Source organism: Pituophis catenifer, unplaced genomic scaffold (genome assembly GCF_029215685.1).
Source record: "Pituophis catenifer annectens isolate HBS135680 unplaced genomic scaffold, rPitCat1.0.hap2 SCAF_2, whole genome shotgun sequence".
NCBI classification, from domain to species: Eukaryota; Metazoa; Chordata; class Lepidosauria; order Squamata; family Colubridae; genus Pituophis; species Pituophis catenifer.
The window spans coordinates 187,829,649-187,973,827 of NW_027256882.1; the positions used below are offsets into that span (position 1 = coordinate 187,829,649).

The 144,179-nt window shown below is 40.6% G+C and overlaps 1 protein-coding gene across 1 annotated transcript; it reads left to right on the forward strand.

Annotated features, from left to right (window-relative positions):
• Positions 1–38,397: 38,397 nt before the first annotated feature.
• POSTN (periostin) lies at positions 38,398–118,000 on the forward strand. Its single transcript, XM_070935298.1, has 24 exons — positions 38,398–38,524; positions 49,795–49,893; positions 51,147–51,211; positions 53,127–53,284; positions 54,806–54,970; positions 55,497–55,643; positions 57,646–57,787; positions 66,865–67,077; positions 67,300–67,434; positions 78,314–78,462; positions 86,159–86,295; positions 90,372–90,502; positions 92,927–93,057; positions 93,301–93,403; positions 94,771–94,838; positions 96,707–96,752; positions 100,430–100,486; positions 101,377–101,472; positions 102,122–102,211; positions 109,126–109,206; positions 109,635–109,715; positions 116,755–116,841; positions 117,388–117,429; positions 117,891–118,000. Exons 1-24 carry the CDS (start codon positions 38,400–38,402, stop codon positions 117,959–117,961), a joined length of 2,619 nt encoding a protein of 872 aa, XP_070791399.1. The 5' UTR covers positions 38,398–38,399; the 3' UTR covers positions 117,962–118,000.
• Positions 118,001–144,179: the final 26,179 nt, after the last annotated feature.

A 144,179-nucleotide genomic window follows, 5' to 3' on the forward strand; every position in this document is an offset into this window, starting at 1 on the left:
AAAATGTGTTCCTAGTTTGGAGTTTATCAAATATTTTTGATCTTGAGTTGTGATATGCGTTTCTTGTAAACAAATTATATCATTATTAAATTGTTTCAAATATGTAAATAATTTCTTCCTTTTCTGTACTGAATTCAACCCATTAACATTCCAAGATAAACACTTAAGCATCATCTCCCTCTTTTTGGAGCAAGGAGCAGAATAATTGAAGGTCATCCGAAAGCTTCGATCTCGCTCCCCCCATGGCTCCAGTCTCTTGTGCAGTACTCTTAACTGCCTCCTTATCTTGCCTTTCCTGTTGTTGTTGTTGCTTTTGTTTAAGTAACTTAGATTGAGCTCGAGTTATACGTTGATCCTTAACTTCAATCATTTGAACCGAATCCAAGATTGGAGAAGATTCCAGCAAGGGCTCATCTAAAAAACCTCCTTCTGCGCCTTGCATTTCCTCTAAATCCTGCTTAGACTGTCCTTGCAAATCTCGTTGAGGTTGCTTCTCTTCACTCTCTTTAATCTCCAGAACTGTAGATGTACGTGGAGATGGTGTTCTTTCCTTAAGAATAGTAGTGTAAAAGTGCTGTGCCTTCTCCACGGTATTCAAACGATGTCTTTCTCCCTTGTATCTGAAAATTATACCAGCTGGTGCGTCCCACCGGAAAGGTATCTGTAAATTTTGCAATTCCTTAACAAGAAAACCAAATTCTTTTCTAGCTTTCAGCATTTTAGGAGGTAATTCTTTATAAATTCCAATTCGTGAGCCCCCCACTTGCACAGAAGTGTAAAAGGATTTTTGCAGGATATCATTTCTTATTTCTCTATCTGTAAAATATATGACCACATCTCTAGGTAATTGTCTTTGTCTGGCCACCCAAGAATTCACTCTGTAAATTTTGTCTATTTTGTGAAAAACCACATCAGGATTGACTTGTATAATCTTGGCCAGGGCCTCAGAACAAACTTGTCTCAAGTCCTGTCTTTCCTCCTCTCGAATTCCTCGAAGCCGTATAGCAAACTCCATTGCCCTGAATTGTATCATGACAATCTCGTCTTCAACTCTTTGCATTTTATTGTCAACATCAGCAATTTTATAATCATTGTCTTTCATCTTAACATTAACTTCTAATTTAAGTTCTTCAACTTTAAAATCAACTTTCCCAATAAATTCTGCCAGGCCAGATGCCACTTCTGATATTTTTTTGGTCACCTTGTTTTGATTCTGTTTCACCATATCTTTAACTTCATTAATTTCCTGCATAAATTCCTGATGTGATTTTTGAAGTTTATCATCTATCTCCTCTTGAGATTTTTGAAATTTATCATCCAAAGTTTTGGAAATAAATTCTTTTAAATCTCCCACATCAAATTCTTTTTTCTGGGTCTGTAACTGTTGAGCAGGGGGAAGCTGCGTTTCATGTTTGTGTGTGGGGGATCCCCCCCCTATTGCCTTCCCTTCCTGCTTCTTTGAAGCCATCCTGCCACGTAATCTAGTTTTTCTAAAGAGGAAAGTTCCTTTTCCTTTCCCTCCTGCACAAAAACTTCTAAAAAGGTCCCCCAGATTTGATCAAATAAAAGCTGGAGTAAAGCAAAGTCAAGTATTAAAAAAGGAGAAATTTTTCGCTTGTTTCTCTTATTACAAACAAAGCAACTTTGTAGCAACTTGGAAACTTTGTAACAAAGCAAGATAACTTCACCAATCCACACTCGCTGGCTCGTTAACTCTAAGGCTGAGCGCCATGTTTTTTCAAAGCACTTTCACTCATTCGCATTTTTCTCAGATTAAAAAGTCAACAAAGCGCTGATACTTGCGTTTCCAAGTTTCAGGGTTCAGGTAATTTCGCTGTTTATTAAAGCTGGTTCTTTTCGCTTTGAGTTTCCTGCAGCCGGCTTGTTCTGCAGAAGCAGAAACGTCCCACGTCGCCCGGAGTTTCAGCAGGCTGGAAGGGAGCCGCGCCTGTTCTCTCCCCAGAAACAATTCCCTGGGGGGTTACAGGGGCTCGACCTGTGCCCTGCGATCTCTACTTCAGCAATCCTAAGGATTTTGAAGTTTTCGAGCCGCTTCTGGGTCGCGAAGCGGCTCTACAGGCAGCGGGGCTGGCGGAGCTTCAAAAGGCACCGCCGTCGCCGAAGACAAGGAAACCGGAAGTTATTCTTCTGTTTCTTAATTGCCTCATTTAATTCCATCATTGTTATGTTTCCATCCAATAACTCCTCAACCTCTTTGGGGATTTGTGGTAGTTTAGCTTTTTGTAGATACCTTGCCACTTTATCCTCTTCTATCACATCTTTCTTGTACAATTGTGTACAGTATTCCTGTATTATTTTCCCCATCTCTTTATTTCCAAATCTACTTTGTCCTTGATGATCAATTAGTTGCGTTATTTTTCTTGATTCTCTTTCTTTTTTCAATTTATATGCTAACCATCTACCTGGTTTATTTGCATTTTCAAAATAATTCTGTTTAGCAGTTCTTATTTTTTGAGCTAATTCTTCCTTCTCTAGTAGATCCATTTTGTGCTTTATAATATCCATTTTCTCTCTTATATGGATTTTTCTGGAGTTCTTTTTCAAGTCTTTTATGATCATCTCTCAGTATTTTGAGGGTTTGTCTTTTCTTCCCATTTCTTTTCCATGTATAATCAATAATTAATCCTCTGGCAAAGGCTTTCATTGTATCCCAATGATTTTGTGTTGATGTTTCTTTCTTATTCTCTTTAAAAAAGAAGTCCAATTCTCGTTTCATTTTCTGTACAAAGTCTTTCTCTTTTAATATTGTATTGTTCAATGTCCATCTAGGTCTGCCTTTTTGACCTTTCCAAATAGCAATCACCGGGTTATGATCCACCCATGTGTTAGTATCTATATTCACTTGTTCAATATTTAAAGTCAATTCCATTGTTGTCCATATCATATCTAATCTGGACCAAGATAAGTGTCTATCGGAGTAGAAGGTATATTGTCTATTTTTCCCATTTCTCTCCCTCCAAATATCTTTCAGATTTATTTCTTCTATCATTTTAAAAAAGGTTCTCGGCAATATCTTTCTACTATATCTTGTTGTTCTACTTGTTTTATAATCCAGTTTTTCATCTACGATTCCATTAAAGTCCCCCATCATACAAATATTTTCATACTCCATTTCAATTATCTTATTATGTAATTTCCTGTAGAAGTCACTCTGATTATTGTTAGGGCCATATATTGCTATTAAGAGCAATTTTGTATTGTTGTCAATTAATTCCACCATCAAAATTCTGCCTTCTAAATCTGCATATTTCTGCTCAGCCATTAATGTATTCCTAATATATAGAGCAACTCCTCTTTTTTTTACTTTGCGCCAATGATACAAAAGTTTTGTCAAGTTTGGGTTGAATCAATAATTGTTCATATTGTTTTTTAATACGCACTTCTTGTAAGCAAATTATATCAAATTTTATTTTTTCTAATTTATGAAAAACTGTTCTTTTATTGGCCGAATTAAGTCCATTTATATTTATTGAAATTAATTTCCTTTCTTCCACAGTCATACTTTATAATTAGGTTTTGTCGCTCTAGCTGATCTGGCCTCATGTTGCTCCTTGTATTCCATAATTCCACCCACAGCTCCTTCTGTTACTTCCAGCGTTATCAATTCCTCTTAAGTGGATTTTATTGGGACTGATGTTGCTTGAATTTCAACTTCCATATCTACATCTGTCTTTTTAAGAACTTCCTCAAAGAAGGCTCTTGCCTTATCAATTGTATTAAACCTATATCTTTGGAATTGCCATGTTAAGCCTACTCCTTCTGAAAACAGCCATCTGTAGTTAATCCCTTTTTGCAGCAAAACTTTGGTCAAGAATTGGTATTTTCTTCTTATCTCTCTCACTTTCCTTGGAATTTGTCTCAAAACTGTGACTTCTTTCCCCTTGTATTCCAAAGCCTTGTCACAAACAGCCTGAAGAATCTGTGTCTTAATTGATTTCTTAGTAAATCTTATGCGTACTTCTCTTGGAAGCTTATTATGCATTGCATATCCAGTATAAACTTGATAAATTTCATCAATTCCTTCCATCATCTTCTCTTTAGGTATTTCTAAAGCCTCAGCTAGGATCGTATTCATAATCTCAGCAAAGTCCTCCCCTTTTTCTTCCACAACATTCTGGGATCTTAGGTAGAATTCTGCTTTGTCCATTTCCCATCCAATTAAACCAGATGTTCCTTGTTAGACCTCTCCAAGTCTATTCTTGTTTTATTTGTTTGTTTTATTAAATTTGTATACCGCCCTACTCCTGAAGGACTCAGGGCGGTGAACAGGCACAAGATAAAATACAGAAATACAAAAGTTAAGAACAATTTAAAACCAAATTAAATAATATTGGCCCACGACAATTAAAATCCCAATAAATTTAAAACAAATTAAAATTTAAAATTTAAAATTTAAAATTTAAAAGAAAGGGGAGAAAAATTAGGCCAGGCCGGCTTGCTGGAATAAGAGGGTCTTAAGAGCACGGCGGAAGGTGCGCAGATCCGGGATCCTCGGTATCTCCGGGGGGAGCGCGTTCCAGATAGTAGGTGCCCCCACAGAGAAGGCCCTCCCCCTGGGGGCTGCCAGTCGACACTGCTTGGCTGATGGCACCTGGAGGAGACCCTCTCTATGAGAGCGTACCGGCCGGTGGGAGGCTATTTGTGGTAGTAGGCGGTCCCGTAAATAACCAGGTCCTAAGCCATGGAGCGCTTTAAAGGTGGTCACCAAAACCTTGAAGCGCACACGGAAGACCACCGGGAGCCAGTGCAGCTCGCGCAGGAGAGGTGTTACACAGGAGCGCCATGTTGCTCCCATAACCACCCGCGCGGCCGCACTCTGCGCCAGTTGGAGCCTCCGCGTGCTCCTCAAGGGGAGCCCCATGTAGAGAGCATTACAATAGTCCAGGCGGGAGGTGATGAGGGCATGAGTGACTGTGTGTAGGGAGTCCCGATCCAGAAAGGGACGCAACTGGCGGATCAGGCGAACCTGATGAAAAATCCTCCCAGTCACGGCCGTCAAGTGCTCTTCTAAAGACAGCCGTGAATCCAGGAGGACACCCAAGTTGCGAGCCCTCTCCGTGGGGGCCAGCGATTCGCCCCCAATAGTCAGCGATGGCGTTAACTGACTATATTGGGACGTCGGAAACCACAGCCACTCGGTCTTGGATGGGTTGAGCCTGAGCCTGTTCCTCCCCATCCAGATCCGCACGGCCTCCAGACACTGGGACATCACTTCAAGGGCATCGTTGGGGTGGTCCGGGTGGAGATGTACAGTTAGGTATCATCATCGTACTGATGGAACTTCACCCCGAAACCACGGATGATCTCGCCCAGTGGCTTTACATAAATGTTGAACAGAAGGGGCGAGAGGACCGACCCTTGTGGCACCCCACATACGAGGGGCCTCGGGGACGACCTCTGCCCCCCTGCCAACACAGACTGCAACCCGTCAGAGAGAAAGGAGGAGAACCACCATAGAACAGTGCCCCCCACCCCTAACTCTTCCAGCCGGTGCAGCATGATACCATGGTCGATGGTATCAAAAGCCACTGAGAGATCTAATAGGACCAGGACAGAGGAACAGCCCATGTCCCGAGCCCTCCAGAGATCATCAACCAATGCGACCAATGCCGTTTCCGTGCTGTACCCAGGCCTGAAACCCGACTGGAACGGATCCAGATACGTCGTTTCATCCAGGTACTGGGGGAGCTGTCGCGCAACCACACTCTCAACAACCTTCGCCACAAAACGAAGGTTGGAGACCGGACGATAATTAGCCAACACTGCTGGGTCCAGGGAAGGCTTCTTGAGGAGAGGCCTCACCACCGCCTCTTTCAAGGCGGCGGGGAAGTCACCGTCACCCAACGAAGCATTTATAATCCCCTGGAGCCAGCCTCGCGTCACCTCCCGGGAAGCCAGCACTAACCAGGAGGGGCACGGGTCCAATAAACAAGTGGTCGCGTTCAGTCTACCCAGAATCCTGTCCACGTCCTCAGGGGTCACAGGATCAAACTCATCCCAGATAACATTCTCAAGACCTGCCCCAGTCCCTCCCCCTGAGACTACCCAGTTGGAGTCCAAATCTTCCTGGATCTGAGTGATTTTGTCATACAGATACTGAACAAAATCCTCGGCTCTACCCTCCAAGGAGTCCTCCCGTGCTTCCTGGTGGAGCAGGGAGCGGGTCACCCTAAACAGGGCGACCAGGCGGTTATCTGATGATGCAATAAGAGCAGCAAAATAGCTACATTTTGCTGCTTTTATCGCCACTAGGTAATTCCTAATATGAGATCTTACCAGTGTCCGGTCCGATTCTGAAAGACTGGCCCTCCAACTACTCTCTAGGCGTCTTTTCCAGCGCTTCAACTCCCTTAGCTCTTCAGTAAACCAAGGAGCCAAATGAGATCGGCGCCGGGTCAGAGGCCACAAAGGCACGACCCAGTCCAGAGCTCCAGCAGCCACCCTATCCCAGGCGGCCACTAGGTCTCCAGCCGAGGCGTGTGCCAGAACCTCAGGAAATGGCCCAAGCTCCATCTGGAACCTATCAGGTTCCATCAGGCGCTTGGGGCAGAACCATCTTACCGGCTCCGCCTCCCTGCGGCGGGGTGCAGCGGTTCGGAGGTCAAGACAAAGGAGAGAGTGATCTGACCATGACAAGGGCTCAGCAACTATATCCCCTATCTCAAGATCACTCAACCACTGTCCAGAGACAAAAACCAGATCCAGCGTGTTTCCCCCCATGTGGGTAGGGCCATAAATTAACTGGGTCAGGTCCATGGCTGTCATGGAAGCCATGAACTCCCAAGCCACCTCAGATGCCTCACCGATGGACGGCAAGTTGAAATCCCCCATGACCATAAGCCTAGGGGTCTCAACCGCCACCACGGCAATGACGCTGAGTAGCTTGGGCAGGGCTGCTGCCACATGGCAGGGAGCCAGGTACGTGATCAGCAAACCCATCTGAACCCCGTGACCCCATTTCACAAGGAGGGATTCACAGCCAGCCGTCTGAGGAACAGTGGCCTCCCTCGGTCTCAGACCTTCGTTAATAATAACCGCTACCCCCCCCGCCCCTACCCTGCAACCTCGGCTGATGGAATGCGCGGAAACCTGGTGGGCACATTTCAACGAGAGGGACCCCCCCTCTTGGCCCAACCAGGTTTCCGTAATACCTGCCAGGTCCGCTCCCCCCTCCTGAACAAGATCACAAATGAGGGGGGCTTTATTTACTACAGACCTGGCATTGCATAACATCAGACGGAGGCCATGGCCCTGAGGATCTGCGCCACCTGGAGAACGAGTGGAGCTTTGGGGGCCGGAGTGCGCCACCGCTCGAAGACAGCGGGCGTGCACTCCCCTAACACGATATGGCCCCCTGCTCCCGCCATATCTACCCCTCCCACCCACAGTACTGATGGTAAAAACTTTATCTGGATGAACTTTAGCCCCCCCTTGACCCCAGGCCCCCCACCCCCTGTACTCCACTGCCATACCTGGCCCTCCCCTTAGTGGGTTATCCCCCATACCCATGGCCTTACTTCTGATCCAGCCCTCCCCCCCGGAACCCCTTAAGACATTCGCTAAAACTTTATATAAAAAACCCCTCAACCCCCTCTTCACGACATGCCACCTCTCTGGGTTCCAAAGCCCTTCATCGAGGTAGGCCTTCGATAACGTGGAAGGCCAGGCTTGCGAGAGGGGGGAGTCTCACAAGGCAAAGAGCTCAGCCGCTGAATACATTCCTTCAAGTCTGCCTGGGGAAATGGAATCAGGCTAAGGATTCAATGATGGTACATTTAAAGGTCCAGGAGAGACAGTTCACCATTTTGGCGCGGATCAGAACCGGGGCTCCACTGTCCTCTCACGGCAGTGGAGAGGAGTCTCAAGCCGATGCCCCAAAAAACAATGACCAAGCCACCCACTCACGGCGGCTGGTATCGACAGGTCTAATTCAGTGGCAATAACAGCAAGGTGACTCCCTCGGTGACCACACCCAGGCTTAAGCCTCTCCTCACAGCAAGGCATTGTAAATGTGACTGGGACTGATGATATAGCCGGAAACCGGGGGTCAATTATAGTCAGGTCAGGTCAGGGGTCCAATAAGTCCAATGCAGTCCAGTGCCGGTGCAGATAAGGTCCAGATCAAATGGCCACAGCCCCAACCACGCCCATAACCAGGCCGCGGCGGGGAGGGGAAAATGGATACAGGCCAGGGGGAGGTAGGCCAGTCACCCAACTTTGCCAAACCCCCAGTCTCCATTAAGTCTTCTAATCCCCTTTAAGTCCCCGGTCTTCAGTGGTCTTCAAGAGTCAGCAACCGGTCAGACTGCATTCTTCCCTTCCTCCCCTCCGCAGTAAATAACCGACCCTGGTAGAAAGGTCTAAAGTCGGTCTAAAAACAGCCAGGGTAGCGCCGTTCCACCCAGCACTGCCCCAGCAGCTGTCGTTTCATCCCCAGCCGCCGCAGCCGCCACTCCAACCGTCGATATTCTCGATTTCCTTCATTTTTTTCTTCTTTTTGGCCATCTTTTTCCTCCAGTTTAACCAATCTCTTTTCATATTTCATCATTGTTTGTTGTATGCTGACCACCTTTTCATCTGTTTTAAGTAACTGTTGCTCCATCCTTTGTTATTGTTGTTATCTCCTTCTTAATTGCCTCAGATAGCCGGATGTGAGTCCCTCCTTGTGAAGTGGGGCCGTGGGGTCCAGATGGGCTTGTTGCTTACGTACCTGGTTCCCTGCCGCGTGGCAACAGTCCTACCTGAGCTACTCGACGTGATAGCCACGGTGGCAGTAGATACACCCAGGCTTTTAGTCATGGGTGATTTCAACTTGCCATCCGTTGGTGAAACGTCTGAGGTGGCTTGGGAGTTCATGGCTTCCATGACGGCCATGGACCTGACCCAGTTAGTTCATGGCCCTACTCACAGGGGAGGTCACACTCTGGACTTGATTTTTGTCTCTGGCCAGTGGTTGAGTGGTCTTGTTATAGGGGATATAGATATGGAACCCTTGTCATGGACTGACCACTCACTCCTTTGCCTAGATCTTCGAACCGCGACCCCTCGCCGCAGGGAGGCGGACCCAATTAGATGGATCCGCCCCAGGCGCCTGATGGATCCTGATAGGTTCCAGACAGAGCTTGGGCCATTTCCTGAGGATCTAGCACATGACTTGGCCGAGGACCTGGTAGCCGCCTGGGATCGGGCAGCTGGTGGGGCCTTGGACCGAGTCGTGCCTTTGCGGCCTCTGACCCAATGCCGATCCCGTGCGGCTCCTTGGTTTACTGAGGAGCTGAGGGAAATGAAGCGCCAGAAAAGACGCCTGGAGAGCGGTTGGAGGGCCAGTCTCGCTGAATCTGATCGAACACTGGTAAGGTCGCATATTAAGGCCTACCTAGTGGCGATAAAGACGGCAAAGTCTAACTACTTTTCCGCCTCTATTGCGTCATCAGGGAATCATCCGGCCGCCCTGTTTAGGGTGACCCGCTCCCTGCTCCACCTGGGAGTGCGGGAGGATCCCTTAGAAGGCAGGGCGGAGGATTTCGGACAATACCTGTATGACAAAATCGCTCAGATCCGGGGGGATTTGGACTCTGACTGGGTAGATCAGGGCAGGGTGACGAGGAACAGTCTTGAGAATGTTATCTGGGAGGAGTTTGATACTGTGACTCCCGATGATGTGGACAGGATTTTGGGGAGACTTAGTGCGGCCACATGTTTACTGGACCCGTGTCCCTCCTGGTTGGTACTGGCTTCCCGGGAGGTTACACGAGGCTGGCTCCAGGGCGTCATTAATGCTTCATTGAGTGAGGGTCACTTCCCCACTGCCCTGAAAGAGGTGGTGGTGAGGCCTCTCCTCAAGAAGCCGTCCCTGGATCCGGCAATATTGGCTAACTATCGTCCTGTCTCCAAACTTCGCTTCACTGCGAAGGTTGTTGAGAGTGTGGTCGTGCAACAGTTTCCGCAATTCCTGGAGGAAACATCCTATCTAGATCCATTCCAGTCGGGTTTCAGGTCTGGGCACAGCACGGAAACGGCATTGGTCGCGTTGGTGGATGATTTCTGGAGGGCTCGGGACAGGGGTTGTTCCTCTGTTCTGGTCCTATTAGATCTCTCAGCGGCTTTTGATACCATCGACCATGGTATCATGCTGCACCGGCTGGAAGAGTTGGGGGGTGTGAGGCACTGTGTTGCGGTGGTTCTCCTCCTTTCTCTCTGACCGGTTGCAGTTTGTGTTGGCAGGGGGGCAGAGGTCGACCTTGAGGCCTCTCATTTGTGGAGTGCCGCAGGGATCGGTCCTCTCGCCCCTTCTGTTCAACATTTATGTGAAGCCACTGGGTGAGATCATCTGTGGTTTTGGGGTGAGATACCATCAGTACGCTGATGACACCCAGCTGTACATCTCCACCCCAGGCCACCCCAACGATGCCCTTGAAGTGATGTCCCAGTGCCTGGAGGCTGTGCGGATCTGGATGGGGAGGAACAGGCTCAAGCTCAACCCTTCCAAGACTGAGTGGCTGTGGCTCCCGGCATCCCGATATAGTCAGTTGACTCCATCACTGACTATTGGGGGTGAGTCTTTGGCCCCCACTGAAAGGGCTCGCAATCTGGGAGTCCTCCTGGATAGGCAGCTGTCTTTGGAGGAACATCTGACGGCTGTTACCAGGGGGACCTTTTACCAGGTTCGCCTGATTCACCAGTTGCGGCCCTTTCTCGATCGGGATTCCTTGTGCACAATCACTCACGCCCTCGTCACCTCTCACCTTGACTACTGCAATGCTCTCTATATGGGGCTCCCCTTGAAGAGCACCCGGAGGCTCCAGCTGGTCCAGAATGCAGCAGCGCGGGTAGTGATGGGAGCAACATGGCGCTCCCATGTAATACCGCTCCTGCGCGAGCTGCACTGGCTCCCGGTGGTCTTTCGGGTGCGCTTCAAGGTGTTGGTTATCACCTTTAAAGCGCTCCATGGCATAGGGCCTAGCTATCTGCGAGACCGCCTGCTGCTACCGACGACCTCCCATTGACCCGTGTGCTCCCACAGAGAGGGCCTCCTCAGGGTGTCATCAGCCAAACAATGTAGGCTGGTGGCCCCCAGGGGGAGGGCCTTCTCTGTGGGGGCTCCCACCCTCTGGAATCAGTTGCCCCCGGAGATAAGGAGAATCCATGACCTCAATGCCTTCCGTTGTTCCCTGAAAACCCATCTTTTCCAGCAAGCCGGGTTGGCTTAAGAAGAAATTTTTAAATTCTTTTAATCAGTCTGTGATTTTTTAACTTTCGGGCCAAAATTTATATATATTTTTAAATGTTTTAATATTTGTATTCTATGTTTTTATCTTGGCTGTACACCGCCCTGAGTCCTCGCTCCTTCCGCCATGCTGTGAAGACCTTTTTATTCCATCAAGCGGGCTTGGCCTGATCTCTTCCCTTTTTAAATATGTAAATTTTAATCTGTTTTTAAATTATTGGGGTATTTTAATTTGTCTGGGCCAAAAAGTTTAATTTGATTTTATCGGGTTTTTAAATTTTGTGTATTTATGTATTTTATTGTTGGCTGTTCACCGCCCTGAGTCCTTCGGGAGTAGGGCGGTATACAAATCAAATAAACTAAACTAAACTAAACTATATAAATTGGAAATTAAATTAAATTAAATTAAATAAACATGGAAGAGAAAAAATTTATTACAATAAACATAAACGGACTTAATATAGCTACTAAAAGAAGAAAGATATTTCATAAATTAGAGAAATTAAAGTTTGATATAATTTGTCTACAAGAGGTGCATATTAAAAAGCAACATGAACAAATATTGGCACAGCCAAAATTAGGGAAAATATTCACTTCATTGCCACAATGTAAAAAAAGAGGAGTTGTTCTATATATTAGAGATACAATCCCAGCACAGCAAATCTATACAGATGAAGGTGGAAGAATTTTGATGGTGGAAATAACAGATAATAATATGAAAATACTTTTAATAGCATTATATGCACCTAACGATAATCAACAAGATTTTTATAGAAAATTACATATGAAAATAATTGAATTGGACTATGATAATATTTGCATGATGGGAGACTTCAATGGTATAGTGGATGAGAAATTAGATTATAACACACAGAAAACGACAAAGCAAAATAGAAAGATTCTTCTGAAATCCTTTTTTAAAATGATAGAGGAAATAAACTTAAAAGATGTATGGAGAGAAAGAAATGTAAAAAATAGACAATATACTATTTATTCAAATAGACATTCATCACGTTCAGAATAGATATGATATGGATGACAAGGGAATTGACTTCTAATATAGAAGAAATTGATATAGAAGCAAATACCTGGGCAGATCATAATCGAATGACAATAAAATTGAAAGGACAAAGGAGAAGATCTAGATGGACTCTAAATAATACAGTATTAAAAGAAAAGGATTTTGTACAGAAAATGGAGAAAGAATTGGCCTTCTTTTTTAAAGAAAATAGAAAAGAGGATACATCAATGCAAAACCCTTGGGACACAATGAAAGTGTATGCTAGAGGTTTGATTATAGACTATACAAGGAAAAGAAATAGTAAGAAAAGACAAGCATATAAAACATTAGTGGATGAGTACAAGAAACTTGAAAAAGAATTACAGAAATCTCCACAAAAAAAGGACATTAAAATAAAAATGGACACAACTAAACATAAAATGGGGTTAATAGAAAAAGAGGACTTAGCACAAAAAATTAGAAGTGCTAAACAGAACTATTTAGAAGATGCAAATAAACCAGGTAGATGGTTAGCATACAAATTGAAAAAAGAGAGAGAATCAAGAAAAATAATACAACTAGGGGATGACCAATGACAAACTAGATATGGAAATAAAGAGAAGAAAAAAATTATACAAGATTATTATAGAAAACTGTATGAGCAAGAGAACATAGATGAGGATAGTATTAAACAATACCTGCAGAAGGCGAATTTACCCCAGATTTCGAAAGACACTGAAATGATGTTAGAAGGAAATATAACAATGATGGAACTAACTGAAGCACTCAAAAAACAAAAGAATGGGAAGGCACCAGGCCCGGATGGATTGCCAGCGGAATACTATAATACTATAAGACACTATAGGAATCGCTGAATCTCCCATTGTTAGAAGTTATGAATGAAGTTATGTCAAAGAGGAAATTCCCAGTTAGAAGCATATATTAAACTTATTCCAAAGGAGGACACCGACACACAACAAATCAAGAATTATAGGCCTATTTCTCTGCTAAACTCAGACTACAAAATCTTGACTTCAATATTGGCAGAAAGACTCAAAAGTTATTTAAATAACTTTATACATTCTGATCAAAATGGGTTTCTGCCAAAAAGACAGATTAAGGACAATATGAGAATAATTCTGGATACTTTGGAATATTATGAGGCACATCCTGAAAAGCAAATGGCTCTGATATTTCTAGACGCTCAGAAAGCCTTTGATAATGTGAACTGGTGAGTTATGTTATTACTGCTGGAAGAGATGGGCTTTGGTAGAAAATTCAGTCAAGCCATAGAAGCCATATACTATAAACAATCAGCAAAAGTAATGGTAAATGGAGAATTGTCAGAGTCTATTGAAATAAAAAAAGGCATGAGACAAGTTTGTCCACGGTCACCTTTATTGTTTATATTAACATTAGAAGTGCTAAATAGAAATATTAGAGAAGATAAAGATATAAAGGGAATGAAGATTCAAAAGCAAGAATACAAATTACAAGCATTTGCTGATGACCTGGTTTTTATTCTTGAAGATCCATTCGAATCAAAAACCAAATTGATCGACAAGATAGGAGAATATGGAAAAGTAGCTGGTTTGAAAATAAATAAAGATAAAATGAAGATTTTGACAAAAAATATGTTAATAAAACAAAAAGAAGAAATGGCGGGAATATCGAAGATGCAGGTCACATGCAAGGTGACCTGCATCTTGCATAACCTCTGCAATAAGATGCATTGCATAATCTCTGCAATAAGGTTAAATACTTGGGGATATGGACTACTGGACTACTGTAATGCTCTCTACATGGAGCTCCCCTTGAAGAGCACCCAGAGGCTCCAATGGTCCAGAATGTGGCCACACGGGTGATTGTGGGGGCGACGTGGCACTCCCATGTAACACCTATCCTGCGTGAGCTGCACTGGCTCCCAGTAGTCTTCCGGGTGCAATTCAAGGTGCTGGTTAACATCTTTAGAGCGCTCCATGGCTTAGAACCTGGATACCTACGAGACCGTCTTCTGCTACCAATAACCTCCCACCAGCCAGTATGTTCCCACAGAGAGGGTCTCCTCCGGGTGCCGTTGGTCAGGCAATGTCAACTGGCGACCCCCAGGGGGAGAGCCTTCTCTGCGGGGGCACCTGCCCTCTGGAACGAATTGCCCCCGGAGATTCGGAGGATCCTGGACCTAAGCACCTTCTGCCGGGCCCTCAAGACTCTTCTGTTCCAACAAGCCGGGCTGATATGATTCCAATTCTTCAACTTTGAATCCTCATTTTTTTAAGAATGGGTTTTTTAATTAGTTATGGGCCATATTGTTTAATATATATTTTAAATTGCTTTTAAATTTTATATTTGTGTGTTCTTATTCTGGCTGTACACCGCCCTGAGTCCTTCGGGAGAAGGGTTGTATAAAAATTCAAATAAATAAATAAATATATCTGACAGCAAGATGTAGTTCGCTTAAAGAAAATAACTATAATAAACTTAAGCAACAGATAGTGACAGATTTGGCAAAGTGGGAAAATTTACAACTGTCATTGTTAGGAAGAATATCAACGATTAAGATGAATATATTGCCTAGAATTCTATATTTGTTCCAGACAATTCCAATTAGATTGGGGAAAGATTATTTTGAAGATTTGAATAAAATAGTGATGAAATACATTTGGCAGGGTAAAAAAGCAAGGATAAAACTAAAGTTGTTGCAAGATGCTAGAATGCGAGGAGGTTTTGGTTTGCCTAATTGGGAACTATATTATCAAGCGACATGTTTGATGTGGATCAAGGAATGGATAACGTTAAGAAATGCTAGATTATTGACTTTAGAAGGACATGACTTATTATTAGGTTGGCATGCATTTTTGTGGTACAAGGAAACAAAAACACAGGGGTATTTTAGAAGACACTTTATACGAGAGGCTTTGCTATTAAATTGGGAGAAGGTAAAAGACAACATTACTTAAAAATTCCAGTCTGGTTATCATCTATTGAAGCAGTCTCATATTCAATAACATTTAGAAAGGAACAAATTGTTAGATATAGTGAAATATTGAATGAAAAGGGTGAACTTAAATGTATGCAAAAATTAGAAGCACAAGGTATAAAGATGAACTGGTTTTCTTATTTCCAAATACAATCTAGACAAGATAAAGATTATAAAACAGAAGGTTTTTATAATAATTTCACTAGTTTAGATAAAATTTTAACAGGTACTGATGAAAACATAATTAAAAAACTGTACGGATATTTATTAGAGGTTAAATTGGAAGATGAACAAGTTAAAGAAACAATGATTGCTTGGGGAAAAATTTTGGACATGGAATTGTCTTAGAGAAATGGCAAAAATTGCGGTCGCAAAATTATAAAATGACAATCTCAACTGCAAATAAAGAAAATTTGTATAAGATGTTTTACAGGTGGCATCTACCCCCGACGAGAATAGCCAGAATGTTCAAGAATAAATCTGAAAAATGTTGGAAATGTCATCAAATACCGGGCCCATATTACCATATGCGGTGGACGTGTGTAGAAGCTAAAAGATACTGGACTAAAATCCACACATGGGTGGAAAAAATGACACAAAAGCATATAGACTTTAAACCAGAGATCTTTTTATTGGGGATGGTACCTGAAATATACAATAAAGAATTGAGATATTTGATTGTGAATGTATTAACAGGAGCTAGAATTGTGTTTGCTAAAAATTGGAAAAATGAGAAAATCCCAACGCAAGAAGAAGTTATTAAGAAAATAATGGAGTGTGCTGAAATGAGTAAATTGACATTTGAAATTAAAGAACAAGAAGATAAACAATATTATAAGATATGGGACTTATTTTACCAATGGTTAGATAAAAAAAATATGGAAATGAAATATGATCTTTCTAATATAAGAAATCTAGAATTATATAAAATATAATATAAAAATGTACTATTATTGGAGCAATTTAAGAGGATGAAATGAATGGTATAATATAAATTAACTCAATTTTAGAATATCTGAAATGAAACGAGGGAAGAAATAGCCATAGTTAAATATATGGTTAATTAGGATAATAAATGTATGGATATACATGAATAAGGTGAAGACATACAAAAGATTTGTAACCAACTGACACACTGTTTGTATTTGTAATTGAAGATGGCTTTTTATTTGTTTTTTAAAATATTTGTTTAAAAAATTAAAAAAAATTAAAAAAGAAATGGACAAAATATTAACTGGGACTGTTGACAAAATAATTACTAAAATATATAAATTAGGTCTTATCTTGTGGCGATGGAAGCGGCGAGGCGAGATCACTTCACCACTCTCATTGCATCTGCAGAAAACTGCCCAGCGGCCCTGTATAGAGTGACCCGCTCCCTCCTCAATCAGGGAGCGAGGGAAGACCCCTTACAGAATTTTGTACAGTTTCTGCAAGATAAAATCACTCAGATCCAGATTGGATTGGACTCTGATTGCGCAGAATCCATCCAGGAGACTGGGGTATGTCTTGGGAGTAGTATCTGGGTTGAGTTTGACCCTGTTTCAGTCGATGAAGTGGACAGGATTGTGGGTAGACTGGGTGCCTCCACGTGTTTGTTGGATCCGTGTCCCTCCTGGCTTGTTTTGGCAGCCCGGGAAGTGACGGGAGACTGGATCCAGGCAATAGTCAACTCTTCTTTGAGGAAGGGGGCCTTCCCTGCCTCTCCTAAGGAGGCGGTGGTTCGACCCCTCCTCAAGAAGCCTGCCCTGGATCCAGACTCACTTAATAACTATTGGCCCGTCTCCAACCTTCGCTTTATAGCGAAGGTTGTTGAGACTGTGGTGGCGCAACAGCTCCCACAGTTCCTGGAGGAAACGGAGTACCTTGACCCGTACCAATTGGGGTTCCGGCGTGGGCACAGCACGGAAACGGCATTGGTCACTCTGGTGAATGATCTCTGGCGGGCCCGAGATGGAGGTTGTTCCTTCATCTTGGTCCTACTTGACCTCTCAGTGGCTTTTGATACCATTGACCATGGTATCTTACTGCAGCGACTTGGGGGATTGGGGCTAGGAGGCACTGTTTTACAGTGGTTCTCCTCCTACCTCTCAGGTTGCTCGCAGTTTGTATGAGCGGGGGGGGGCAGAGGTCCACCCCGAGGCCCCTTACGTGTGGGGTGCCTCAGGGGTCAGTTCTCTCCCCCCTACTCTTTAATATCTATATGAAGCCACTGGGTGAGATCATTCATAGTTTCGGGGTGAGGTATCATCAATATGCTGATGATACTCAGTTATACATTTCCACCCCGGACCACCCCGGGGATGCCTTTTCCGTGATGTCCCGATGCCTGGAGGCGGTGCGGGCCTGGATGGGTAGAAACAGGCTCAGACTCAACCCCTCCAAGACTGAGTGACTGTGGATGCCAGCACCTTATGTTCTAGAGGTCCCATCTCTTTTGATGTGTGGGAGGGGAGGTTCTTGCTCCCTTTGAAAGGGCTTGCAACTTGGGTGTCCTCCTGGATTCCCGCCTGTCTCTGAAAGATCATTTGACAGCCGTGACCAGGGGGGCTTTCGCACAGGTTCGCCTGGTGCGCCAGTTGCGCCCTTTCCTGGACCGAGATGCCCTTCACATGGTCACTCATGCCCTAGTTACTTTTCGTTTGGATTACTGCAACTCTCTCTACATGGGGTTGCCCTTGAGGTGCACCCGGAGGCTCCAGCTGGTCCAGAATGCGGCTGCACGGGTTGTTACGGGAGCTCCCCGTTACTCCCATGTAACACCTCTCCTGCGCGAGCTGCACTAGTTACCGGTGATCCTCCGGATCCGCTTCAAGATGCTGGTACTTATCTATAAAGCCCTACATGGCTTAGGTCCAGGGTACTTGCAGGACCATCTTCTGCCTGCCTCCCACCATCCTGTCCACTCACATAGGGCTGCCCTCCTCAGGGTACCATCGGCCAGACAATGTCGGCTGGCGACGTCCAGGGATAGGGCGTTCTCTGTGGGCGTTCCTACCCTCTGGAATGAGTTACCCACCGAGCTCCGGATGGCGCCTGATCTCCGCTCCTTCCATCGGGGCCTAAAGACTTGGCTATGTCAACAAATGGGCTGAGTTCTGATTCTGGTGTTTTATTATTTATTATTTTGATTTTAAATGGTTTTAATTAGACTCTTCTTTTATCATTGTATGTTTCTAGCTTGTGTTCGCCGCCCTGAGTCTTTTGAGAGAAGGGTGGCATATAAATTTGTGTTAAATAAAAAATAAAATAAAATAAAAATAAATGTCTCCTTCAATTCAAAATGGAGGAGGAAATGGTAAAGGAAACAATGATAATTTGGGCAAAAAACTTTGGGTATAATATTGAATTAGAGTATTGGGAAAAATTATGGGGAACAAATTATAAGATGACGTTGTCGGCAGCCTATAAAGAAAATATTTACAAAATGTTTTATAAGTGGCATTTACCCCTGGTGAGATTGGCCATGATATCCCCAAAAAATGCACCAAATTGCTGGAAATGCAATAATCAACATGGGACATATTTCCACATGTGGTGGACAAGCCCCAAAGCAAAGGCATATTGGTTAAAAATCCAAAAATGGTTAGAGGAAATGACAGGGGAAAAAATTGCTATGAAACCCAACTATTTTTATTGGGAATTATAAAAGAGAAGATTAGGAAAGAAATTTATTACCTTATACTTCCCATAATTTACGGCTGCCAGTATTTCATTTGCACAAAATTGGAAACAAAGATTTGCTCCATCAAATACAATGATCATAAAAAAGGTGCTAGAATGTGCAGAAGCAGATAAATTAACAATGGAATTAAAAGACCGAGAGGAAACGATTTATTATGAGACATGGAATAGATGGTATAACTGGTTGGAGAAACAATCCAAAATTAATGTATAAATGTATAAACATAAGAGAAGATTGTGTAATAGATAGATATAAATTGTAGTGAATATAGAAATTAGTAAATAATACATAAAATGTATGTGTATATAGTTCGTTATAGATATTATTACAGATGCCGGTATCGGAAAGCTGTAAAAATGTAAGAAGGATGTTAAAAATGTAAATGTTGAATAAAAATTATTGGAAAAAAAAAGAAATTCAATATAGAGAAAAGTAATGTCCTACACTTAAGTAAGAAAAACCAAAACTACACATATAAACTGGGTGAAACCAGGCTTAATAGCAGTGACTGTGAGAGGGATCTAGGAGTCTTAGTGGACAACCAACTAAATATGAGCCAGCAGTGTGCAGTGGCAGCCAAAAAAGCCAACACAATCCTAAATTGCATTAACAGAGGGATACAATCAAGATCAAGTGAGGTACTAATACCACTCTATAAAGCCTTAATAAGACCATACCTAGAATACTGCATCCAGTTTTGGTCACCACACTATAAAAAAGAAGTTGAGACTCTAGAAAGAGTGCAGAGAAGAGCAACAAATATGATTAGGGGACTGAAGGATAAAACATACGATGAACGGTTGCAGGAATTGGGCATGGCTAGTCTGAGGAAGAGAAGGACCAGAGGAGACATAATAGCAGTGTTCCAATATTTGAGGGGCTGCCACAGAGAGGAAGGGGTCAAGCTATTTTCAGAGGTGGGATTCAGCTGGTTCACACCAGTTTGGGCGAACCAGTTGTTAACTTTTTGTGCAGTTCGGAAAATCAGCTAATCTCACCACTGACTATTTTCCAAGGCACCTGAAGGCCAGACAAGGAATAATAGATGGAAACTGATCAAGGAGAGATTCAATCTAGAAATAAGGAGACAGTGAGAACAATCAACTAATGGAACAGCTTGCCTTCAGAAGTTGTGGGAGCTTCATCACTGGAGGCTTCCAAGAAAAGATTGGCCTGCCATTTGTCAGAAATGGTGTAGGGTCTCCTGCTTGGGCGGGGGCGTTGGACTAAATGACCTACAAGATCCCTTCCAACTCTATTAATCTAATCTAAAGCATCTAATGGCAAATGTAGAATTCTACCACTAGTATTTTTCAAAATACTACTGGTGTTTTTGAAATTTTACCTCTGAGTTCGAAATTTTAGTTGTAATAGTTGAATTCTGCATTTAGTTATAAGATGGTTCACAGGAGCTGCAGCAGGTTTGTCGTTTGGATTTCTGTTAAACCAAAGGGAGATTCAAATGAATTGCAATGCATTTTTTGGTTTTGAGCTTTCTTAAACCAGGGAGACCCCTGAAATAAAATGGTTTTTCTGCTTCACCTTCCCAAGGAGAACATGAATCAAAAGCTGTTTTTCAGACACAATGTTTGACTAACCTTGAATCTGCTTACAATGGAATTGTGCCTTCATTATAAGACGCTTCACAGGGGTTGCTAACACAACAACTCTCTAGGATGTTGTGTCACACTGTCACAAATTGGTTTCTTTTCTTTTCTTTTTTAATTTTTTAAATTTTTTAAGACAAAGGAACATTTAATACATCAATCCTCCCTTCCCTGTGACATATCGGTGTTATCTTCTAGGCTTCTTCTCCATCTTCTATAAGTTTCTTCTATCTTCATCTTCATCCAAACCATTCTAACATTTCATTACTAAAACAATATTGTAATCATCATTTATACATAGTTATAATGTCTGTCATTTATATCTCTTTTCCAACCAACTATAAAAATAATTCCATGTTTTAAAATATTCTGATTCCTCCTTATCCTTAATCATCAAAGTTAATATATTCATTTCTGCACAATCTAAAAAATCTTTTATTACTTCTTCTTCCAAAGGTATTTTCTCTGATTTCCAATTTTGAGCATACACAATTCTTGTAGCTGTTATTACATGTATGATCAAATATACATTTTCCTTACTAATTTTTTCTGGAAAGATACCCAGAAGGAACAACTCTGGGTTAAATTCAATGTGTTGCTGTATCATTTCTCCCAGACAGATTTTAATTTTGTACCAGTAACCCTTTGCTTCAAGACAAGTCCACCACATATGGTAATAAGATCCTGGTGTTTGATGACATTTCCAGCAGGTAGCCGCTTTATCTTTAAACATTTTTGATAACTTCTCCGGTGGCATATGCCATCTATAAGACATTTTATATTGATTTTCCTTATATGCAGTGGACATTGTTAATTTATAGTTCCTTTCCCATAGTTGTTGCCATTTTTCAAACTTAAGTGGATAACCAAAATTTCTACCCCAGGCTATCATTATTTCTTTTACTTGTTCCTCCTCCAATTCAATGTACAGCAAAAAGTTATAAAAAAATTTTTTATTAAGTTTTCCTCTGTTTCCATAAGTATCTTATTTATTTATTAATTATTTATTTATTTTATTCAATTTGTATCCCGCCCTTCTCCTAGTGGACTCAGGGTGGTGCACAGCCAGAACTAAAACACATACCAATACAAAATTTAAATTTTTAAAAAAGAATTATATGACTTTGGCCCAAAATTTAAAACATTCAAACTAAAACCCATTGACAATTTAAAAGGCTAAAAAAAGCGGGGGGGGGGGGTCATGCCAGCCCTGCTTGATGGAAAAGAAAAGTTTTTAGGGCACGACGAAAGACCCAGAGATCTGATATCCTTCGTATCTCCGGGGGCAAATCGTTCCAGAGGCCAGGAGCTGCCACAGAGAAGGCCCTCCCCCTGGGGGTTGCCAGCCGACATTGCCTGGCTGACGGCACCCTGAGGAGTCCCTCTCTGTGGGAGCGTACTGGTCGGTGGGAGGCTATCGGCGGCAGAAGGCGGTCCCGCAAATACCCAGGTCCTATGCCATGGAATGCTTTAAAGGTGGTGACCAACACCTTGAAGCGCACCCGGAAGACCACTGGAAGCTAATGCAGCTCACTCAGGAGAGGTGTCACATGGGAGCGCCCCCTGCACCAATTGGAGCCTCCGGGTGCTCCTCAAGGGGAGCCCCATGTAGAGAGCATTGCAGTAGTCCAGGCGGGAAGTGACGAGTGCCTGAGTGACTGTGCGTAAGAAGTCCCGATCCAGAAAGGGACGCAACTTATCCCGTTCAGTCTTTTCCATATAAAAACTGTATAATTTAGCATCTTTTTCATATCTTGATCTTATCTGCATATACATATACCAATTTATCTTAATTCCCTGTTGTTCCAATTCTCGTTTCTCTTTCAATTCCCCCTTATCCGTTAATAACTCATTATTTCTAACAATATTACCAAAATTAAAGACATTTGGGTGTGTTAAAGCTTGATAACCATATTGGTATTTTCACATAAAATTTATCTCTAACCTTCTCCCATACCAGTAACAATGCATTTCTTATATAATGTCTATGAAAGTATGTGTGTATCTTACTTCCACCATGCCATAAAAAGGCATGCCAACCCAGTTGTAAATCATGCCCTTCCAGTGTTAGCAACCTTATATTTCCTAGTTCAATTCATTCCTTCAATCATGTCAATGCTGCTGCTTGATAATATAATTCTCAATTTGGTAAACCAAATCCCCCTTGTACTCTCGTGTCTTGCAACATTCTTAAACTTATTCTTACTTTTTTCCTTTGCCATATAAATTTCCTCATGATCTTATTAAGATATTGAAAGGAAGTCTTTTCAATTTTTATTGGCACAGTTTAGAATAAAAATAATAGTCTTGGTAATATGTTCATCTTTATCAATGCAATCCGACCCATAAGTGATAGTTGAAGGTTCTTCCATTTTTCCAAGTCTTTTTCAATTTGTTGCTTTAACTTGTAGTAGTTTTCTTTTATTGTTGCACATTTTGAGGTTAGGTATACTCCCAAATATTTCTCTTTTTTCACCACTTGTATATCTATATTTTCTTTTATCTCTCTATTTTATTTTTCTGTTGTATTCTTCACCAAAAAAATTTTTTCTTTGTTTATTTCCAAACTAGATACTTTTCCATATCCTTCTATCTGTTCTAATAATTTAGGGCCTGTTATTTGCGGTTCCTCTATAATGAAAACCAAATCATCGGCAAACGCTTGTAGTTTGTACTCCTCTTTTTTGACTTTCATCCCTTTTATCTCATCACTCCATCTAATGTTCCTGTTTAAAACTTCTAAAGTCAAAATAAACAGCAATGGTGATAGAGGACATCCTTGCCTGGTACCTTTCATTATATTAATCCTTCCTGTCATTTCTCCGTTCATCATTATGTTGGCAAATTGTTCGTCACATATTGTTTTTATAGTATTTATAAATCTCTCCCCAAAATCTATTCTCTGTAATTGCTTTATCATAAACTGCCAGTTCACATTATCAAAGGCTTTCTGTGCATCCAGGTACATCAACACCATTTGTTTTTCTAGGTAGTCTCATAATATTCCAAGGTATTCAAAATCATCCTAATTTGCCTTTTTGGTAAGAATCCATTTTGATCACTGTGGATATATTCATTTAATGGTTTTTTTTCAACCTATTTGCCATTATTGAAGCAAAAATCTTATAATCTACATTTAATAATGAAATCAGTCTATAATTTTTAATAAATTGTAAATCTGTATCTTCTTTAGGTATGAGTGTCACATATGCCTCTTTCCAGGAGTGAAATGCTCCCGGTTCGGACCAGATCACCCGATCCGGTAGCGATGGCGGTGGGTGGTTCAGAGAACCGGTAGCAAAAATCCCTGCGGGCCCCCCCCCCCCCATGCCCAGCTGAGCCGCACGATCATCAGAGGCTTTTTTTTTTACTTTTAAAAGCATTTTTTCTACAACCTCTTCCGATGAAAAAATGCTTTTAAAAGTAAAAAATGATCTGGGTTCTAAATTTTTTTACCACCAGTTCTGTGGGCGTGGCTTATTTTGTGGGTGTGGCTTGATCGTCATGTGACAATTGTTTAGGATTTAGCAGAGATACTGGTCTACCAGGCCTTTAACTGCTTGCAGAGCTGTACTGGTCTACTCATTTGTTATTGGAGGCACCGGTCTACCCATTTGTTTTTGGAGACACCGGTCTACTCATTTATTTTTGGAGGCACTGGTCTACCACCACACTGCCTTTTAACACTGATCAGCTGTAGGGCGGCCCTTTGAAGCCCCACGGCAAGAGTTTAAACAGTTTTTTTCCTTCTAGCCGATCAGCTGGGATTCGGGAGGCAGCAATAGATTGGGGGTGGGGCCAAATAAAAGGTAAGAAAAATGCAGTGGGGGGTGGGGGGGGCGGGAGGGCCCAGCTCCCGAACAAAGAGAACCAGTTCAGTGACATCATATTGTCACTGCTACCGGCTCGGCCAAATCGGGAGGAACCCACCACTGGCCCGGATGCCCAGGGAGGCCAAAAATGGGGCCATTTTTGACCTCCCTCACCTCCAGAAGATAGAGAGAAAGACATACAGAGAGAGAGAGAGAGAGAGAGAGAGAGAGAGAGAGAAAGAAAGAGAGAGATAGATAGACAGAGAGAGAAAGAGAAAGAGAAATAAAGAGAGAGAGAGATAGATACAGAGAGATAGAGATAGAGAGGGAGGGAGGAAAAGCGAGAAAGTGAGACAGAGAAAGAAAGAGAGAGAGAGAAAGAGGGAAGGAGGGAAAGCGAGAAAGAGAGACAGAGAAAGAGAGAAAGAAAGAAAGACACACACACACAGATATAGACAGAGAGAAAGAGAAAGAGAGGGAGAGGGAGGGAAAGAGAGAGACAAGACACACACACAGAGAGAGTAAGGACCAGCTTCTCCCCCCCTTCCAAGAAAGTATGAACTCTTGAGAACTTTGTATTTCAAAAGGAATCTTTTATTGAAAGGGATGAAAGCAAGTCAAAACTCAAAGGAGGCTCTGGGGTCTCTCAGGGCATGCAGTTCAGGATAAAGGAAATTATCAAGGCATGTTTCCTGCTTTTATGGGACAATGCCAGCTTTTTATCAACTTGCGAATGGAAGGAAGAGATAGGGCCCGACTCTCCATGGACATAACATGAGGAACTCTTGCGATACTGAGACAGGCTCTACATGCCGGTGGGGCCGCTCCAGGGATTTATCTTGTCACAGTGCAATGATAATCCTGCGGCGGGGCACTTCGGCCTCTTTAAGAAATTACATCTAGTTTCCCGCACTTTTTGGTGGCCCTGATTGTGACACAATGTCCAGGCTTATGCCACGTCCTGTGTTTGCTGCCGTCAGGCAAAGTTGGGAATGGGAGCCCCTCCAGGGCTGCTTCAGCCATTGCCAACACCAGAAAGACCCTGAGGTGCCATTTCCATGGACTTCTTGATGGATTTGCCTCTGTCTTCTGGATAACCGATTGTGTTCTTGTTGGTGGACCCCATGTTGGGGGTTACCGACAGCTTGCATCACCGCCCGCTTGTTTATCCAACACATCTTCCTGCTGCACAGCCAACCTGATAGGGTTGTTTCGCACGATGGGGTGGAAATTCATCGGACACCTTCTCGCTAACTACCTCAGCCAAATCCTGGTATTCTTTGGGGATGCTAGTGGTTGCAGAAGGGTGGCTGGTCATTGCCGTTTCCCTGCTTTCCTTTCCTTCCTCCTTCACGTTTGTGAAAGTTACATGCCTCTGGAATTTTTTTTTTTTATTGAAAACTTTTAGAGAATTTTACAAATGTTTTCCCATCCCACCTCCCCCTTCCCTCCCCAACCCTCCTCCCCGACTTCCCAGAGCAAAATATAGGGTATAGCATTCAACAAACATATACTAACATAAGCTAACCATCTATAGACTCCTATCTTCCTTTTGTGCTTTAACTCCCCTTTTACTTGACTAAATATAAGAACTTTTCGAAAATCTCTATTTTCATTCATAAACTATTTGAAACTTTTTAGTCCGATATTTGTTTTGAATATAGTCAATCCATCTTCTCCATTCCAAAATATATCTTTCATTTGAATAGTCCTTCAAATATGCTGAAATTTTGGCCATCTCTGCTAAATTTGCTACTTTTTAGTGTCCATTCTTCAATCATAGGAAAATCTTCCTTCTTCCAATACTGTGCCACCAAAAGTCTTGCTGCAGTTATTAAATTTAAAATCAAATTAGTCTCTATAACCATACAATCTGTAATTATACCCAGAAAAAACAGCTGTGGGGTAAACTTTATCTTCTTTTTAAGAATGTTTTGCATAATCCACCATATTTTATCCAAAATGCTTTGATTTTTTTACATGTCCACCATTTATGATAATACGTGGCATCATCACACTCACATCTCCAACACTTAGATTGTAAACTTGGGTACATACGAGCTAACTTTTTAGGATCTAGATGCCATCTATAAAACATTTTATAAAAATTTTCTCTCAGATTTTGAGCTTGCGTAAATTTTATATTTCTAACCCATATTTTTTCCCACGTTTCCATCATTATTGGTTCCTCAATATTTTGTGCCCATTTTATCATACAATCTTTAACTAATTCCATTTCTGAATCTATTTCTATCAGTGTATTGTACAACCTTTTTATATGCATTTGACTCTGGTCTCTGATTTGTTTTACCAAGTTTTCATCCATTTGCATGATACCAATTTTCTGATCCTCTTTCCATCTAGCTTGTAACTGTCCGTACTGAAACCAAGTTTGAATTATCCTTTCTTCTTTTAATACATTCAAAGACTTTAACTGTAATGTACCTCTTTCCATATTAAGAAACTCTTTATATGTAATCAGATCTTGTTTTTGTTCTACATTTATATTCTCTATCGCATGTCTGGGTACTGCCCATATGGGTATCTTATCATTTAGTTTGTATTGATACGTTTTCCAGACATGCAATAAAACATTCTTTAATATATGGCTTTTAAAAGTCTTATCCACCTTTTTGTCATATAATAAATAGGCATGCCAACCATATAACAAGTCATATCCCTCAATATTCAAAATTCTTTCTTCTGTTAAATTAATCCAATCACTGATTGCTGATAGGGCAGCTGCTTCATAATATTATCTTAAATTGGGCATTTTGAGACCTCCTCTTTCACGTATATCTTGCATTATCTTTAATTTTATTCTCGTTTTTTTCCCTGCCCAAACGAAATTATTAATACCCTTCTGCCATTCCCCCAAATTTGTGTCTTTTTTGAGTATTGGTATCATTTGAAAAAGAAATAAAAACTTAGGCAAAACATTCATTTTTATTGCTGCTATTCTTCCCAACAGGGACAATTGTAGTTTTTTCCAATTGTCCATCTCTTTCTGTATTTTTTGCCATAACGGTTCATAATTATACTTATATAATTTTACATTTGAAGTTGTAATATAAACCCCTGTATTTAACCTTTTTTACTATTTCAAATCATGTTACTCTTTCTAGTTCTTCTTTTTGGTTTATAGTCATATTTTTAGCTATTATCTTTGTTTTCTGTGTGTTTATTTTAAATCCAGATACTTGTCCATATTGATTAATTATATCCATTAAACCTATAGCCAATTGCACTGGTTGGGTTAAAGTAACAACCAAGTCATCTGCAAATGCTCGTAATCTGTAATCATAATGCTTAATTTTAATTCCCTTTATTTTATCTGACCCACGTATTTTATTCAACAAAAGTTCCAAAGTCAAGATAAACAGTAGTGGAGACAGGGGACATCCCTGTCTTGTCATTTTTCAATTTTAAAGTTTTCTGTTACACTACCATTGATTATTAGTTGTGCTGTTTGTTTCTGGTATATTGCCTTAATAGATTGAGTAAAATAATCTCCAAACTGCATCTTTTCTATTATTTTCATTAAAAAATGCCAATTCAATTGATCAAATGCTTTCTCCGCATCCAAAAATATAAGCACTGCAGGGACTTGGTTATTCTTCCCCAAATACTCCAATATATTAACAATTTGCCTTACATTACTTTTCATTTGTCTCCCTTTTATAAATCCAGATTGATCATTATAAATCATCTGTTGCATAACTAACATTAACCTGTTTGCTAATATTTTAGCAAAAATCTTATAATCTGTGTTAAGAAGTGATATAGGCCTGTAGTTTTTTGGCTGACTATGGTCTTGGTCCTCCTTCAGAATCAAAGAAATAAAAGCTGTTCTCCAAGATGGGGGTACATCTCCTCCAAATTGTATTTTACTAAATAATTCCTTAAATGGTTCCACCATTTCTAACTGCAAATTTTTATAATAGACGGCTGTCAATCCATCTGTTCCCGGAATCTCTGGAATTTTACGGTTCCTCTCTTCCAGTTTATTTTTGGGTTCCACTTCCGCAGGCACGTTAGTCCTAGGACTAGTGGCCATTACATTCATATACATTCATTGTGAGGGTCTCACTATGATACCCCAGCTTAATTTGCAATGGTTCCATGGCAAAATTGGCTGGTTCCCCCCCCCCAGTACAGTTTTGTCTAGCTGGCAAAAAGTGTTGGGGGTTTTTCATTTTCCTTAGGTGAATTCCCAATCTCTCTGCCAGGGTTGGGCTAATTAGGCATTGGTTGCACCCTGAGTCCAGCAATGCTGCTACTTCCTCCCCTTTCCCTTGGCTGGGGATAAAAAGTCTTAGGGGTAGGGTAAGCAGTTCAATTGGGTTGCTTATCAGTGGGTCATCTTCCGGATCGCTTTCAGAATGGCTCAGGTCCTCTCGGGTCATCGGAGTTCCTTCCTCTGATTTTGGAGGGGAACGGAATTTTGTAGTCTCTTGGCTTCTCAGCACAGTTTCTTTTCCTCGGGGGTTGGGTTTTGCAGGCTTCCCCCCTGACAGGCAATCAGGCTTTCCGGTGGGGGTTTTCGACTGGCATTCTGTTGTGCAGTGCTCCTCTTTCCCACACTTAAAACAACCTGGTGGCCTTGGTTCCATGGCAGTTTGGGGTTTGAATGGCTCCCAGTTCCCCTGGGGTGGGGATCTTCTCCAGGCTCTGCCGGTGCGGTACTGGTTTCGGGTCATGTCAATCTCTGCCTCCTCTGCTGTCAGGTACCATTTATGCAGGTGATTAGGGGCACCACGGCCAGTCAGGCAGTGTACAGGTTGTTGTTGAGTCCACCTTTGAACCAGCAGACTAGAATATCTTCTGGCCAGTTGACTCGGCCAGCCAGGTCCCGGAATTCTTCGGTATAGTCCGCTATAGGATGGTGGTCTTGCTTAACTACTCTGATGCAGTCGCAGGCTTTGTGATTGGCTAGGGGACCTTCGAAATGGTGATGCAGGGATGTCATGAATAGATCAAAGTTTTGTAGCTCTGGAGCATTGGAGTTGCAGAGGCTAATCCATCCACCTGGATGCTGTGCCTTCGAGGGCAAGTGTAATTTATTTTATTTATTTTATTTTATTGAATTTCTATACCGCCCTACTCCCGAAGGACTCAGGGCGGTGCACAGCCATAAAATAAAACACATAGATATACAAAATTTAAAATCGAATAAAATGAATTAAATAAATTTGGCTGAATTAATACCCATAATTTAAAATACCCATATTTTAAAATACATTAAAAATTTAAAATTTACACTTAGAAGGGAGAAGATTTAGGCGAGGCCAGCTTGATGAAATAAAAGCGTCTTCAGCTCGCGGCGGAAGGTGCGCAGATCCGGAATCCTCCGTATCTCTGGGGGGAGCTCATTCCAGATCGTCGGTGCCCCCACAGAGAAGGCTCTCCCCCTAGGGGCCGACAGTCGACATTGTTTGGCCGACGGCACCTGGAGGAGCCCCTCTCTGTGGGAGCGTACTGGTCGGTGGGAGGCTGTTAATGGTAGTAGGCAGTCCCGTAAGTAACCAGGTCCTAAGCCATGGAGCGCTTTAAAGGTGGTAACCAGAACCTTGAAGCGCACCCGGAAGACCACTGGGAGCCAGTGCAGCTCGCGCAGGAGAGGTGTTACATGGGAGCTCCATGTTGCTCCCATAACCACCCGCGCGGCCGCACTCTGCGCCAGTTGGAGCCTCCGGGTGCACCTCAAGGGGAGCCCCATGTAGAGAGCATTACAATAGTCCAGACGAGAGGTGACGAGGGCATGAGTGACTGTGCGTAACGAGTCCTGATCTAGAAAGGGACGCAACTGGCGAATCAGGCGAACCTGATGAAAAATCCTCCCAGTCACGGCCGTCAAGTGCTCTTCTAAAGACAGCCGTGAGTCCAGGAGGACGCCCAAGTTACGAGCCCTTTCCGTGGGGGCCAATGATTCACCCCCAATAGCCAGCGATGGTGCCAGCTGACTATATCGGGACGTCAGAAACCACAGCCACTCGGTCTTGGATGGGTTGAGCCTGAGCCCGTTTCTCCCCATCCAGATCCGTACGGCCTCCAGGCACTGGGACATCACTTCAAGGGCATCGTTGGGGTGGTCCAGGGTGGAGATGTACAGCTGGGTGTCGTCAGCATACAGATGGTACTTCACCCCGAAACCACGGATGATCTCGCCCAGCGGCTTTACATAAATGTTGAACAGAAGGGGCGAGAGAACTGATCCCTGCGGCACCCCACATATAAGGGGCCTCGGGGTCGATCTCTGCCCCCCTGTCAACACAAACTGCGACCAGTCAGAGAGAAAGGAGGAGAACCACCGTAAAACGGTGCCTCCCACCCCCAACCCTTCCAGTCGGTGCAGCATGATACCATGGTCGATGGTATCAAAAGCCGCTGAGAGGTCTAGCAGGACCAGGACAGAGGAACAACCCCTGTCCCGAGCCCTCCAGAGATCATCAACCAACGCGACCAATGCCGTTTCCGTGCTGTACCTAGGTTTGAAGCCCGACTGGAACGGATCTAGATACGACGCTTCATCCAGGTACTGGGGTAGCTGTCGCGCAACCACACTCTCAACAACCTTCGCAACGAAGCAAAGGTTGGAGACTGGACGATAATTAGCCAATGCTGCCGGGTCCAGGGAAGGCTTCTTGAGGAGAGGCCTTACCACCGCCTCTTTCAGGGCGGCGCGAAAGACACCCTCACCCAACGAAGCATTTATAATCCCCTGGAGCCAGCCTCGTGTCACCTCTCGGGAAGCCAGCACTAACCAGGAGGGACACGGGTCCAACAAACATGTGGTCGCGTTCAATCTACCCAGAATCCTGTCCACGTCATCTGGGATCACAGGATCAAACTCATCCCAGATAACAGTCTCAAGACCTGTCTCTGTCACCCTCGCTGGATCTATCCCGTCAGAGTCCAGACCTGCCCGAATCTGAGTGATTTTGTCATACAGATACTGAACAAAATCCTCGGCTCTTCCCTCCAAGGGGTCCTCCCGTGCTTCCTGGTGGAGCAGGGAGCGGGTCTCCCTAAACATGGTGGCCGGGCGATTATCTGATGACGCAATAAGAGCAGTAAAATGAGTACATTTTGCTGCTTTTATCGCCACTAGGTAACTCCTAATATGAGATCTTACCAGTGTTCGGTCAGATTCAGAAAGACTAGCCCTCCAACAGCTCTCTAGGTGTCTTTTCCGGCGCTTCATCTCCCTCAGCTCCTCGGTGAACCAAGGAGCCAGGTGAGATCGGCGCCAGGTCAGAGGCCGCAAAGGCACGACTCGATCCAGGGCTCCAGCAGCCGCCCTATCCCAGGCGGCCACTAGGTCCCCAGATGAGGCGTGAGCCAGAACCTCCGGGATTGGCCCAAGCTCCATCTGGAACCTATCAGGTTCCATCAGGCGCCTGGGGCGGTACCATTTTACTGGTTCCGCCTCCCTGCAGCGGGGTGCTGCGGTTCGAAGGTCAAGGCAAAGGAGCGAGTGATCTGACCATGACAAGGGCTCCATGACTATATCCCCTATCTCGAGATCACTCAACCACTGTCCAGAGACAAAAACCAAGTCCAGTGTGTTTCCCCCAGTGTGCGTAGGGCCATGAATTAGTTGGGTCAGGTCCATGGCCGTCATGGAAGCCATGAACTCACGAGCCACCTCAGACGCCTCACCCACGGATGGCAGGTTGAAGTCCCCCATGACCATAAGTCTGGGGGTATCAACCGCCACCGCGGCAATAACGTTGAGTAGCTCGGGCAGAGCTGCCGCCATGTGGCAGGGAGCCAGGTACGTGATCAGCAAACCCATCTGAACCCCGTGGCCCCACTTCACAAGGAGGGACTCACAACCAGCTGTCTGAGGTACAGTGGTCTCCCTCGGCCTAAGGCCTTCTCTAATAATAACCGCTACTCCCCTGCCCCTCCCCTGTGACCTCGGCTGATGGAATGCGTGGAAACCTGGTGGGCACATTTCTACCAGAGGGACCCCTCCCTCTGGGCCCAACCAGGTCTCCATAATACCCGCCAGGTCCGCTCCCCCCTCGTAAACAAGATCACAGATGAGGGGGCCTTTATTTACTACAGACCTGGTGTTGCACAACATCAGACGAAGGCCCGGGCCCTGAAGGTCTGTACTACCTGGAGAACGGGTGGAGCCTTGGGGGCCAGAGCACTCTACCGCTTGAAGACAGCGGGTGCGTGCTCCCTTAACATGATATGGCCCCCTGCTCCCACCATATCTACCCCTCCCACACACAGTACCGATGGTAAAAACATAGTCTGGACCAGCTCGACTCCCTCCGGATCCCCCACCACCCCCGCCGAACGTCCTGGCCAAGCCCGACTCTCCCCCTAGTGGGTCATCCCCCAAAGCCACAATCCTAATTCCAATCCCACCCCCCTCCCAGAACCCCTTAAAAGTTTAAACAAGGACAATTTTAAAAAACCCCGCAGCCCCCTCTTTGCGGCATGCCACCTCTCGGGACTCCAGAGCCCGTCATCGAGGTAGGCCCTCGATAGAATGGAGGGCCAAGCCTGCGAGAGGGGGGAGTCTCGCAGACCAAGAAGCTCTGCTGCTGAGTACATTAATCATAATGTGTGACACGACCATATCCTGAGGGTGTATATAAAAGACCGAGGAGAAGACAAAGGAATGGGGGATCTCAGAGACATATTTGCAGGACCAAGTCCCCTGTCCCCTCACAACAGAGGACATAGTCCAAAGCCAGGACGACCACAGTTCCAAGGGGGAAATAGATCCAACCACCCTCTCACGGTAATGACTTGCACTTGTGCCCCCTGGGTTGGGAAATTCCACCTGTACTCTTGCATGTAACTTGAGCCAGGAAAAATCCCAATTTTGAGGGTCTCTGTCAAATTTTACTCCCAAGGGAGAGAGCTGTGGGCCCCTGGGTTGGCCGAGGATGATCGCCTAGGCTGGGACTGTGGGAGGTTGGGTACCTGGTGTGGCTGCTGCTCTGCCGGCTTGGTCATCTGCTTGCTCAGCTGCTGCTGGGTCAGGGGTGATGGCTTGAGTTTCCTTGGCTACTGATCCACCTGCTCTCCTTTGTGGGCGACCCTGTACACCTCAAATGTTGAGATTTTCCAGGGCTTCCATCACAATACAGTTGATGTACTGCTTCAGTCGATCATCCACCAGTGCTTCCTCAGACGGCTCTTCCTGATTGGAGAGGGCCTCCAGCTCCCTTTTCCACCCAGGCTTACGGCTGCTGTGGGTGAGGGTCACCCCCTTGGCTCTTCCATCCCAGCTGTCTTTTTTTCCTACACCGATCAACCATCAGGGCTTTATGGGGCTTCCTAGGACAAGCTTCGATATCCTCGATGGGACATATGGAGCCAATGTCTGGCTGGGAAATTGTTGAGGTTTCTCCCCAGCACTCGGCTTCTCTTTGTTCACTGTTTCATTCAGACATTGTTGCAGGATCCCTTTGGTAGAGTGGAAATTAAGGGAATTTTTTTTTTCTCTCCGGGTTGACCATTATTGCAGAGCCTGCTTTATGTAAGGACCAGCTTCTCCCCTCCTTCCAAGAAAGTATGAACTCTTGAGAACTTTGTATTTCAAAAGGAACCTTTTATTGAAAGGGATGAAAGCAAGTCAAAACTCAAAGCAGGCTCTGGGGTCCCTCAGGGCATGCAGTTCAGGATAAAGAAAATTAGGAACCCCTGCCCACCTTCCGATGTGGATTCCAGCCAATCCGGAGGTGTGAATACGAATTGCATCAGCCGCTCTGAGAAACAGATATGAAGAGTTTCTCAGGGTCATTTTACAATCCACTCGTTCCCCCCTTTTTCCGAAGTGTGAGATTTCTTCAGGGATTCCTGGTGCCAGGCAACAGTTATAAATCAGGGTAAAGTTTATACAAAGAGGATCAGGCAAGAAATTGGATACTTAGGAAAAGAACTATATGTGACGCTCTAAATCCCCCCCCCTTCTTCCAGGAAGAATGGCAGATACATGGATCTGACAGAGAGACAGGGAGGGAGGGAGGGAGGGAGAGGGGGGGAGGGAGAGAGAGAGAGACTTATTGATTGTCTGCTGTTTGTGGCTGAGAAGAATTGCTGCAAAACTGAGTTTCCTGAAGTGGATTACTAGACTACAAGACTCCTAAACAACTGAAAAAATGATCTAGTAAAAAGAAAACAAAAGAGCAACATGCAAACAAAAGCAAATAAAACTCCCCCAGGAGCAAAACAAATTAAAGTTTAATTTGTGTGCATTGTTTAATGGACTGCTAAATTGACCACGCCCACCTAGTCACATGACTTAGCCATGCCCATCCAGTCACATGACCATCTAGCCACGCCCACCCAGCCAATCCGGCCCAACAACAATCTGAGCTTATTTTGTGTGTACCAAAGGAAAGCAAAATTGCTATAATCTGATTATTTGCCAAATTTAAATGAAACAGAAATGAGTGAAATGCAATCCATTACTTGATTATTTTTCCCTGGAATAAAATAAATCAAATGTGTTTTTTTGGTTTTTTTTTTAATGTACCAGAAATTTTAGTGGAAAATTGCTTTTTTTTTTTTTTTTTTCAAGTCAAAGAGACATTAGAGAAAACAACATAATTTCCAGATTCTCCTAACTAGAGACAGCATGGATCAGTAGCCCCTTTTTAGTTCTGCTGTTCCACTATCTTGGAAACCTGAACTACAGGTAGTCCTCAATTTATGACCACAATTGACCCCAAAATTTCTGTTGCTGTGAGATTTTCAACTAATTTATTTGGTTTATTATATCTGACTGAGATATCACCTGTTATAAAAATGGTTTGTGGTAGTTTTCTTATGTTGACCATAAGAGGACATTCCAAACCAAGAAATGGTCACACAGAATATTCCTCTTTGCCATATAGTAGTTTCCTTTTTCTCTCACCACAAGAGGGCAGTCCAACATCGCTGCAACGTTTTATTCTTTTAAGATGGAACTCTTTTCTTCTTTTTAATGAAGATTCTAATATATGAACAATGTGTGAATTTCTCATAATGAAGGTGTTCTTAATACAAAGATATATCCATTCATGCATTTATTTAATTCAGTGTTATATATTTTTGATTTGATTTTAGTTTGATATACTGAAAGGACCAAGATAGCATTTTTGAAATTCAAACAAGTTGTACTCTCTTCAGTGAGAAACACTAGTAAAATATATTTCATTTCTGCCTTTACTAGCTAGCAATATTTGTTCCATAATTTTCACCTCATAAAAAACCAATTTATCTAGGATGATGTGACACAACATCCTAGAGAGTTGTTGTGTTAGCAACCCCTATGAAGGATCTTATAGTGAAGGCACAATTCCATTGTAAGCAGATTCAAGGTTAGTCAAACATTGTGTCTGAAAAACAGCTTTTGATTCATGTTCTCCTTGGGAAGGTGAAGCAGGAAAACATTTTATTTCTGGAGTCTCCCTGGTTTAAGAAAGCTCAAAACAAAAAATATGTTGCAATTCATTAGAATCTTCCATTGAGTGCAGTAAATACAGAATAACAGGAAGGGACCTTGGAGGTCTTTTAGTACCCCACCCCATCACCCTGCAACCACTGAAGCAGGAGATCCTATACTATTTCAGACAAGTGGCTGTTCAATCTGTTCTTAAAAACCTCCATGATTTTGGAGGCAAGTTGTTCCACTGAATAATTGTTCTCACTGACAGGAAATTTCTCCTTAGTTTTAGGTTGGATCTCTCTTTATTAAGCTTCCATCTGTTACTTCTTGCCCTGCCCCCAGATTCAAAGTCAATCAAACTTCAAAATCTGAAAAAACAGCTGTTGAATTATGTTCTCTCTAAGAAAGAGATTCAGGAAACCTTTTGGTTTCATGAATCTCTCTGGCTTAACAGAGATCCAAGAAAGAAATCTGTGAAATGTCACTGGATTACATCATACTACCAAATGGAGTCCATACAAATGGAAGTTCTGTAAATTATAAATTATTACAACTGCAAAAGGTGATCACATGATCCCAGGTCACTGCAACCATCCTAAATATGAGATAATTACTAAGAATCATAATTTTGATCACATGACCATGGGGATGCTTCAATGATTATAAGTGTGAAAAATGATCATAAGTCACTTTGAACGGTTACTAAATGAACTGTTTTAAATCCAGGACTACCTGTTATAGGATGCCCATGTTATAAGAAAGACTTTACTTTTAACACACTAAATTTATATTACAGATCTAACTTGTGATTGAATTGGTAATTGATCTCTATTGTTATGTTCCTCTTAGTTTATACGATGGACTCCTTTTTCTAAATATCTTGTTTTCCCAAAAACAAGACCCAACCAGAAAATAAGCCCTAGCATGATTTTTAGGATGCTCATAATAAAAGCCCTACCCCCAAAATAAGCCCCAGTTAAGATCGTCAGCCCTGGGGAGTGGGTGGGCATGGCCAGAACAGGAGGTGGCAAGCACATAGGGGTTGACAGTGTCCAGCACAAGCTGTAGCCGCCGGCCCCTCGGATGGCACACTCTGGGCCTGGGCAACCTGCGCAGCGCAAGTGAGTCTGAACACTGTGACTACTGGATCAACCCTCAAAGCAGCAGGCAGAGGCAGAGGTGCAGAGGGGAGGCATGCAATCTGGCCTGCCAGATGCACCACATGGTCATTTGGCCTGTTGCAGCCATGGGCAAGTAAATACAGATGGACAGCCTATTTTTCAAAGAACCTGAGGGCAGGACAAGAAGCAATGGATAGAAGATTATTAAAGGGAGTTCCAACCTAGAATTAAGGAGAAAATTCCTGACAGTGAGAACAATTGATTAGTGGAAATACTTGCCTCCAGAATTTGTGAGTGCTTTATCACTTTTAAGAGGAAATTGGACATCTATTTGTCTGAAATGGTATAGGGTCTCCTGCTTAAGTTTGGGGGTTGGACTAGAAGATCTCCAAGATCCCTTCCAACTCATTATTCTATTATTCTGATACTACATGCACACCACAGTCAAAGCTTCTTCGACTATAGAGGAGATATATTGTATGTTCCTAGTTTACTTGTGTGAAACAGATTATTGTAAGTTTTTAAAGTACTGAAAAAATTGCAAAGTCTATGAGAAAATTGGCTGCATTCAAGTGAACTCCACCCACCATTCAGGAGACTTTTATGGAACCCTAAATTTCCATGAAACAGATGTTTTGAAAAACTCTTGGCTTGGTCAACTCCTGCCTCCGTATGAAATTGTGAAATCAGTTCCTAAGCAACTTAGAAATTTTTTGATGCAGTTATGAAAACTATGAGCACCAGCATTCCTAGTTTTTCATTGACTTATTGTGAATATTATTATAATATTTTACAATTGTTTACAACACATTGCTAAATATTTATTACTCTTGTTAGAATTACTTATGAATACATGTGTTTTATCAAATTAGGATGAATATATTGAACAATTTTCAATATCGTTAACAAAATTAATTATTTCAGACTGATGGTTCCTAGGTATCATGCTTCTCCTTAAAATATCCTATTTTCCTATGTTATTTTATATTGAAAAAGTACATCAATTAATACATCAAGAAGACTACTAGCACTAACTTCCTTCTGGATAAAGAGAATTAAAATGCTTATACTATAAAGTAATGTGATATTTCTACTTTCTATAGGCAGAATGAAGACTCATATCCCATAGAGAACTATGTTAGAAAAAAACTGGCTTCTCATGTTCTTTATCCAGTAGTTTTATATATCTCTGTGTGGAAAAATATTCAGTCAGTTGAATTTGTGAGGCCATCCAGAAAGTTTAAATTTTCTGCATTTAACTCTAGTTAAATTTTCTAGTTAAATTTTCTGCATTTAACTCTAGTTAAATCTAAACTCTAATTAATTTTATGGGAGCTGTCAAAATTAATAGATTGCTTTGTAATTCACATACATACAGAAGTGGTTACAATCATCTAATGCTCCTTTTTCTCAGAGGGTGGTTCAAAGTTTCAGGTTGATATATTTTCTCCTCCCTCTGCCTTGCATCTTGGATATAAACTTTGAGCTCTCTAGAGTCTTTGCCAGTTCTCTTCTCAGACGTTCAAGAAACAGAGAGACAGAAACATGGACCTCCTTTGGGTTGCTACAGTCACTATTTGTTTTATGTCAGTTTTTCATCTAGCAGAATCTTCCACTGCTCATTATGACAAGATTTTGACCCACAGTCGAATCAGGGCACGTGATCAAGGGTAAGCAATATGTTTCACATGAATAAAAATTATTGTACAGTCTTCCAAGTGTTATTTTTCTAGAGTTTAAACAAAATATTTACTATTTTTAAACTATTTTTTCTTATTAATAAGCTGAGGTTTGTTAATATGACTCCAGAATACTTTTTTTTTAGTTTTAAAACTTACATAGCTCTTCTACATAGGTGTTGTTTATCAATAAATGTGATAAATCATTATATATTATTAAAATTATCACTTTTGCTTTACAAATGAATTGTTTCTTTGGGTTTCTTTTAAACTTTGCTTAAACTATAGCCATGTGGCAAAAGTATTAGTTTTATCAAAATTTTGACACAAGAAATTCAGAATGAAATGCATTTAATTAAATAATTTTTAAAATACATATATAATGTTTTTATGTTTGTGTATTTCTAGTTACAATATATACAATATTCACATTCTTTGCAAAAATGAACACTATGAATAAATAGCAAATGCATTTTTATATAAAAGAAACATTTTAATTTATTACAATGTTGTTTGAAATTACTAAAAAGGAATAATATTATGGAATGTATTCAACTTTTAGAGAAAATTAGTTTTTCAGATTAAAATAATTCATTTTTATTCAAAATATTATGTTTTTGTTTAGTTGTGAAATTATTTACTTTGTTTTTCTGATTTTATTTCAAACATGGGCAATCAAATCAACCAACTGAATTATATACTATAAATATTTCCAATGGGAAAAATGAGAAGCAAAATATTTACCATTCTTTTATAATTTTACTTTTATTTTATTATTTAAAACATTTATATATGCATGAAGGCAAATATACATGTCCCAGGATAATGTTGCAGGATCCAATCTGGTTCAGAAAAAAACTCTGATCCCAGTGACTGACCCAGATTGGTTTCTGCTTATATAGCTGTCCATTTTATATCAAACTCCCAAAATTAATCACAAGTTTACCTGCTGGCAAGTTGATACATGTTCATGTTACCAAACTATCATTTCTGCAGAAAAAAGGCTGTATCCAGTGGCAGATTAAGGCTCACTGGTGCTCTAAACCAAGGGTCTGCAACCTTAAGCACTCAAAGAGCCATTTAGACCCATTTCCAATAGAAAAGAAAACACTGGGAGTCCAAAACCTGGATCGGTGTGGCCAACTTGATGTCACTCACTTCTACCAGTCACATGACCCCCCCTAGCCACGCCTACCCAGCTGGTCATTAGGGCAGAGAACCAGTTGTTAAAAAACACCAGGAACCACAAAACCCGTTTGACATGTCTCTCTCCCCCCCTCTCCCTCCCTTCCCCCTCTCCCTCCCTCTCTCTCTGTTTCTCTCTATCTCTGCCCTGGCTGCTTCTCCATCCCCTGCCATCACCCTTACCTTCTCAGGCCAGGCGAGGAGTGACTGGGAGGGGAGGGCGAGGGGTGGGGCCAGCTAGTGGTGGGATCACCCGACAGGGAGCCACAGCAGAGGGCCCAAGAGCCGCATGTGGCTCCGGAGCCACAGGTTGCTGACCCCTGCTCTAAGCAGTGACAAATCTTGATGCCCCCCCTTCTTTGTACATACTGTTTTATCAATTTTTTTTTACAAATCTTCATTGGGTTTTTTTTCTTTCTCAACTTTGTGGTGCCCCCTTTGGGCTTGGTGCCCTAAGCACGTGCTTAGTCTGCTTAATGGTTAATACACCACTGGCTGTATCCATTTCTATTAAATACTTTTGAGTATAATAAGGACAAAGTGGACCTCCACCTTCAGAAGCATTTCACAGAATCATAGGGCTGGAAGGGACCTTGCAGTCTTCTAGTCCAACCCCCTGCCCAAGACTGGAGTCCTTATACCATCCCAGACAAATGGCTGCCAATCTTTCTTTTTTTTTTTTTTTTGAAAACCTCTAGAGATGGAGCACCACAACTCTGAGAGGCAAGCTGTTCCAATCTTGAATTGTTCTCACTCTCAGGAAATCTCTCCTTAGTTCCAAATTGGATTTCTCTTTAATATCTTCTACCAATTGTTTCTTCTCCTGCCTTCAGGTGCTTCGGAGAATAAATCAATCCCTTCTTCTATGTGACATTCACTCAAGTACTGGAAGATAGCTATCATGTCACCCAAGGGTGAAATGCTCCCGGTTTGGACTGGATCGCCCGATCCAGTAGCGATGGCGGCAGATGGTTCGGAGAACCAGTAGCAAAAATCCCTGCCCCCCCCCCATACCCAGCTGAGCCACACAATCATCAGAGGCTTTTTTTTACTTTTGAAAGCTTTTTTTCTACAACCTCTTTGGCCAAAATAATGCTTTTAAAAGTAAAAAAAAAAAAGCCTCTGATGATCGCGCAGCTCAGCTGGGATCATCAGAGGCTTTTAAAAGCATTTTTTCTACAACCTCTGAAGAAAAAGAAAAAAGCCTTTTTTTCTTTTAAATGCCTCTGACGATCCAAGCTGAACTGCCTGATCGGAAGAGACTTTTTTTTCTTTTAAAAGCTCTGACGATCCAAGCTGAGTTGCCTGATTGTCAAAAGCATTTAAAAGAAAAAAAGCCTCTGCCGATCAGGCAACTCAGCTGGGATCGTCAGAGCCTTTTGAAAGTATTTTTTTTACAATCTCTTCGCAGAAGAGGTTGTAGAAAAAATGGTTTTAAAAGTAAAAATAAAAAATAAAAAAAATTGGCCACACCCACCCAGTCACATTATCCCCCCCCACACACCAAGCCATGCCCACAGAACTGGTAGTAACAAATTTTAGATTTCACCACTGATGTCACCCCTAATTCTTCTCCTTGATAGGCTGGAATGTAGAAAATAGAAAAATAGGGTTGGAAGGGACCATTTCAGACAAATGTCTATCCAGTCTCTTCTTGAAAACCTCCAGTGATGGAGTACCACAACTGCTGGAGGCAAGCACATGCATACATAATGGACATGCTTAATTCCATTAACTATTCATCATACAGTTTAGCCTCCAGATCATCTTTGTTGCTCTTTTCTGCATTCATTCTATCATCACAGCATCTGTTTTGTATTGTGGCGACCAGAACTGGACACAGTATTCCAAGTGTGGCCATACTAGTGCATTATAGAACATTGTGATCTTGATGCTATCTCTTTGTTAATGCAGCCTAGGACTACATTGGCCTTTTTGGCAGCTGCAGCATATTGGTGATTCATACATAAGTGGTGGTCCACTAGGACACCTCAAACCCTCTCACAGTTATTAATATTACTGAGCCATAAAATTTAGTCCAGGACTCAATAATTCACTTCAGTCTATGCCAGGGGTGTCAAACTCAAGGCCTGTGAGCCGGATCCAGTCTAAGGGGTACTTAAATCTGGCCCATGGGGCTGGACTGGAAATATCAAAGGACCAGCCCGTGGTGCCTCTGCCGGCCAAAATGGGCCGCAGGGGGCTGCATACACCCCCGTGCCCCGGTTTTGGCTTCCATGGCCTCCTGCAGCACTCTGCCAGCCAAAAACACACCGTGAGGCCCACATGAGGCCTGTTTTTGGCCTCCCCGGCCTCCAGCAGCACTCTGCCAGCTGAAAATGGCCTTGTGGAGTGCCTTGCGTGGCCTCTGTGTGGCCTGTTTTTGGCTGGCAAAGTGCTGCAGGAGGCGGTCCAGGCCAAAAATGGGGCATGCCCCCCCTGCATGCCCCCCCACCCTTTTGGCTGGCAGGGTGCTGCAGGAGGTGACCGTCCCACCTCCCCCCCCCTGCTGTCCCATGGAGGAGAATTACAATGCTGAGCTGCCCCTCGAATAAATCCAGTTTGACATCCTTGGTCTATGCTATCGATGTATCCGTATTCCTAATCTTATCCAGGTATGAATTACTCTATTGCTGGTTTCAGAACAGTACCACAGAAGTACAGGTCCATTTTATCTGAAAACAAACAAAACCTGAAAACAAACAAAACAAGCAGAATCTGTGGATGGGAATAATTGTCTAGTCAAGAATGATGTTACTATTATTTAATGGAATGGCACTGCCACAACTATATGTGTATATAAAAGCTTAAGAGGAAATTTTCTAAGTATATGGATGGCACAATAATAGCAGGATGATTTTGCACTGTAATAATTAGTCTTTTTTCTGTTCAATTGTGCCTGATTCTTGAAGACTGCCTGGATAACTCCCTATTGTTTACTTGGCAAGGATTTTCAGAAATGTCTGCCATTGCCTGCTTTCTAGATCTAGCCTTGCATACCTATGAAAAAGTAATTGTTGGTCTGTAGCCTTTAGTCATTTAGGTAGGAGAAAACAAGAATATAAGAGAAACAACTTCAGAATGAAAGGAATTACAAGCAAACAGCTGACTATTATACTTTCTGATCCAAAACAATCTCAGAATGAAAAGAACACATTACTGGGACAACAGAAAAGAGAGTGATAATTTCAGCAAGTAACCAAACATGGCTTTATCAAAGTCCCATGAGGCATTTTCTGTTGACTTTATATTTAATTTTTTATTATATGGAGTCAGAGTAAATAATGCTGCAACTGCAGGTTTGGAGGCTTTCATAAAAATGATGAAAGCAGTATTGCACTATGACACAAACTCGGTCTTTTTATGCAAATATTGTGTAAAGGCCACAATATTGTTTTTGCTACTTGCTCACTGTCCAGTACTCACTCACAGCCATATTAAAGTGCTTTGCTGCAGGTTCTGAGGTATCAGAAATTTTGCATTGCCCTCACTAATGCTGTATTCATGCTTGAGTTACTAGGCCAGAGAGTCATGCTGCCTTACAGTTTTCATGTAGGACAAAGGGGAAGTGATTGGGAGATTCCCTGGGCTTTGGACCTTTAGCCATGTCTTCCATGCATAAATTGGCTGGAAATAAAATGTGTCTTAAAAATTTCCATCTGAATCAATCAATCAATCAATCAGAATAGAGCTGGAAAGGATCTTGGAGGTCTTCTAGAATCTTCTAGAGTCTTCTAGGTCTTGGAGGTCTTCTAGAATCTTCTTGAACCTTGTTCAAGCAGAAGACCATTTCAAACAAGTGGTTGTCCAGTCTTTTCTAAAAAATCTCCAGTGATGAAGCACCTACAATTTCTGAAGGCAAGCTGATCCATTGAAGGAGCTGGCAGATGTTATCTTAGAACCATTGTATCATATCTTTAAAAAAATCTTGGAGCACTGGGGAACTACCAGAGGACTGGAAAAGAGCTGATGTGGTTCCCATCTTCAAAAAAGGAAAAAAAAAAACCCAGACCCAGGAAACTATAGAGAATCAGCCTAACTAGTCCAGTATAAAAGATTGTGACCTTGATGCTATCCCTTTGTTGATGCAGCCTACATTGGCCTTTTTGGCAGCTGCAGCATGGGAAGATGCTGGAAAAGATAATAAAAAAACAAATCTGCAAACAACTAGAAGCAAATAAAGTTATAACTAGTAGCCAGCACTACTAGGGTTTGTTAAAAACAGATCATGCCAAACAGTAGTGGTATTCAAATTTTTCCCCTACTGGTTCTGTAGGTGTGGCTTGGTGATAGTGGTGGTGGGGTCATGTGACTGAGTGGGTGTGGCCAACTTGACATCACTCATGGCCATGCCCACTCGGTCACATGACCCACCACCACCAAGCCATGCCCACAGAACCCAGTAGGAAAAAAAATTGAACTTACAGCTATTGCACTGCAGCCTTTCTTTCTACCTATTTTCTGCCCAGGCCTGGCCTAATCTGTCAAAGGCCTCCTCCTGCATGCTGCCTGCTCTCTCTTCATGCAGCAGGCAATGGGATGCGTGTGCACGGCTGGCGCGAAGAACAGAGCGAAGCGAGCACAAGTGCGTGCGCGCAGCTCCATTGCAAACCGGTAACAAGGGTAAGTAGAACCCACTCCTGCTTCAGACATTGTGGATGCTTCATCACTGGATGTTTTTAAGAAGTGGCTGGACAGTCACTTTTCTGAAATGGTATAGGATCTCCTGCTTGAGCAGGAGGCTGGACTGGAAGACTTAGAAAGTTTCTCCTTAATTCCAGGTTGTTTCTCTCCTTGATTAGTTTCCACCTATTGTTTCTTGCCTTGCCTTCTGGTGTTTTGGAAAGTAAGTTGACTCCCTCGTTTTTGTGGCATCCCCTCAAATACTGGAATACTGCTATTATGTCTTTTCTCTAGACTAGTGATACTCAATTCCTGCAACCATTCTTCATATGTTTTTGTCTCTATGCCTTTAATCATCTTAGTTGCTCTTCTTTGCATTTTTTTTCCCAAAGTGTAACATCTTTTTTGTAATGTGGTGACCAAACTTGATGCGGTATTCCAGGTAAATTGAATTTCAGGTAAACTGAAATTCAGTTCCTTCCTCCCCTTTGACCATTTATTCTGTTTGGAGAGTGGCTAGCACAGCCTCTGATTACATATTTTCCTGCTTCTTTACCCTAACCAATTGCTCTTTTTTCCAAAGGTATGGATTTGGAAGACTGATAGAAACATTTATGGTTTCTACAAGTCTCCCTTTTTCCTTCAGCCAGGAGAAAAAATTGACAGTACTCTTATTTATTTCCATTGATTTAAAAAAAAAAGAAAAGAAAGAAAAAAATTCACTTTTCATCATTCCTGTGCTGAATGTATAGACAACAACAAAAGTACAGTCTAACGGTTATGGTGTATTTGGAAAAAAGGAGAAGAATTGAGAGACAGATGAACTGTTCAGTGTGGATTGTGCTGCAGAAAGTGGAACCTATCACTTTTGAGGCTGCTTTTACAGTGGCTTGGAAGCGGGGGTATTTTTTGAGAAATTGTGGGAAGTGAGGAGTAGCCCAACCGAACAGACAATTTTGTCATCCAAAAGATATGGGAACCAGAGGGTCAATTATGCTGGATTTAATTGTTACTAATAGGGATAAAATGATTGAAGGTGTGGAAGTTGTGGGAACTTTGGGGGAGAGTGACCATGTGTTACTGGAATTCAACATAATGCAGGCACAAATAATAGAACAAAGTCAAACTAGTGTCTTGGATTTTAAGAGAGCTGACTTCAACAAACTTAGAGAGAGCTTAGGAAGGATCCATGGATAGAAATCCTAAAGAGGAAAATAACTCAATAGTCTTGGAAAATTCTGAGAATATTATATTCTCAGAATATTTTATAATATTATAAAACTTCAGTCCAGCACAATACCACATGGTTTGGGTCTTTGAATTTTGATTTGTCTTCTGAAACTACTCAGATAAGCTTTCTTTCCAAGAGATTTTATTTGATTTACCTTGATTTACATTCCTTTGCTTATCTGTCATTTTTCTATTCAGCCTAGTAAATTGCTATCATCATTTAACAATCTGGTACATACCAAAAACCTGAAAAATAGATAGGTGATGATAATATTATGATAAGATCTTTGTGCTATGGTTAGAAGGTTATGCTGAGCACATATTTATTCCTAGCCCACAGTGGAAGTTGTTTAAAGTTGTTTTGAATTGTTCGGTCTTTTTTCTATTCTCCCAATATAATTTTTGCCATGTAGATGATTTAGCTGCTTCAGTAATGATATTGTTGGTGATGCAGTCCAGGGTGGGATCTACTGAGGTCATATTGGCTAGTTTAGGCTGGTATACGCATGTCTTCTCCCCTCTAGTTGCTAGACATAGGCCAAATTCATATTAATGGGTGTAGGAGGAGCAGTTCTTTGATAAACTTTAACATTGTTATTTGATTGTACAGGACAGTATTACTTTCACACTTCTGCTTCTATGATGTATCTATCAAATATAGTTCATACCTGGTGTCCGTTTAATATGACTGAAATATTTTATTATACTTTTATTTGCTTATGTTTTATTGTATTTTAAATTGTACAATAAAGAATGGGCATTACAGTAAGGTCTAGTAGGCATTAGTCTAAGATTCCAAGGCTTCAAGGGCACCAATGCTGCCCTCCTTCTGAAACATTCTAAAAATGTAAGTCTTCTCATCAACAGTAAAGGGGCACCCTCAGTCAGTGTTGCCTAGAGCCAGCATTATTACTGTACAATAGTAAAATGGTGTACAATTTTCTGAAGATGACCCCATTAAAGCAGTACAATGATGATCTTTATGGATCAACTCAAAAATGTGGGAGGTACCAACAATAGAATAGAATAGAATAGAATAGAATAGAATAGAATAGAATAGAATAGAATAGAATAGAATAGAATAGAATAGAATAACCGAGTTGGAAGGGACCTTGGAGGTGTTCTAGTCCAACCCCCTGCTTAGGCAGGATACCCTACACCACTTCAGACAAATAGTTATCTAATCAATAAAGCTACAGGGGAAGAGCAAAGAGACTATTATAGTAGCAGGATCATTCATGACACAGATGGAGTAAATTCTAATGCCCTCTCCCAATCACTGACACAGTTCTAGTGAAAAGAGATATCTCCACTGTTCAAAGATCTTCAAATTAGGAACATGGAATGTCAATGATTTAAATCTAGGAAAGTTAAACATTGTAAAGAACAAAATGAATAGGTTCAACATTGATATACTAGGCATCAGTGAAGTTCATTGAGCTGACTGTGGAAGGCATAGTCATATCAGTGGGCACACCAGCTCAGCTCTGGCGTGCATGCGCGTGCCAGCCAGCTGATTTTCGGGCCTTCTGGGCCCACCAGAAGTAGGGAAACAGGTGGTTTCCTACCTCCGGAGGGCCTGGGGGTGGGTGGGGAAGGCCCGTTTAGGAGTCTCTCTAGGAGACTCCTAGAGAGGCTCTGGAGGCTGGGGACAGCAAAAAACATCACTTCTTGTCCCACCGGGAGTTGGGAAATGGGCTGTTTCAGGCCTCCTGAGGGCCTCCAAGGGAGTGGGAAAGGCTCTTTTTGCCCTCTGCAGATGCATAGAGTGGATCTGGAGCCAGGTAAGAAAGAAAAACAGGCCTACTGGGCCATCGCATGCCAGAAGTGGGGTGTTAAGTCCTCACTGGTACGACCGTCCTCGAGCCGGCTGTGTCGTCAGCAGGCTCGGATTGGTGGAGATGCGCAGCAACTAAAGTAGCGGGAATTGCCTGGTCCCAGATTGGTTATCGCCATCTGACAGTTCGCTATTTAAGCAGCTGTCAGGCTGCGCGTTCTGTTCTGTTCTCTAGCCTCTTGTTGTGCTTGTTCTGCACTGGTTCAATAAAGTTAATGTGTTAAGCAGCCTGGCCTCAGAGTAGTCCCTTTGGATTCAACACGGGGGGGGGGGGGTTGTGTGCTCATGCTCAGGGCAGGGTGCAGAGAATTATGGGTGTGGGCACACATATGTGTGAACCTCCCCCGCCCCCCCCTCTCCTGGCACGCAATGGCAAAAAAGTTAGCCATCACTGTCATATGGTATACTACTCTGACAATGATACCATCAGAAGAAGAGAAGTGGGTTTCATACTATACTGCATAAAAATTGGTAGAACCATAGAAAGTTTTTGTACAGTCAGTGATAGGAAATGGCAATACATATCAACAGAAAACCTCACAACATGACAATTCTGCAAGCTTACACTGTGGACTCAGCAGTAGAGAATATCAAAGAATTCTACGCTGAAATTCAGGAAACTTTGAAACAAATACCAAAGAAAGACTATTATTGTAGATTTCAATGAAAAAGTGGGAGAAATGGAATAAACAGGGATCACAGGCAAGTTTGGCCTTGCTGAACAAATGAGGCAGGAGAACATCTGATTTAGCTATGTCATGAACATCAGCTAAGGATAATGAACATATTATTTGAACAATCCAAGTGGCAACTGTACACTTGGATTTCAGCAAATGGAGAGCATTGAAACCAATTTGACTACATACTTTCCCATAAGAAATGGAAAAGTTTCATCTCATCATGAAAATGTTCCCCGGTACAGATTGTGGGTCCCACCATGAATTCAAAAGACCACCTATGATTCAGAAATTTGATGTCAAGAAGATTCCCCTGGCATGTGCAACTGAAGTTAAGAACAGATTTGAATCGCTCAACATCACAGAAAGACAACCAGATGAGTTATGGGAAGAAATAAAAACAACTGTTACTGAAGTAGCCCAAAAATATATTACATACAAAAAACCAATGAAATTGGTCAAATGGATATCAAAAGCTACAATAGAGACTGCAGAAGAGAGAATGAAAACAAACACCATTGATGACAGGGAAGAAATGAGAAAACTAAATGCAAAGTTCCAGAGAGAGTCAAGAAAATATAAAGAAAAGTACTGGACTGAGCAATGTAAGAAACTGGAGGAAGGAGACATGAGAGGTCATACAAGAGAGTGTTTCACTTATGTAAAGTGGGCCAGAAATCCCTTTATAATAAGAAAGGCTATAGTCAGAGGACATGATTGGCAAGAATTGCATGACCAATAAGCATTCAGAAAAAGATGACAGGACTATGCAGAGCAACTTTACATAAACGAAAACAAGATCAAGACATAAGAAGAGTAGCTGACCTACCAGAAATGGAACCAGGTATCCTGGAGGAGGAAGTAGTGTGGACACTCAAGCAGTTGCCTAACCACAAAGTTGCTGAGTTGCTAAGACCACTGCCAACAAAAGCACTGACAGCACTTTGCCAAAGTATGTGGAAGTCTGGTCAGTGGTCAAAAGAATGGAAAAGGTTGATATTTATTCCAATACCAAAGAAAAGTGATATGAAAAACTGTTCTAACTACTAAACCATAGCCTTGATATCACATGTGAGTAAAATTATCTTGAAGATAATCCAGCCATGTTTGAATCCAACTGCCAACAGAGAACTGTCTGATCTACAAGCAGGATTTCAGAAAGAGAGAGGAATGTGTGATCATATTGCCAATCTGTGTTGGATGATGGAAATAGTAGAGGAATACCATAAAGACCTCTATACAAACTTGACTACACAAAAGCCTTTGACTATGTTGACCATGACAAGCCCTAGAACTGCCTCAAAGAACTGGGAATATCACCACACCAAATCCAGCTCATTCAGTCATTGTACTCTGATCAGGCAGCCACTATAAGAACAGAATATGGAGACACAAAATGGTTCAGAATTGGAAAAAGCACTCAGCGATGTTGCATCCTGTTACCTATACTATTCAACATGTACACAGAAATAGTTATGAGAAATGCATATTTGGAGGAATCTGCCATTGCTTGCTGGTCACCTTAACTGTCCGAGGAATATGCAGAGCTTTCTCCAGCATCACACCTCAAATGAGTTGATTTTTCTTCCTGTCTTGGTTTTTAAAGGTCCAACTTTCACAACTATAAAGGCAATATATAAATATTTTATGTAAGTAAACATTCAAATTGTAAAGGATGTTTCATATAGACCTTTTTCTTTTTATTTCAGGCCAAATGTCTGTGCTCTCCAGCAAGTTATGGGAACCAATAAGAAATATTTCAGCACATGCAGGAACTGGTACCAGGGAGCCATCTGTGGAAAGAAAGCGTAAGTCTTTATAATTATTATAATTATAATAATAATAACATATCTTATAATTTTATTTATTGATTTTGTGTGGATTACCTATAGTGTCTGTGTAACAGAGCCAGCTCGATTTTTATGGTACTATTTAGAAGGAAATAAATGTACAGATAGCCCTTGCTGAATGATAATTCATTTGGCAACCATTCAAACTTATGGCAATGCTGAGAGGTATTTTTGATGGGTCCTTGTAACTGTGACCATTGCAGTATCCTTGTGGCTACCTGATTGCAATTTGGGCATGTGACAGTCTGCTTGCAATCACATTGCAGCATCACACAGACACATGATCAACTTTTGTTAATTCCTGTCAGCTTCCCCATTGATTTTGTTAGTTGCAAAGTCATATAATGTTGTGCCTTATGACTGCATTCTCAGTCTCAGCTTCTGTCAATAAATAAGGACTACCTGCATATATATTTCAGAGAGTAAAATTTATAGATTAGAGTTAATCTTTACTGGAATGGCATAAAAGCTCTATCTAGGTTATGGGAACCTAGAATTCCTTGAGTTGTACATTTATATATTGAAAACTGTATTTATTTTGAACTTATAATGACTGTAATAAAGACTGACTTGTTTTGATTGCTGCTATAAAATGTTAGAACTGCAACACAAAACTATAACTTCCAATTCTGTTGCTGCAAAATAGAATTTAAATTGGTTAAATGATTTGCAGGAGGATGACTATTGGAATTTAGGAGGTTCTTTTGTTCAAGGATATGGTCCTGAGCATAATCAGAATACTGAAGGAATACTGAGCAATTAAGTAATGATATGCCCCATTTTAAGAACAAAACGTTATTTAATAAATGGTAAAATAAGGCTCTCTAAGTACTGCAAACTGGCTTTGTTATAATTCTTAGAGAGCATCTCCGTAGAAAATTAAATGCACAATATAAATTATTGGGATTTCAGATACAGGGTTTTCAGTAATGATTAATTATCCTCCTTGTGGAAATCCAGGATCCTTTTTTAAACTGCCTTTGTTCCTAGCTTTTACTCTGATTGCAGACTTTTAATGCATCTGTTCTTATTCTTGTTTTAATATAGTTTTTATATTGTGCATTTTGTTTTTATATATTTTATAAATTCTATTTTTTATATATTCTATATAATTACTCTAATCCACTTCAAATATGTTTACATTAAAAGATATACTAAATAACTATTAAGACCTAGAAAGATAAAATAATCTTGCATTATCCACTCTGCAGAATGGTTTTATATGAGTGCTGCCCTGGCTATATGAAGATGGAAGGAGAACGAGGATGTCCTGCAGGTATTATCATGGAACTATTTAATTAACCCAATTTATTTATTTTTACTGTTGTATCCAATTGACTACAAACAACTACAGAAATAAAAGACTGCCTTGAAAAAAATTAAAAGATGACCTAGAACAGCTCTATTTTTCATCCTTTAATAAACCAGACGATGGTTCAAGACTGAACTTTACAAAGATGCTATTCCAGGGTATTGATATTGCCACCAACAAACAGTATCATTGTTTTAGCTCCCTTTATTTCCCAATGATAGAACATTAGGAATAAATTCCTGCTAGATGATCAAATATGTCAGGGCAGTTCATGTTGGACTAGGCAGGTAGGTGCACAGGTGCCAAGCCATCTATGTAAAAAATAATTAAATTGTACCTGGAAACTAATCTGTAGTCAGTGCAGGGCCTATAGTATGTTCTCAATAATGGAAACTTTTAAGCATTTTTGAAATGTCCCATGTGAAATGTATTGCAGTAGACCAGGGATGTCAAACTCAAGTCCCGTGAGCCGGATCTGGCCCATAGGGTGCTTAGATCTGGCCCGCGAGACCGACCTGGAAACAATGAAGGACCGGCCCGCAGTGCCTCTGACAGCAAAAATGGAGCTTGGGAGGGCCATGCATAGCAGAGGGTTGCAGGAAGCCGTTGCAGCTGAAAACTGAGCTTGGGAGCTAATTTCGCTGGCAGAGCGCTCGGGCCACCACAGGCACCCCAACATGAATTGGTCACACCCACCCTGGCCACGCCCATCCCACCCATCCCCGAGGTGAAACACAACCCTGATTCAGCCCTCAATGAAATTGAGTTTGACACCCCTGCAATAGACTAAACTGGTGGTAATTCGTCCATGAATTACCTAGGTCAGTGATGGCGAATCTTTTTGGCAGTGAGTACCCAAACCAGAATGCACCCATGTGTTGGAGCCCCAGAAACTCGAAGACCAGCTGGCCGGTGCGCATGCATGCACCTGGTCTTTGGTTTTCTGGCGCACGCATGTGGCTGGCCAGGTGATCTTCGTGCATGCCAGAGCACTGGAAACCCGAAGACAGGTGTGAAGACCGCATGCGCACTGGCCAGCTGGTCTTCGGGTTTCCAGGGCTCCGGCATGCGCGAAGACCAGTTGGCCGGCACGCCTGTGTACGCCAGAAACAAGAAGAGCAGCTGGCGATGGCATGAGTGTCCACAGAGAGGGCTCTGCGTGCCACCTGTGACACGTGTGCCATAGGTTCGCCATCATGGACCTAGGCCATCTTGTGTTAAGTAGGGTCGTAATGGGTGCCAAAGCAGGGCCAAAGTCTCTTTAGCTAGCAGAAGCCATGAATTTGGAAGGATCCCAGATCATGAATCTGTTCTTTCAAAGGTAATGCCTGCTTGTCTAGACATAACATTGCTATTGATGGAGAGCTTTGATGTACAAACTGTACTTGAATCTTGTCACAGTTCAATTCTACTTCTGACAGAAATCCTGACAGTTTCAAGACACTGTGCTAAGACATCAGTGGCATCTCCTCTACAGTCTGAAATGTTGATTTAAAGTTGGGTATTCTTAGCAACTTGGTGATATTATTCTCTTGGATGACTCAGCAGCTTTATAGACATAATAAAAAAGAAGTTTGATGATCCTCTGCCATGTGCAAGTTGGACCAGGATAAGCACAGCTCAAGCTTGCACATAGCAGAGGATAATCTAAAATATTGCCATGTCTACTTCCTTGGATTTCACAGGCCAAAAGAAATCCCAGGTTACTTACGTCATTGATCAACACAAAAGATCTTAAAGAACTTTATTTGCATTAAAATCTAGGCATTAAAACAGGAAGCACTTCAATGCTTCAGTAAATTCCATTAATAATTTACTAGAAAAAGAAGAAATAATTTAGAAAAGGATTTGATAACTATAAGCTATTTTTCTTTTTCAGTGGCTCCAATAGATCACGTATTTGGTACTTTGGGCATTGTAGGAGCTACCTCCACTCAACGTTATTCTGAGATGTCGAAACTGAAGGAAGAAATTGAAGGACCTGGCTCTTACACATTCTTTGCACCAAGCAATGAAGCTTGGAATCTTTTAGATCGTGTAATTATATCAATTCTGATTTTTAAAGAAATGTTTAATCCTAAGAAATTTATAGATGAATAAATTATGAATGAAGAAATACTAACACTCAGTTTTTGTACATATTATTGGAATTATTGATTCTGGTTAACTTTATACACATATATTTGTAAGTTCACTTGCAAACACACACATAACTCTAAATAACCATTGCAGGCATGAGGTAAGATGGCTGGAACAGTAACTTAAAGTTGGATTTTCACAGTAGCTTCTAGAATATAACTTCTGGCTTCAGAAAGGCAGACTTTCAAATTTTGTGAATTAGGCTGCAGAAAATCTGTTTTATAGTAATACTGTAATATTGTAATAAAAATGTATTATTGTGACAACCAATCATGTCTTTCCCAATGTACCATGTAACAAGTAAAATTATGATTATGTTCTCCAATTGCTGACTCCCATGTTTCTACCTAAAGTGAAAAGCCCTAAGATTATATAGGGAGAGCCCATAATCCTCCCTCAGGTTATCATTAAATCTTAGAAAATGGAGTTAATACTGAGATGGAGAGAATGCCCACTAAAGACTTATTTTGTCTGGTTTTAGGCTTTTCCAATTACCCAGCATTGATGCATTAAATGAGTATAAGAACCTAGGTGTAGACTAAAATGAAAAGGACAAAACTTAAGAGACTGCACAGTTTCTGACAGTGGAATAATAATAATATGAAGGACAATGTTGAGTTGGCAAGTATTATGGCAGGTTGATTTAAGACGGGTGTCAAACTCAAGGCCTATAGGCTGGATCCGGCCCATGGGGTGCTTAAATCTGGCCCATGGGGCCAGCCTGGATATAGCAAACAACTGGCCCACCGTGCCTCTTACAGCCATAATTGGGGGCAGGGGTGCATGTGCCCCCTCCCATGCCCCGTCTTCAGCCTGGACGGCCTCCTGCAACACTCTACTGGCCAAAATGGGTGTTGACCAGCAAAGTGCACTATGTTTTGACTAGCAAAGTGCAGGAGGCATCCGTTCCGTCTCTCCAGCCGGCCCGCGGAGGAGAACTACAATGCTGATCCGGCCCTTGAAGAAATCCAATTTGACACTCCTGATCTAAGAAAATCTTTGAGGTAGGGAGGAATAGAAAAGGTGGGGGTGGATATAAAAGGACATTTTCTGAAGGCAAAAAGCTAGATTGGAAAAAAGGGGATATGAAAAATATAAAGATTACCAAGAAAAGAAGTAGGAAACTGAAATAAAGTCAGTAGGCAGCAGAAGTAGCATGTGGCTGATGTTGTCTGGTTGCCTGCTTTGTACTTAATTGTGAAGTATCCAGAAAATATAGGCTGGAGCAGAAAGTTGAAGCTATCCTCAAAGAAGGAAATGTTTAGCCACTTGTTATTGTTGCCAAGTAGTGGCTATATCAATGAAATCACTGGTAGGCTGGTAACTCAGAAGATTCAGAAAGTAGTCAAAAATACCTCACTAGCTAACTGAAATAATATTAATGGAATATCTACCTGAATTCAACTCCCCTGCCTCCAGGAAATCTACAATGGTCTGATTGAAAATGTAAACATCGAACTGTATAATGCTCTCCACAATCATATGGTAAACAAACGGATGTTGACAAAGGACCTTCGGAATGGCATGACTCTGGTGTCTATGTACAACAATCAAAAACTGCATATAAATCACTATCCCAATGGGGTAAGCTTATTTGTATAACATAAATGGACAATAGGATGTGACTTGTACCACTTACATCATACATTTTGGAAAGAGATCTAAGATTCAGTGTTCTAGTTTAAATTCCCCTTGAAATTCGTTTGTTTGTTGTTCATATAAGATGTCATGTATCATTATGTTAAGATGATTTTCAAAAAATAGAAAACAACATACAAAATACTGCTAAACTTTCATTGAGCCTAATTAATTTACACATCCTACTAGAATCCTTGGATTAGTACTCAGACAACAATTTACATGAAAGCAGTTCAGTAATTATGATTACTATCAGTTTTCCAGTCACACAAAATGAAGTATAACTTAAAGGGCTGTGTTGCAAAATATGTTCCAGCTATATTGTTCCCTGAATTTTTTAAAACAAACAGCACAAGTTTCATAAGCAAGTTATAAAATTAATTGAAAGAAAAGATTATATAAAACTTATTTGGTAAAAGTTGGGAAGCCAAATTTATAACAAACATTAATTCATGCTATTCTTCCAATTTAGGTTGTGACTGTTAATTGTGCCAGAATCACCCATGGCAATCAAATTGCTACAAATGGTGTTGTTCATGTAATTGATCGTGTGTTAACTCCAGTTGGTAATACTATTCAAGACTTCATTGAATCTGAAGATGATCTCTCATCTCTTAGAGTAAGCTTTTATTTAATCTTATTTTCTTCAAATCTTGTCTTTTAAAATAGTTGGTGTCCCTATATATAACTGAAAATCAAGCTAAATTGCATGTAATGGAAGAAGATAGTACAGTAAAATACTATTTTAAATATATAAGTGGTTTGATTGGTAATTAATCCACCCACCCAGATCTATTATTAGGCTGGTGGTAGAATAAGTTATGTAGAAAACTATTGATTTTCCAGAATTAGTAGTATCAAGGGACATTGTAAATAAAATAAAATCTTCCCACTGACAAATCTGAACCTCACTCCTCTTGAGCTATAGATGCTACATTTTGATAATCTAAAATGCAATGTGATGCCATATTTGTATCCCATTCTAGAATCATTGTATGCTCCTACTCAATCTATTGCCAGTAGGTAAAAAGCACATTAAACAGAGCTGAGGCAATGAGTTATTTGGCAATTTATAGAACTGTCTAATGAATGGAGCTTAGCCTAATCTTCCTAGCGTTGTACTGAAAACACATCCTGTTCTCCAGACAAACTGGGAATATTTTTATCATCGGCTTTTCTTTCCTTAAAGTGGTTGAGAAGGGGGAATCCGTCTTTGCAATTAAACAGAACTTTAATATTAGGGATCAACCATCTAATTTAGATTTGGCTATGATCTTTTGTCATAAAATAAAGGAATTTGTTAATTTTGTCACTGTTTAGATTGTTTTTGGAATTCCTTTTAATGAACAGTTTTATATAATAGAGAAAGTTGTGCTGAAGAGAAGGAGTGAAATTAATGGACTATATGTTGATCAATTTTCAGTGTTAGAATATTGATTAAATTGCAAGTGTAGAAGGGCAGACAGAACTGAGGGTGGAGTTAAGCAAGTCATCAGCTAGCATTTTTACATACCCACAAATGATGTAAGACCAGCCCCTCTTGAATGGTGACCCTTATCTGGTGCTAATTTAGTACTGAACTTTAGTTGACAAGATTCTCATGTGTAAGCTTGAGCAATAAATCTGAACTGCAACTTAACAAATGGCTCTGTTTCTTTGCATCTGATAGCAAGTCTGCTATTTTACATTTGCAACACTTTTTTCCTTTATTTTTTGTTCATTTTTTCTCTCTCCCCTGCTCCAACTGCTTCATATTTATGATGGTTGCAATAACCTGAAGTCATGTGATCTTTTCTATTCCCTATTTTCTGTTCCCTCACCTAAATTATTTATGAAAATGTTCAAGAGTATTGGGCCTATTACAGAATCTTGGGAACTCCACTGCTTACTTCCCTCCATGTAGATATAATTCCCTTAAAGACTACACGTTGAGTGTGATTTGTCAGCCAGTTATAAATCCATTTGGTGGTGATGCAGTCTCTTCCACATTTTTCTAGTTTAGCAAGAAGTAAGTTGTGATATTTGTCAAATGCCTTACTATCCAAGTCCAAGTATATTATGTCCACTGCATTTTGCTGGTCCATTAATTTAGTCCCTTTGTCAAAGAATGAAATAAGGTTTATTTGACATCTGTTTTTGAGAAACCCATGTTGACTACTGCTTATATCTTTGTCTGCTTATAGCTGTTTGCAGATTTGTTGCTTGATTGTCTTTTCTAGGATCTTCTCAGGTATTGATGTCAGGCTGATTGGTCTATAGTTTCCTGGATCTGTTTTTCCCCTTTCTTGAGATGGGAACACCATCAGCTATTTTCCAGTCATCTGGTAGTTCTCCAAGATCTTAGAAAGATATGGTTTAGTACTTCCGATTTTGCTTCTGCTATCTCCTTCAGGTCTACAGAAAGGGAAATCTAGCACAATTCAATAGGAATTACTTTAAGTAACATACAATTTGTATGTATCATGTTGCAATATTTATGTATTATATTTTATACTAAGAATTTTTTTCAGTACAATTACTTATCATGTATTTTGGTATGATGTCAAAGACAATTGGCAATATTTAAAATATTAGTTTTTGTATAAGAGTTTAAAAGATTCCTTATTCCCTATTTTTCATAGGCTGCTGCCTTTACATCAGATGTAATGGAAACTTTAGGGAAGCCCGGGCATTATACACTTTTTGCACCTACTAATGAAGCTTTTGAGAAACTTCCACGTGGAATCTTGGAAAGAATAATGAGAGACAAGGTGGCTTCTGAAGGTATTACAGTAACTTTACTCAAAACTTTACTTTACTTGATAATTAAATTACCAAAAAATAAAAATACAATGCTAAAACACATTGTCATACCTATCACACCATGCATATTATATTAATAACTATGACTAATACCAAAGCATTTGCCATAAATCAGAATATCAAAAGCTCCTTATTAAGTTGTTCAGTTTTGGATGCATGTTATACTGGAATCAGTTCATAGAATTCTGGAGTTGGAAGTGATCACAAGGATAATCTAATCCAACCCTTCTAATATGCAGGAAATCTAATGAAACCATCCTAGAGATGGCTCATTTAAAGCACCTCCAAATAGAGCAAGACCACAAGCTTCCTTAGTAAATCATCAAGACAATTTTCCTTGTATTTAAAATGAAAATAGAGGCTTTTAAGAAGAGACTGGACAGCCATTTGTCTGAAATTATATAGGGTTTCCTGCTTGAGCAGGGGGTTGGACTAGAAGACCTCCAAGGTCCCTTTCAACTATGTTATTCTATTATAAATGAAATGTTGGTAGCTTCCATTATTTTTAGAACTGATTTTTTGTGACAAGGAAAAATAATTCTTGATCATGTTCACTGTAGCTTCCCTTTATACATCTGAACATAGCTGGACACAAGAATAGTTTTTTCCCGAACGCCATCACTCTGCTAAACAAATAATTTCCTCAACACTGTCAAACTAATTACTAAATCTGCATTACTATTAATCTTCTCATCGTTCCTATCACCCATCTCCTCCCACTTATGACTATATGACTGTAACCTTGTTGCTGGTATCCTTAAGATTTATATTGACTGTTTCCCTATGACTATCATTAAGTGTTGTACCTTATGATTCTTGACGAATGTATCTTTTCTTTTATGTACTCCGAGAGCGTATGCACCAAGACAAATTCCTTATGTGTCCAATCACACTTGGCCAATAAAGAATTCTATTCTATTCTATTCTATCTTGTATCCCTAAATCTAAATTTCTACTGTCATCTTCCTACCTTCAAGGACGCCAGCCCTGCAAGAGGAATTTACAGTGGTGTCTGAGGCACTGGTTTGCCAAAACATTGTAACAGAACTTGATTGGACTACTCTCACAGGGGGGACAGTTTTGGACATTGGGGATTGCTTTCAATATATGATTTTCGCTTGATTTTCCTTTAAAGCTTGCCTTGCTCGTGCTGCACTCAGCACCTCTAATAAAAGTACCTTTCCTCTAACACCTAATGACCAAGGGTCATTCTCTCCTAGGGAGCAGGCTGTGACCAGTCGGTTGTCTACATTCTACATTCAAGTTCCTCCAGCCTGACCTCTATTCATTTATTTATTCATCTATTCATTTGTATTCTCCTTTGAACTTGACAACTTGGCCAAAATCATTCTGGAAGTGTTATGCACAGAATTGTACACAGTACTCCAGGTAGGCTCTCATCAGTGCAGAATAGAGAGGAATAACAACTTCAGTAACCATTTGATGCAATGGTTTTTCTAATCCATTTTCAAAGTACATTAGCTCCAACATTTGCTTATGTTCAATTTGTCAACCAAGTTCTTTTTTTTTAATTTTAATGTATTGCTTCCAAAACATGATCCTCCATCTGGTATCTGTGTCCTATATATTTCTTCTTTCAATTGAAAAACTTTTTGTTGCTCACTGTCCAGTTTTCCAATGTGCCAGATTGCGATTTTGTTTTTTTCATCATGTAAGGCTCACTGGTTAATAATTATTCTTTTTTCTTTCTTGAAGAGAGAGCACTTTTGCTCTTCTCTAATCTTCTGGTACTTCCCTAGTTCCCCAGGACTCCTCCCAGACAATTGACAAAAGTCCTGCCAGCTCTTCCACCAGTTCTTTCAATATTCTACAGTATATTGCATCATGGCTTGGGAATTTGAGGTGTTCAGATTAGCTTTACTTCATTCCTACTAACTTGCAATTCTTTATTATATTCATTCCTAATCTACATTTTTTGTGGGTGTAAAGTAAGTAATTCAATATTTGTGCCTTTGAATCTTTTCTGAATCCTGGTGATTACTTGGACAACCCACTGCAGTTTTCTTGGCAAGGATTTTTAGAAGTGGTTTGTTATTGCCTCCTTCCTAAGGCTAAGAGAGAGGGACTGGCCCAAAGACACCTACTGGCTTCATGCGTAAGGCAGGACTAGAACTCACAGACTCCCAGTTTATAGCCTGTTGCCCTAACCAGTATACCAAACCTGTTTTGAAAGACAAAGACAAATCAAGAGCTGAGTATGTCTGCTTCCTCTTGACCATCTATTAAGATATCTCCAATTGGAATAAGTAGTCCAAAATAAAAATCTTGTCTTCTTTGTGTTACTGACATAATTATAGAAACCCTTCTTGCTTGATTTTGCCTATCTTGCTAAGCCTTAGCTTGCTTTTTATCTTTGTTGTCCTACCTCATTTCTACATTTCCAAGCTGAAGCTGTGTAGATTCTCTCTCTGGTCCAGGGGTGTCAAACTCATAGCATCATGTTGTCATTACGTGACGTATTGTGACCTTTCCCCCCCCTTCAGTAAAACAGGGATGGGGGTGGCCAGCATGTGACACATCTGGCCCATGGGCTGCAAGTTTGACACCCCTGCTCTAATCCATCCTTCCTTCTACAAATTAATTCCTTCATGAGCTGCATATCGACCATATTGGCTCCTTTGGATGACTCCTAGTTTTCATTCTCATTGGTGCTTTGAGGTTGCATCACCCTTAATTTATTTATTTATTTATTTATTTATTTTTCATATTTGTATACCGCCCTACTCCCGAAGGACTCAGGGCGGTGAACAGCCATAATAAATACAAATACATATAGAAGTTAAAAACTATTAAGAAACAGATTAAGTAATTTAGCCTCAAAGATTAAAAACATCCAAATTTATCTAAAGAGGTTTAAAACCCAATTTAAAAGCCAGTTTAAAAGCCAATTAAAAAGGGAGAGTTAGGCCAGACCAGCTTGTTGGAATAGAAATGTTTTCAGGGCACGGCGGAATATGCGTAAGTCTTGGATGTTTCGTAACTCCGGGGGAAGCCCGTTCCAGATGGTAGGTGCCCCCACAGAAAAGGTTCTCCCCCTGGGGGCCGTCAGTCGACATTGTTTGGCCGACGGCACCCTGAGGAGTCCCTCTCTATGGGAGCGAACTGGTCGGTGAGAGGCTATTGGTGGCAGGAGGCGGTCTCGTAAGTACCCTGGTCCTGAGCCATGGAGCGCTCTAAAGATAGTAACCAAAACCTTGAAGTGCACCCGGAAGACCACTGGGAGCCAGTGCAGCTCGCACAGGAGGGGGGTTACATGAGAGCGCCACATTGCTCCCATTACCACCCACGCGGCCGCATTCTGTACCAGTTGGAGCCTTCGGGTGCTTCTCAAGGGGAGCCCCATGTAGAGAGCATTACAATAATCCAGGCGTGAGGTGACAAGGGCGTGAGTGACCGTGCGTAACGAGTCCCGATCCAGAAAGGAATGCAACTGGCGAATCAGGCGAACCTGATAAAAAGTCCTCCTGGCTACGGCCGTCATATCCTCTTCAAAAGACAGCCGTGAGTCCAGGAGGATGCCCAAGTTGCGAACCCTAACTGTGGGGGCCAACGACTCGCCCCCAATAGTCAGAGATGGCGCCAACTGACTATATCGGGACGACGGAAACCACAGCCACTCGGTCTTGGATGGGTTGAGTCTGAGTTTGTTCCTCCCCATCCAGATCTGTACGGCCTCCAGGCACCAGGACATCACCTCGAGGGCATCATTTGGGTGGTCTGGGGTGGAGATGTACAGCTGGGTGTCATCAGCGTACTGATGGTACTTCACCCCAAAACCACGGATGATCTCACCCAGTGGCTTCACATAAATGTTGAATAGAAGGGGCGAGAGGACCGATCCTTGTGGTACCCCACATATAAGGGGCCTCGGGGTCGACCTCTGCCCCCCTGTCAACATAGACTGCGACCGGTCAGAGAGAAAGGAGGAGAACCACTGTAGAACAGTGCCCCCCACCCCCAACCCTTCCAACCGGTGCAGCATGATATCATGATCGATGGTATCAAAAGCCGCTGAGAGGTCTAGTAGGACCAGGACAGAGGAGCAACCCCTGTCCCGAGCCCTCCAGAGATCATCAACCAATGCGACCAATGCTGTCTCTGTACTGTACCCGGGCCTGAATCCCGACTGGAACGGATCTAGATAATACCTCTTTTTAGAAATCCAGCTGGCTGCATCTTTGCTTTTATGTTTTCTCACATGGCAATTACTGTTTTTCACTATCTCCCAGTCAGTAAGGACAAAAATCCAAGTTAACAGATCTCCCAGTACCTACCTCAAACTTCTGAAATCATTATTAACCTATCAAGAATTTATCTGATATTTTAGAACATAGAACATAGAATAACAGATTTGGAAGTGACCTTGGAGGTCATCTAGTCTAACTCACTGCACAAGCAGGAGAGTTTATACCATTTCAGACAAGTGGCTGCCCAATCTCTTTTTGAAAACCTCCAGTGATGGGGCTCCCGCAGTCTCTGAAGGTAAGGCATGCCATTGGTTGATTATTCTCACCATTAGAAAATTTTTCCTTAATTCTAGGTTGTTTCTCTCCTTGATTAGTTTCCATCCATTGGCTCTTGTTTTGCCTTCTGGTGTTTTGGCAAATAGTTTGCACCCTTCTTCTTTGTGACTGCCTGTCAGGATGTCCAAGTAATACATCCATAGCAAACAGAACTCTGAGGCAAGCACGTTCCTCAAAGAACAGGTTTATTGGACATATCATTTTGGCAGACTGGTGAAAACCGACTCTAAAAATTCTCATGGTTTTCACCAGAGGTGGTATTCAGCTGGTTCGCAGTGGCTTGGGTAAACCAATAGGAGAAATTTGGCCTGGGTTGCCAAACCGCTAGTGACTTCTGGCTGGCCCCACCCCCCCACCTGCTCGCTGCATGCTACACCCACCTGCTCACCGCTTGCCCCACCCATCCCTGCCCTATATATGTTGCCTTTACCACGCGGCCCAGCTAATTGCCTCAACAGTTGCCTCCGTGCCTTGCCCGCTTTGCTTAGCTCACCAAAGATAAGCTTGCTGCCTGCTCGCCCTTCACCTTAGGTTGGGGGGCTGGGGGGGCTGGGACCTAGGGATTTGCCATTCCCTAGGCCCTGGAGTCTCCACCCGCTTGCTGCCTATCTCATCTGAGTCTGAGAATGCACCATTCCCTGGCTCCGGCCTTGCCCCGGAGTCTCTGCCCACTCACTGCCCACCTTGGCCAGGTTGGAAAATGTGCCATTCCCTGGCTCTGGCCTTGCCCCAGAGCTGCTGCCCCACATCACCCACTCTCCCTTAAGCGCAACGTGTCATCCCGTTTCCCCTCCTTCAGAGGCCCCGGCCCTTAATCTCCCCATTTCCTCCCCCATGACCGCCTCTTTCTTCATCCTGCAGCCGCGACCTTACCTTCCTCCCATGGCTGGTGGCAGAGGGGAAGGCAAGCCAGGGCTTAGCCATCACTGCTGGGCTCCCCACCAGCCTTCATCTTGTCCCCCTCACAGGAGATGCCTGCAGCCGCCGCATCTTTTTTTTGGTGTGGCTGGACTTCAACCACACCAAAAAAAAGATGCAGCAGCTGCAGGCTTCTTGCAGGGAAAATTACCGACCTTTGCTTCTCAAATGTGCCACTGCTGCCGTGTTCTATGCACCGGCCACTCATGTGCATCCCATTGCCTGCTGCACCTGCTCTGCTCAGATAGAGGCAAGTCCCTCTGGTACAGAGGCAGCAGGCAATGGAGTGCACTTGCGCAGTCGACACATAGAATAGGGCGGTGGCAGTGTATTCGAGAAGTGGAGCAAGCTGGAAGTCAGTAATTTTCACTGCAAGAAACCTGCAGCCGCCACATCTTTTTTTTAGTGCATCTGTACTCCAGCCACACTGAAAAAAAGATGCGACAGCTGCAGGCATCTCATGACAAGGGGGGCAAGATGTGGGCTGGTGGGGAGCCCAGTGATGACAGCTCAGCCCTGGTTTGCCTTCCCCTCTGCCACCAGCTGCCACGGAAGAAAGGTAAATGGCAAAGAAAGAGGTGGTCATGGGGAAGGAAGCAGGGCTAGGGCCAGGGCCTCTGAAGGAGGGGAAACAGGGCAACGCATGTGACTGGTGAAGGGAGAGCAGGTGGCATGCTGGAGGAGGCCTTTGACAGATTAGGCCAGGCCTGGGCAGAAAATAGGTAGAAAGAATAACCGTAAGTTCAATTTTTCCTACCAGGTTCTATGGGCGTGGCTTGGCGGGTGGATCATGTGACTGAGTGGGCATGGTCATGAGTGATGTCAAGTTGGACATGCCCACTCCATCACATGACCCCCCCTCACCAAGCTACGCCCACAGAACTGGTAGGAAAAAAAATTGAATCCCACCACTGGTTTTCACCTAATTAAAAGTAAAAGTTTTTCCCCCTTTCCCAAACAATCAGTCACATGATCCAATCAAGGTGCTGTCCAGTTGCTTGGAAACTTCACTCCTTCTCTTTTCAGCCATCTGTGGGAACATCCTTTGTTCTGAAGGGAAACTATTTTGTTTTGGCTACAAAACCCCAACTATCTCTATTCCCCCCTCCCTATCCCTCATCACTATTGTGGCAACATTGAAGCCTCCAAGATGGCCTCAGTCAGGCTATCTTCAGAGTTGACACTGCCCCTCAAATACTGGAACATTGCTATCATATCTCCCTTAATCCATTTTTTCACTAGACTAGACATACCCAATTTCTACAACTGTTCTCCAGTCTTAGTCTCCAGCCCATTAATTATATTTGTTGCTCTTTTCTGCACTTTTTCTAGAGTCTTATCATCTTTTTTATATTGTGGTGATCAAAACAGGACAAGTATTACAAGTGTGGTCATACTAAGGCTTTGAAAAGTGGTACTGATATTTCACGTGATCTTGATTCTATCCCTCTGTTAGCGCAGCCTAGGACTGCATTGGCTTTTTTGACTGCTGTTGCACAATGATGGGTTGTATTTAAGTGATTGTCCACTTGGACTCTAAAATCCCTCTCACAATTGCTGGCATTGAACCAAATTTGACCTAGTCTTTACCTGTACTGTTGCTTTTTCTTGCCTAAGTGTAAACTCTTACTTTTATGTATGCTGAATTTCATTCTGTTAGACCACTCAGTATTTGATTGTCTTTTAACAGATGAATGATTGAAATGACCCATCTCATAAGTTTTCATTTCAAATGGTTTTCATTTTCCAGAGTTTCAGTTATTTGCTTTAATAAATCTTCATTTATCTCTTTTGGCTGGTTGAATAGTCTGTAGCAGTTATTTCTTCTATTTAGCTTATCCTTTATTGTAACCCACATATTTTAGCCCTTGTTTTATTAGTACAGTAAAACGTACTAATAGGTTCATACAGATAGGTTCATTCCAGATCTATAATATTACTGTCAACTGTCCCATTGGTAAATGCAGCAAAAGAAACTCCTGGGACATTATTTTACCAAGAATATAACTTTATTGATAATTCCACATAGGCACAGAAGTAGCAAAGCCAGCTCTAAAGTTTTTACATGAACACGAGCATAGGTAACCCTTTTCCTCTGGACCTCCCCACTGTTCACTATCCACCAATCAATTGCCTTTATTTTGTATTGGGAACAATCTGAGAACCTTAAAGTTTTCCCAGCATTTGACAATGGGACTGTTGGGTTGGTCCCAGGCTACATCAGCTCACTAGCATTCCTCAATTCCCTCCCAAGGCTTCCATGCATTCCAAAACTTTCCCTCCCCCCTCCCTGTTTCTGTTGTCTGGTTGCGAGCAGGAGTGCGTAGCGAGTCAGCCATGACAATTAATCAGAATAGAGCTGAAAGGGACCTTGGAGGTCTTCTAGTCCAACCTCATGCTCAAACAGGAGACCCTATACCATTTCAGATAGGTGGCTATCCAGTTTTTTCTTAAACATCTCCAGTAATGAAGCATCTACAACTTCTGAAGGTAAACTGGTTAATTGTTCTCACTGTTAGGAAGTTTCTCCTTAATTCCAGGTTGCTTCTCTCCTTGATTAGTTTCCATCCATTGTTTCTTGTTTTGCCTTCTGGTGGTTTGGAAAATAAGTTGACCCCCTTTTCTTTATGGCAGTCTCTCAAATACTGGAATACTGCTATCATGTCACCCCTACTCCTTTTTTTCTCTAGTCTAGCCATACCCAATTCCTGCAACTGTTCTTCATATATTCTGGGCCCTTAATCATCTTAGTTGCTCTTCTTTTCACTTTTTCCAAAGCCTCAATATTTTTTCGTAATGTAAAATTACAGCATTTAATTAATATTAATATTGTAATGTAATTTACAGCATTACCTCTCTTGTGTTGCTGTTCCTTTGAAACAAAGTGTACCCATTAAGTCTAATGTTCTACCTGTTGAATTCAAGAAAATCAGGTCAATGGAAATGCCCAAATACATTAAAGAAAAAAGAAAAATGGCATGGAGAATAAGTCTCCTTATTCAGAGTAATCAACACTTGTACATATGTGAAGTCAATCTTTTTAGTTCAGTGGATTTTGCAGATTAGTTCCATTACTTCTTGAAGGGGAGTAATCTTTAAAAAATGGTATAGGCTTGTCTACTCAAGTAAGTTCCTTAGTTCCTTTCTCATTTAGACATATCTGTTGGGATACAAACTGTCCATAACCAAAGAGTACCCAGTTCAATCTCTGTGTCAATGTAACTAAAAAACCTTCAGATGTAATCCCCATTCTGGGGGATAGGAGGGAATGGGGTATAGGATAAGCTACTTTCCCATCTTACAGAACAACTGGTGAGAGATAAACATATAAGTTATTTTTCTTCTAAGACAGGGAGAAAAAAATTCAGATCACGAATGTGTTTCGATGATGGACTTAGATGACCATATTTGCTATTTGACTGCATAACTTTTGACCAATCTGTATGTCTCTGCTCAATTTAGGGCTGTTTATAATGGGACTGAATTGAGGGGAGGACAGTCAAATTACTGCAATACTTCAGTATATATCTTGTTTTTCATTGGAGCGTGGGTCTTTTTGTTCTCTTCCCTATTCAGCTCTGATAAAGTTTCACATTTTAAATACTCTTCAGTGTTCTGAAGCCATCATGGGTGGGGCAGTCTTTGAGACCGTGGAAGGGAATACAATTGAAATTGGCTGTGATGGCGAAAGCTTGTCAATCAATGGAGTCAAAATGGTGAACCGAAAAGACATTGTGACAAGTAATGGTGTCATTCATCTCATAGATCAAGTGCTTATTCCTGATTCTGGTAAGTGAAGCAGGAGTAAATTCAGTCTCATATTTTTCATATTATTGATCACCAGACTGGACCAACAGGTGATCTAATTTTTGCCTCAATTAAGGAGAGTCATGATTTTGTAGCCAAAATTGATAACTATAATTCCTTAAATTTTATATGAAATATTTATCTGTGCAGTAAGAATTTTGAAGCAAATCAAACTTCTATTTACCATTTTATTTTTAATTTTAGCTAAACAAGTTATTGACCTTGCTGGCCCCCACCAAGCTACCTTCAAGGACTTGGTGGCTCGACTTGGCTTGGCTGCATCTCTACGGCCAGAAGAAGAATATACCCTGCTAGCTCCATTGAATGGGGCTTTTTCTGGTAGGTGAGCCATATTAAAGTTGTGTAAGGATTAAAGATAGAAGTAATTGGAGTCTTATTTTTTGTCAGGATTTGCAAACAGCTGTCAGCTTTTAATAATTTTATCTACCGTTTTCTACTTTCTTCACTCTTTTGACATTATAATTATCAGCCACTGATATGATGGCATCATAGTGAGGATCATGATGGAAAAAAAAATCAGCTCTATTGTTTTTTTCCTGATTACTTGATGCTGTTTTATGCTTATCTAAGTAATGGTGTGCTCTGGGCTGCATGTTTCCCTTGACTTTTGATTATATATTGTTAAGGTGACCAGACGTCCTGCTTTTGGCGGGACAGTCCCGCTTTTGAGCAATTTGTCCCGCGTCCCGCGGCGTTTCAAAAAAGTCCCGATTTTTCTTGAGCCCCAGCTGATGGCTAGAAGAAAAAAAAACTGTTTAAACTCTTGCCCGGGACTTCAAAGGGCCGCCCTACAGGCAATCAGTGTAAAGCAGTTTTTTTTTCCCCTAGCTAAGCTTCAGAAACGAAACCGAAACCAGGGTCTTTGGTGCAGCGTGACAAAATGAGGCAGAGAGAGATTTATTTTTATTTTTATTTTTCCTCCCCAAAAAAGGTAGGTGAAAAACTGCAAACAATGGGAAATTTAGGAGGCGAGTTCAAGATTTTAAAACACAAAGGAAAAAAAGCTGTATTTAACTAGGGAATTGTAATAATTGAGATACTATTAATTGTATATTGTGTTGAAAGCAGAAATGGTTAAGTTGTGGTTCGGAGGAATATATGGGAGAAATTATTTGGTTTATTATTATTGGTAAATATAATTAATTGATTTGTAAGAAATTGGATTGCATGGAAATAATTGGAATATTCATGTTCATATTGATTAATATACAAAAAAGATAGTTTTATAACTAATTGATTTATATTAAAATGTTGAATTTGTATTAAACAACTGTATTACATAATTACATAATTAAACAATGTGAGGATGGATATAAAAATAGATGACAATGGGAAGGGGTATAATATAGAATAGAAGGGAAAAATTGAATTTGATTAAGATTAGAGATGAGGATGAAGGGTAATATTGGTTTTTTTAAAAAATAGATGAGGAATAAATATGGCAAAAAGGAAATATAGAAATTGTAAATTTAATTGAAATGACTAAACGCTGTTTAAATTTGTGAACCAGCCAAATATTCTGTTCAAAGAAAATACATTGTATGTTTGTATGTGTGTTTCTAATTATTGCTATTTATTCATATTTGTTCTCTTTTATTCTTTAAAGTTTAACAATTCATTCTTTATCTTAATATCTTTATATTTGCTTGGGGTTGGCTTTCTTCCCTTTCATCTTTTTTATTGTACAGCAATCTTTCTCCTCAAACCTACCACCTCTCTCTTTTCTTTCCTTCTTACTTTCTCTTCCCCCCACCCTCTTTTTCTCCTCCCTACTTCCTCTTTCTTTCTCCTTCTCCTCCTCTCTTCCTCCCTCTCTTACCCTCACTCCTACTCTAATTTCCATTCCTTCATCCCTCTCTATTGCTGTAATCCTTTAATGCATATGGACTACTCAGAGGGCTGAAAAAGTTATTTTTGACTGGTCCTCACACTTTTGACCAGTCCTCGAACTTATGACTGTCCTCACATTTTACATTTTTGCCCTATCTTGTCATCATGGTGAAGAGAAGCAGTTGTGAAATGAGTGACATGGTTGTTAAGAATGCTGCATGGGCATAAATGTGAGGATGGTCATAAGTGTGAGGACCAGTCAAAAGTGCGAGGACCTGTCAGAAATGACTTTTTTCAGCTCTCTGGTTAGTCCTTTTGTGCATATGGACTACTCAGAGGGCTGAAAAAGTTATTTTTGACTGGTCCTCACACTTTTGACCAGTCCTCGAACTTACGACTGTCCTCACATTTTACATTTTTGCCCTATCTTGTCACCATGTTGAAGAGAAGCAGTTGTGAAATGAGTGACATGGTTGTTAAGAATGCTGCACGGGCATAAATGTGAGGATGGTCATAAGTGTGAGGACCAGTCAAAAGTGCGAGGACCTGTCAGAAATGACTTTTTTCAGCCCTCTGGTTAGTCCTTTTGTGCATATGGACTACTCAGAGGGCTGAAAAAGTTATTTTTGACTGGTCCTCACACTTTTGACCAGTCCTCGAACTTACGACTGTCCTCACATTTTACATTTTTGCCCTATCTTGTCACCTTGTTGAAGAGAAGCAGTTGTAAAATGAGTGACATGGTTGTTAAGAATGCTGCACGGGCATAAATGTGAGGATGGTCATAAGTGTGAGGACCAGTCAAAAGTGTGAGGACCTGTCAGAAATGACTTTTCAGCCCTCTGAGTAGTCCCTATACACATAGCCATGGCCACCCGGTCACATGACCAGGTAGCCACGCCCACCCAGTCACATGGCCTCCAAGCCACGCCCACACAATAAGCCACGCCCACAATGGTGTCCTTCTTACCAATGTTAAAATCTGTTCACCTTACCCTATAGACATAGCCATGGCCACCCGGTCACATGACCAGCTAGCCACGCCCACCCAGTCACATGACCAGCTAGCCACGCCCACAAAATAAGCCACGCCCACAATGTCCCTCTTTACCAATGTTAAAATCTGGTCACCTTATATATTGTAAATGGTATAGTTTATCTCTATGTGCCTGTTGAGGGCTACTTTGGGAATGCTAGGAAGCCCCTAGCAGTTTTGGATTTGGTTTGATCTAAAATGTCAAAGTTTTCTAGTTGAAATTGTAGTTTTGGAGAGATTAAGGTATTTTCATAATGTCTTCTGATTGCCAGTTAATTTCACAGATAGTTATGTGTCCTACATAATGGCTGTTATAGTCTTTACATAGAATGTTAAAGGTGACTCCTGTTTTTCTTCTTTGATTACTGGGTGTTTGGGTTTGCTTAACATAGTTTAGAGCAGTGGTTCTCAACCTTCCTAATGCCGCGACCCTTTAATACAGTTCCTCATGTTGTGGTGACCCCCAACCAGGGGTGGGTTCTAAATTTTTTTACTACCGGTTCTGTCGGCGTGGCTTATTTTGTGGGCATGGCTTGGAGGTCATGTGACTGGGTGGGCGTGGCTAGCTGGTCATGTGACCGGGTGGCCATGGCTATGTGTATAGGGACTACTCAGAGGGCTGAAAAAAGTCATTTCTGACAGGTCCTCGCACTTTTGACTGGTCCTCACACTTATGACCATCCTCACATTTATGCCCATGCAGCATTCTTAACAACCATTACACTCATTTCACAACTGCTTCTCTTCACCATGTTGACAAGATTGGCCAAAAACGTAAAATGTGAGGACAGTCGTAAATTCAAGGACTGGTCAAAAGTGCGAGGACCAGTCAGAAATAACTTTTTCAACCCTCTGAGTAGTCCATATGCATTATACAGATACAGCAATAGAGAGGGATGAAGGAATGGAAATTAGAGTAGGAGTGAGGGTAAGAGAGGGAGGAAGAGAGGAGGAGAAGGAGAAAGGAAGAGGAAGTAGGGAGGAGAAAAAGAGGGTGGGGGGAAGAGAAAGTAAGAAGGAAAGAAAAGAGAGAGGTGGTAGGTTTGAGGAGAAAGATTGCTGTACAATAAAAAAGATGAAAGGGAAGAAAGCCAACCCCAAGCAAATATAAAGATATTAAGATAAAGAATGAATTGTTAAACTTTAAAGAATAAAAGAGAACAAATATGAATAAATAGCAATAATTAGAAACACGCATACAAACATTACTCTTCATCCTCATCTCTAATCTTAATCAAATTCAATTTTTCCCTTCTATTCTATATTATACCCCTTCCCATTGTCATCTATTTTTATATCCATCCTCACATTGGTTAATTATGTAATATTACAGTTGTTTAATATAAATTCAATATTTTAATATAAATCAATTAGTTATATAACTACCTTTTTTATATTAATCAATATGAACATGAATATTCCAATTATTTCCATGCAATCCAATTTCTTACAAATCAAATAATTATATTTACCAATAATAATAAACCAAATAATTTCCCCCATATATTCCTCCAAACCACAACTTAACCATTTCTGCTTTCAACACAATATACAATTAATAGTATCTCAATTATTACAATTCCCTAGTTAAATAGAGCTTTTTTTCTTTTGTGTTTTAAAATCTTGAACTCTCCTTTTTTGCCCTAAATTTCCCATTGTTTGCACCTACCTTTTTTGGTGAGGAAAAAGAAAAGACATCTGCCTGCCTAATTTTCCAACGTTGCAGCAACAGCAAAGCCAACAGCCTGCTTTACTTTCAGTTTCGTTTTTCAGCATAGCTAGGGGAAAAAAAATCTGTTCCAGCAAGCAGCAGAGCCCTGAGCAAAACAGCTGAGAGCAAATCAGCTGAGAGTCGGGAGCCGATCTAATCAAGGGCTAATTAGCCTATGCTGAAGCTCTGCGGGCCAATAAAATTTATTTATTTATTTATTTTATTTTATTCGGCTTATATGCCGAATAAATAATTGTAATAAAATTACAAAAAAACACCAAACCATTTGTTAAATTGCTGGCTCACCCGCCCCTCGCCCACCACTATTTATTGGCAATAAATAGTGGTGCGGAGGGGCGGAGCAAGGGGCAGGGCAGAACCGGCAGAATCCCACCACTGGCTGTAGGGCGGCCCTTTGAAGCCCCGCGGCAAGAATTTAAACAGTTTTTTTCCCTCTAGCCATCAGCTGGGACTCAGGAGGCAGCAATAGATTGGGAGTGGGCGGGGTAAGCGAACGGCCAGCGATCCAACAGAGCAGAGAGTGAGGGTGAGTGAAGGCGTGGGGGGGGGCGAGAGAGGGCTTTGGCGACCCCTGTGAAATGGCATTTGGACCCCCAAAGGGGTCGCGACCCCCAGGTTGAGAACCGCTGGTTTAGAGGGAGGAGAGACAACAGAACAACAGCATTGGAAGGGATTTTGGAGGTTTTCTAGGCCAATGTCCTGCTAGAGCAGGAGACCCTATATCATTCCAGACAAATTGCTGTCCATTTCTTTTGGTGGGATCATAAGCAGGAAAAACAGTGGTATATACTAATTCAAGTGAACTGAAAAACAGTCCACTCTAAACAAATGCTTCATTACCAAAGCAATAATCAAACTGTTTATAAGAAGAGCTGGGTAAGAGCATTAATCTACAAGCAAAAACACATCGCATTAAGCCATAATGCTAAAAAAAGAAAAGAAGAAAGAAATAGATTACTCCATATAAGCCTTCCAATTCACTAGATATCCATGCAATTTCATTTAAAAAGTGCTTAACTATACTACCCATCACAATGTAAGCATCATAACCTATGAAAACATAGGATACCTCCTACGTATCAAAAACAATTCTGAGACAACCAACAGTAATTACTGTAGATCACAATCCTTTTCACTGGCTGAGGAAAAGACAAGGGGATCGGCCCTCTTAGATCTAATCCTATCAATGTAAAAGAAGTGGTTCAAGAATTAAATGGTAATGAGAACTTTGGGAAAAGTGATTGTGTCATCTTGGAGCCTACGAAAGAGAAACTGGAGCAGAATTATTGTGTCAAGATAATTCATGTAGTTTCCTGCACTTAGCAAACACGTAGTCCTCGACTTATGACCGCAATTGGGACCAGAATGGCAGTTGCTAGGTGATATGGTCCTTAAGTGAGTCATATGATTGGACCTGATTTTACAACTATTTTACCATGGTCATTAAGTGAATCATCATGGTTGTTAAGTGAATCCTAAGAGTAAAAGCAGTTCAACAATGAACTGCTGGAAAGTGATAAGAGTCTTCTTATTTACTGGAGGAAAATAGACTCTGGATGGCCTTTGTTCATGATATGGTAAGAAAGGATTAATTTTATTATTTATTTTATTTAATCACCTTATCTGCTGTTTCAGTCAGGGAGACAACTTTAGATAATTTACTTATTAGGATTAAAAAACAAGTTATTAAGAATAAGAATAAACACACAAACCATAAACCATGCCTTGGTACTACAGTGGTTTAAAGCACCCTGTTATTAACACAGCTGCCTGCAATTTACTGCTGGTTCGAATCTCTCCAAGGCTCAAGGTTGACTCAGCCTTCCATCCTTTCTAAGGTAGGTTAAATGAGGACCCAGTTTGTGGGGGCAATAAGCTGACTTTGTATAAATATACAAAAGTATGAAGGCTATTGCTTAACGCACTGTAAGCCGCCCTGAGTCTCCGGAGAAGGGCGGCATATAAATCAAATTTAAAAAAAAAAAATACTAGCTGTTTGTCAATATTTCCCAAGCAAGGTTCCAAGCCTTGGGCAGAGGGATTGGACTAGAAGACCTCCAAGGTCCCTTCCTATGAACTTCTATAACCATGTTTATAAAAACTAGGGTAGAAGATAGCAAATGTGTTATAATTAAAACGTGTTATTAACAAGCATGTGGCAAGCAGCACAGTAGTGCTATGAGTATTAGAGAACACAACTCCCCCTAACTGAATAATTAATTTCCCTGACATATCTTCTGAACTTTAAAGAACGATGTATTGGAAAACAGAAGATGGCCTTCTTCGTCCTCATCCTCTTCGTCCTCCTTGTCCTCCTCCTCCTGCCTCATTTTCCAGTCCTTATTATATATTAGTTCAACTAGTGTCTATGAAAAGACTGTTAAAATAAAACATGTGAGAGGGATTGCCTGAGTGAAGCTCCAGCAGTAATGGCAACAGTTGCAACTGGTAAATGACAACAGTCTTGAGCCTGTGCAAGAGAAGCTAACAATCCATTATGTGCTTAAATAATTGTGTTTGCTGATGCTTCATTCCTAGTCTAAGACAATAGTACAATCACTCCCTGTTGTTCTATTGGTTAAATTTGGAAAGCAAAGTAAAATCAAGGTTTCAGTTTTTTTATATGTCTAAAAAATTAGACATCTCTTTGATTGACTCTGCAAGTGGAAATAGCACAATGATGGAAGCATCAGCCAGAAGATGGTTCTGGTTGACAGAAATTTCTCTGGAAGAAGAGAAACTCGCTTGTGCTCCAGAACAGCTGCTCCTCGTAAGGAGACTGCTGGTATTTAATTTCTTATGATCGATTGTGGCCAAGTGGCTAGAGAGTCAAGGGAATTACAATATACAATATACCTTTTACATCTTCTTAAAAAGTTATGATTTAATTACTTTACATCTGAGAAATATTCCAAATGCCAGGGAAAACTGAAGACCTTTTTGAAATTAAGAAAGAGGAAAATGCTATTTCATAAGATTTTAATTTAAAATCTGTGAAGACTTAACAACTTCATGATCTAAGAAAGTCTCAACCAAATAAAGAGGACAGCAACTTTAAAAAACAGAGAAAATATTATTTTTCTGATGAATTTTATTCTTTTAAAATAATAAAATTATTTAGACCATCAGATTGGATCTTTAACAAAACAAAAAAATAAAAGTAACATCAGCCAGACAGTGTAATTGTGATTTTTAAAAAGTTTTATTGGATTTTTATTTTTAAATACACATCAATATTAATATATGAACAGTTTGGCCTCTGGATATAATTCATTTTGATACAAACAGCAATAATAAAAATAATAATAGTTGTTACATTAATTAAATTTATAAAATCCTAGTATTGATATACATTTGTTTTAGAGTAGTTATTCAGTATTTCAATATTCCCTTTTAATGCCAATGATATTATTAAGCATACATAGTAATACCATTTTTCAACCTCTAATCTTTCTGTCTAATTATTACTTATATCTATTATATAAAAATTATACCTGCTAATATTCCCCTATTTCTTGTTTCCACCTCAATTCTAGCTTCTAGTCAGGCCACCTTTACTAATCCTAGTGTTAATACACGTTTATATTAAGACATAGTCCTTCATTATTTTGTTATTCAAAGTCACAATACGCCATTCTAGGGCCAATCATCAGGGGTTGGATTCAAAAATTTTAGCAACCGGTTCTCTGCCTGGTTGCTGGGTGGGCGTGGCCATGGTGGGTGTGGCCTACTTGGCCTCCTGCACCACAGTGGGGGGGCATTTTCACCCTCCCCAAGCTCTGAAGGCTTTCCTCGAGCCTCCAGGAGGGTGAAAACGGCCTTCCCCAGGCTTCGGAGGCCGAAAACAGGCCCATTTCCTAACTTCCAGAACTTCCAGGAAGCCCGTTTTTCACTCCCAGAACCTCTGCACGGGCGCTGCACTTACCTGGCATCCAAAATGGGCTGCGTGGAGACTCCTGGGAGGGGAGGGGGTGGGGCGGGCAAGGCCAGCCAGTGCTTGCAACTACTGGTTTGATGAACCAGAAGTAAAATTAGCATCCGGTCCACCTGAATCAGTCCGAACCAGCTGAATCCCACCCATGCCGATCATCCTATTATTTAAACATACCTAATAATACCATCTTTCAACTTCCAATCTTTCCATCTAACTATTGCTTTATATAAAGGTGTGTATTCTTATTTCTACCTCTATTCTATTTTTTAATCAGGCCATCATTATATTTAAAAAGAAGAAGAAAGAAATAGTTCCTTTCTATCCATCATCTCTTGCCCATTTTAATACTTAAATTCTATTTGTTTTTTTAGCTTGCCTCCCATACTCCTCTCTTGGATCTTTGTCTCTATCAGCATCTGTGTCTTCACCATTCAGTTGAAATATTTCTCCCATCTCCTCCTAAGCTGCCAGGCCTCCAGAGTGTCCACCCAAACCCCTATCTCCCTTTCAAAAGTATCTTTCAAGTTATCCAATTTCATTTTTAAATCTCTTAAAGTACTTTTCCCTTGGTTTATTTCATCAGTCATTATTATCTTTATCGTCTTCTTGCTTTATTTGCTGGTTTGTCTGTTCTATCTTTTTCTCCATTTTTTCTGCTGTCTCCTCTCTTTCTTGGACTCTTTGATCTTCATTCATTATCAGTTGTAGGATATTTTCTATTTTCCCATTTATGCCTTGCAATAGGTTCTTTATCTCTCTGTGATATTTTGTCATAGTATCCCTAATGCCATGATGGTGAACCTATGGCACACGTGCTACAGGTGGCATGCAGAGCCTTCTCTGTGGGCACACGCACCACCCACCAGCTGCTCTTCTGGGTTCCATTGCTGCATGCACACTGGACAGCTGCTCTCTTTCGGGTTCTGGTGCTCTGGCACGCATGCTCCAGTTTCAGCATTTGGTGCTGAAAAGGTGAACCATCACTGCCTTAATGCTTTGAAACATCAATGCCATTTCTTTTGAAATCTCACTCATTTCCCCGATGCTCATTTCCCCGATTGTCTTATTTTAGTAAGTCCCACTCTTACTCAATAGTCCATTCACTAGTAGATGGCACCCTCAGCTTAGGTTTCAGCATTGTTTCACGTCTGATAAATTGATTAATTTAATTTTAATTCAATTTATGAAAGCAAAGTTGGCTATTCAAGTAGGTAGTTCCAGCATTTTATAATGTATTCAAGTCCAAATATTGTTCCTCAGAAGGTTCAATAATCATAGTTCTTTACATCTCAAGATTATTAATCAGTTCCATTTAAATAGTCCAGGCAGCTTCCACAAATCAAAAGTCACTTTACTTTACTTAAGAGTCTTCCTTATTCTCACAATAGAGTCTCCAGTAATCATAAAGTAGATAGTTATGGAACAGTAAGTATCACCACAGTCCTCCAGATGAATGTTGTTTATTTCTCTTATCAGGAATTTTCCTAGGCTTGTAGGGGTATGGTATATTTTCCATTCACTAGTAGATAGAGCCCTCAGTTTAGGTTTCAGCATTGTTTCAAGTCTGATAAATTGATTAATTTAATTTTAATTCAATTTATGAAAGCAAAGTTGGCTATTCAAGTAGATAGTTCCAGCATTTTATAATGTCTTTCCAAAATGCCTACCCAGTTTAAAAATCCAACTTCCTAAAAGGTCTTTAGCTTTTCTCCTCTTAGTTCCTTTCTTTCAGGTCTAGGATTTTTCTCTCTATGGTTGTTCACCACTTTAAGAAATAATTCTCAGAGTCTCTTTTCCTGGATTTTCCTCTTTTTTTCTTTTAAGGTTAGGGTCTAAACTCTTCTCACCCAGCTTCAGTCACTGTTCATCTACACTGCTCCTGCAGATTTCTTTATTGCTTCAGCTGTCCCAGCTTCATGGCAGCCATGATGGCTACTTCTTCTCCTCGTTGTGGATGAGAAGGAAGAAACCCTGGGTCAAGCAGGAGAGTTGCTGCTCTCCATGACCTGCAGGGCACCCCACTTTTCTTCACCACCCCTACAGGGTGGTTTTAGCTCCCTTTGGAGTCCTCCAATGGGGAGAACTCAGCATGGGAGTGTGGTGACCCGCTCCTCATGTCCGATCTCGCCGTGACATCAGTTGGAATTCCCCAGTGTAATTGTGATTATGGAGAGCCAGTATGTACGTTTACTTGAAACACTAGTTTGAACTTAATTTTTTTTTTCTCAGAGTGATCAAAACTTGTGGGAGGGAGAGAAGGAGAAAGGGGATGGTAAGGGAGGCAGGCTTTAGATTTTGGCAGATGAAGCTGCTTGGGCTGTAAAATGTCCTGTGAGAATATTTCCTGTGCACTGGGTGTTTCAACAAGAGACTAGATGGCCATTTGTCATGAATATTTAATTTGGAATCCTGCAATGAACAGGGGATTTGTTTCAATGCTGTGAATGCCCTTTTCTGTGATTTTATGAAGACATTTGGTGATCATGTACCTGCAATTAAGGTATGTTAAGGATGGCATGTTAAAATTGATGTGAGAAGCTGAACCCCAAATTATGACTATGTGTAGATAGCATTTTCACTGCATTTAAAGTTAATGTCATGCTTTGCATATGTTAAATTCCACAAAAAATTTAATATAGATTTTATGTTTTTAAAAAATTGTTAGATGATACTTTAAATATGGATCAGAGAATCCTTAAACTGATTCTACAGAATCACATTTTGAAAGTGAAAGTTGGCTTGAATGATCTCTACAATGGACAATTCTTGGAAACACTAGGAGGAAAGAAGCTAAGAGTATTTATATATCGAACAGTAAGTAAAATTAAAGATTTCAAAAAATTATTATAGTAAAAGATGGTAAAATTTTAATTTTGTAGGTCCTGCTTCAGTCAAAGGATATGGTTATGCCATATAGCCCGGAGAGTAACTTATTTGAACATACAGAGAAAATATGAATAAACTCAGCTGGGATAGTACTATAAGATAATGGAACTGACTGGGTAACCAAATTTCAATTTGATCTACTTTCCAGCAACCTTATGCTTAACCAGTCTGTGCAATAAGCGGGTGTAAATGTTGTAGTTGATCTTTTTGTTGTTGTTTGGAATACATTTCCTGATGTGTATTATGGGAGCAATTTTCCAGCTTTGGAAATGAAAGTAGAGTATTGATGCATTTATTCAATTTGGAATTTTATCAGCACAAAATCCAGTATCTAAACTCAATATCATGTTCTGCTCAATTTATGATCTTATTTTAATTGGATATTTGGATTGACACTGATTTCAAGATGAGCAGAATCTGGTCTTAAGTGTTGTGGCCTGCCAGCTGCCAGCAGAGCTGGTGGCAGACTCAGATGATGAGGAGGTCGGGGAGGAACTTGGGCGAGTTCTGGAGTCTGGGGAAGGCTCTGATGGATGCTCTACGTTGGACACAGAGATAGAGCCAGGGCTGTCCAACATTTCCCAGCCACCGGAGAGGCAGCTGCCCTTGAAGGCTTATATGAGTGAGGAAGAAGAACATCTGGGGCCTGTTCCAGATGCACATATGCACAGAGCAGTTAGCAGAGGTGAACAACGGAGGACAAGGAGTTGACTCGGGAAGCAAAGCACACATGGACGCTGTCAGCCTCAGCTTGCCTGCTTCAGCTGCCATAAGAAACGGGGAGGGATTAGTTATGGAGCAAAGGGGGGGGAAGGGAGCAGGAGGTGTTTTTTTTTCTTTGTAGGATGGGTCTTTGTGAGAAACGAAAGTGAATCTTCAAAAGGGGACGGCTGACCAACTGCCCTACATTCCTGATGAATGACGCTGCCAGACGTGTTGCCACCTGACCTTTGGGAGACCTTTGGATTGGCTGATGACCAATGGACATGGGGGGGGGAGAAGCTTAGTAGATGCTATTTCGTGCGTTTTGCTCACTTCCAGCTTTACCTGGGTTGCTATCATTTCATATTCAGTAAAAGTACTAAATTCTTCAAAATGCTTGAGTTTGGGGTTTTCTTTCCTGGATACTGAAGGAAGCATACCTGACATTAAGCTGGAAATCACAACCAGTCATCCCGGACAAAAACCGAGGGGACTGTAAATCCAAAATATGTCAGATCGAGGGAGTGATGGAGAAGAGAAGATGGGGGCAGCGAGTTCAACCGCCCTCCAGTCGGAAAGATAAACTGCAGAATGGTTGGAAAAACTCCGTTTGGAGCCGGAGGAAGCTAGATGGTCCAAAGGAGTGGGGAGACTGCCGGACTGGGGGGAGGACCCCCGGGGAGTGACGACTTCCAGACCCCGTAAAAAGGAGGCAGTGTGGATGCAACAGCAGAAGGAACGTCTCATGATAGACCAAGCCTTGCAGCTTATCCGTGATGTAGAAGAAAGGAGAAAAAACCGTGAGTCTTTTGAAATTCCTGTGGAGAAGGGGGAAGCAGGCCCCAGAGGGGAGCCAGAAGAGACAGCCTGCGGGGGAGAGGAAGAGTTTGAGGAGGGAACATACCAGGCTTCGGCAGCTCGAGGGAGAGATGCAGCCGGCCAGAGAACCCCAGCCTTGCAGGGCCCCCCCCCCCCCGCAGACGTAAAAAGCCAAAAATCCCCCCCCCTTCCTGGGAAGTTTGATGGAAATCCTAAAGCCTTGGGATTTTTCCTGACCCAAGTGTGGAACCACATGCAGGATTGGGGGGAGGACTACGAAACAGAGGCGGCAAAAGTCAGAAGCGTCGCGAATGCCCTAGAGGGAGTAGCTGCTGAATGGATGGTGGTTCTCCACAATAACAACTCCCTCTTGCTGAGAAATTACAACCAGTTCATGAAGGACCTTAGGAGGCGTTTTGAAGACCATTTAGCTGAACGAAAGGCGAGACTCAGAATGAAGAGCATTCAGCAGGGCCGGAGGCCGGTAGCAGAGTATATCCAAGAGTTTCGTGAACTGGCACCCTATATGACAGGCTGGTCAGAAATGGCTCTTTTGGAGAGTTTCAAGGATGGATTGAATGAAGAGATATATCGAGACTGCAGAAGCATGGGGGTCCCCGATGATTTGGATAGATGGTACATAGTAGCTGAGGACCTAGAGATCGAGCTGAGATGGAGCGAACTCCGAGGAAGGCGGATGGGGGACCAGTCATCCTCTTTCCACTGTAAGGGGGCACCCAAGATGGCTGGCGGGAAGACCGAATTCAAACCCAAGTCAAAGCTCTTCACCTGTTTCAAATGTGGGAAAGACGGTCACCGGGCTGCCGAATGTTTCTCCAAGCCACCGCCAAAAGTTTCCGGGGCCGGCCAAAAGAAAGGCGACAAAATACCCGCCAAAACCCGCGGCACCTCCCTGAAAGGAGAAGTCGTTGAGTTCACTCCCCGAAACCAGGGTGAGTTGGGAACTCCAACCAACGAAGACGACAGCGAGACGGACTCCGACTCCGACACCGACGATAGGGTGAGTCGCACGGAAGCACCCTTACTCATCCCCGTAGAAATAAGGGTGCCCTCCACAGGGGCTCACGCGCAATTGTTAGCCCTGTTGGACTCGGGATGCACTAGGTGCATAATTAGCCCCAAAGTAGTGGAGGAGATGGAACTGAGACTAAAAACTTTAAAAAGACCCATTGCATTTTGTCAATTAGACGGATCGATTGCAGGAGGGGGCCCAGCTAGCTTTATGACTGAACCCCTTGAACTGCAGTTGGGGAATCATGTAGAGAATCTCAGATTTATTGTAGCCCCTGGTATGGAAAGACCCCTCATTCTAGGACTGCCCTGGCTTCGCAAATGGAACCCACGAATAAATTGGAAAACGGGGGTCCTACGCATCCGCACGGCAGAACCAACTCCGGGAAAGGAAGCCCCCCCCCCCCCGAGGGACGACATAAAACCAGAAAGGGCGGCAGTAGCCATTAATTATATTGAGGGAGAGGAGAAAATTCCAAAGGAATATTGGGACCTCAAGGAAGTGTTTAGCGAAAAAGCATCGGATGCTCTGCCTCCCCACAGGGCCACTGACTGCACCATTGAAATACTCCCTGGGGTGAAGCTTCCCAAACCAAAAATTTACCCCATGACACCTCGAGAATTGGGGGAATTGCGAAATTTTATTGACAAAAACTTAGAACGGGGATTCATCGAACGAGCCAAACCCAAGGTGGCAGCGCCAGTAATGTTCCGCGAAAAGAAAGATGGATCCTTCAGATTAGTAGTTGATTATAGAAACATGAACGCCATTTGCGTAGAAAATGTCTATCCCCTCCCACTCATGAAGGACATGTTAGCCCATTTAGGGAAGGGAAATTTTTTTACCAAGCTTGATTTAAGAGAGGCATACTACCGAGTGAGAATAAAGGAGGGAGATGAATGGAAGACAGCATTTAATTGCCCACTGGGATGTTTCCAGTTTAGAGTACTCCCTTTTGGACTACAGGGAGCCCCGGCTGTATTCATGCAGTTGATCAACGAAGTGCTGCATGAGCACCTATATAAGGGGGTGTTGGTCTATTTGGACGATATTCTAATTTATTCTGACAACATGGCCAACCATGTAAGACTGGTTCGAGCGGTCTTGAATAAACTCAGAGCAGCTGAACTCTATGCCAAACTTTCTAAATGTGAATTCCACCAAGACAAAATCGACTATCTTGGATATCGTATATCGCATGAGGGAATAGAGATGGACCCGGAAAAGATCCGGGCAGTGATTGAATGGGCCACACCACGCACCCGTAAACAGTTACAGAGTTTCTTAGGGTTCGCCAATTTTTATAGACAATTTATCCCCTCTTTTGCAAAAATCGCACTGCCAATTACAGACTTGCTAAAAACCAAAGGGGAAGTAAAACCCAAACCCTCGAAACCACTAGAATGGACTATGGACTGTCAAGCTGCTTTCGAAACTGAAACGACTGTTTGCAGCTGAACCTGTGCTCAAACACCCCGACATGGAACAACCTTTTGTAGTACAAGCTGATGCTAGCGAAGTCACTGTAGGAGCAATACTCTTGCAAAAGAATGAGAACGGGATATTACGACCCTGTGCTTACACATCCCGTAAACTATCAGCCACGGAAAGGAGATGGGCCATGTGGGAGAAAGAAGCGTTTGCAGTTAGATGGGCGCTATTAACATGGAGACAATTTTTAGAAGGGGCAAAACACCCTTTTGAGGTGTGGACTGATCATAAGAATCTAGAAGCATTAAAAACACCATGCAAACTATCACCAAAACAGGCACGCTGGGCCCAACACTTCAAGCGTTTCAATTTCACTTTACGTTACCTTCCTGGTGGAAAAAATTTCATGGCGGACGCACTTTCCAGATTGCCACAGTACAACAGCATAAAAAAGGAAGTGGTTCAACCAATGATCCCCTTAACGCAATTGGCAACACCTGTCACTACCAGAGCGCAGAGTAAAGCCGAACCAGAACTCTCTGGGGATTTGCTCGAAAAATTACGAGAAGCGCTAAAAACTGACGAGTGGTTTAAGGCCCACTCGAATGAATGCACACTTCGCGATGGACTACCTTGGGTTGGATCGAAATTGTATGTTTCAGCCACATTAAGAACAACCGTATTGAAATATGCTCATGATGCCAAGGCCGCAGGACACTTTGCGTTTGTCAAGACTCTACATCTTGTTAAGAGACAATTTTGGTGGCCTGCACTTAAAAAGGACATAGAGGCATACGTGGCTAGCTGTCCAGTATGTGCCTTGGCTAAAAGACCTCCAGGAAAATCCCCTGGATTACTGCAAAGTGTGGCTAGACCGAACGCCCCATGGAAGGAAATATCTATGGATTTTATTGTGGACTTACCAGACAGTGAGGGCTGCACTGTCATTTGGGTAGTAATTGATTTGTTTTCCAAACAAGTACATTTCATCCCTTGCTCAAAGATCCCTTCAGCAAAAACCCTCGCAAAACTGTTTATTCGGCAGATTTACCTACTACATGGATCTCCGAAAAGAATAATTTCTGACAGGGGTGTGCAATTTACTTCTAGTTTCTGGAAGGAGTTTTTGAAATTGATAGGCTCCGCACAGGGGTTAAGTTCCAGTCACCACCCTCAGACAAATGGGGCCTGTGAAAGAACCAATGGGGTGCTCGAACAATACCCTAGGTGTTACGTAAATTACCAGAAAGACAATTGGGTAGACTTGTTGCCATTTGCAGAAGTGGCATATAACAATTCTGTACACAGTAGCACCAGATTCACCCCTTTTAAGGTCGCATCGGGCCAGGATTTTGTACCCATTCCTGAGCTACCACAAGATGATCTCCAAAATCCCTCCTTGATGGATTGGATTGAACAATTAAAGAGCACCTGGGCAGTGACTCGGAAGGCATTAGATGAGGCACACCGGGCTCATAAGGCGCAAGCCGATAAGAAAAGGTCCCCAGCTCATATTTATAAAGTGGGGGACAAAATCTATTTGTCTACCAAATACTTACAAACCACCCAGAAGTCCAAAAAGCTGGGGCCTAAGTATGTAGGACCATTCCGTGTGATTAGACTGATTAATCCAGTAACAGTTGAATTGGAATTGCCAAAAACCTTGAGACGAATACATCCTGTATTTCATGTTAGTTTATTAAAACCTGAACACTCATCTCCCCTAAGGGCTGATCAAAGCACCCCTCCAATTCCCATTCTCATAGAGGGGGAGCAACATTTTGAAGTTAAGGAAATCTTGGACTCTAGAAAACACCATGGTAAAGTCCAATATCTGATTGCCTGGAAACATTTTCCTTTATCTCAGGCTGAATGGGTGAATAAACGAGATGTCTGAGCTCCCAAGAAAGTACAACAATTTTATACCAAATACCCAGATAAACCATAATTATTGTATATATTCTGTTTCTCTCTCTTTTCTTTCCTTTTATTTAGAACTAACGTCTCTTCTGCAAGGGGGGCCGAATGTCAGCCTCAGCTTGCCTGCTTCAGCTGCCATAAGAAATGGGGAGGGATTAGTTATGGAGCAAAGGGGGGGGGGAAGGGAGCAGGAGGTGTTTTTTTTTCTTTGTAGGATGGGTCTTCGTGAGAAACGAAAGTGAATCTTCAAAAGGGGATGGCTGACCAACTGCCCTACATTCCTGATGAATGACGCTGCCAGACGTGTTGCCACCTGACCTTTGGGAGACCTTTGGATTGGCTGATGACCAATGGACACGGGGGGGGGGGAGAAGCTTAGTAGATGCTATTTCACACGTTTTGCTCACTTCCAGCTTTACCTGGGTTGCTATCATTTCATATTCAGTAAAAGTACTAAATTCTTCAAAATGCTTGAGTTTGGGGTTTTCTTTCCTGGATACTGAAGGAAGCATACCTGACAGACGCTGAATGGCCCCTCCTTGGCTGGAGAATAAATAGAAGGAAAGAGGGGTGGTTGTCATAGGAGACAACAGTTTGTATTTCTGAAGATTTTGCTCATTGTGTTTCATGCCACAAAGACTGCTTCCCAGAACTTAATTTGCAGCCTTTCGGCTTGGAGCTCACAGCCTTGCAATTATCTCAAGGAACTGATAAGGTCTGTTACTGCAGTTAACTCTTTGAAGGACTATTGCCTGGACTTTTCAGTGGGTGAATGCAATTAATTCACAAGAGGTAAATAAAGAGGGTTTTTTCGTGACAAGGAGTCTCTTTCTTGCTTCTGCTAAGGCTGGGTCAGAACACTAAGACACTTAGGAACAAAATGTGCTTGTTTTGTTTCTAAAGGTAATTTTTTCAGAGAATAAATTTCTGAAATAATGTAACTTTTGGGACAAAAGTATGTGAGTAATATATACGTAAACAGTATAGTATGGTACAGTATTTCTTGGAAATAAGCTTCATTTGAAAGATTGAAGGCAGCCTGCCTTCATGTACCATGTTTCCCCAAAAATAAGGCCCTGACTTATATTTTTTTGAACACTGAAATAAGAGCTTGGCCTTATTTTCAGGGAGGTCTTATTATTTTGGGGCATGTGGAGCATGATGAGGCTCCTCTTGCCATCTTACCTGTTTTCCAGCTCTGTGTTTAAATATTTTCAGGGAGGGTTTATTTTCGGGGGGAGGCTTATTTTAGCACATGCGCTCAAAAGCCCAATTGGGCTTATTATCGGGGAAGTCTTATTTTTGGGAAACAGGGTACTAGGATTTCAAGTTCACTCTTGAAATACAATATTTATTTAATAAAGAAAATATATGATTCTGGATTCAACAGCCTTAGTAAGATTCTAAAGATTTAGTTTCTGTGGAGTTACTTAAATATAACATAATTCTTTAGAGATTAAAGTTCTTATGCTTGGGCCTGAATCACCATTTTTGGAAAGGTTACTAAAATCACTATGATGTTATTTTCATGGTGCCTTTTATTAAGCCATCAAAGAAAATGTTATATTTATTTTAGCAGATTGCTTGCACAATTGCACAATAATTATCCACAATGCTTGGATAATAATTTACGCTACATGAAACATTTCCATGCAAAATGTTTTTATGTATTTTCCAATGAGATTTAGCTCATATGCTGTTTGTCTTTTGTATTGCTAGGCTGTGTGTATTGAAAATTCATGCATGATTCGAGGAAGCAAAGAGGGAAGAAATGGATTTATCCATATTTTTAGGCAAATAATCAAACCTGCAGAAAGAACTCTGCATGAAGTATTGCGATCTGACAAACGATTCAGGTATAGTAAGAATTTTTAACTATTAGGAAGTACCAAAAATGTGAAGCTATACAATAATGCTTTTCATATTTAACATTACAAATGTTAGTAGATATTACTATATAATTACAAAGATTACCATATTTTTTGGAGTATAAGACGTACCTTTTTACCCCCCCAAAAGGGGATGAAAATTTAGGTGAGTCTTATACACCAAATGTACCCCTGCCCACCCACTGGCCCCCACCCTTTGGCCTGTGCCTCGCAGCAGTTACCTCCTTGCAAGCAAACAGCAAGAAAAAACAGCTCCTTTCAGCTTCAGTATAGATTAATTAGCACAAGTTGATTAGATCGCTTCCCGACTCTCAGCTGATTTGCTCTCAGCTGTTTTGCGCAGGGCTCTGCTCTTGCTGCAAAGAGCTAAATTGCTGGAGCAGATTTTTTTTTCCTTGTGCTAATCAAGCTATGCTGAAAACGAAACTGAAAGTAAAGCAGGCTGTTTGCTGTTTGCTGCAGTGAGGCAAAATTAGGCAGAGAAACAGGGAGATTTCTTTTTCTTCTTTTTCCTCACCAAAAAAGGTAGGTACAAACAATGGGAAATTTAGGGCAAAAGAGGAGAGTTCAAGATTTTAAACACAAAAGAAAAAAAGGAGAATGAAAAAGGCAAAAATAAAAATGGGAAGGGAGAAAAAGAAAAAGAAATGAAAGAGAAATATGTTATACATATTTAGAATTGAAATATGAATAGTAGTAAGAAATAAATGGGAAATCATGATTGTAAAAATGAAATGAATAATAATTGGAATATTTGTCTTTGTATTTTTGAAATCTAGACAATGATAAGTTTTTATTTTTTTAATTTTTTTTTAGAAATATGAATAAGTATAAACTGTAACAGAAATACCTTTAATGGTATATGGTGGTGAAAGTAAAAAAAGGATTAAATTGTAGCTTGGATAAAAAGCTAGAACATTTTTAAATTTAATTAGGGAAATTGTAATGATTGAAATATTTTTAATTATATATTGTGATGAAAGTAGAAATGATTAAGTTGTGATTTGGAGGATTATATGGGCAAAACTATGTGGGTTATTGGGAGAGTTTAAGATGTAAAAATGAGTAACATAAGAGGGGAAATTATTTGGTTTATTATTATTGGTAAATATAATTAATTGATTTGTAAGAAATTGGATTGCATGGAAATAATTGGAATATTCATGTTCATATTGATTAATATACAAAAAAAGATAGTTACTGTATATAACTAATTGATTTATATTAAAATGTTGAATTTGTATTAAACAATTGTAATATTACAATTAACCAATGTGAGGAAAGATATAAAAATAGAAGACAATGGGAAGGGGTATAATATAGAATAGAAGGGAAAAATTGAATTTGATTAAGATTAGAGATGAGGATGAAGGGTAATATTCGTTTTTTAAAAAAATAGATGAGGAATAAATATGGCAAAAAGGAAATATAGAAATTGTAAATTTAATTGAAATGACTAAACACTGTTTAAATTTGTGAACCAGCCAAATACTCTGTTCTAAGAAAATACATTGTATGTTTGTATGTGTGTTTGTCTAAAAAATATAAAAAAAAACTTTAAAAAAAAAAAAGGTAGGTGCGTCTTATACTCCGGTGCGTCTTATACTCCGAAAAATATGGTATGTATTGTTCCAGAAATACATTATCCTACACTGGTTTAGGAATACACCAGCACAATTTAGAGATGCTCCAGAAGAGGATTGAGAAAAACAAAGTTTTGTTCTTGGTAGGGACATTTGCCTTAGTCAAATAAAAGCAATTCCTTATTGTGGTCATAGACCAAAGTTAGTATTTAATCTAAGTCTATATCAAATTACAGAGCTGTCTAGCATGACAAAGTAGATGCTCAAAATTAAGTCTAATTTATGGCACAGGTCATAGTATGACCAATTTTAAGCACTGCTATGCAGAACCAGGCAACAACGTATATTGTAGCAGTGTCAGGTCCCATAGATTCCTATAGGAACGCTGTCATTCTGGTGGGAGGGGGGAGGCTTGGGGGGAATCTCTTTATGGGGTTTCTGTTTCTATTCCTTGCTTTGCTTTGCTATAACTTTCGGAACCTTGGGAGGGGAAATGGAATATGCCTTGAGCCAGCTGCCTTATCTCGTCTCCAGAGAAGAGCAGCAGTGTTGCCTTAGAGACCAGCATTTATCGCCTTCTCAGCCTATATTTCCCATAACATCTTCACACTCTGGGATTGGCTCAATGATGTATTGGAATTTGGGAGAGGCTCTGTCTGCAATGTTTTAATGTAATGTTTCAAGCAGGAAAACTTAATTCCTGCTTAGATCTCGTGCTATCACAATCTTCCAATAAAATGGCTTTCATTTCAAGAGTTTTGCTTTCTTGAGAAGACCGGCAAGGCAGGACCTTACAAGCAGGGTTGGTATCTAAAAGTATAGAATTGAGAGGTATCCTGTTATTTATGTGCGTTCAGATTATAGGGGCATTACCTCTCCAAATAAGGAAACTTGGTGTATCAGTCTTCAAAGATACCTGAGGGGAGGTCATGACTTTGTGCCAGAATAAAGGTCCTCCTGTTTAGGTACTTCAAAGTTAGTTATGCCATAGGGGAGGCAGATTATCTACAGGATTCACTGACAATAAATGTTGGAATCCTGGCTACATCCAATTTGGTAATCTGTGTCTGCTACATGCTGCTTAATGAACCCTTTGGAAAGATCATATACTATACTATGCTGATAAGAAGACCTGGCGAGAAGTCCAAGGATTAAAATTTCCTGACAGTGAAAACAATTAACTAGTGGAATGGTTTGCCTTCAGAGTTTGTGGGTGCTCCATCACTGGAGGCTTTTAAGAAGAGACTGGACAGCCACTTGTTTCAAATGGTTCTCCAGCTTGAGCAGGGGTTTGAACTAGAAGACCTCCGAAATCCCTTCCAACTCTGTTATTCTGTTGTAGTTGCCACTACCTTTTTCCATGTGGATCACTCACAGTTAATTGGAGAAGACCAAGGGGGAAAAAAAGTCTGAGCAAATGGCTGAGTACGGTCTTCTACACACTATCTTTCACTTTCATGAGGTCTGTTTCTATTTGCAGATGGCATTAGAAACACATTTTAGAACATGAAGGGCTAATCTTAGAAATTTGGATTGTGTAGGTTCTAATAATAAAAATTGGAGAAGGGGCTCAGTTGGGAAACCATAAAGAACATGTTATTGGCTTGACTTTGAATAATTTGAGTGTGGCAGGCATATAGTGGTCACCTTTTGTTTTAGAATATTTAAGAAAGGCAGATAAGCAACTAGTGCATTTTCTGCAACCTTTATGGTGGTGCAGCACAGTTATGGCTTTCTTACTATCAGCAGAAGGTTGGACTACCCTCAGGTATTTGAATCAGGAGATGTGCTTAATTTTGTGGTCATCTATGTTCCAAGAATGGCTCTTTGGTCTTTTGGCAAATGCCATGATTTTAGTTTTCTGATATCCATTATCCTTAGAATAATCTGTTCCTTTTAGGGATTATTCCTCTCCTTTTTTTAAAAAAAAATTGAAAGACAGTTGGTGTCTAGCTATAGTAATCCAATTCAATGAGTTCAAGTCCATTTTTATCCCCTGCCTCTCTACTATTCACCTGTCTAGAGTTTTTCTACAGGAATTCCATAGCTCAAGCTGAAGACTGCAAAAGCACCCAACTACAAGAATATAGTAGACCTGCTCCAAGAATAACAGAATAACAGAGTTGGAAAGTACCTTGGAGGTCTTCCAAGACTTTAGAATATGGGTAGTTGTCACTTATCAACTGCCTATTTATTGATTGTTTGAAGTTATGACAATTGGGGGGGAGGGGAAATCAGCTTTGTGACTAGTCCTCGAATTTACAGTTTTGTCCCTCTATCATTGCTATTTGGGCACATCATAACAAGCAGAACTAAGTGGTTGAAACTGAATACAAAATAAAAATGGTTTTGATATTGGGAATATTGTGCATTCTTCTTTCTATATACAATTTCATTTTAATATTCTGTCAAGTGACAATACTGAGAGATATATTATTTTGGTATTGTTTTCATTCCCAGCACTTTCCTTAGTCTTGTGGAAGCTGCAGGCTTAGAAGAGGTTCTGTCCCAGCCTGGTGATTGGACTTTCTTTATTCCAACAAATGATGCTTTCAGAGGCTTGACTGAACAGGAGAAAGAGATCCTGATAAGTAAGTCATAAAAAGATAAATAAGGGCATTCCCTGGAATGAATTGTTTCATTTCCTCTTTTGCACTATGTGAATTGCAATGTGATTTCTCTTGGTCATTTTGGTTTTTTGGGTTTTTTAAAATGGTCTTTATATTTAACGTTATATTAAACTTTGATTTTTTTTTTAAAAAAAATGGCCATTCCCTTCCTCTAGGTGAGCCAAAAGCTTCCTCCCAAATAAAACAAAGTGTGATTCCATGACAGGTATTCTCATTCTCTCCCTCCCTCCCTCCCTGTCTCCTTCCTATCTATCTATCTATCTATCTATCTATCTATCTATCTATCTATCTATCTATCTATCTATCATCTATCTGATTTGTGTGCTACCCTTTTTGTCCAGAGTTGATGAAAATATAAAAACAAGTCGGCACTATTTAATTATATAGAATTCATATTTGTTTTTGTTTGGTTTTTTTATACCTTATAGGTATATGGTTGTTGCTTTGGCAATATATTCTGCCTCTTGCTCTCTTAAGTGACCAGGAGATTCCTTGTGTCTTACTGACAATGTTATCTTTGAGTTGATGCTGACCAATACTCAGTGTTGAAAGGTGACCATAACAGTCTGGAAGTCAATATGTACTGTATGTCTATTAAATTTCAAAGAGAGTGGGGTATTGCAGCAATTATTATATGAATCCATGGCAGAAGTTCAATACTGTATAGACTTATATTCTATACAATTATACACTGCTCAAAAAAATAAAGGGAACACAAGCAGAAGACATCCGAAATCTGAATAAATGAAATAGCCTTATTAAATACTTTGTTCGTTACATACAGTAGTTTTGTGTTCCCTTTAGTTGTTTGAGCAGTATATAAACTACTGTATGTAAAGAACAAGTATTTAATAAGGCTATTTTATTCATTCAGATCTCGGATGTGTTCTGCTTGTGTTCCCTTTATTTTTTTGAGCAGTATATATAGACTTATATTTAAAAAAGTAATAGTAATAACAATCATAAATAATTTCTCAAAGAAGAGGTTAACAAAATTTTTTAAAATAGCTGCCCAAAATAGCTTGGTAAAGATCTGAAGAATACATATAAGAGATAGAAATTGAGACAGGTCACCAAAGAAAAATACACAGATACTGTAGAGGTGGTGTCAAAAAGCTAACAACTAGAACAAAAAAATCTTCAACATATTAGTTATGTTGGAAATAATAGGAAGAAGGAAAGTACATTATCTATTCAGTCAAAATAAAAAAAAAAATGCTAACAGTGCTATCCATCTCTTTTGGTTTATTCTTATATATCAAGAGTAATATGGTTTCACTTGGCAACTATGTAGAATAGAATAAATTGAAGACAAGAGTTATTGTCAGGCAATACCTAATTATGTATTTATTATGAATACATTTATATTTCCAGGATCAAATGAACTGTATTTTAGGATAATGAAGGATTTTGCTCATGTATTTTGGAAAAGGGAAAAAAAGGACACACCAATCAGACTTTCATTGGTATTTGGAAAATTCCATAATAGGCCATATACACAAATGTATTGAATACACAATACACAAATATATTGAAATTTCAAAAATCTCTAGGGATGTCTCAAGAATAAATCTTTCCAGACTGGAGGGAGTGGGGAGAGGAAGAGAGAGAGAGGGAGGGAGGGAGGTAGAGAGAGAGAGAGAGATTTTGGTAGTCTCACCATCACTGAATATGTTTTTAGCTAATTCTAGCTATTGAATGTTTTCAACAACTAGCTGCTGTGGTTGATTTAGTTTGGATTTCTGTATGGGGTAGGGGGTAGGATTCAAAAATACATAAATCACCACTTTATGATTTCCTTCCTAACCTTCCCTTTCAACCCCCATCCCCCCACACACATATAGTATTATCCTACCTTACTTGAATAAGCATTTTCCATTCTTGTGTCATCCTGTGATATTAAGATCCTTGTTCTTTCTGGTATATGAGTTATTTTTGGCTTGTTCTCGCTTGTGAATTATATGTCAGATCTCAATAAATGATTTATTTGCAAAGAAATTGCAAATTTGCTTTATTTTGTTTTAAAATTTATGTTTTTCTTCCTGTTTTTTCAAAAATGTCAACAGCAGGAGTTCTTGCAACTCTCCCATAGTGTATAAAATCCAGTTGCAAATCCAAATTGAAAATCTCTGTGTTCTCTGTGGAATTGTAAGATGAATTGGATATACTATTATTATTGTTTAGATTTCCATTGCAATCAAGATATAAAATCTCATTGCTAATTATTTTGTCTTAAATTCAGGTTTTGATTCACTTGGAATAAAAAAAAACACACCCAGAGTATGGATATAGGAGTGTGTTGGTTGAAGGAAAGTAAATTCTTTGTAGCACTTATTCATTGAAGTAGGATAACCAGTGCCCATATGTTTTGCATTTTTTCACCAGGAGACCAAAATGCTCTTAGGAATATTTTGCTTTATCATTTGATACAAGGAGTTTTCATTGCAAATGGAATTGAACCTGGTGTGACTAGCATTCTTAAAACTATCCAAGGTGGCAAACTATATTTGAAAATGGTAAGTAGTTATAGCTCTTTTTAAAAAGACCCTTACCTTTTTTTATAGTTATTCACTGACCATTACATATCCAAACTGACAATGAGGAGTACCCTTGCAAAAACTATGCATTACTGTTGATTAAAATTTACCAGCTTCTTTAAATTTACCTAAATCTCCAAATTTCTTTAATATTAGAGATGGAAATATTTCTTTCACTAATTGTGGATAATTTTTTTTTAATTTTTGTTGATTATTGCTTAGATAAATGATACTCTTCTGGTAAATGAACTGAAATCAACAGAATCTGATCTCATGGCAACTAATGGTGTAATTCATGTCATAGACAAGCTTCTGTATCCTGCAGGTAATTTAAGAATTATTACAATGTATTCATGAGATATACTGGCTATGCGAAATACTGATTTTTCTCACAGGTTCACATCATCATAGAAAAATAAATATAGTATTTGTGTGCAATTGTTGAAGAGTAAGAATGGACTGGGTGGAAGGGACCTATGGTTGGCTATGCTTTTGAAACAACTTCCAGTAAGAAATTAAGATCTTACTTAATGTGATGCAATGTCTAATATTATGTTTCATCATTCACTCTGCACAAGTTAAACTGAATAGGAAATTTGAGAAAGCAGGGATATTGTAATAAATGCCAGACACCAGTGACAATTTGATTCTTGCTTACAGTCCATATGGTCAGTATAGGAAGTTTGGAGGCAGCAATATGATCCATATTGACAATATATTGAAATGATTGGGAAAAAATATCCACAATTTTTGTGCTATATTGGTTGGTCCTAATAAAGATATTTCGATCCCCACCGCCTGGAACCGGTAGCAGACCTGGCAACCCTACTTCTTTGTTGCAACCCCTCAAATACTGGAATACTGCTATCATGTCACCTCTAATTCTTCTTTTCTTTAGACTAGCCAAATCCAAATCCTGCAGCTGTTCTTCATATGTTTTAGTCTCCAGGACTTTGATCATCTTAGTTGCTCTTCTCTGAACTTTTTCCAAAGTTTCAACATCTCTTTTGTAGTATGGTGACCAAAATTGTTTGCAATATTCTGGATGTGGTCTTACTAAAACGGTACTAACACTTCACATGATCTTGATTCTATGCCTCTGTTTATACAACCCAGGATTGTATTGGCTTTTCTGGCTGCTGCTGTACACTGCTGGCTCATATTCAAATGATCATCCTCTAGGACTCCAAGGTCCCTCACACAGTTACTGTTTTTGAGCCAGGTCTTGCCTAATCTGTACTTATACTTTTGATTTTTCCTGCTCAGGTGTAAAACCTTGCTTTTCCCCACATTAAATTTCATTTTGTTGGATAGAGCCCACTGTTCAACTTTGTCAAGATCTTTTTGGATCCTGAGCTTGTCTTCACAAGCTCAGTTCACTGTCACTATTCCTGACAGTTCACTGTCACCTGCAAATTTGATGAGTTCCCCTTCTATTTCCTCATCTAAGTCATTTATGAAGATATTGAAGAGTACTTGGCATAAGATAGAGCCTTGTGGTACCCCACTGCTTACTTCTCTTGATGGATGTAGTACCATTAAGGACTATTCGTTGTGTATGGTTTCTCAGACAGCTATAAATTCATCTGGTGGTGATGTTGTCTATTCCACGTTTTTTAGCTTATCAAGAAGTAGGTTGTGGTCTACTTTTTTAAATGCCTTATTTAACTTAATAAATATATTTTGTTTTAGATATGCCAGTTGGAAATGATCAGCTCCTTGCAATTCTCAGAAAACTGATTAAGTACATTCAGATCAAGGTATGATTATTTGGTTGTGCTTTGCGGTAGAAGGAATGCAGACTATATTTATTACCTCTACCTACCTACCATATTACCGCTTTCTTTTATTTATTATGATTATTAAATTTATATGCCACCCATCTCACCAAGAGGCAAAATATTTTAGAATATTTTAGCAACATTTAGACCATATGTACTAATAGTTAAGGGGAATTGGGTCTTAAATAAGATGTGGAGATCAATTACCATCCAGGGAATATGTCTATAGTTTTTCTGTCACAAAACATTATTTTGCAAACAATTTAATGGCCATGAATTCAAGTCTGACATAGATAATCACTCTTCGTCATGGCTATGTTAATGAGCATTTTTCCTGTCATTGAAAAATGTCAACATAAATTATGCTTCTCACATAGCTAAGCTTTATTTTACCTCTGTAATGCAGTTGGGAGCTACAGTTGCCCTTGGAGATTTAATACCAAGCAATTTTAGAGCAATGATTGATGGACATCCTGGATTCTTTTCCATTCCTACTCAACATCACCTAGGAAAAAGAACTTTCTAGAAAAGTGGGGGGTATGGTTAGGATACAGAGAATTCCATTCCATTTTATCCATGTCCTTTTAATGCTCCAATGGACAGTTAGTTATGATAAGGGTTTTTTTCCATAGGATCAGAAATTTCCTGGGACAGTGATAGTCCTGTCAAAAGAAAGAAAATTAATAAATAAAAGGAAACAACCCCCCCAACCTCCTCTTTCATACTATTTAAAAGCATTTTTTCTTCTTTGCTGTGAAAAAGCACCAGTTTTAAGGAGTTTTTCTCTTAAAAGATGATTCTGTAAATCTATATTATTTATATTTCACAATAAAATGAATATAATTGGCATTTACTTCCCAACCTATGATTACTCTAATCTTAGACATATTTACTTAGAGATAAATCTCATTGATGGTGGTGAATATTGATAGCTCAGGTATAGGATGAGGGTGGAGGTTCGTTCTCCAAGCTTGTGGGTTACTTTCTGAATGTTTTGTTACCAAGCTACCTAGCCTGGTAACAAAACATTCAGAAACTAACCCACAAGCTCAGAGAATGAACCTCCACCCTCATAAATCTTATCATTAATACCAATATATTTACTCAGGACTACTGATTGGCGTGTATGTGTTGACATAGTATTTTAAATAATTCCCTGTCAAAAAAGAGCCCCTTTCTCTTCTTTATATTCAGAATTATTTCTGCTTCTTCCTTGTGGATTGCAACGAGAAGGAAAACTTGCCAGTAACAACTCAGCCAGGATATTGGACTATTAGTTTTGTTCTTTTCTTACACAAAAATATAAGTCTCTTGGGAGATCAAAATGCTATATAAAAGAAGAAAGCTGTTGTGACAGAGTTTGTATGCAGAAGGACACAACTGCTTCTTCATTCTATGTCATTCTACAGCCACTTGGCCACTGAGCTGATTTTTTTTCTCCTAGATTTCAGTAGTCCAGTGTCTGTCTACCCAACCAACCAACCCACGGCCCACCCACCCTTATTGAAAGCTATTAAAAGAAAAATAGGGTTCAGAAATGGACTAGCTGGGAGTTATGCATCCCTACAGTAGAGAAAATCATTCAGTAGCTCAGAATATTGTTGATTGCACCATTCCTTAAGTCTCTGAGTATATGATCCAGAATAGAGCTACTATTAAGGACTTTGAAAAACTTCCAGAAGCCATTCTCTTCATGATTTTTTTACTTTGTTTATTTTCAGATTTTCATTAAGCTTTTTGTGTAATAGAATTGGCCCACTTAATGCACTGTAACTCAGCAGTTTTCATTTTCTTGTTTCTTATAAACACACGTGATTTGATTGAACCTTAATTTTTTTCCCCCACAGTTTATCCATGGTAGCACATTTAAAGAAATTCCACTAACATTTTACAGTAAGTAGTTTAAAAGCTAAAATATTCAATTGTAAATAATTACAGGCATTGAAAATCATTTAGCAGTTTAGATAAGGGCAATGTTTCTCAGCCTTGGCAACTTGAAGATGTGCGAATTTTGAATGTTTGAGGCAGTTTTAGTCATGCTATGCTGTATATGCAACATCACAGTGATCTTGTATTTGCTACAAACTATCCTGACTTTATTTCTAACTGTGTAGAAAAAGATGGGCTAAGGAGGGATGATGTGGCCCTAATTCCTTTAGTTTTGAACTAAATAATAATAATAATAATAATAATAATAATAATAATAATAATAATAACAACAACAACAACAACAACAACAACAACAACAACAACAACAACAACAACACACCTGACATAACAATAGTTGAAAAGAAAAAAGTATGGTTCATTGACATTGCAATACCTGGTGATGCACGGATTGAAGATAAGCAGCAAGAAAAAATCACAAAGTACCGGGACTTGCAAATTGAAGTTGAGCAACTGTGGAAAAAGAAATTGTGTGTTGTCCCAATTGTAATTGGAGCCCTTGGAGCAATACCCAAAGGGCTACCCCGCTATTTAGAAATTCTAAATTTGCCGGACTTGAACATTTTAACTCTACAAAAAATCACCTTACTCAGAACAGCTTACATCCTCGACGATACCTTAACAGTTCCTAGGTCCTTGGTTAGGACTCGAGCTGCTGAGCTATTAACCAGCCTCAAAGGCTGTGAATCTCACTAAAGATTAAATAATAATAATAATAATAATAATAATAATAATAATAATAATAATAATAGATTTGTGATAATCTGAAGACAAAACTCAAATGAATTACGATGAAGCCAGTGAAGATTCACAAGTGCATCTTACACTCCTGGATGGTTATCATGGGATGAAACAGAGCTTGTTTTATAATATACAATGCTAGTTGTGTCTCATTGGAATGCTTTTAGCTCCCAAGGAGTTCTTTCAAAACTACTGTAGATCTTTAGATAATTTGAGTTGAATCCATAATACCTTAATAAAACAGATTATTTGTTTGCAGACTTTGTTATGAGGCTCTTAACCTTGATCAGTTAGTCAGCTGGAAACAGAGGGGTAGTATCAAGAACACATGAAGTGCTAGTACCAGTTTATACTGCACTGGTAAGACCACATTTGGAATACTAATACAGCTGAAATAAGCACAGAAAATAGTAGTAATTATTCCTTTATGCAGCCAACATATCGTTGGTTGCCAGCCTAGTAATCTGACTTTACCCCAGGATATGATTAATATTGGAGGTTTTTTTAAATCATTGCTTAGAATACCACTGCTGATGAGTCAACAACAGTCCTCTACTTTATATACAAAGATTTTATTTATTCAACAGTTTTTATAACTTTCTCCAAACCATAGACTCTGGGCAGCATACAACAAAGTAAAAATACAAAATGAAAAGAAAGACATATAATTAACTGAAATACCTCAGATGGTGGCTAAAAACATTTAACCCATCTTAAAAGTATGATAGAATAGTGTTGTTTTAATAATTTTATGAAATGCCAGAAGGGAGAGAGCTGTGTGAACCAGAGGTGGGTTCTACTTACCTTTACTACCGGTTTGCAACGGGATCATGCACACATGCTCGCCTTGTGCACATGCGCAGATTGCCAATGATAACATCCAGGGTGGTGGGCGGGGCCTCCTGCTGGTTTTACTACCAGTTCTTGTGAACCGGTCTGAATCGGGGGCAACCCATCACTGGTGTGAACCTTCTGAAGCAAAGAGATCCAAAATATAGAAACCACAACAGAGAAGGCATATCTCATCTCAAACAAAGGGGAGACTCTAAGCAGATATTCTTGTTCTGTTATTATTAGAATGGCAGATTCAACCTAGGAAAGGTGGGTCTTGGGAGAATTTGTATTGGACCTGAAAGCCTACTAATAACCAATCTAGTGACTTTTGTAGTGGTATTACACGGCTATGATGGAATTGTCCCATCAGTAAGTGAACTGCCACATGCTATTATTATTCAGATTATCATTATTCTGTAGCTTTGCATGTACACTCAGAGCTTCTGCACCAGAGACAGAATCCTTAAATCTAATCACATTTGGCCAAATAAATTATTCAGTTCAATTCAATTCAAGATTTATTGATGACTTAACTACCCTTTCATCAGAAGAATAATATTTAATGTGGATCATGTAGGCACTAAAAATAAGCTTATTATTTTGGATAACCTCTTAACATAATTACCCAAGCTTGTTAAATCTGTGCAACAATATGGCTTAATTCAGTGTATACTTTCAGTTGGTAAATATTTGATTTGTTTTCACAAGGTTCAGACATTAAAATATATTTATTGCTGTCAGATGTTGGGTTTCAACAACTGCTTGGATTGTATATAATTATTTCCCCAAATATCTAAATATATATTAATTGTAATGGGCACAGCAGCCAAAGATGACTCAGGACCCAGCCATTGTCTAAACATGCTGCTTTAAGCAATTGATGTGAATCCAGGAAGATTCCTTAACCATGAACCAATTTCTTCATATGAAGTGCAATCTATCTTGAGTTTCTGAAGTTCCTGGCAGTTTATTGACAAAAAAACAACAACAACAAAACCAAAACCACTTGGTCTTTGAGGGATTCAGTGTAGTTTTTTCCCCCAACCCATCTAGACTTAATAGTTTCCATATACTCATTGAATCTTTTCATGGGTTCATGCCTAAAGTGGGACTATATCTCATGGTTTCCTGGTTTCTAGCCTTAACTTCTACAATAAACAGGCCTGAAGTAGCAATGCATAATTGGATATTATCTATATATTGATGACATTCCATCCTAATCTGCCAGAATTATTTCATTGGCTTCATATAGATACTAAATAACATGGGGAAGAGCATTGGGTCTTATGGTGATCTGCATTGGAGAAACCATGCCTTATAGTACTCCCTTATAACCCACAATTAAATCACCATGAGTGAATTAGCTGGCCATATAAATTTTCTTAATAATTAATTAATAAATAAAAATATTGCAGACTAGAATTCTTTATTCAAAGGAGCAGAAGAACAGAGCTCCAACTTCCAGCTCTTCTAGACAATTTACAAGATGCCATGGTTGCCAGTCACCTGATAGGTCAAAGAGATGCATGCTTCCTCATTAATGTCCTGATGAAGATATATGGCTGCGTCTAAATCTTGACTGGCAGAAATACAGATAATCCATTTCTTCTAGGACTCTGAATTGAGCCATTGTCATCTTCTCATCCACTTTTCCTAAAAAGGGAAGGCTGGAGACTGATAAAAGTTGTCAAAGCTAAGTTACGGAGAACATCTATCAGAGAGGGTGCAAACCTCAAATCAAATGTGGAAATGTGTTTGCCACATTCTGATCACATGTCGAAAAGAAATAATTTATTTTTTTCCTAGAGTTTAAGCTGAGAAAGGGCATAATGGACATTTCAAACAAAACTCTGATACCATATTTTTTCTTCTTATGTATGTTTTCAATATGCCATGTATTTTAAACATATTTGTATGGAAAGATTCAATAGATTTTACAACTACTATGAATAAAGGAAGATAAAATCCTAGCAGAATTAATTAGATTAAATTACTGTGTGTGTTTAAGAGGCAAAAATCATAAGTGAACTAATTATTTCTTCCCACAGATATTAAAAAGATTACAACGGTAGTTGGTGGTTCCACAATTCGAAAGGAGATTGAAGGTAAACTGTGTGAAAGAGAACAAAGAGCAATCTCTCCAAGTATCTCTCTTGGAAATAGCATGTAATACTGGAATAACTTTCAGCAACAGTTTGTTCCTATAATCAATTATGTTTTAATGAAAACCTTTACAAAATCTATAAATTTACTTGGAACTACAGAAAAACAACGTAGGAAGGATCAATCTATATTTTTCAGCAGAATTCCTATATTTAATTTGAGATTGGAGACAGAAGAGATAGTGTGTTTAGTGGTGATATCACTCCATCATCTGAGCCATGCTTACCCAAAAAGCAACAGAAACCAAAATGGGGGCAACTTCCTTCTCTAAAATAATAATTATATAGTATTTTGTTGTTGTTGTTCATTATTATTTTCTGTATGTTTATTGTTTAAAAAGTTGCTTGAACATTTGAGATGGCTTTTAAAAAATGACAAACAAATAATTTTAAAGATCAAAATGGCAAATGGGAATTATGATTTGTTATGGTTATGTCAAAGAGCTGCAAATTTCTGAATCTGCTGTCCATGTATGCAAACATGTATGATATTTTTGCTTCTATAATATGCATTATATCAAAATAAATAAATATCAATATAGGTTAAAGTATACAGTATGTCAACAATTTTTCATATTTTAAATCTGGCCACCCAACTTGAAAACTCAGTCAAAGCATTTAAATCAGTTTAATGCTACACTCTGATTATGGTAAGACTATATTGTTCTGAATATGCTCTGCCAAATTCAGAAGCTTTAGAACTGGCTTTGCAGTTGATTTCTAGATATTATGTTTTCAAGAGTATTTTTCTCTGAGATATTTTGAAACTTACATAAAATTTTCATGTGTCACTTTCATAACACATTTCATGATGTTTTAACAATGCTTTGCAGTGCCATTCATTACAAAGTTCACCAAAGTGATTGAAGGGGAGCCAGAATTTAAGCTGGTCAGGGAAGGAGAGACAATAACTAAAGTGATTCATGGAGGTGAATATATTTCGTGGTCTGGGCAGTACTAACTAGAAGGATTTGGAAAAGAGTTCCAAATACCAATTCCAAAGTTTAGATACAAGTCGGAAGACTGAGTCTTGCAGCTATAGATTTGCTTTTAGCATGTTTTAATTATATATATTGCATCAGGAAATTAAATGTTTTAATTTTCATTTCTTTTTTTATTAATGCAAATAAAAGAAATCATTTTTCACTCTGCATGCTAAAAATATTGAACTGTAGATCTAAGATGCAATGTAGCAATAACAATTTGCCAATTCTAATAATTTCTTAGTGATTCAATCAATGTTTTCAACTGCAGAATAATCAAGAAACATATTTTTGTTATTCAAAGCTCTCAATAAAACTGTAAGCCAACAAGCAAAAACATTCAATATATATTTTAAAATAGCTAAATATTTTTATTCAGATTTTTAAAAAAAAAAAAATAGCAATTTTTAGTTTGAAAATATATAGTCTTGGCAAAACTGGCATGCTCTTATTTTTTTTCGAGGTATCTCTATAATCTAATGAAAACATTTGAATTAACTATTTCTAACACTTTTCCCACTGTCTAAAAATCCAAAAGTAGTCCAGTAAATTGCATTGATCTTGCCATTAACCATTTAAAAATGTTTTCTTATAGAGCCTAAAATTAAAAAATACACAAAAATAATTGATGGGCATCCTGTGGAAGTGACTGAAAAAGAGGTGACTGAAGAAAGAATTATTCAAGGTAAAATTCATTTAAAGTAGTTTCAGTCTTAAAAATTCAAATTTCAAATCTGTGGAGAATAATATGTACTATTTTAAATTTTCTTGTATGTTCTGGGACTTCCGGTTTCCTTGTCTTCGGCGGCGGCGGTGCCTTTTGAAGCTCCGCCAGCCCCGCCGCTTGTAGAGCCGCTTCGCGACAAAGAAGCGGCTCGAAAACTTCAAAAATCTCTAGGATTTTTGAAGAGAGATCGCAGGGGACAGGTTGAGCCCCTGCAACCCCCCCAGGGAATAGTTTCTGGGGAGGGAACAGGAGCGGCTCCCATTCAACCTGCTGGAACTCCGGGCGGCGTGGGACAAGTCTGCTTCTGCAGAACAAGCCGGCTACAGGAAACTTCAAACTGAAAGAAAAGGAACCAGCCTTAATAAGCAGCACACTGTTACTTGAACCCTGAAACTCGGAATCGCAAGTATTAGAGTTTTCTTGGCTTTCTAATCTGAGTGAAAAAATGCGGATGAGTGAAAGTGAACTGTAAAAACATGGCGCTTAGCCTTAGCGTTAACGAGCTGGCGAGTGTGGATTGCTGAACTCATCTTGCTTTGTTACAAAGTTTCTAAACTGCTACGAAGTTGCTTCGCTTGCAACAAGAGAAATAAGAGAGAAATTTCTCCTTTTTCAATACTGGACTTTGCTTTACTTTGGTTCTTATTTGATTAAATCTGGGGGACTTTTTCAGAAGTCTTTGTGGAGGTGGGAGAGGAAGAAGAACTTCCCTTTTTAGTAAAACCAGCCTACGTGGCAGGATGGCCTCAAAGAAGCAGGAAGCGAAGGCAACAGGAGGTGGATCTCCCACACATAAAGCACAGCCTCCCCCAGCACAACAGATACAGACTCAGAAAAAAGATTTTGATGTGGGAGATTTAAAAGAATTTATTTCCAAAACTTTGGATGATAAATTTCAAAAATCTCAACAGGAGATAGATGATAAACTTCAAAAATCACATCAGGAATTTATGCAGGAAATTAATGAAGTTAAAGATATGGTGAAACAGAATCAAAATAAGGTGACCAAAAAAATATCAGAAGTGGCGTCTGGCCTGGCAGAATTTATTATGAAAGTTGATTCTAAAGTTGAAGAACTTAAATCAGAAGTTAATGTTAAGATGAAAGACAATGATTATAAAATTGCTGATGTTGACAATAAAATGCAAAGAGTTGAAAATGAGATTGTGATGGTACAATTCAGGGCAATGGAGTTTGCCATACGGCTTCGAGGAATTCGAGAAGAGGAAAGACAGGATTTGAGACAGGTTTGTTCTGAGGCCCTGGCCAAGATTCTACAAGTTAATCCTGATGTGGTTTTTCACAAAATAGATAAAATTTACAGAGTGAATTCTTGGGTGGCCAGACAAAGACAATTGCCCAGAGATGTGGTCATATATTTTACAGATAGAGAAATAAGAAATGACATCCTGCAAAAATCCTTTTACACTTCTGTGCAAGTGGGGGGCTCACGAATTGGAATTTATAAAGAATTACCTCCTAAAATGCTGAAAACTAGAAAAGAATTTGGCTTTCTTGTTAAGGAATTGCAAAATCTACAGATACCATTTCGGTGGGATGCCCCAGTTGGTATAATTTTCAGATACAAGGGAGAAAGATATCGTTTGAATACCGTGGAGAAGGCAGAGCACTTTTACACCACTATTCTTAAGGAAAGAACACCATCCCCACGTACATCTACAGTTTTGGAGATTAAGGAGAGTGATGAGAAGCAACCTCAACGAGAACTGCAAGAACAGTCTAAGCAGGAATTAGAGGAAATGTAAGGCGCAGAAGGAGGTTTTCTGGATGAGCCTTTGCTGGAATCTTCTCCAATCTTGGACCCGGTTCGGATGATTGAAGTTAAGGATCAACGTATAACTCGAGCTCAATCTAAGTTACTTAAACAAAAGCAACAACAACAACAGGAAAGACAAGACAAGATGGCAGTTAAGAGTACTGCACAAGAGACTGGAGCCATGGGGGGAGCAAGATCGAAGCTTTCGGATGACATTCGATTATTCTGCTCTTTGCTCCAGAAAGATGAAGATGACGTTTAAGTGTTTATCTTGGAATGTGAATGGGTTGAATTCAGCACAGAAAAGGAAGAAATTATTTACATATCTGAAACAATTTAATAATGATATAATTTGTTTACAAGAAACGCATATCACAACTCAAGATCAAAAATATTTGATAAACTCCAAACTAGGAACACATTTTATATCTTCAACTTCGCAAAAAAAGAATGGTGTGGTTATTTATGTAAATAAAAAGTTAACAGCTAAAGTTATAGAAGCAGATGAAGATGGTAGGTTTGTAGCAATTGAATTGCTTACAGCAAATGGCCAAATTCTTCTGATTGGAATTTATGCTCCCAATCAACAACAGGACCATTTCTATAAGATGTTACATACTAAAATACTGCAATGGGACTACAGATCTATTTTAATTATGGGAGACTGGAATGGAGTAATTGATTCTAAATTAGACAAAAAGAGTTTGGCAAAGTCTAGGATCAGATTACCACAGACCTTTTTTGACATGAAAGAAGATATGGAACTAAAAGATGTTTGGAGAATACATAATCCAAAAGAATTGGACTACACTTTTTTTTCTGACAGACACAGATCCTTCTCTAGGATTGACTTCATTTTGTTGTCAGATGATTTACTTGTCAAGACAAAAAGAACAAAGATTTTTCCAAGAACTTTGACTGACCATAGCCCAGTATGGATAGAAATTGAGATGGATAAGGTTGAGAGACGTTCTTGAAGATTAAATGAGAACTTGTTTAGATATGAAAAAAATACAATAGAACTTAAAAAGCATTTGAAAGAATTTTTTGAAATAAATTTGAATAAAGGTACCCCAATTGAAATTGTGTGGGATGCAAGTAAAGCTTATATGAGAGGGGTACTTATCTACATGAACTCTAAACATAGACTGCTTCGACAAAAGAAAAGATCTGAATTGGAAATAGAAATAAAGAATAAAGAACAGTTACTTATTAAAAATCCAACAGATGAAAGAATAAGCAGTGCTATAAAACTTTTGAAAGACCAATTTCAAATGCTTATGGCGGAACAAGTGGCAACAAACTTACAATATGCGAAGCATAATACATTTTGTAACGCTAATAAACCGGGCAGATGGTTGGCTTACACATTGAGGAAAAAACAAAGTATACGGACTATTGATAGTATTGATATTGGAGGGAAAGAAATTTTTCAACAAAAATTAATTAAAGAAGCTTTTGTGGACTATTATACCAAACTATATGCCAAAGAGGAGGTGCAGAATGGACTTATAGAAAAATATTTAAACGGTAAAAGAGTTACAAAAATTACTGATCAACAAAAGGAAAGAATGAATTATCCTATAACAGAGGAGGAGATAATAGTAGCAATTAAACAGTTAAAAACAGCCAAAGCTCCTGGCACGGATGGTTTGACCGCAGTGTATTACAAAACTTTGCAAGCTGAAATGGTGGAACAACTTAGAGATTTATTTTGCAATATTCAACAAGGGGGTAAAATACCCCCATCATGGACAACAGCTTACATATCTTTGATACCAAAAGAACAAGTCGGTCCTAAAAAACCAGAGAACTATAGACCAATATCTCTTTTGAATACAGATTACAAAATTTATGCGAAAGTATTAGCCAACAGGTTGATGCCAGTAATCCAAAAGGTGATTCATGATGATCAAGCGGGATTTATCGAGGGCAGACACATGAAGGATAATGTAAGGCAAGTAATAGATTTATTGGAATATCTTGAGAAGAATAAACAGATTCCTGCAGTGCTGGTCTTTTTGGATGCAGAGAAGGCCTTTGATAGAGTGGATTGGAATTTTCTACTAAAGACTTTAAAAAAGATGGATTTTGGGGATCAATTTATACAGGCGATTTCAGCAATTTACCAAGAGCAAAAGGCACAGATCATTATTAATGGAAGTTTGACAACAGAGTTTAAAATTGAAAAAGGAACAAGACAGGGATGTCCGTTGTCCCCACTTTTATTTATTCTAACACTAGAAGTCTTGCTAAATACAATACGGGACTCTAATATCTTGAAAGGTATAATGATTAGGCAAGAGGATTACAGAATAAAGGCATTTGCAGATGATCTGGTTGTTACCCTATCACAACCAATGGAATCAATAATCCTGATGAAGGACATTATACAAGACTATGGTAAAGTTTCAGGTTTTAGACTGAATCCAAAAAAGACTAAAATGATAGCTAAAAACATGACACAAGATCGTAAACATGAGCTTGAAAGGAGGGCAGGTTTTGAGACTGTACCTAAGGTAAAATATCTAGGAGTTCAGGTTGCAGAATCAAACATGAAATTGTTTCAAAATAACTATGAGGTGTTGTGGCGAGAGGTGCAGAAAGACATGGAGACTTGGAAAAAACTGCAGCTGTCTCTACTTGGAAGAATAGCAGCAGTTAAGATGAACATTTTGCCAAGATTTCTTTTTTTGTTTCAAATGATTCCGGTGCTTAAAAGTGATAAACAATTGAAAGTCTGGCAAACTGGACTTAATAAGTTTGTCTGGAACGAGAAAAAGACGAGAGTGAAATTGAAAATTATGCAAGATGTTCCAGAAAGAGGAGGTCTCAAACTTCCAAACCTACAGTTATACTATGATGCAGCAGCTTTAACTTTAACAAGTGATTGGTTTGGAAGTAAAAAGGCTGGAATATTGAATGTAGAAAGTTTTGATTTTGAATTTGGATGGCATGCTTACTTATTTTATGATGACAAAGTTGATAAAGTATTTAAAAGTCATATACTTAGAGACTCTTTGATGAGAGTTTGGAAGAAGCACCGACTCAAATGGGATTATAAAATACCGCTATGGCTGGATCTTGGTCATACTTTATGGAATACAAATATAATGTCACTCGGGGGGTTTTTATACAAAGAGGTTCTTTTTACAGATGCGGGCAGATGGCAGCTGAAGACATTGCAGACACTGTTGGACGAAGGGATTAATTTAACTTGGTTACAATATAATCAATTACAATTGAGATGGAAAGAGGACCAAAAAACTGGTATTATGTTGCACGAGGAAGAATTGGTTAGACATATAAAAGAGAAAGGTCCAATGCATATCAAAAGGCTTTATAATGTTTTGTTAGAAAGGGACTCAGAAACTGAATTAGTTAAAGATTGTATGATTAAGTGGGCACAAAATTTTGAAGAACCAGTGATGTTGGAAACATGGGAAAAAATTTGGGTTCAGAATGTTAAATTTACACAGTCGCAGAACCTGAGGGAAAATTTCTATAAAATGTTTTATAGATGGCATTTAGATCCCAAAAAGTTGTCATGTATGTACCCTAATGTTCAGCCAAAATGTTGGAGATGTGAATGTTTGGATGCTACGTATTATCATGTTTGGTGGACCTGTAGGAAAGTTAAGGCTTTTTGGATAAAAATTTGGTGGGTCATGCAGAATGTTTTGAAGAAAAAAATTCAATTTTCTCCACAATTGTTTTTATTGGGCATAGTTAAGGGTTTTACATCGGGTGAAACAAAACTGATATTGTATATGATAACAGCAGCAAGATTGTTGATAGGTAAATATTGGAAAAATGAAGCCTTGCCCACTATTGAGGAATGGACTTTGAAGATGGCCAGTTTTGCAGAGATGGCGAAGATTTCAGCATACTTAAAAGATTGTTCACAAGAGACTTATGAATGGGAATGGAAAAAGTGGATAGAATATGTTCAGAACAAATATCAAACTAGAAAGTATCAAATAGCTTTTATTTGAAAATAATGTATTAGAAATATTTTAATGTAATGAGGGTAAAAAGAAAAATTATAAAGGGGAGGGAGGGGTTCAAGTTTTTACACAAGTTTTATATTAAGGGTTTTTTTTTATTTTTTTTACCAGATATGAGTATAATATAGGGAAGTCTGGGGGGAGGGGAGGGTTAGGGAGGGTTAGGGAGGTTGGGAAGTTTGGGGTGGGTGGTGGGGGGGGGGAAAGGGGGGAAAATGTAATTGTAAAACTTTTGCAATAAAAAAAAATTTTCTTGTATGTTCTGATTCTGAGATGTTTAGGTTTAGTTTTGGCAACAAAAATAGTCTCTGTAATGACTGATAGTACAACATAGCTTCTTAAGAAAAGGCACAAGAAGTAAAACTAAAAAATCCAACTAAAATATCCTAAATATATCCTCCGCCCTCTATACAAAAGATGTAATTTGTGCTCAAAGTTTCCTTTAGTTGTATGTGCTCCACTTACTGATTTTTATTTTACTGTATGCATGTTTATAGTACATTTAAATCTCAGTGAAGTCAATAGAAGTTTAATCTTTTATAAATAATGTGATAATGAATTCTATGTGGACATCTTTCAGCAATTCGTTTACTTAATTATCACAAGTGTTCATCCATTTTTTAAAATCTTAGTGTTTTTATTCTGCATATGACCTGCTAGCTACACATGGTAATCAGTGGTGGGTTTTAAAATTTTTTACTACCGGTTCTGTGGGTGTGGCTTGGTGGGTGTGGCATGATTGGTGGGCATGGCTTGGTAGGCATGGCAGGGAAAGAATACTGTAAAATCTCCATTCCCACCCCATTCCAGGGGAAGGATACTGCAAAATCCCCATTCCCTCCTGATCAGCTGGGACTTGGGAGGCAGAAAATAGATGGGGTGGGGCCAGTCAGAATTTTTACTACCAGTTCTCCAAACTACTCAAAATTTCCACTACTGGTTCTCCAGAACTAGTCAGAACCTGCTGAAACCCACCTCTGCATATAATATAATTTTATAATCATATAACATTAAGGAAGAGCCTGATGATCACAATATAACATTAAGAGTATAGAAATTCCAAGTAAAAATTGCTGAATCTTTTTCAGGCCCTGAACTGAAATATACTCGAATCACTGCTGGTGGAGGAACAGATAATGAAGAGACTCTTAAGAAATTACTAGAGGAAGGTTAGTAGGTTAGTCTGAGATTAATCTGAGAAGATTTATGGATTGCATTGAAGCATGTTCATTGTCTGAAATGGCTATATTTATGAAAATTCAACAAACAGCGCCTGAATTCTAAATTCAATTCAAAGCCTGCCTAACTCAGTATGTACAAATAAATAATGATTAAAAATAAAAAAAGCAATCTCAACATCACTTACTGTACTGAATGCTGTCAATGGAAATCTTTATAACATAAGATTTATAACAAAGATTTTCAGCATTCAGTATCGCTATTCAAATTGTTTCAATTTTACTGCAAAATTAGCCAAATACTGATTATTTATAATAAATGAAATAATTATAAAATATTTTTTTTGCATTTACTGTAGTTATATTTTCCCATATTGTCCTATAAAACACTTTCATGCCATAAATATATGTCCTGTCAGAGGTTACCAAGGTGACTAAACTCATTGAAGGTGATGGTCATTTACTGGATGATGAAGAAATCAAACGACTCCTCCAGGGAGGTTAGTGAGTGCAAGAAAACTAATTTCATCCTAATGAACTTTAAGAGTTGACAAGCTAATGTCTTAACTTTTTAAAGACTGATTCAAGGAAAGAAAAATCTATGGATGAAACTTCAAGGATTGTATATTAAAACAAGATATTTGGGTAGTCTGCTTATTTCCACAAATCCATACTGAGGAAAAATATATGTATTACTTATGTTCAGTCTTTAAACAGTTTTAAGTGAGCACTGAAGATTCACACACACACACACACACACACACACACACACACACCATATAACGCAATACATTTGGAACTCCCAAGAAATATTTATAAAAACATAGGGAAAATTCCAGATCTTTTGCCTTATTAATTATTGTGAATATTCATTGCTCATAAGTTAACAAAGGCATGCTTAATATTCTTTTCGATCAACTACAGATTCTATGCTTTAAACTTACAATTAGAAACTTAATAATTACAATTCTTTGCATATGCAAAGTACCTCTATATACTACGCATGTTGATGTCAGCTTTTTAAAAGTTATTAATTAATTAACTTGAAGAGTTTCAAGGTTCCAGTCCTTTAATTTATCATTACAATAAATATCCTGTTGCTGTGGCTTGGCACCATGATTCAACAAAATGAAAGCCTTCAAGCAATGCTCAGTACAGCTGGGGCATGAAAACTGTTAGCTGACATAAAGACTGCATGTAAATGAGGAATGACTGATAGAGTTGAAGAATGATTCATGCATATATTCGAAAAACTTGTGAACTACTCGAGAAAAAGCTACTTCAGAATTATAGAATTTCATGTTTTGAGTAATGGCCTTCCAATTCACAGCAAAGGTTTGATATTACTGCCTCTCAAATAAGGTGACCAGACGTCCCGCTTTTGGCGGGACAGTCCCGATTTTTAGCAATTTGTCCCGCGTCCCGCGGCATTTTAAAAAAGTCCTGATTTTTCATTCTGCCTCCTGAGTCCCGGCTGCCTCCTGAGTCGCAGCTGATGGCTAGAGGGAAAAAAACTGTTTAAACTCTTGCCGCGGGGCTTCAAAGGGCCGCCCTACAGGTGATCAGTGTTAAAAGAAGACAAATGAGTAGACCGATGCCTGCAAAAATAGAAAAAAACAATCCCTTACAGCTTCCGCATAGGTTAATTAGCACAAGTTGATTAGCTCGGCTTCCCCACTCTCAGCTGATTTGCTCTCAGCTGTTTTGCGCAGGGCTCTGTTCTGTTGCTAGCTGCAAAGAGTTCCTGGAGCAGATTTTTTTTCCCCTAGCAATGCTGAAAAAGCGAAAGTGAAAGCAGGGTCTTTGCTGCAACGTGACAAAATGAGGCAGAGAGAGATTTCTTTTTCTTTTTCCTCACCAAAAATGGTAGGTGCAAAACTGCAAACAATGGGAAATTTAGGGCAAAAGAGGAGAGTTCAAGATTTTAAAACACAAAAGAAAAAAAGCTCTATTTAACTAGGGAATTGTAATAATTGAGATACTATTAATTGTATATTGGGTTGAAAGCAGAAATGGTTAAGTTGTGGTTTGGAGGAATATATGGGGGAAATTATTTGGTTTATTATTATTGGTAAATATAATTAATTGATTTGTAAGAAATTGGATTGCATGGAAATAATTGGAATATTCATGTTCATATTGATTAATATACAAAAAAGATAGTTATATAACTAATTGATTTATATTAAAATGTTGAATTTGCATTAGACAACTGTATTACATAATTACATAATTAACCAATGTGAGGATGGATATAAAAATAGATGACAATGGGAAGGGGTATAATATAGAATAGAAGGGAAAAACTGAATTTGATTAAGATTAGAGATGAGGATGAAGGATAATATTGTTTTTTTTTAAAAAAAAATAGATGAGGAATAAATATGGCAAAAAGGTAATATAGAAATTGTAAATTTAATTGAAATGACTAAACACTGTTTAAATTTGTGAACCAGCCAAATATTCTGTTCAAAGAAAATACATTGTATGTTTGTATGTGTGTTTCTAATTATTGCTATTTATTCATATTTGTTCTCTTTTATTCTTTAAAGTTTAACAATTCATTCTTTATCTTAATATCTTTATATTTGTTTGGGGTTGGCTTTCTTCCCTTTCATCTTTTTTATTTTACAGCAATCTTTCTCCTCAAACCTACCACCTCTCTCTTTTCTTTCCTTCTTACTTTCTCTTCCCCCCACCCTCTTCTTCTCCTCCCTACTTCCTCTTCCTTTCTCCTTCTCCTCCTCTCTTCCTCCCTCTCTTACCCTCACTCCTACTCTAATTTCCCTTCCCTTCCTTCATCCCTCTCTATTGCTGTATCCTTTTATGCATATGGACTACTCAGAGGGCTGAAAAAGTTATTTTTGACTGGTCCTCACACTTTTGACCAGTCCTCGAACTTACGACTGTCCTCACATTTTACATTTTTGCCCTATCTTGTCATCATGGTGAAGAGAAGCAGTTGTGAAATGAGTGACATGGTTGTTAAGAATGCTGCACGGGCATAAATGTGAGGATGGTCATAAGTGTGAGGACCAGTCAAAAGTGCGAGGACCTGTCAGAAATGACTTTTTTCAGCCCTCTGAGTAGTCCCTATACACATAGCCATGGCCACCCGGTCACATGACCAGCTAGCCACGCCCACCCAATCACATGACCTCCAAGCCACGCCCACAAAATAAGCCATGCCCACAATGGTGTCCCTCTTTACCAATGTTAAAATCTGGTCACCTTACTCTCAAAGGATGCTGTGATGGTATATGCTGCTCCATTCCCAATCTCAGCCAGACATACAAGGAGGATTTTACTTCCATTTTATTGTTAGCTTTCTTGGTATTCCACATTTGAGAACATTAGCATCATAAGATATATGAATTTATTCTATTACACACCAAAAATGAGATCCTGGCCCTTCAGCTTAAGTTTTCTTTGCCAAGAAAGAACTAAGTGATCTATAACTTTTAAATCTATAATGATTACTTCAGTGGTGGGTTTCAAAGTTTTTTACTACTGGTTCTATGGGTGTGGCTTGGTGGGCATGGCAGGAGAAGGATACTGTAAAATCTCCATTCCCACCCCACTCCAGGGGAAGGATACTGCAAAATCCTCATTTTCTCCTGATCAGCTGGGACTCGGGAGGCAGAGAATAGATGGGGGTGGGGCCAGCCAGAGGTGGTATTTACTGGTTTTCTGAACTACTCAAAATTTCCGCTACTGGTTCTCCAGAACTGGTCAGAACCTGCTGAAACCCACCTCTGGATTACTTTATTTATCTTTATTACTTTAGAGTGCCTTTTCTTAGTTGGCAGATTAGAATTATCCAGATAGCTAGAATGAAGAACAAAACATAATAACAGAGTTGGAAGGGACCTTGAAGGTCTTCTAGTCCAATCTCCTGCTTAAACAGGAGACACTATACCCATGATGACAAACCTATGGCACGGGTGCCAGAGGTGGTACACAGCGTCCTCTCTGATGGCATGTAAACCGTCACCCCAGTTCAGCTCCGCTGCACATGTGTGCACACCTCCCACCAGCCAGCTGGTCTTCAGGTCTCTGCTGAAAATGCATGGGGGGCGGGGCACGTGTGGGGTACATGTGCAGGGACACACGCACATGTGTGGGGACGGGTGCGTGCAGGGGGTCATGCGTGTATGCATGGGTGTCATTCAGGGGGTGGGGCACATGCGGGGTGCCCGCGCGTGCATGCGCAGGGGGTAGGGCACATGCGTGGGGCCCGCACACACATTGCATTTTGGGGGTTCACATGGGCACACGCGTATTCGCATGTGCACATGTACGCTTTGGGCACTCAGTCCGGAAAAGGTTAGCCATCACTCCGCTATACCATTTCAGATGGCTGTCCAGTCTCTTTTTAAAAGCCTCCAGTGATAAACCATCCACAACTTCTGAAGGCAACCACTGCCTTATTGTCCTCACTGTCATGAAATTTCTCTTTAGTTCTAGGTTCCTTCTCTTCTTCATTATTTTCCATCCATTGGTTCTTGTCTTGCCTTTTAAATATCACCAATCAGAATAAAGCTTTAAAGAATCTTGGAGGTCTTCTGGTCCAACCCCCTGCTCAAGCAGGAGACCGTATACGGTCAGATAAGTGACTGTCCAGTCTCTTCTGAAAAACCTCCAGTGATGAAGCACCTACAACTTCTGAAGGCAAACTGTTCCTCTGGTTAATTGTCCTCACTGTTAGGAAGTTGCTCCTTAGTTCCAGGTTGCTTCTCTCCCTGATTAGTTTCCATCCATTGTTTCTTGTCCTGCCCTCTGGTGCTTTGGAAAATAAATTGACCCTCTCTTTGTGGCAGCTTTTCAAATATTGGAATACTGCTATCATGTCCCCCCCAGTCCTTTTTTTCTCTAGACTAGCCAAACCCAAATCCTGCAACCATTCTTCAAATGTTTTAGTCTCCAGGCCTTTAGTCATCTTAGTTGCTCTTCTTTGCACTTTTTCCAAAGTCTCAACATCTTTTTTGTAATGTGGTACTAAAACTGAATGCAGTATTCCAGGTGTGGCCTACTTCACATGATTTTGATTCAATGCCTCTGTTTATACAACTAAGGATTGTATTTTTTTGGCCGCTGCCGCACACTGCTGACTCATGTTTAAATGATCGTCTACTAGGACTCGAAGGTCCCTCTCACAGTTACTGTTTTTGAGCCAGGTCTCACCTAATCTGTACTTGTACCTTTGGTTTTTCCTGGCAAGGTGTAAAACCTTGCTTTTCTCCACATTAAATTTCATTTTGTTGGATAGGGCCCATTGTTCAACTTTGTCAAGATGTTTTTGGATCCTGAGCTTGTCTTCTGGGGTGTTGGCTATTCCTGCCAGCTTAGTGTCATCTACAAATTTGATGAGTTCCTCTTCTATTATCTTATCTAAGTCATTTATGAAGATATTGAAGAGAACTGGGCCTAAGATGGAACCTTGTGGTACCCAACTGTTTCCTTCCTTCTATGTACATGCAGTACCATTGTTTACGGTTTGTCAGCCAGTTACAAAGCCATCTGGTGATGATGTTGTCTATCCCACATTTTCTAGCTTACCAAAAAGTAGGTTGTGGTCTGCTTTATCACCTGCCTTGCTAAAGTCTAAATATACTATGTCCATAGCATTTCGCTGGTCTACTGATTTAGTCACTTTGTCAAAGAATGAAATAAGATTAGTTTGGCATGATCTGTTTTCAACAAATCCATGTTGGCTACTAGTTATAACTTTATTTGTTTCTAGATGTTCACAAATCTCTTTTTTATTATTTTTCCAGTATCTTCCCAGGTATTGATATTAGGCTGATTGGGCTGTAGTTTCTTGGGTCTGTTTTTTTTTTTTTTTAAGATGGGAACCACATCAGCTCTTTTCCAATCCTCTGATAGTTCCTCATTGGTCCAAGATTATTTTTTTTTAAGATTTTAAAGATTTTTTAAAAAGGAAATCAGTAGTTTGGGCAATATTTTCTGAAGCCGTTGATTTTCTAACCTCATGCTAAAGTTAAAATAACATATAACATTTTTAGACATTAAAATTATTTATATACTTTCCATCTCTCAAGATTCTTGGCAGGTTGCTGCATTAAATTACATTTTATGCTTAGCATATATGTGTATATGTACAGCATGTAACTTTTTAACTTCAATAAAAGATGAAAAGGATTATTACCTATGTGTAACTATCAGTAGATAAGAGTTACAAACAATTCATTACCTTAGTTGCAAAACAAAATTTAACAACAGAGATTCTATCATCTCAAGTAAAGAAACAAACGGTCAGATATACATTCCAAATCACTAATCTATTTTTCTTGCCATTGTTTAAAAAAAAGTCTGTTGATGAAAATAACCTCCCCACCCCCACCCCCTGGTAATGAACATTTAGCATAAATTGGCCAGCCCTCCTAAAGCAATGAAGCCATTGGTAAATTTATGAGTTAAAATGGCAGTATTCCTTCGCTTTCACCTCTTCATCTTTACCTGGGCAAACTCACCAGAGCAAAAGAATGTCAGCACATCTTTCTAGCAGGACAGGACAAAAATGAATTGTTATGTATGTATGTTACTGTTTTTTTAAAAAAGAATCTTAAGAACCAAAATGCATGTATTCCACAGATTAATGACAATTCTGCATTTAAATGAGTGAATGAATTCTTGTTGCATTTGGATAAGACATATATTACCTCAGATTTTAAGCTATGAATCTAATAGCGGACAGATTTTAAAACAGCTGAACTGCTTGCCCCCATTGTTAAAATACTCCTGTTAATAATTCTGTTTTCATGTACTGAAATGCTTACTATAGCATAAAATGATTGCTAAAACTTAATTATGCTATCAAATACAAATACAAAACATGAAGATACCTCAGTCTCTGTTCTTAATTCATGCTTAATTGAAAGCATTCATGCTTTGGGTGTGAAAGATTTCAGACTTCTCTATCTACAATAAGCTATAGGTAGAATCTTTGCTGCCATCTAGAAACTTTCCTCTTTTGTGCAGAACAAGCCTTTATATCTAATTAGAGAATCATACATCAATTTAAAATTTCACTTGGCCCATAGACATTTGAGATAATATCCAGAACTGTTTAGGCCAAAATACTACACAAGCAAATTATTCTTTGTGTATAGCAACATAAAACAGTGCAAGCTGTGAGAAAAAGCTGTGTACTACAGATTAGTTCCTGAAGTTTTCTTGGCAAGATTGTTCAGTAGTATTTTTGCCATTGTCTCTTTCCTAGGGTTGACTGACCCAAAGTCACCCAGGTGGCATTGTCCCTAAGTGGGACTAAAACTATATTGGTTTCTAGCTTATACCTTAATTACTTCAGCAAACTGGCTTTCTATGCTTAACTACCAGTCCTAGAATAGAAGTCTCAATGATCATTTCTAAGAAAATGCTTAGGAATTTGTCATTCCTTCCTGACTATCGCTGCCTCAATCTACACAGTAAGATTTCAGAATTTAATGCCTGGATCACTCTTTTGCCAAAAATATTCTCCTTATGTTAACCATCGTTTTTTAATGCTTATCATAGCTGGATCTGAGTACACTAAAGTTACTAAAAAATTTGAAGGAGAGCCACAGATTATTGAAACAGAAATAAAGAAAATTCATCTGGAAGGTCAGTCATACAATAAATGGAATTATTGTTGTAATTATTTTCCTTGGGCATTATGGAGGTGGTTATGGTGAAAGCTAGAAAAAACAGTATTTCTGACAAGATTGCTGATTAGAATGAGAACAAATGCCTGAAATTTCCCTATTTCTTTATCTACCCTAAATGAGAGGCTTTGGAAATTGTTTCATGTTCTCTCTCTGTGTGTGTGTGTGTGTATTTGTCTGTCCTATAGCTAAACTGATGTGTATGCTACAATAAATTTATTTATTTATAGATACAAAGCATTATTTTCCATTTTATTTTTTGCATAGTATGGATTAAATCTTTTAAATCTGGATGAAATAAAAAAATTTAAATCTTTGTCTTGTTGAAATGTTGATTCAATAGTAGTTATACATCAACATTGACAGAATCTAGAGAACTAATAATTACTGTCATGTTGCTTGAACTTTCCCCCCTATACTGTACAGTCAGAAAATTGAACTTTTGAACCTATGTTATTATTATCAAATTTTTACAATAAAGGATATTGGTTTCAATATTTTTTAGACATCCCAGTAAGAAAAGTACAATCATCTAGAAAGGCACAAGGTATGAAGAGGTTTCTAATATTAACATGTTCTAACTATACTTAAATAAAAAAGTTTAAATGTGTTCTAATTTAAAAATGGTTGCAAGATTCTTTATGTGAACTACTTTATAAAATATAATAATATTAAATATTTAGAGAGAAATTTGGTAAATCCATTTACACAAAATATGAACTTGCATTATACTAGCTTGAGCATATAATACCAAAGAATGAAACAATAAAGCACTGAAGAGTTAACAATTCTGAATCAATATACTAATGGATATTGAAGGAAGAATACCTATTTTTGAATTTGTACATATCCTAGTTATTTATGTGTATTATTATTTTTGTAATAAGTATGTTTTTATTTTAAGCAATAATAATCATAATTAATGTATTTTGCTATATTTTTATGAATATTTAATTGATAAAAACAATAAATATAATAACCTTATCTGACATATTTTTGGATTAACAGAATCACTACGGAGAAGAACAAGACTTGTCCATCCTGGCACAAGACGACAAAATCCACAGAAAAAGAACTGAAAAAGCTTTCAAAAATTTAATCAAATTTAAAAAAAATTATCAAGGAAAACTGTTTACTTACTCATGTTAGTAATAGAATTGGGTATAGTACTCACTATTGAATAAAATCTCACAAAATTATATGTGTTAGAAAAAATAAATTTAGAATTTATCTGTTTTCTATGAATAACTGATTAGAGTAGATGTTCTGAAAATATGCAAACACAGATAAGTTCCATTGATTTTGGTGGATCTTATTTCTGAGCCATTGTATATTAAATAACCTGAATAGAATATATGTATGTGTATCTCCATTATATCATTTATGTACAGAAGACAACTATAACGTTTCTGAAACATTTGCCTTAAAAATAAAAAGCAATCTTATCTGAATAATTACTTCTGTTGGGAAGTAATATAAAATTTAGAATTTATGAACTCGCAAAGCATCCCTGGCCTGTTGTTGAATTGCCATAGGCAAGGGGGATGGGAAAACGGCAAAGCAGCACGGCATCCAAAAACAAAAGCACATTCCAGACATATCTCTCTCAAGGCTGTCTCCCAGGGTTACCCACAGCGGCCGGAGAGGAGTGATCTCTACAACTCATGAAATTGCTCCGTTGGTGAATGTGACTGATGACACACCCTGGGGGCAGGAGGGGGAAACAGGGTCAAGTCTGGGCCATAAATTACATGGGGTCAGAGTTGGCTTCACTTGGAACATGCCAACATGAAGCTCCTAATAAATAACTGGATTTCTTTTGAAGCTTGGCTCGAGGCTCATGATTTAATTAGGGCATCCATCGGAACCCTGACAGAATTCAGTTGAAAATGTTTGTCTATAATACTACACTATTAATCATTATTAACATGGGATTGTTTGTAAATTGTCATTTTTAAATACCTTATTTGCTTATTCTTTCATATTTTTAAATTACAAGAAGCCTTGTAAATGAAATAAATTTAATCAAGGTGCCTTAATTCTGCTGTGTTTTGTCAAAAAGAATTCAGGGTTCCCTTTATACTTCTAGTTCGAGAATTTTTTTCTAATAACGTGTGTGAATTACAATTTTTAGTAATATTTTTTTTATGAGAGAAAAAACATGAGATTTTCTGAATGGCCAAGGATGGGGGTTGGAAGGACTGTTATTTTTCTGATTCCTTATATAGTTTCAAGCTGTATTTCTAGAAAGTCTAGAGTTTTGCAGTGAGATCAGAAACAGCCAACTACACACAAAAAGGCATAATATTTCAAGGAACATAGACAAAAGGACAACGGTGAGGCCCAGGAAGGCACAGAGACCCAGCACTTTAAGAATGTGCCCTGGAAGATATGCTAGGATTCTCTGCAGCTTATGAAGTCTTCTGAGAGTATCACTAAACTACTTTATTTATTGATTTTATTTATTCCTTAACTTTTCATTTAGCCAGGACAATTTAATAAATTATTAAAGTACTTAACAACCCACCCACCCCACCTTTCCTGATTTTTTTAGCAGGTATACACATCCCTCATGATATTAGTTTCTGGTGCAAGCAACTTTACAAAGAGTGCAAAAATGAATTAGTAGAAAGCAAATGATATTAAAGTCAGGTCATAAAAATAAATTAAGTACATATATTATATGTTTATATTAAAACATTCACTGTCCCTCTCTATATCTTTTAGCCTGCAGATCATTCTTGCTTCTAACATATTCATACTTCATACATTCTCTTTTGTTTTTATACCTCTATTTTTGAGAATCGTAACAATTCTATCTAGACACAGTTTTCTCAGTCTTATCCTTTCTCTTCATATATTTGTTTTGCAATTTGATGCTCATTCAATCAATCAATCAGAATAGAGCTGGAAGTCTTCTAGTCCACCCCTGCTCAAACAGAAACATTAGTTAGAAAACAGAGCAAAAGACATAAGAAAAAGAAAAATGGAAACTTCTGAGTCATCCATACAATTTATCCAATCTGATCCACATATGTAATTATCAATTGTATAGTTTTGATCCAACAAAGGGCCACATTATATGTAATATTTGGGTTCTGACTGCACATGGTCAGAACCCAAAAACTGCATATACTTTTTGAAATATGAAATATATTGTTTCAATGTAAGAATCACAATAGGCTGTTCCTTTTAAGGTGGGGTCCAAGATATTGATTTCTTTCTTGCACACCAGACATTCCCAGTGCAATGTCCTGCATCTGGGGTTCAGCAAATATGGCTGTTTATATCTTATGCACTGGGCTTTAATTTGTAACCATTATGTGTTAACTCAACAAATGTGAATAGTTGTCCGCAACTCAGAACCAGTCAGTTGATTGGAGAAGCTCATAAATTAATCCACCCATCTAGTCATCTAGAATTTTGTAACCTAAATCTGGGCCGCACACTTGATATACTTCTAGCCTACTGAGTTTTCTCTTTCATAGTCAATGTAAGGTCTTGCCTCTCCAATCTTCCCAAGAAAGCAGGACTCTTGAAACTGAAGTTGTTCCAAAAGAAGCTTTTATTGAAAGACTTGTGATAGCAAGAGGTCTAGGCAGGAACTAAATTTTCCCACTTAAAAAGAGCAATTTAAAGCAGTGCAAACAAAACCCCTCCAACAGCACAGCAATGCAGGAAACTCACAGCATAGCAATGCAGGAAACAGAAACAGAAACTTCAGATAGTGATCTCTCCAAGCAGGAAATAGAAACAGAAACTTCATATAGAGAACCCTCCAATCCTCCCCCCTCCCACCAGAATGCCACCATCCCAATAGAAATATATGGGACCTGACATGTTGCCCCCCCCCCCAAAAAATGGGAAATCCACCTGAAAGAAGACAAAGAAGAGGGAAGGGAGACAAAATATAAAATCAGCGAGGTTTGTCAAGGTACAATTGTATTAATTTAGGGGCATGCACATGTTTTTTGTGAACCCATTCATTGTGGAAGAAGGGGAGGTGTTTTCAAGCCACCAGGTACTGAGTGGCTCCGTAGAATTTCCTAGAGTCTAGAATTTCTTGAATTTCAAAGTGTTTTTTTAAAGTTTTTTTATTTTATATTATTTATACATATCAATACTTGAATAGTGTGATACCTGGATATCATACATTTTGATACAAATAGAATAATGTTATTACTCATAGTTTTTACATTTCATTTTCATTGTTTCATATTATTTAAACATACCTAATACTACTGCCCTTCAATTTCTAAACCTCCCTCTTGTTATTACATATAGCTTGTTATATTAATTATTCCCCTCTTATGTCTATCTCTATTTTAACTTTTTTTCCCATGTCACCGTAATATTCAAAGATGTTTCTTTTCTATTTTCCATCTTTCACCTGCTTTGTTATTCATATTTCCCTTATTTAGCTCTTCACATCTATTTATATTAAAGTTTCAAGCTTCATTCTTTCATTATTCAGTGTTTCAATGTGTACTTCTAGTACCAATCACAATCATTTAAACATATAAAGTAAACCTATTCAGGTTCTTTCCAATTATCCAATCCATGTGATTCTACTATTAATACATATATTTACATTAAAATATATTCTTTCATTATCTAATCACCCATTGTTTAATTTTATCATTTCACTGCTAATCATAATATTTTTTTAAAAATAATTTTTATTAGTTTTTTAAAAAACAAAAAAATTTTTTTACACTTTTCTTTTTTTCAACATTTTCACATCAGTAAACATTTCTTACCTATCCATTTTTCTCCCTTACTTCGATTTACCATTTATATATGATTCTAATATTGATTTATATACATAAAGATAACAATGGACTCAATTTCAATCATACATTCTGTGTCCGTTCCATTTCCACTTGTTTGTTACTACATTTCAACTCTTATATCTTCCTCATTTACTCTTTCCTTGCCCTTTATACCTCTCCTCTAACCATTCATACCATTTCTCCCATACCATATAATATTCTGTTTCTTCCTTTTCTTGTATTTCTTTTGTGAGCTTGTCCATCTCTGCGCACTCCAAAACTTTTCTAATCAAATTTTCTTCTGTTGGTGTATTATTATTATTCCAATTTTGTGCATATATTATTCTTGCCGCTGTTGTAATATGTATAATTAAATATTTATTTATTTATTTATTTATTTATTTATTTATTTATTTATTTATTTATTACATGTATTTATATGCCGCCATTCTCCCGAAGGACTCAGGGCGGCAAACACAAGTTAAGAAACAAGTACAATAAAATCATAATTTAATCCAAATAATTAATTAGTAGTAAATAATAAAGCCCGGAATCAGTCTCAGCCTATTTGTTTGAAAAGCCAAGTCTTCAAGTCCCGATGGAAGGAGTGGAGATCAGGAGCCATCCGGAGCTCAGTAGGTAATTCATTCCAGAGGGTGGGAGCACCCACAGAGAACGCCCTACCCCTGGGCACAGCAAGGTGACATTGGCTCGCTGTCGGAACCCTGAGGAGAGCGGCCCTATGTGAGCGAACAGGACAGTGAGAGGCAGGCAGGAGAAGGTCATGCAAATATCCCGGACCTAAGTCATGAAGGGCCTTATAGGTGAGGACTAGCACCTTGAAGCGGACCCAGAGAACCACTGGTAACCAGTGCAGCTCACGCAGGAGGAGTGTTATATGGGAGTAACGAGGGGCTCCCATAACAACCCGTGCAGCTGCATTCTGGATCAGCTGGAGTCTCCGGGTGCATCTCAGGGGCAGGCCCATGTAGAGGGAATTGCAGTAATCCAAGCGGGAAGTAACCAGGGCATGAGTGACTGTGCGAAGGTCATCTCGGTCCAGGAAAGGGCGCAACTGGCGCACCAGGAGAACCTGTGCGAAGGCCCCCTGGTCACGGCCGTTAGATGATCTTCTAGGGATAGCCAAGCATCCAGGAGGACACCCAAGTTGCGAGCCCTATCAACGGGTGCAAGTTTTTCCCCATCTATCAAAAGTGATGGAGCCTCTGAAACCCAAGATGCCAGCATCCACAGCCACTCAGTCTTAGAGGGATTGAGTTTGAGTCTGTTTCTGCCCATCCAGGCTCGTACCTCCTCTAGGCAACGGGACATCACAGAAAGGGCATCTCTGGGGTGGTCTTGTATTTTTCAGTATTCAATATCTTCATAAATGACTTAAATGAGGGAATAGAGGGAGAATTTACCAAATTTGCAGATGATACTAAGCTGGCAGGAATAGCTAACACCCTAGAAGATAGGCTCAAGATCCAGATGGATCCTGACAGACTTGAACACTGGGCCCTATCTAACAAAATGAAATTCAATGTAGAAAAAAGTAAAGTCCTACACTTAGGTAAGAAAAACCAAAAGTACACATATGAACTGGGTGAAACCAGGCATAATAGCAGTGACTGTGAGAGGGATCTAGGAGTCTTAGTGGACAACCAACTAAAGATGTGCCAGCAGTGTGCAACGGCAGCCAAAAAAGCCAATACAATCCTAAATTGCATTAACAGATTACTTAATCAAGATCAAGTGAGGTACTAATACCACTCTATAAAGCGTTAGTAAGACCACACCAGAATACTGCATCCAGTTTTGGTCACCACACTATAAATAAGATGTTGAGACTCTAGAAAAAGTGCAGAGGAGAGAAACCAGGATGATTAGGAGACTGGAGACTAAAACATATGAAGAACGGTTGTGGGAACTGGGCATGGCTAGTCTAGTGAAGAGAAGGACCAGGGGAAACATGATAGCAGTGTTTCAGTATTTGAGGGGCTGCCACAGAGAGGAGGGGGTCAAGCTATTTTCCAAAGCACCTGAGGGCCAGACAAAGAATAATGGAGGGAAACTGATCAAGGAGATATTCAACCTGGAAATAAGGAGGAACTTTCTGACAATGAGAACAATCAATGAAACAGCTTGCCTTTGGAAGTTGTGGGAGCTTCATTGCTTGAGACTTTCAAGAAAAGATTGGACTGCCATTTGTCAGAAATGGTATAGGGTCTCCTGCTTAGCCAGGGGGTTGGATTAGATGACCTTTAAGGTCCCTTCCAACTCTGTTAATCTATATACAGTATATAAAAGCGAAATACCACTTACGCATCATCACAAAATCTCCAGAACCGTAAAGCCTACAAACTTGAAATTTGCCATATATGTTCCTCTTGGCTTCTACGTGCTCACTAAGAAAGGATTTTTCGAAATGACCATCAGAGCATTAGTATTTTCTATATTATTATTAACACGCTCTAATGCTAAGGAGTTCTACTCCTCCTCCCCACCTGAAAAGAAATCTGTTACAAATGCAAAACACAAGCAGAGGAGAGGAGTTTCAGTTTTACTTTCACAGCAGCTAGCAGCTTTACTACAGAACAGTTGAGCTGAGCCACAGCCAGATTCCTTCCTGTCTCCTTGCTCACACAGCAAATACTGTTTCAGTTTCCAAACAACCCTCTGATGCTAAGGAGTTCTACTCCCCCTCCCCACCTGAAAAGAAATCTGTTCCAAATGCAAAACACAAGCAGAGGAGAGGAGCTTCAGTTTCAGTTTTTCTTTCACAGCAGCAAGCAGGGGATAGGATAGGGGAGGCTTCTGTGGGGCAAGGCTGAGGGAGAGAAGGGGATAGGATAGGAGAGGCCTCTGTGGGGCAAGGCTGAGGGAGAGAAGGGCAGGGGTGGGATTCAGCTGGTTCTGACCAGTTGTTATGATTTCGGGCAGTTCGGAGAACCAATAAAATTGACCATTGGGTATCCATGCCCACCCCACCCCACCCTGCCCTATATATTATCTTCCCTTCGCCACACAGTGCAGCTAATCTCCGTGCCTTATCTCTGCGTCTCGCCCTCTCTGCTCACCAAAGGTAAGCATGCTGCCCGCTTACCTTTTGCCGCCTGCTCACTGCCTGCCTCGGCAAGGTCCAGGATAATGCATAATTCCCCGGTTCCGGTCTTGCTCACCGCTGCCTCCCTCTGGCCTCAAACTATGTCCAGGTTCTTCTTACCTAAAGCACTGCAGCAGAGATCTTGCACCTTGCCGAGTCTCGCTTGCAGAGACACTCCATGTGGTCTCCAGGTCAGCAGCTGCTTCTCTTCGCAGCTGCTCTTGCTGGGAGAGAGAGCATCTCTTGTGCAATTTAGCAGCTGTGAGCTGCCGCTTTCTTCTAAATCCCATCCGGAAAACATGCAGCACAGAGAAACAGCATTCAACATGTGCTGACCAATTGGCCTCCATCTTCATCTGTATCTTCAATAAATTGCTTGAGATGTGCTATGCTCCTTCTTGCTTCAAACACTCTACTATCATCCCAGTGCCAAAGAAGCCCACCATCAAGGAACTGAACAACTACAGACCAGTTGCTTTAACATCTGTAGTTATGAAAATCTTTGAAAGGCTAGTGCTGTCTCACTTGAAAACCATCATGGATCCGTGTTAGACCCCCTGCAATTTGCATACAGAGCAAATAGATCAACATGATGCTGTTAATATGGCTCTGCACTACATCCTACAACATCTTGAATCTCCAAAGACCTACGCAAGGGTCCTCTTTGTAGACTTTAGTTCAGCATTCAACACCATCATTCCAGACATTCTTCTAACTAAGCTAAACCATCTAGTGGTACCTGAACACATGTGTAAATGAATCATAAGCTTCCTAACAGACAGGAAGCAGCAGGTGAAGCTAAGCAGAATCATATCAGATACCTGTACAATTAGCACAGGGGCCCCACAAGGCTGTTTGCGCTCTCCACTTCTCTTCTCTCTATATACCAATGACTGCATTTCCAACAATCCATCTGTTAAACTACTGAAGTTCGCAGATGACACAACAGCGATCGGTCTCATTTGAGACAATGATGAATCTGCATACAGACGGGAGGTTGAACAACTAGCCTGAACTGAACACACTCAAAACTGTAGAAATGATGATGGACTTTAGGAGAAACCCTCCCATACTATCACCTCTTACAATACTAGATAACACAGTATCAACAGTAGAGACCTTCAAATTTCTAGGTTCTACCATATCTCACGACTTAAAATGGACACCCAACATCAAAAACGTCATCAAAAAAAAAGCACAACAAAGTATGTTCTTTCTGCGCCAATTAGAGAAAGCTCAAACTGCCCAAGGAGCTGCTGATACAGTTCTACAGAGGAATTACTGAGTGTCATCTGCACCTTTATAACTGTCTGGTTTGGTTCTGCAACCCAACAAGACAGACACAACTTCAGAGGATAATTAGAACTGCAGAAAAAACAATTACTACCAACCCACCTTCCATTGAGGACCTGCATACTGCACGAGTCAAAAAGAGGGCTATGCAAATATTTACAGACCCCTCGCATCCTGGACGTAAACTGTTTCAACTCCTACCCTCAAAACAATGCTATAGAGCACTGCACACCAGAGCAACTAGACACAAGAACAGTTTTTTCTTGAATGCCATCACTCTGCTAAACAAATAATTCCCTCAACACTGTCAAACTAGTTATTAAGTCTGCATTACTATTAATCTTCTCATTGTTCCTATCACCTACCTCCTCCCACTTATGACTATATGACTGTAACCTTGTTGCTGGTATCCTTAAGATTTATATTGACTGTTTCCCTGTGACTATCATTAAGCGTTGTACTTTATGATTCTTGATGAATGTATCTTTTCTTTTATGTACTCCAAGAGCGTATGCACCAAGACAAATTCCTTGTGTGTCCAATCACACTTGCCAATAAAGAATTCTATTCTATTCTTTACAAAACAAACAAACAAACAAAAAAAAAAACCCAGATATTCCAATTCCTGGCTGACTGCTTCAGTCCATAAATGGCCTTGTTCAATTTATGCATTGTGTTAGGCCTTTTACTTTCATACCCTGGTGCTTGAACCATGTAAATTTCTTCCTCTCATTCTGCATTGAGGAATGCTGTGGTTATGTCAAAATGCCAAATTTTATGGCCATGTGCCGCTGCCAATACTAGTGCCAGCCTTATGCTTTCAGTCTTTACTGTAGGTGGGAATACCTCATCATAGTGCACATTTTTCATCTGTGAAAAACCTTGTGCCACTAACCTTGCTTTATATTGTACCTCATTATTGGGCAGTACTTTCTTCTTGTATACCCACTTGCATCCTACAGCTTTGCTATCCTGTGGCAAAGTCATAGATGTGAACACTTTATGTTCATCCATGGATTTCATTTCCTTGTCCATGGCTTCTTTCCATTTTATTTGTTCAATTTTAAGTAATGCCCATACTTCCTTATAGTTCCTTGGCTCATACCATACATTACACACTTTAACTTTACTAGCAAAATACCTGTCAGGTGGAATTCCTTTGTTCCATCGCTCTGACCTGCATGGCATTGACTGCCTCTGTGCTTCAAACCTCTCTTTCTTCATAACTTTTTCAGCTTCTCCTCCCTGAATGCTGACACTATCACTAAGTGAGTTACTGTCACTAAGTGAGTTATCATCACTAAGTGGATCATTCCATAAATTTGCATCAATTTCATTCCAATTTTGCTCTGCAAAGCTTGCAGACCTTGAAATCACTATTCTTTTGCTCCCATTGCTAAAGCGATAGCTGTTTGAACCTGGCTTATAGCCCATAAACCTGAGCTTTCTATTGTAATCTTTGGTTGTCCCTTTAGTCTAATTGTTTTTGGAATATGCACCCACACATTACTTCCAAAAACCCTTAAATGTGCCAGAGATGGTTTTCTCCCATATAGCACTGCATATGGGGTATCATTAATTGATGAACTCCACAGCCTATTGATTAAATAATTAGCTTCATCCCAATATGACCTACTCAGACCAGAATCCTCCAGCAGTGAGTCCTTCATGGTTTGTAAGACACCATTCCGTCTCTCAACTACACCATTCTCAGCTGCCGTGTACGGATAACTGTCCCAACCACTGTTGAAAACTTGTTGACATGAATTCTGAACCTCTGTCAGTTTGCAGCTGGCATACCTATTGTTTATATCTCCTTTCCACAAAGCTTAGCCATTGCTTAAATTTCTGTAGCACCTCTATTTTACTCTTTAGTAAAAAGCAGAACCCAAATCTGCTGTAGTCATCTACAATGACCAGCGCATACTTTGCTCCTCCCAAACTGGCTTGCATTGGCCCCACCAATCTGCATGTACCAGCTCTAGAGCTCTTGTTGTCTGCCTTGTGCTACTGTTGCTTACTGGTAATGCTTTGGACTTTGATGATTTACATACTGCACAGTCCAGATATGCCTTATATCCCTTTAAATTTAACCCTTCTGCAAACTGTTTCATTCTTTGCAAAAGTCTGAAGCTGGCATGGTCAAGCTTCCTGTGCAAGAGAGGAACACATGAATCATGTGGTGTTTCAGTTTCAAATGTTTGTGCACATTGAACCTTTTATCCTTGCAACGCATAAAGATTATTCTCTTTTATGCCCTGTGCACATACATTTCCATTTCTCTTTATGAGACACCTCCCTTTTACAAATGTGGTCTCAAATTATCTAAACTAGAGACACTCAGCAAATTATGCTCCATTTCAGGCACACATAATACATCATTCAACCTCTTTTCCAGATATGGAATTTGCACACTGCCCCTTCCAATGACCTTAGCTTTCTGACCATATGCCAAGACTACTACATCTCCAGCAGCTGAATCCATTCTGTAAAACAATTTAGAATTATTAACAATTATTTGATTTGCCCCACTGTCTATCAATCATTTGTCTCTGCTATTGCAATAGCTAACTTTTGCAACAGCAACCTGTCCATCTTGCAATTTTCCTTGCAAACAGTTCCTGTCTTGCAAATAATTTATTCCTTGCAAACAGCTTTTCCTTTGCAAACAGATCTTCTTTAAATGTGTTTTTTCACCACAAAGGAAACACCTCCATTGTTGCTGTTCTTTCTGCTTAGAAAGTCTTTGCTGGACTGTAATCTGATATCTTCTGCTGCTTTTCTCTTCTCTGCAGCTAGCCAGTCTGTGGAATTTTCCTCTCTTCTCACTCTGCTCCTTGGGCCCCCACCTCAGGAATTCCTCCTCGTGGCTCTTTCTATAATGGTGTTTGTTCTCCTCAGCAATCAAACAAGCTTTTAAAGCCTCCAAATGCAATTCCTGCTCTGGTTTGCATTCAAACACTGCAGAAACAATGTCCCAAGTTTCATCCAGACTGTTTAACACTAGCAGCACCTTCTGAGACTCAGGAATATTCATTTCATGCTGTTCCAACTCCACAAATAAAGTTTGCATTTGTATAAAATGTTGTTCCACAGATGCTCCTGGTTGCAAACTGGCTCTGTATAATTTTCTTGATAATTGAACTATATTGCATGCTGACACACTCACATGTACACTTCTTAATTTCAGCCAGACTTCATTTGCAGTCTTTAAATCAGCTACATTGAGAAACTGTTCAATTTCTAAATTTAAGATGATACAAGCCATTGCTTTATCATGCTGCCTCTGCTCTGCAGCTGCTAAAGCCTGGGGTGGATTAATAACAATATCCCAGAGCTCTTTAGCCTTCAGGAAACATTCCATCTTTGCAGCCCAAATAATATAATTCTTCTGTCCCAAATGAGGCAGAGAGCTCTCCTTAAATTCAATAGCAGCCATCCAGCAAGCTTTCTCTGCCTTGTTTCTCCTTTTTAAACACAGGCAGTCTATCAATTTAATTACAGTTCAGTCTTTCTGCGTGCTCTGGGCCCATAACCTGTCAGAGTTTGTTGCAAAAATCAAATCCAGAAAGCACACACAGGCAGACTGATGCAGCAGGATTCATTAACTTCTTATATACATAATAATACATGAAGTAAATTTATAATACCAATATTCTTCAACGTAGTAGCAGTTACAAGCAAAACACACAGGCAGCAGTACAGCAGAGATGCAAGTCCAGACTTGTTTAGTTCTCAGCACAGAATCAGGCTCAGAGCTTAAAGCTGCAGGGCTAAACCACACCCAGACTTCTTACTTCAGTTTCTGTTTCTATTCATCAATCAGCTTCCACTGGCTGATTTAGTTGCTATGCCTATTCATTGGCTGACCTTGTTACCATGTCTCTGCCAGCTCATGAATCATCTGACAAAATGCCTTGCAGGTTTCAGGTCATGGCTCCTCTGCAGGACCAAGGCTAGCTGGGACATACAATTTGCTCCCTTTCCACACCAAGCCCTCCTTTCACAACAGGTCATCTTTATGTCTCTGGAACCACTCATCCGCTCCTAAGGCTTCATTTATTTATTTATTTATTTATTTATTTATTTATTTTGCAAAAAGTTTTTTTATTTTTTTCCAGACATACATATTACATCCTTTTGGAACAGAGCTTTGATCCGGTCTTCACTTTGTTCAATTTTTAACAAAATCTTTAACAAAATATTATCTGTTCTATTTTAAATTTCTTAATATTTTCCAACCTTTTATTCTTTTATCATTCAGTATTAATCTCCATATAACCATCATTATATCATTATTAATCTCAGTATAATTCTCGATGCAGATACAATTCAGTCCACGGTAATCCATGCACAGTCTAAAAAAACCCCATCTTCTCTTGGAAAAGCATAGGGCAGTGATGGCAAACCTTTTTGGGATCAAGTGCCCAAACTGGAACGTGTGTGCATGTCTGTGCATGTGCACACACTGGAGCACTGGAAACCCAAAGACCAGCTGGCTGGCACGAGCATGCTTGTTTTTGGCTATTTTTGGCTGTTTTCAGGCCATTTTCCAGGCTGTTTCTAGACTGTTTTTTGGGCCATTTTCTGACCGTTTTTGGGCTATTTTTGGGCCATTTTTCGCATGTGCCCACAGAGAAGGCTCTGCATGCCACCTCTGGCATACGAACCATACGTTTGCCATCATGGGCATGGGGCAGCCATCCTTGACTTCGCTGGCTGGATAAATCCCCTGGCTTAGTTCTTGCCTATAAACCCCCGAAGTTCTTCTATCTCCCTTGGCATCATGGAATACATTAGGCTTCATGTTATATAACTCTCCAGGTTAGATATAGCAGTATTAACCCAGGCTCGCTCATCCAGGTACATTGCTCCATGACAGTCCATATAGTTCCAGACCTGGGTCAGGAAGTAGGCCAAGTTGTCATGTTCCCCATCAAACTGGTCTGCTAGGGGAGGTGGCGGTGAGTCCTCTCACACTAAGACATAGCCAGGTGGCAACCCCAGTGCTGCCAGAGATGAATGAACAGGGATTCCAGTTGCTGTTGGGGCTGTGTGTGCTGGCCCTTGCCCCACTAGCAGGGAGGCAGCAGGGAAGGGAGCTGCCATCCCTTGGTGGAGGGCTCCCACCACCCCAAGTGGGGTTGGAACCATCAGCTGCAGGAGGGGAGGAGATGGAGTAGCAGCAGTTTCATAGCACTTGTCCCAACTCCCTTGATCGCTGCCCACAGTGAGGTAGCTCCCCAGACTTTCAGTCTGCAGAACTTCTCCCTCAGCTGTTCCATTGACAGATTGTGAGCTGCAACTGGGAACTTTCACTCTGCTGTGTCATCCCACTAGGCTTCTTGCCTAGCCTTCCACTTGCTCCCCTGGGTCACCATGACTCCAGGGGGGATCACTTGGTCCTCTGCTTTCACCAGGTTCCCCATGTGGCTCGCCCACCAGTCCTTGGGACTCAAATAGGGCCCCTCCATTGCTCTCTCCCCCTTGATTGTGGGCTGTTGCTCCAGCTTCTCAGCCCTGTGTTTGGGGCATGTGCAGGCTGCTTGCATCCCAGTTTTGGCTTGGGCTGCCACTGGAGTCTCTCGAGAGAAGGCTTCTCCTGGCTTCGCCCCCTCTCCATCCATTCTTTGTTGGTTGCTGACATCTCAAAGTTGCCAACCTCCTGGTCTAGGCAGATTGCTACATAGAGAGATGGTTTAATGTCAACTGTTCAGTTGGAGAATCCAGAAAAAGAAACTCCTGGGACATTATTTTAACAAGAGTATAAAACTTTACTGAATAAACCATCTTGGCACAGAAGAAGTGAAACCAACTATGGGTTTTCTATGCAAAAGCAAGCATAGTTAATTCCCCCTTTTCCCTATGGGCCACTCACAGTCCAATACATCCACCAATCACTTCTGTTCATTCTGCTCAATGCGTCCTTGGGATGCCAGCAATATCTCATGGAAGCCAATGGATGTTTGGATACCATTCTCCCACCCTTATATTTCATCCACCCTCCCCTTTTATTGCCAAGCTCTGAGTGGAGCAAAAATGTAGGTGAAAGTGCAGGTCAGTCTTGACAGAAGAGCAATTGAGGAAGCCACTTAACGACTATGGTAAAAACGGTTGTAAAATTGGGTCTGGTCATGTGATGACTCGCTTAAACACTACATCACTTAGTGACTGAAAGTCATAACTTGAGGACTGTTTGTAGTTAGCTGGATTGATTTTGTCACCTTTTTTATATTTTACTATTTTAAAAGAATTGGTCTGTTTCTTGGAAGTGTTAATGTTAGTGAATAAGGCAGGCATGTCAAATTCAAGGCTGCGGGCCAGATCTGGTTAGATCTGACTCATGGGGCAACCCAGGAGATAGCGAGGGGCCAGCCCCCACAGCCTAGGCCCTGGCCCACCCCAGCTTGGCCAGGCACTCGCTGTCGGCCTGCGCACAGGAGGTGGCAAGTGCATGGGGACTGGCGTCTCCTGTGAAAGGGAAGCATTTGAGGACTATGGGGCATGAAGAGGGAGGCAGGGAAGGAGAGAGGGAGGCAGGAAGGGAGGAAGGGAGGAGGAGGGAGATGGAAATGAGAAGGAGGGAGGCAGGGAAGGAGAGAGGGAGGAGATGGGAATGAGGAGGAGGAGGGAGGGAGGGAGGGACCGAGGGAAGGGAGGGAGGGAGCGAGGGAAGGAAGGAAGGAAGGAAGGAAGGAAGGAAGGAAGGAAGGAAGGAAAGAAGGAAGGAAGGAAGGAAGGAAGGAAGGAAGGAAGAGGGGATTGGAATGGGGATTGGAATGAGAGGGAGGGAGGGAGGGTCTGAGGGAAGTCCTGCCTTAGCACTGGGCTACCAGCATTCCTGCTGACTTCTCGCCATCACCTTGCCCCCTCCTCCTGACCTCTCCTTGTGGTCTCCCATAAGTGGTGAAATCCAATTTTTTTCCCTACCTGTTCTGTGGGTGTGGCTTGGTGGGTGTGGCTTGGTGGGCATGTGACTGGGTGGGCATGACCAACTTGATGTCACTCACGTCACTCACTGTTAGAGCCAGGAGCTGCACATTCTGAAACACATTCTGCCCTTCTGAAGCCCCCAACGCTTTGAGCTTCCCTCCGCCATCTGGCTTGACTGCCCAAGTGAACCTCGGAGCCTTCTCTTGCCCTGGTCTCCATCCCAGAGGGCCGTGCATCCCCCCTGCCAATCCTCTGTACAAACCGCCTACCCCGTTTCTGCAAAGGCAGAGCCCCCACTGTAGGACAATCCAAAGAGGGGAGGGGGATGCTGCAGAAAAGGCCACCTTCCATCTGGGCCTCCTCCTGCAGCCAAACGCGCTCAGCAGTGCTTGCCCTTTCCTCAAATGGGCTGTGCATGGGGCGCTTGGAGAGAGAGAGAGCAAGAGAACTCTCCAACCTCTGTTTTTGTGTGTGAGAGAGAGAGGGAGGGAGGGAGGGAGCAATCTGAAGCTGAGGCACCCAAACTTCTGACAGTGGCAGGGGTGGCTTCTGAGCAACCCTGAGTCAGCCAGCTCCACCTGACCTACTCCCTGAGTCTCGCCGTTCTCCTCACCCCCCCCCCCACTCAAGCAGCGGCAGGCTCTGTGGGATAACAGGGCCTCTCATTTTTCCCACACCATGGTGTACACTTGCTACCTCTGCTTGTCTGCTTGCAAGCGGCAATCTTCTCTGCTTCTCTCAGGACACTGATGCAGGCACCATGAATTTCTTGTTGGGGCTGAGCAGGGAAGCTGTTGTCACACCACCACCCCTCACTTCCCCGAGCACAGAGCCGAGGCTGTGCTCTTCCTCGTCAGGCTGGCCACCAGCAAAGAGCCATGCAGCTGAAAGCCACTCAATGCCCCACACACAGCATCTCCCAGCTACTGGTGGGGATGGACCAGCTTGGGCTTGGACTGACTGGTTGGAGCAGCGCTGCAGCCGAGGCCCCCATACCAACATTCACTGGCGGGCACAACTTTAGTTGGGCCATTCAAGCTGCCACTGTAGGGCCAGCTGCCTGGCACAAAACCTCGTGGTTTTTCTCCTCCTCAGTGTCATCGTCCCTGCTCAAGCAGCAGCAGGGAAGGAATGATTCCTGCGGACCCCGCCAGGTTCAAAGGAGTGGAGGTTTTCTTCCAGTGGCAGGGTCTGGGTCAGGGCACTCTGTCCCCAAAGTCTGTGGAGCTGTTGATGCAAGGCTGAAAGATATGATAAAATCACCTCCTCCATTTCTAAACTAAGGGAGTGGGGTTTTAAGCCTTTCAGAGTGTCAGGTGGCTGGTCAAATAGCAGCTCGAATGGAGAAATGCCTAAGTCTTTTTGGGGTTGGGTCCTAAAATGGACTACCGGTAATACTTGGGACCTTGGTAGCTGGCTTTCCTGACACAGCTTTCCTAAGAAGGTCTTGAGTCCTTTGTTCTCTCTCTCAACACCCCCCCCCCCCAGATGAGCAAGGATGTGAAGGAGTGTGAAGGTTCTGGGTAGTCCCCAAGGCTTGCAAGACATGAGTGATGACTTGAGATACAAAATGTGTACCTCTGTCCATGTCCAGGACACCTGGGGACTATGTCCTTTAGCAGGTGCCTTGCTGTCTCAAGAGCAGTGGCATGATGACAGGGGAAGGCCTCTATCCAATGGGTGAGTTTATCCCTACATACTAGAACATACTGAAAGCCATTGGCTTGAGGTAGTTGAATATAGTCTAACTGTAGCTTCTCAAAGGGGTGTTGTGCCCATGGCCTTCCTCCCACATGCACTGCCTTTTTTGATGAGGTATTGTTGGCTTGACAGGTTTGGTAACATTTGGCTATCCGTGCAGCCTCACTGTATACCCCTGGTGCATACTAGACTTGTCTAGTAGCATCCACGATGGCCTGGACCTCACAATGACCTTTAGAGTATAATTGTTGGCATATGAGTCTGAGGTGGCAACGAGGAGCAATGGACCTCCCATCAGGTACTATCCAGAATCCTTCTTGAAAAGTTGCTTTGAGAAACCGGAAGCGTCGTGGCGAGACTGGCTGGAAAATAGCGGGCTCTAATGAGCCTCACGAAAATCCAGCCAGACAAACTGCTGTTGGGGGGGGGTCTTCGGACTGGAACCATCCTGTAGGGATGGTGAAGAAGGAGAGGTGCTTTGGACAACCAAGAGGAACAGGCAAGTTCCTCGAAAGGTCAGAGGCAGCTCTTCGAACTGGTGGCGGGGGTGGCAGCCATTAAAAATGACTGGGCAACCAGAATAAGATTTTGTGCAGGAGCAGTGTTTGAATGGAGTACTGGTACTGGGTGAGTGATTGGCCAACTCACAGGTAAAAAAGGAAATTTAAAAAAAAACTTTAAAAGGTGTCCCAGTGAGGAAACAAGAAGCTAATTGGCACTTGGGAATTTTAATGGAGGGAAAAGAACAAAGAGGAAGTTAAAGTACTAAAGCCCAGTAAAGAAAACTTTATATTTGGATTTAAAATTGGATTTGGAGAAATTAAAACTAACACAAGAAAAGGAAACCCAAGGGAAAGTACTTTTTAATTTGAAATAATTTTGACAGTTTTGAAATTTGAAGGAAGAACACAGAGGAGGTTAAAATATTAAAGTCCAAGAAAGGAAAATTTACAACTGGATTTAAAACTGAATTTGGAGAAATTAAAAACAATAAAAGGAAAAGAAATTTGAGAGAAAGTATTTTCTATGTGGATTTAAAATACTTTTGCAAGCTGGATACTTTGTTGTTCTGAGAATTGTGGACTGGAGAGAGACATCTCCTGGTGGAAAGAAAGCACCACAAGAACTGGCTTGAAATTTGAAAGAAATAACAACAGTGACCTTGATCACTACAAGAGCTGTGAGAAATTTTAAGGAGTATTTGTTTCTACTTAAACTGCTTGGTCTCGACTTCTAAAGGAGGTGGAAAACAATAAAGCTTTAAATTGGAGTGGATTGGACAAACATTTGTACTGGATATCATCTGGAAATAAAAAAGAGACTATATGGACTTAAATCTTAATTAAACATAAGTTAAAATATCAATAATTTTTTAAATTGACAATATGGAATCTTGGATGTGTGAGGAATTAATTGAGATGCTAAGAAACATGCGTGAATCAATAAAGGGCAATAAAAAGTTAGAAACTTTGTTAGAACACACCAAACAGGAAAAAGAGAATATAAATGAGAAGCAAGAAAATAATATTGAAGGTAAAGGAATTGAAGGTAAAAAGTTAGATGATTACACTGGGATTTACAGTGGCAAAAAAAGAATGGATGGGGGGGAATATTTTCCAAAAAAGAATTAATCAAAGGGAAGAGAAGGAAATGGGAAAAGATTAGGTAAAAGCTTGGGGCGAATTATGCGAGTAATAGACTCAAAAGTTAGAGAAAGGATTCAGGAGAAAAGATATAATAAATATAAAAATAAAAAGAAGAAAAAGAAGAAGACAAGAGAATGGGATGAAGGGAGAAAATTAATAAGAAGTAGAATTCTGGAGAGACCAAGAGAAAATGGTTAAAAGGGGAAGAATAGTGGAAAGGAGGAAGGGAAATAAGGTATATATTAGTAGATCTAAGGGAACTGTATTAACATTAGTAATTGTGAATCTAAAAAGTAAATATGATGATGTATATTGTGTACTGTAAAATGAACAGCAGATGAAATATGAAGTGGTAATTTGGTTCAATTATGAAAATAACAAATCATGAGATAAAATTGAAATGTAAAAAAGTGTGATGGGGACTTTGAAATAATATGTTGTGAATGATGAAATAAAATAATTAATTGATGCTATAATAAGAAATCAGGAATTAAGGGTGGATAGTGATATTGCTTATTATGTACTTAGAAGAGATTAAGATAAAATGCGAAAGGTCAATTAAGTTAAAGGATTTCGATGTAAAAAATTAATAAGATGAAGTATATTGTTTATAGCTAAAAAGTGATAGGGATTTTGAGAAATATACTTTATAAATGGAGAAATAAGATAATTAATTGAAGTAATACTAAGAAATTAGGATTTGAAGGGCAGATGGTGATATTGTTTATACATTATGTATTAAGAAGAGATTAAGATAAGATAAAAAGTAGGGGGAAAGAATATCATGGCAGAAATTGAAATATGTTAAATTGTATTTAGAAAAAAACAAAAAAGAAGATTGGAATAGATTATAAAAATTAATATATAATTATGTTATAAGTTGTATAAGATGTGACCTGGTCAATACTGTGTTCATAAAATATGTATGTAAAAGAAAAATTTAATAAAACTTGTTCAAAAAAAGAAAAAAAGAAAAAGAAAAGTTGCTTCATACTTCCCTACCCATGATTCCTCCTCCCCTTTTTCCAGGAAGTCTTTGTAAGGGATTTTGGTATCTACCCCTACTGCAGGGGCTGCTATTGATGCGGGTTTTAGTTCTGGTGCTGCTCACTTGGTCTGCATATTGGTTGCCTTTAGTGACCTGGGCATCATCCTTTTGATGAGCATAGCAGTGTATGAAGGTTATGGCTGAGGGCAATTGTATGGCTTTCAGCAATTTGGAAACCAAGGCAGCATGGTCAATTGTGTGACCTGCTGAGGTCAGGAACCCCCATTGTTTCCACAAGGTTCCAGTTGCATGGCAAACCCCAAAAGCATATTGTGCTATATATTGGTAGACTAGTTGCTGCAACTTCACAGGCTTGAATCAGTGCTATCAGTTCAGCAGTTTGTGCACTATAGGAAGATAGCAGTGAGGAAGCCCAGACAATCTCATGAAGAGAAATGACTGCTGCTCCAGAGACTCATCTCCCATCATGTAGATAGGATGATCCATCAGTAAAGATCTCCAGGTCTGGGTTCTGCAAGGGCACGTCTGTCAGGTCATATCATAGCAGCTCAGCATCATGGACCAGGTGCAGGCAGTTGTGTAGTATGGAATCTGAATGCTCTGTGGGTAACAGGGTGGCTGGGTTCAGAGTAGTAATATGATCAGTTCAAAAGTAATATGATTGGTGGGAAAAAGTTCTGCCTCATATTGTGCTAGCCGTTGCTGTGTGAATGATTGGGTCTGTGACTTTAAGAAAATCACAAACACATCATGCGGGACCCTTAGAGTGAGGGGATGGCCCAGAACAATATCTTTTGATCTTTTTACTATTTCTACTGTTGCTGCCACTGCTTGCAAGCAAGGAACAGCCCCTCTAGCCACTGGGTCCAGCTGGACAGAATAATAGGCTATTGGCCGGAGTGTCTGGCCAAGCCCCTGGGCCAGCACTCCTGATCCTATTTCCTGTTTCTCATGAATGAATAGCATTTTGAATATTTGGGCAAGCCTAAGGCAGGAGCTGAGGAAAAAGTCTGCTTTATTTTATTGAAGACCTGATCTAATGTCCCTGTCCATTCTATGGAATCTGCCATTTCCTTTTTTGTTAATTGCACAAAGGGTTTTGCCAGCTCCCCAAATGATGGGATCCAGTGCCAAAAGAATCCTAGCACACCTAGAAGGGCTCTGACTTGTTATTTTGTTTTGGGATGGTTCATGCCCAGAATTGTTTTAACTCTTTCCGGGGCCAGTTTATGAGCCCCAGGGGAGATGATGTAACCTAAGTAATTTACTTCCTTTTGTAAATACTGCAGATTGGTGGGTGGGGCTTTGTGTCCCCTTTCTGCAAGGCAGCTGAGTAGGTGATGGGTGTCTATCCTGCAACCACTCTCAGTTTCTGAGGCCAGCAATAGATCTTCCACATATTTATCTAAGATAAAGCCTCGTGGCAGATTGATAGATCTGCCTTCAGAATTTGGGAGAAAAGGGTGGGGATTCAGTATACCCCTGGGGAAGGCAAATCCAGGTATATTGCTGCTCCTCCCATGTAAAGGCAAACAGGTATTGGGAGGCTGGGTCCACAGGGATGCTGAAGAAAGCAGCTCAGAGGTCAATTACAATGAATAGAGTTGCTATGGCTGGTATTTCAATGACAATGGTGGCTGGGTTGGGCACCACTGGAGCTCTGGGTATTACATAAGAATTGACGAGATGCAAATCATGCACAAAATGAAAAATGGGCTTTCCTTCTGCATTAGGTTTTGGTTTCTGGATGGGGAAGATGTTGCAAGGGGAAGTGCACCTACTCAGACTCCTTGCTCTATGTATGCCTTGATCAATTTTCTGATTGCCTCAATTGCCTCAGCTGCAATTCTATATTGGGGAATGAATGGTGGGGTTCCTGGCTTTACCTGTACCTTTACTGGGGTGGCCCCTTTAAGAAAGCCTACCTCAGTTGAGTTCCCAGCCCCATAATGAAGGGGGTAGATCCTGTAAATCTGGGTGCAGGGGTTTCTGGGTATTTAAGACAATCATGGTTAGGGTTCATTTATCAGGGACATCCAGGGTTAACCCTTCTCGGGAGCATTTAATGGTAGCTCCCAGCTTATACAACAAGTCCCTTCCTAATAGAGAAATAGGGATTGGGGGCAGAGTGTAAAAGAGTGGTCTAAGAAGAGAGGTCCTATCTCAACCAGCAAATCATTGGTAAATTTGATAGCAATTATCTTCCCATCCACTCCAATGATATTGTCTCTGGCTCCTGCTACTACTGATCCCCTGAATGGAGGCTCAGTATTCAGGGAAGATGTTGCCCCTGTGTCTACCAAGCACTCATATGGTTTTCCCCCTATTGTGAGGGAGAGGAAGGAGTCACCCTCCTGCCCATTCCTTAAGGGGATTGCAAGGTCAGTGAAGGTTGCCTTGTACTCTGATGGCTCCTGGCTGAGCCTGAAGGACCCAAAGTGGTCCTCAAACTGTACATGTCACTTAAGGCAGGGGGTCAACTTGGGAATGGAGCTTTTAGAGGGGGCTGCTGTTTCCTGGACCCAGGAAAACTGCCTCTGCATCTCTCCTTAGGTGCCCCTCCCTTCAGGGGTGAAATCCTACTGGTTCTGCATGAACTGGTAGGGATGATTGGCATCGGTTTGTTGAACTGATAGCAATAACAGGGCCAACAGGAGCACGGCAGCTCCCATTGGCACTGGAGGATACAGACTATCTCGATCCATACCAATCGGGTTTCAGGCCAAGATACAGCACAGAGACAGCATCAGTCGCATTGGTGGATGATCTTTGGAGGGCTCAGGACAGGGGATACTCCTCTGTTCTGGTCCTCTTGGATCTGTCGGCAGCTTTTTTAAAAAAAATTTTTTATATGCCGCCCTTCTCTGGAGACTCAGGGCGGTTTACAGTGCGTTAAGCAATAGCCTTCATACTTTTGTATATTTATACAAAGTCAGCTTATTGCCCCCACAAACTGGGTCCTCAATTTACCTACCTTTTTGATACCATCGACCATGGTATCTTGCTGTGACGGCTCGAGGGGTTGGGAGTGGGAGGCACTGTTTTACGGTGGTTCTCCTCCTATCTCTCGGGCCGTACGCAAGCGGTGTTGGCAGGGGGACAGAGATCGGCTATGAGGCCCCTCACTTGTGGGGTGCCCAAAGGGTCGGTCCTCTCACCTCTCCTGTTCAACATCTATATGAAGCCGCTTGGGAAGATCATCCATGGCTTTGGGGTGCGGTATCATCAGTACACTGATGATACCCAGCTTTTTATATCCATCCCAAACCAACCCAGTGATGCCCTTGACGTGATGTCCCGCTGCCTGGAAGCAGTACGGACCTGGATGGGGAGGAACAGGCTCCGACTCAACCCCGCCAAGACCGAGTGGCTGTGAGTACCGGCATCTTGGTCCGATCGAGATCTTCCATCGTTGACCATCGGGGGTGAGGTGTTACCCCCTGTGGATAGGGCTTGCAACTTGGGTGTCCTCCTGGATTCACGGTTGTCTCTGGAAGATTATGTAACGACCATGGCCAGGGGGGCATTTGCCCAGGTTCGCCTTGTACGCCAGTTGCGCCCTTACTTGGACCAAGATGCCCTACGCACTGTTACTCATGTGCTGGTCACTTCCCGTCTTGACTTCTGCAACACTCTCTACCTAGGGCTGCCCTTGAAAACCACTCAAAGGCTTCAGCTGGTGCAGAATGCAGCTGCGCAGGTTGTGATGGGAGCGTCCCGACACTCCCATGTTACACCCCTCCTGCGCGACTTGCATTGGTTACCGGTTGCCCTTCGGGTGAGGTTCAAGGTGCTGGTTATTACCTACAAAGCCCTTCATGGCCTAGGCCCGGGATATTTGTCGGACCCTCTGCAGCCAGCGACAATTCCCAATCGCCCGGTGCGTTCCCACAGACAGGGCCTCCTCAGGGTGCCATTGGCCAGATAGTGTCAGCTGGTGACCCCCAGGGGGAGAGCTTTCTCTGTGGGCACACCCACCCTCTGGAACCAGCTTCCTTTGGAGCTCCAGATGGCCCCTGACCTTCGCTCGTTCCGCCGCAATTTGAAGACCTGGTTGTTCCGCAGCCTGGACTGATTGGGGGTTAATGAATTTTAAATTGTTTTAAATTGGGATTTTAATTTTATATTGGCGGGAATTGTGAATTTTACCATTGTGAGCTGCCCTGAGACCTCGGAGATAGGGTGGCATATAAATTGCATAAAATAAATAAATAAATAAATAAATAAATAAATAATCCCTGGTAGCCCCCCCATGCCCCCCCCAGTTGCCTGGTCACCCGGTTGCCTGTTCTGGCTTGCTTGCCCCTTCCGGCTCGCTCGCCGCTTCTGTCTGCTCACTGCTTCTGGCTTCTTGGCCCACCCACCCACCCACCTCTGCCCTATATAAATTCCCTTTGGCACACGGCACAGTTACTTACCTCGCCAGTCACCTCGCCTGCTCCAAAGGTAAACAATGCATGCTGTCTGCTCACCCTTCACCTTGGGTCGGGGGCTGGGGCCCAGGGACATGTGATTCCCTGAGGCCCTGGAGCTGCTGCCGGCTCACTGCCTGCCCCAACTGGGTTGGGGAATGCACCATTCCCTAGCTCCAGCCTTGCCCTAGAGCCACTACCTGCTTGCCGCCCGCCATGACAAGGTTGAGGAATGCATCATTCCCTGGCTCTGGCCTTGCCCAATAACTGCCATCTGCTCACTGCCGTCTGCCCACTCTCCCTTCACCACGCGACATGTCCTTAACTTCCTCTTGTGGCTGGCTGTCAGGGAAGGCAAGCCAGGGCTGAGCCATCGCTGCTGAGCTCCCCGCCAGCCCACATCTCACCCCTCTTGTTGCGAGATGCCTGCAGCCGCAACTCCTTTTTTTCGGTGCGCCTGGAGGCACTTTTCAGCCCTCGAGTGGAGGATACCTGGACAAGTATGCTGCAAACACTCCCAAGAATGGGGTTTCCTGCCACCATCATGCAGCCAGTCACTAGCAGGCCTCCCAGAGCAGTTCGGGAAACTCAGCATGGGCAGCGTTGGTCAACTCCTTGGGACCAAGCAGCTCAGATGGACACTGGCTCAGCCCACATTCACCTTCCCAAGCCAGGAGACAGCAGTACCACTGAGCAGGACATCAACCTCCTTTTACTTCTCCTTTAGCATGGAGCGGTTCATTCCATAACCACACGTGTCAGGCCCGGTCTACTGGGATGACAGCCATCATGAGAATGGGAATGGTGCAGCAACAAAGTCCACTGAGCCAGCCCAGCCCAGTACTACAGGGACCACAACTGGGCTACTGGGACCTAGTACTCCACCCCAGCAGCCGGTCCTCAGACTGCCTCCAGCCAACCAGATCCCACTCAGATGGGCATTCTACTCCAGCCGGGGTGGGTGCAATATCAGTGGACTCCTGCCCCAATCCTGCAGCCTGCCCCAATCCATCAATCAGGGCACTTCCAGCCACCATCATGGCCCCGGAGCCGGTACCAGTCCAGCCACCGCTGCTGCTCCAGCCACCAGTTGTGGCCCCACTGCTGATACCAGCCCATCAGCCAGTGCCAGCCCAGCAGCTTCCACCGGCTCTGCAACCAGCCCCACCAGCCGCTCCCCCTCCTCAGTTTAGAGCAACATTTGATGGGACCCAGGAAGGCTAGCCTACTTCCTCAATTGAGTCTGGGCTTACATCGACCATTATGGGGATCAATACCCATCTGATTGAGAATTGATTTCAGCTATTATGGATGGCATGAATGAGGGAGAAGCAGCAGAATGCTCCAACTGCTCTGAGACCGGTTCGAAGATATAGTCCATAAAATAGAAGCCGAGGCCCAGATCAAGGCATTGAAACAAGCAGGCCTGCCTCCCAAGGAACTAGTGTTACAGTTTCAAAGACTGTCTAGGAAACTGAGGGACTGGTGGGAGCACCTCCTTGTCTACCACTTTAAGGAGGCTTTCAACCCAGATCTTCAGCAAACTTGCAGCATCAGGGGAGTACCATGCATACAAGCATGGTACAGCACAGCAGTGGCCATGGATCTGGAAATCCAGTCCCACAGGAAGCCAACTGCAGAGAAGCCAATGAGAAGATCCCTAGGCCGCCAAACCCCAGCTAAGCCACCTGAAACGCCACAACCCACACCATCCAGGACTATCAAATGCTACCGGTGTGGTCAACACGGTCACTGGGCAACCAAATGTTTGGATCCAGTCCCGATCCCACAAGCCCGGACTCCAGCCACACCCCAGGCAAGAAGGATTCTGCGGAAACCACCGGACAAGGTAAAAATTGGCAAATGAAGTCAAGGGAACTCCAGCCAGAGAATTCCCCCCCCCCAGGCTCCACCGAAAGGAGCAGCAGTGACAATTATCTGATGGTAAGTGAAGCCATTCATCCTTTCACTATCAAGACCCAGATAGTAGTGCCAGAAATGGGGGGCCCAAGGGAAAGTAAAAGCCATCATAACATTGGCTGCAGCAGATGCCTAATCAGCTTCCCCATAGTCGAACAGCTAGGCATACGCATGAGACTCCTAGCACACCCCATTCACTTTGAGCAATTCAATGGGACAAAATAGGCGGAGCCCCTGCCGTGCTAGACACAGAACTGGTCAGGCTAGAAATGGTTCGCCACTGAAAACTCATCTGATTCATCATAGCCCCAAAAATGACTGAATTGATCATATTGGGACTCACATGGTTAGACAAATGGGGACTGACCATCATGTAGGAAGATGGCTATAGAAAACTAAAAATAGGCATTGGATCCTTACCACCCATAAAATCAGACCAGTGCCAAAATGCCATAAGCCCCAACAGTACCAGTGAATCCGAAACCACAGCCCACACTCCAGATGG

What these genes read in the sequence shown, in the direction of transcription:
- POSTN (XM_070935298.1), top strand. Translation starts at nt 38,400, where the DNA reads ATGGACCTCCTTTGGGTTGCTACAGTCACTATTTGTTTTATGTCAGTT. An exon ending in AATTCCACTAACATTTTACA is followed by an intron (nt 96,753 to 100,429) that starts GTAAGTAGTTTA and finishes TTCTTCCCACAG; the next exon opens with ATATTAAAAAGATTACAACG. An exon ending in TAAGAAATTACTAGAGGAAG is followed by an intron (nt 109,207 to 109,634) that starts GTTAGTAGGTTA and finishes ATGTCCTGTCAG; the next exon opens with AGGTTACCAAGGTGACTAAA.